The sequence below is a fragment of the Chrysemys picta genome, chromosome 16 (genome assembly GCF_011386835.1).
Source record: "Chrysemys picta bellii isolate R12L10 chromosome 16, ASM1138683v2, whole genome shotgun sequence".
NCBI lineage: Eukaryota > Metazoa > Chordata > Testudines > Emydidae > Chrysemys > Chrysemys picta.
The window spans coordinates 26448959-26578492 of NC_088806.1; the positions used below are offsets into that span (position 1 = coordinate 26448959).

At 49.4% G+C, this 129534-nt stretch overlaps 5 protein-coding genes and 2 long non-coding RNA genes across 11 annotated transcripts; 2 read left to right on the forward strand and 5 right to left on the reverse strand.

Annotated features, from left to right (window-relative positions):
• Window positions 1-1445: 1445 nt before the first annotated feature.
• On the reverse strand, window positions 1446-35500 carry ABCG4 (ATP binding cassette subfamily G member 4). Its single transcript, XM_005303779.5, has 15 exons — window positions 29871-35500; window positions 27208-27445; window positions 17254-17371; window positions 16913-17045; window positions 15975-16025; window positions 15316-15461; window positions 14613-14736; window positions 14231-14345; window positions 13209-13348; window positions 12378-12476; window positions 11824-11992; window positions 10808-10908; window positions 10309-10467; window positions 9879-9997; window positions 1446-9227 (listed from the first exon to the last, which is right to left on the reverse strand). Exons 2-15 carry the CDS (start codon window positions 27434-27436, stop codon window positions 9002-9004), a joined length of 1929 nt encoding a protein of 642 aa, XP_005303836.1. The 5' UTR covers window positions 27437-27445; window positions 29871-35500; the 3' UTR covers window positions 1446-9001.
• Window positions 35501-39144: 3644 nt separating this feature from the next.
• Window positions 39145-48732, reverse strand: LOC112059047 (CUB and sushi domain-containing protein 1-like). The gene is made up of 5 exons (XM_065570562.1): window positions 44784-48732; window positions 43023-43157; window positions 41498-41665; window positions 40716-40919; window positions 39145-39926 (listed from the first exon to the last, which is right to left on the reverse strand). The coding sequence occupies exons 1-5, from the start codon at window positions 44854-44856 to the stop codon at window positions 39913-39915; spliced, it is 594 nt and encodes a 197-aa protein (XP_065426634.1). The 5' UTR covers window positions 44857-48732; the 3' UTR covers window positions 39145-39912.
• A 148-nt stretch (window positions 48733-48880) lies between these two features.
• Window positions 48881-57637, reverse strand: HINFP (histone H4 transcription factor). 2 transcript variants are annotated; one of them, XM_005303780.5, is made up of 10 exons: window positions 57477-57637; window positions 56667-56846; window positions 55609-55835; window positions 55104-55215; window positions 54112-54264; window positions 53210-53287; window positions 52987-53107; window positions 52644-52782; window positions 51084-51208; window positions 48881-50273 (listed from the first exon to the last, which is right to left on the reverse strand). In XM_005303780.5, the coding sequence occupies exons 2-10, from the start codon at window positions 56827-56829 to the stop codon at window positions 49751-49753; spliced, it is 1641 nt and encodes a 546-aa protein (XP_005303837.1). In that variant the 5' UTR covers window positions 56830-56846; window positions 57477-57637; the 3' UTR covers window positions 48881-49750. The 2 variants fall into 2 exon arrangements, with proteins under 2 accessions (XP_005303837.1, XP_065426628.1); XM_065570556.1 differs by lacking the exon at window positions 57477-57637 and adding an exon at window positions 57226-57404.
• A 48-nt stretch (window positions 57638-57685) lies between these two features.
• Window positions 57686-88130, forward strand: POU2AF2 (POU class 2 homeobox associating factor 2). Of its 2 annotated transcripts, none has more exons than XM_065570557.1 (5): window positions 57686-58581; window positions 71780-71889; window positions 84230-84272; window positions 86088-86380; window positions 87119-88130. In XM_065570557.1, exons 1-5 carry the CDS (start codon window positions 58377-58379, stop codon window positions 87518-87520), a joined length of 1053 nt encoding a protein of 350 aa, XP_065426629.1. In that variant the 5' UTR covers window positions 57686-58376; the 3' UTR covers window positions 87521-88130. The 2 variants fall into 2 exon arrangements, with proteins under 2 accessions (XP_065426629.1, XP_065426631.1); XM_065570559.1 differs by having other exon boundaries at window positions 57689-58581; window positions 86091-86380.
• On the reverse strand, window positions 60800-96231 carry LOC135976081 (uncharacterized). The gene is made up of 4 exons (XR_010593299.1): window positions 96050-96231; window positions 91899-94839; window positions 69133-69206; window positions 60800-61235 (listed from the first exon to the last, which is right to left on the reverse strand). It is a non-coding gene; the product is annotated as an uncharacterized LOC135976081 (long non-coding RNA).
• On the forward strand, window positions 94633-107145 carry POU2AF3 (POU class 2 homeobox associating factor 3). Of its 3 annotated transcripts, none has more exons than XM_005303793.4 (5): window positions 94633-94765; window positions 99057-99151; window positions 103110-103167; window positions 104920-105149; window positions 106499-107145. In XM_005303793.4, exons 1-5 carry the CDS (start codon window positions 94759-94761, stop codon window positions 106835-106837), a joined length of 729 nt encoding a protein of 242 aa, XP_005303850.1. In that variant the 5' UTR covers window positions 94633-94758; the 3' UTR covers window positions 106838-107145. The 3 variants fall into 3 exon arrangements, with proteins under 3 accessions (XP_005303850.1, XP_065426632.1, XP_065426633.1); XM_065570560.1 differs by lacking the exon at window positions 94633-94765 and adding an exon at window positions 95262-96072; XM_065570561.1 differs by lacking the exon at window positions 94633-94765 and adding an exon at window positions 96150-97611.
• LOC122173879 (uncharacterized) lies at window positions 98729-104022 on the reverse strand. Its single transcript, XR_006174844.2, has 2 exons — window positions 103027-104022; window positions 98729-101647 (listed from the first exon to the last, which is right to left on the reverse strand). It is a non-coding gene; the product is annotated as an uncharacterized LOC122173879 (long non-coding RNA).
• Window positions 107146-129534: the final 22389 nt, after the last annotated feature.

A 129534-nucleotide genomic window follows, 5' to 3' on the forward strand; every position in this document is an offset into this window, starting at 1 on the left:
TTCAGGCGGGGGGGGAGACAGACCAAGGGGGAGGAAATATGGCTCCTCAGCCATCTTTATTTTTGCTGTGTTTGGAAGGACCGGCGGGTCCTGTTTGAAGCAGCAGGGACCATCTTTTTGCCGTGTACGCCCAGCACCGCGCAGAGTGAGGCCCTGATCCCTGACGACGGGTGCTAGGCGCTAACGTAACATCATTCATAAACAACAATGATCATCGCTGCTACGGGGCAAAACCTAAAGAGCAGGGACAAGGCCCTAGCAGGGGTTTTACAACTCGCCTGTTACAGACCGTGGTTCCGCTCTTGTAGCCGCATGGAGCAGGGAGCAGCTCCCAGCAGGCAGGAAGATGGGTGGGGTGGAGTCATTCTCCACTTCCTCCCTTGGTATTGCAGGCACAGCTATCTTTTGGGGTTTGGACCCAGGAACCATCCATCTCTAGGGAAGGATTCGCCCTGGGAGGTGACTCAGAGCTTTTCTGGCTTTTCCTGTCAGGCCAGGCGCTGAATGAGAAGGGTAAAAATGCAACAGCCGTCCCTGCCAGTGCCTCGGGCTTTGCACAGATGGTGGTTACTGCAGCAACACTAAGGAGCACTGGATGGGGGAAGCTCCCAGGTGCTCCAGGCCTAACCTCGCCCAGAAGGCCCTGCTCTCCCAGGCCCAGGTGAAGTGCTATGGGGAAAAGAGGCAGGGGCATTGACTGGGGCTGGGGGAGCTCCCAGACATGCCCGTCCCAGTGTCTCCCAACAGAAGCAGTGTCAGCTCTGTGTCGTATGCACTCTCTCATGTGCCCGTTTTCACTGGGCGAGGGCAGAATTCCAGTCCTAAATTATTTACATTGGCAACGAATAACTGGGAGAGCTGCTTGTAAACTTGATGAGAGAAGCCCCTGGGTCTTACCAGGGACAGGAGGGAGCCTCCTGCGTCCTGCCCTGGGAAATGCCTGTAGGAATCATCCTCCCCTCTCCCACCCACAATGAAGACAAAGTTGGGTCATTAAACAGCATCTGACCCAGACCGCCCAGAGCAGGGTAAACCCCCAGCCTTATGCTGGGTCTGTCTCATATGCAGTCAGGTTTCTCCTCCGTCAGCCACACTCCTGGGTAGGCACAGTGCCAAGATGACCCCCACGCACTCTCGACCCCAAACATTCACCACCACACTCACACCCCTGACCACACTCACACCTGCCCCTCCGCACACAAAGCAACACACTTCACACTCATACCCCTGACCCTACACACAATACACATGAGCTCACAACAGCATTCCCCAAATAAACACACGCCTACTTCCCTAACTACCCAAACCCATGTGCCCACACCCATCCCACATAAACACACATTCCCAGAGCGACATGTACACACTGGCAAACAAATTCACTGCCTAGACTCCCTACACGCACACGCCCTTCAGGCCCCCAGAGACAGAAGAGGCACTCTGACATGTACAGTATAAATATAGGTTTTATTAAGGGTGTGAAATCCAACGAGTACAGCTGGCGTCTCAGGAACACTGGATTAAACTGCAAAATATCTGCCTGGCTGCTGACTCCTGTCACCCTGTGAATCTGGACGGTGGTCGAGATTAAACTAGCAATGTCTCTGCAAAGACACCATCATGAAGGCAGGAGCTACAGACAGACGATACCTGCATGTGCGTGTGTGCAGACAGCAGAATTCTCTTCACTGGAACTGACCCTCAGCAGGAAAGAGACATGCCAGCTTCCCAAGGGGAGCTCTCAGGCTGGGAGAGATTTGCTTCCCTTTCGCCACTTGTTTTGAAAAGATATACAGAGGGTCGGGCTTGGGGAAATGCTAGCAAGGTCATTTGGATCCATGAAGCCACCTTCAGTGAACAAAGAGATCGCAGAACGTGTCCTGAATGCTGGCACACAGCATGTCACACCTAGCAGCTGTAGCAAAGGGTTTGCAGATGATGCCATTTAAACAAACTCCCTGTGACTTTTAGCCATGATTTGAAATGCACTGTCCCAGTTAAACAGGCACACCTCTTGTGATTAGGTGGCTCATGACAGATTCTATGAGCCAGACCTCTCTATGCTACACACGTACACACACACACACTCCCTATACAAACCCATCTGGTTATACAAACATGAAGAACACTCCAAAAGAGATTTACGAACACACACACACACACACACGCCATGTTGAGATATCGATGGGAAACGTGGAACAGTCGAGATAGCCATGTGACGCTCTCTGGCCCAGGAGCTCACTTGGTGGCTGGACGACACAAACTTTGTCCACACTGAATGAAACAAAACACGTTTATTGCCTGATTCGAGGGGAAGGTGGAACCCTGGAAATGCTCCCCGCCCTCATGGCCCAGCCTCCTCCCTTTGCAAGCTTTAGCACCAGTGATTTGAGTGTGAATCTGCTTTGCTTGTGTGTGTGAATAAGAGTATCAGGGCATGCAAGAGTGCCAGACTGTATCAGAGTGTGTGTGTGTGTGTGTGTGTGTGCGTACATGAGTGCACAGAGAGAGACACTGCATGTGTTGCATTCAGGCCTTTGGACGGGAGCAGCTCTGCCGGTGGGCGGAACAGTTTTAAAGAGAGGCTAAACATGTAATAACATCCAGGTTATGTTGCAATGGACACAAACCCTAATTAGCAGCCTGAACAAGGACTTGCTGTCCATTAAAAGTGCATTACAGCAGTGGTTCCGAAACTCTTTCCTGGGGTGATCCACCAACTGTAGTTTCTTTTTTTGGTGACGTACCAGTACATTTATACACCCTCTGCCCTGGCACCGCAACCCGAATCCCAGCCCTGTGGGTGGGGAGGTCCTGGGGGAGGGGCTGGAGACCAAGTCTGCCCTGCACTCCCCGCCACAGCAGCGGCTCCTGTCCCGCAGGGCTGGGTCTTGCTCCCTACTCCAAGTGTTGCGAGCTGATGCACAGGGTCACAATGTCTGGAGCGGGGAGCCAGGCCCAGACCCATGCGACAGGAGCTGCCTCTGTGGGGTGAGAGTAGGGCAGGTTTGTCTGTGACACCCACCCCCTCCGCGGGGCCCCCCTCTGCACCAGGCAGGGAGAAGGGTATGTTCACCTAGGGTCCAGTGATGGTTTAATCCAGCCCTGGATGCGGTGACCCATCTAAAATCTTCCTGTGACCCAGCGTTTGGGAACATTACAGGAAGGGACAGGACTGGAAAATGGAGCGGGAGGGGGCAGAGAATCCTCCCTCGCCCATAACACTCACCTCCTGATTATCCCAAAGAGACACTCAGGACTTCCCTACCCAGAGAGGAGGCGCCAAGCCCTGGTGCCACACAAACTGGCATCCAGAAGCAACCTAGTGCCCCCCAAAGTGACTTGTAATGTCAAAGCGCCCCAAGGAGCATGCTCTATTAAAGTGCATTGTCATCACTTGTTACACTCCTAGGAGCAGCGGGCCGTGCGAAAGAACATGGTGCGACAGATAACGCTCTGGCACGCACAGCTGCCCTCTTTGGAGCACACCCTGCTACCGACACCCACGCGGACGGGAGTTTCGTGTCAAACTCCCCAGCATGGGGGGAGGCCCTTGGGTTGCTTTTTCTGAACCCGTTTAAGGAAGGAGAAGGAAGAGACAGGATTGCACCAACCCGCAGCTGGAACTATTACTGTGAAGTGGCGGGTCACAATTGCCTGACCTCTCCCCATCCTGCGCACCCCGTGTGGCTGGCACACTGTGATGCTAGGGGAGACAGGAGGGAAAGCCCCCCTGCCTCATATCCCCAGGGCAAGGAGAGGCAGGCAGTGGGGAAGCAGGTAGGCAGAGAAGGAAGGAGAGATCAGAGGGATGGCATCCTCTGGGTGACACGGCTGTCCCTGACCTGAAGCAGCAGCATGGCTGGAGTCTACAGCTGCCTCGGGCAGAGAAGACTCCACTTCCAAGCAGGCTGGAGCAGACAGGCCTTCCTCCAGCTGCATGGCCACAGCGGCTCGCTGCCTGAACTGTGCCGGGTGGCTGCTGCCAGTGACCTCCCTGTGGGACCCCTGCATGAACATCGGGAGGAGGGGACGATCCCTTGTTCCTACGAAGCAGCACTCTGCTGATCCCACTCAGACAGGCAGAGCGTTTCCTCACCTCTGAACATTGTGAAGGCTGCTAATCTCGCGTATTGGACCCTGGACCCTGACTCTCTCCCACGCACTAGGACGTGCGGTCGAAGGCACAGGGTCACTAAAGCAGCCAGCGGGGAGGGTGTTTGCCCAGTCTCCCTCCATCCCTGGTTGACAGCAGCCGTGATACCGAAGGGGCTGAGGGCAGGTGGCTTCCCAGAGATGAGCTCTGCACCTTGCATTGATCTGGCACTTGACGTGCCGGTGCCCCTTTCACAGTCCATACAATCAACAGCATTGTGCGTTCAGTGCCGCTCGGGACAGCTGCCATCATGGGCACGGGAAAGGGGGCATCCCAGCCAGCCATTCTCCCCCCCCGCAAGCCAGGGGGTCTGTCCCGCACCACGTCTGTAAGACTTGGGACGGCATCTGACCATCCGGAGAATGAAGCCAGCTAGAGCAGGCTGAGTGAGGCACAGTGCCCAGGAGAGCGACTGACGACCTGTACGAATCTAGGAAAAGTGCTGCCCGGACAGCTCCAGAGCCCTGTAGGTAGCTACCGAACAGGGGCAGCCTAGGCAACCCCTGCCAGCACACCCCTGCTTTCATCAGTCCCCTGAGGGTCAGCCCACGGCCCTGTCAGTGGGGCTGGTTTGCTGTTGTCTCCCCGTCCATGTTCCCCCTGGGCTCATGGATTATCTAGTTACCAGGGAATTGGGGCTTGGGAGTCTTTGCCCAGCAATTGACCCCAAAGCTCACTCAGCAAGTCTGGCTGGCTCTGTCCTTGGGCTCTGAATTCAGGAGTCAGTAAGCAATGCTTGACCCCGCCCCCCCAGCGGGTCAGAGGTTAGCGAGCCCAGGTAGACACAATCCGAACCTGGGCAGCCAGGGTCCTACACCGAGGCTCACAAGCCATAACCGACCTTCAGAACCACCAGACGCTCCAAGCGGGTCCCGTCCCCCGCGCTCCTGCGGCATGGCCCGGCCCCGCTCCCAGACAAGACGCAGGAGGGACGTAGCTTCTGGAGACAGGTGGGGAGGGAAGAACCGTACCAAGCAGTGGATCCCACATCCAGTTTTCTATTGCTTTGATCCCGCTGCCCCAGCTAAGATCCAGGTCCAGTTCAGTCCGGGGACCCCATTTGTTCCTGTGCAGGGGGACGGAGGGGAGAGGCTCCAGCCTGGGAGAACTGGGACTCAAAATCCCCCAGAGGGTTGGAGATCCATGGTGAGCAGCTCCTTATTCCTGCATGGCCCCTGGTGTCCACAGCGCACCACCTGCCCCCGCCAGAGACAGCGCAATGAGAAACTCAGGTCCAGTCCACCCAGCAAGAGAGACCCAATAAACACCAAGCAAACGGCCCTGGTTCTTCTGGGAGGAGGAGCAGCAGCTCGGGACGCTACTGAGCAAAGATGATGCTGGAGAGGGGTTTAGACCACTGGAGGACATCTTGGTCGTAGGTGGCACGGGTTCCGTCCTTGGGACAGTGCGGGCAGCAGGTTGCTACATCAGGCATTGGCCTGGCAGGGCACCTCTGCTCCTCCATACTTGCTTCCTGCAGGGCTGAGCGGGAGGAGAAGCTATTGGAGAGCAGAGCAGGACCCTACACTGGGTTCAGACCGCGTCACAGGGGTCTCCCTACACCAAGAGGGGGATAGACTGACCCGGGGTTATGTTAGGAATGCAGCGTATGTTCATGGCTGGGCCACGCACAGCTTTGGTACGAATACAGTTAACCAGCGCAGCCCCCAGCGCCGACACAGTTTGACGGGATAACTTAGATCCCAGCCTTAAGGGAAAGCAAGGGAGGAAAGAGAGATGAGGGAAGAGAAGGGAAAAGTGTCACAGTTTCTAACCATCGGCCAAGCCTCCCATGAGGAGCTGTGGGGACAAACAGCCTGACTAATTTGAAGACGGAGCTTGGTAAGTTTCTGAATGGGGCTGTAGGATGGATTGCCAGCAAAAGCAGGGGCCAGACGCGAGGACCTAGGACCCTCCTTGCCTGTGCCCATGGAGTATGGGATAGAGAGAAGGAGAAGGAGGAAAGAGGAGTGAGTGGAGAACGGGGGTCCTTGTTAGCCCCCAGGCTGCTGGAATCGCATTGACTGGGTAATCTCACTGGCTCTCACCCTCCAACACCTGGGTCCCCTGCCCTCTACATACTGCCCCTTATCAGGATCAGGGCTCTAGGCCGTATGCTCAGCCCCACAGCACTAATCCCCTCCCTCCCCATCTCCTCCATGAGAACTGAAACGCGGGACTCGCAGTGGCTTGTTTAAGCCCCAAACCATTAACAGAGCAGATGTGGAGCTTAACTGAGCTCCTCCTTCCCTGCCCTACAAACACCTGAGTTCAGGGCTCTGGAGCTTCCATTTCTAGAGCACCGTCCCCCGGTCCTAAAGCACCCTACAAACTGCACACCTGCAGTCCTCTCTGGGGTGGAACACGGCAGCTCTTTGACACAGCACAGCAACACTGCATAGCAGCTCAGGGCAAGAAACAAAGGAGGATCCTGTCTCTGATTGCAACCGCTAAGGACTTTAGGGAAGGGAAACTTGAGCTGGAATTTGGCCAGGACTCCAAGGCTAACGCCCTGATTGACAAACAAGCCACAAGATTGCAGTTTGTAGGGCCTGGACTTCAAGGCTCATCTGAAGGACACCTCTTTGACTACAAGCTCCCCCTAATGGCACCATGGGCTCTGTATGGCCTCTAAAGGGAAGAACAGCTCCTATTGACCCTCCAACACCACTCCCATCCAAATACTGGCCAGGCCTGACTCCGATTAGCATGCAAGACCTGACCTGCTCCCAGCAGAGCAAGGTGCTTTGATTGCAGGCATTGCAAATGATTTGAGCAGCACAGGAAAACGCTCTGCTTTGGACACTGGCTTGTCAGCTACTGCAGAGGAAACGTGGAATATTGAGCTCAAGCCTTGGCATGTCAAAGACAGGAGGAATCGCTTTCAAATAGCTCAGGTCTGTGCCTCCCAGTTCTTCCCAAATCTCAGCTGAAATCATCTTCTCTTCTCCCCTCCCCCTGAAATTCCCTCTGCTACAAGTTATTTGCCAGTGATAGCTACGGATCATGTTTTAAATACCTAGAGCTTTATAGAGCTGCCACTTCAGGTGTACACCGAAATAAATGATCTCATACAAGGGGAGACCCTCAGCTGACGTGACTCAGCATCGCTCCACTGCTGTCACTGGAGCTATGCCGATTTACGCCAGCTAAATGTCTCCCTGCAAAATGCTCTATACACAACGTGCTACACACGGTAAACACGGTTTCAGGCTGAACACAAACGCACTGGGGATTTTTAATTCTGTGCCTGTTTTCTGCTACTGACTAGGGAGCTCAGGGAGGTTTTGAAATTTGATTGTCTACAGCTATTCAGGGCTTCAGCTGCAAGGCCAAACTGTAAAAGGGGCATTGTCCCATTGTCAGCCGCACATGAAAATGTCCCTCCCTGCATTGTAACAAGACTGGGGAGGTCCTTTACTTTTCACCTTTCATGCCGCTCAGGGCCACATCCTGCTAATCTCAATGGGGCTGGTTCGTTAATGCCCTGCACGTTGTGTCATCATTTTACACTCGTGCAAAGCAAGGGTAAAACACTTCCGCTCTGATTCGGCAGGATTTGTGTGCCGGTGTAAGTGACAATGCAAAGTGCAGGTGAACTGGGAGAATCAGATCCAAGTGATCTGCAGCATTGGGACCCTAGGGACTGATTCTGATTTCACATTGGATCAGCAACTCCACTGAGGTCAATCACTGGGCTAGATTCTTCTCTCAACCCAACCTAACTCCGCTGGCTTCAGGGCAGCTGCTTCCCATTCACACCAGTGTAAGAGAATGGAGAATCTGTCCCTTACCTTTCCACCATTTACTCAGCTCCCAAGGAAAGGGGGCCATTTAGGGAACTGGAGTAAAAAACTGTCTGGGGATTGGTCCTGCTTTGAGCAGGGGGTTGGACTAGATGACCTCCTGAGGTCCCTTCTATCCCTGATATTCTATGATTCTATGAAACGGGTCACTTTCAACTCATGGCTAGCCCGGTTTGCGTCATCATTCCCTGGGTCTCATGCAGTAGTCCAACACGGCAGGGCCCTGGGTGGCAAACCCAGCAGGGCTGGGAACTCTCCCACTTCCCAAAAAATCATTTAAAAAAATTTCATTGAAATGTTTCTACTAATATTACATCCTGCCAAATCCTAAATGCAGAGGCCTGATCTACCTGCATCCCTCCAGAGCCGCAACACTTGTTCCTGTACTAAGTGCAGCTGAGTTGTCATTTGGTTTGGTTTTTTCCTTAAGAAAAAGGGAAGTTTACAAAAAAAGACAGGGGCTATGGCATTGGCTGTTGCTATGGCTAAGGTAAACACGAAAGCCTTCTGCCACGTAGCCTATTGTTGTCTTCTGATTTCTTCTGAATATGGATACACATGCTACTGGACATCGACTCACAGGCAAGTTAAAAAACTGCACTACACACTGCGCTACAAAACTGTGCTTTGCGGGAGGTAAACAGGGTTCAGACCGGCGCAACCCCTTTCCCCAAACGGCAAAGCCTTGGCAGGCAGCTCTCTCTTTCTCTGGCTTGGAAGACAACTGCCTCCATCGGTGTCCTGAGGTGGTGGTTTGGGGCACAGGGTGGAAGAAGGAATCCAAGATCCATCTGATGACGCGGCTCCAGGGGAGAGAATGAGGCATTCCAGGGCGGTACAAAACATTTGCGATGAAGAGTGTGGAAAGGTTAAAACAGTTCCGAGATGTCCCAAAAAACCTTCTCGACTGAGCCAGGACTGGTCGCCACCTCCCCGATGCCTCCCCTGTGGTCCCACATCCACAGAGACTGAGAGTCCCTTTGGGATTGTCCATGCTGTGGCAGATCAGGTCTGGGAAAGGCATCGGGCCCCGATGGCCCCCTTATCTCTCAGACTTCACCTTGTACCTGAGGACCAGGTAGGCCAGTAGCCGCAGAACGAGGAAGAAGATGCCCAGGATGATGAAGTCCAGGTAGAGTTTGGCCTCTTCCACGTCCAGCTCCTGGAGGATCCTGATGGGATTCTGGAAGGGGCAGGGAGTCTCCCGGCACTCCAGGTCCTCACGCTCCATGGCGTAGATGGTGAGGATGACGCCCTCGAAGCCATACCTGCGCCAGAGCACAAGCAACATTAGTGCCAGCTGCACCCCGGATTTGCACACACACTGGGTGGCTGCGGCTCACCTGGCACAGGACTGGGTGAGCCTCTGGACTGCTCTGCAGCAGGGAGCCAGCCACGGGTGATACCGATCCTGCTGCACCTGCCAAGAGTGGCATCAGCATCACGGCACGCCAGGGAGCTGGCTGGGAGAGGCCACCAAGGATCTGGACAGAAGTGGAGCTGGTAGCACTTGGGGGTATCGGGCTGGTCAGCTGCAGAACTGGCACTGCTGTGTGGCCAGGGACCAGACAGATACACCTAAAATCATCTCCCCTAAGGCTGGCTGTCTCCATCCTCAAAGAAGCTGCAGGCCTGTGCAACCCAGCTGCAGCCACAAGGGGGCACCATCCCTCCAGGGTCCTTGCCTCTCCTGCATCCTACCACCCCCCAGCCAGAGCATCCCGGGAGCAGGGTGCCATGGCTTGAGAGGGTGTCCCTGGTAGCTGGATGTCCCCTCCAGCCCTGGGGCCAGGCCTGAACCCCCTGCAAAGCCTTCCCAGAGGGACGTCTGGGGGAGCATTAGCAGGGATGCAGGGCAGTCACCATCCACGCGCGAGTGTTGCCAGTGCCCTGTTCCCACTGCTGCTGCGAGCCCCCACCTGACGTAGGAGACATACGAGGTCCACTGCAGGTACGTGGGGATGGTCTTGAAGCTGACGAAGAAGCCTGAGAAGAGCAGGACGGGGATAGCAGTGACCGGTCCCACGAACGTGGCCACCTGCAAGGCAGAGGCAGGCCGGAGTCAGGCATGGCAATGGGGTTGGGGGATCACAGCACGTGGCCAGTGTCACGCGAACCCACACCCACCACACACGCTCTGGTGTGCACACACGGCACCACGCACATGCACGCTCATGCTCTCAGTGCCACGCCCTTGCACAGCGGACACCCCCTTGCACACACTCTGGCACATCACTGGCTCGATTACGGACCCTGACAAAGCAGACGGGTGCAAACTCTGCCAGAGGCTGTCCCTCTCTGCCCCCCATGCAGCCCAGGGTCCCCACTAAAACCAGCGCCCCCTCTGACCTGCAAGGAGGTGGAAGCTGCTCCGATCAGAAGCCCCAGAGACTGTGCCACCAGGGCGGTGGAGGTGGCGAGGGCGGAGAAGAGGAGGAAGCGGGTGGCCTCCGGGGGCTGGCCTGTCATCCAGTACACGATGCTGCAGTAGGCTATGGGGCAGATGACCTGCAGGGGGCGGAAGGGAGATGGTTCAGCAGGACCCGCCTCCACCAAGGCTGCGTGCTGTGCCCTGCACCAACGGGGTCTCTGCACCCCTGCTCTGTGGCCCCAAGCATCACAGTGATCCAAGATATACTGTGAGCTCCAAGGGCAGGGATCTGGGACCTCCGGAGCTCTATGAACCCCCCTCTCTGCACCTCTCCAAGGGGGTCAAGGCCCAGGCTGTGCAACGAGCGGCAGGAACCCAGGAGAAGCCAGCCCTGGATCTCCCTGTAGGCAGAGCAGCCCAGGAGCCTAACCTAGGAGAGTCTATTTCATCCCCCCGCCCCCCATGCTGCATCCTCACCTGGAAGGGCACGTCTGCCATGGTCTTGGCCAAGTAATAGGCCTTTAGGCTGTACCAGTAGTTCAGGTGCTCTCTCAGGAACACAGACATCTCCAGAGGGACTGCAGGGACAGAGGGACCCAGCAGATTAGCAGCAAGCGGTGCCCTGGTCCGGCCCCATTCTCGGGCCCGCCGGCTCCTCGCTCAAATAGAAGCCGAGGGGGGATTGATAGATGCTAATCCTTGAAGTGCTGCCAAGCAGCTCCCCAGGATTCCTGGGAGGTGGCTGTGGCTGGTTCTGATCCAGGATGGACCCGCTCTCTCTCCCTCGGGCACCAGCGCCTCCAGGAGCGAGGGGCACCGGGGTCTACGCTCAAGAACCGAACTGGGCCCGGAACTACCTACACTCCGCCCGCTGCCCATCACTCCCAACCTCAGCCTCTCCCAGGCCTGGCTGGAGTCAGTCGCCCAGGACTAAACCCAGCTGCAGGGCCGGCTCCAGGTGCCAGCTTAGCAAGCAGGTGCTTGGGGCGGCCACTCCGGCGGACAGTCCCTCACTCCCGCTCGGAGTGAAGGACCTCCCGCCGAATTGCCGCCGAAGTGCTGCAGATCGCGATTGTGGCTTTTTTTGGGGGGGGGGGGGGGGAGGGCTGCTTGGGGTGGCAAAAACCCTGGAGCCGGCCCTGCCCAGCTGGACCCCATGGAGGAGCTCAACTGCCCGAGCTAGGGGATCCCCTGTGGTCCAGGGGCCTGACACCCCGACCTGCACATCACAGGGCACTGGGCTGATCTCTTAACCTGCCCGGGGGTCTTCCACTGACACCCCAAAGGAGCCTCTGTGCCCCATTAGCTCCTGCCCACCCCACCCCGCTGGCCCTGCCTGCCCTGCAGCCACCCCAGCTCAGCCCCAGGCCAGGGCCGAGGGAGTTACTGGCTCGGGTGTTTCAGTGCAGACTGGCCTGCCTCACCCTCACTCCCGGCAGCTGCCGGGACAGACTCAGTGCTCTAGGGGACATAGGAGCAGGTGAGTGCCGTACATGTGAGGACAGTGGGCATCAGGGCGGCGAACATGAGGAAAAGCATGGAGAAGAAGAGGAAGCCGGTGTTGTTGAAGACCTTGCCGGCGTCGTTGCCGATGTGCAGGTAGAGCAGCCCGATGAGCACCCCGATGCAGATGTGGGACATGAACCGCAGGTGGGTCAGGACCTGCAGGGGCGAGATGGGCTCGGCACTCAGAGAGGGGCAGGGCCATGGCCTACCACCAGCCCTGGGTGCGCCGGGCCACTTGCTGAGCATTCACCCCCGACAGCAAGGGCAGTGATGGGCGCCCTCCACCCGCTGGCTCCAGCAGTAAGGGGGCTCCCATGATACAGCCTCTCCCTTCCCTTCTCCAGCCACCAGACCTTAAATCTCTGCTCCCTCCACATGTGCCTTAGTCCTGCCTCCAACCTTCCCACCCTCTGTCCCCGGTCCCCTCCCCCCCACCTCCCAATCCTGGACCCTGCTCCCCATAGCACCTGTCCCCTCTGCTCCAGCCTTGGTCTCCGCCCCGTCCCCTGCCCTGGCCCATCCCGCAGCGCCCCTCCCTTACCGTGTCTCTCATGATGGACAGGAACGTTCTCTTGAAGAGGATGCAGAACTGGGTCATGGTGCTGGTGGCAAACGTGTGGCTCTCAATATGATCCACGTCCTGGAGGGGGGTGGGGAGGACCATGACAAGGACATGGAGAGTCAGGGACCCAGGGGCTCTCAGCCCTGACCGGCAGAGCCCCCCCTTGGGTATCCGCTGGGAGTGCGGGCACCAGCCCCACCCACAGGAGCCTTGTTACCCCCAGTACCTCAGGGACTATGGGCCCAGGCCAGACCAGCACCTGCCACGCCCCTCGCCCCAGACACCGTCCCACTCCCTGCAGCACCCTGGGCCAGGGCGGGGCTGCTGTACACACGCCGGGGAACGGCACGACGGGGGACGCAGGGCAGACACAGCACAGGGGCTGCATGGTGCTCTGGTGTGTGGGGAGATCCCCGGAGAACAAGGGGCACCACCTGGGAGGGAGGGTGGCTCTAGTGCCATAGGCCTATGCTCTATCAGTGCCCAGATAACACAGCGACGGGCACCCCAAACTCCGCCGGTGGAGAGACGGACATTACTCCCTCGGGGTAGGGGAACAAGGCAGGGGCTGCTCCCAATTCTCATCCGCTCTGTACCCACCCCCTCGGGAGCCAACCAGGGTCTGGGACAGTGTGAGGCGGGCAGGGATGCTGCTATCCCAGGGATATTCCCTAGATACACCAAGACCGTTCCCCATAACTGACCCACAGCCCAGCCCCACCTGGAGGGACAGAGCTCACACCACAGGGGTCTGGGCATCGGGGGCAAAGATGCCCCGGGGCCTGCCTGCCTTGGCGCTGCTGCACTGACCGTCACGCAGGGGACTGGGCAGGAGGAGTCCATCTTCTCCGGGCTGCTCTTCTTCTCGGCCATGGTGCACAGCCCGTTCTGGACGGCACGGAACAGCAATGGGTTGAGGTCTCCATACTCGCCTGAGGCCACTTCGATAACTGGGAGGGACCCAAACAGCAAGCGCTGAGACCCCCTCGGACCAAGCCACCCTGCCCTGCCCTTCGCAGCCACGGCTGACAATCAGGGGTGGATGGGCACCCCTGCCCCCTCTGCCCTGACCCCGGTGCATTGGGGGCGGGGGTGTACTAACCTCCATCTCAGGGCTGAGTGGGAGTTAGGCTTGTCTGCTCCTGGAAACGTCCCCCAGATGGGATGGGGAGCTATGACAGAGGCAGCATGATCAGGAAAAGGCAGGCGACCGCAGGGGAGCCGCCACCTCCCCATGGCCAGGTGCTAAGGCTGGAGTAGCCAGGCAGAGCCCCTTGACCCACACCAGGTGGGGTGGGGGACAGTACTCTAGGCATAACCCCCCCTAGATCTTGGGCAGGTGTGGGGAGGGAGACCCCACTCCCGAGTGCCTGGAGCCACTGCATGGAGAATGGTCAGTGCGTTGCCCTCCCAGACCCCCTTCCCTCAAAGGCTCTTGTAGGACCTTGTAATGTTCATTCGCCCTGCGAGGGGTCTAGAGGGGACTCATCCCTGAGGAAATGCAGGCCACCTCTTGGGTGGGAGGCGGCAACTGTTTAGCACAAGTGCTTAGGGCAGGAAGTGAAGAAGTATCTCACATCCGGTGAGAGCCCCGGGGGAGGACGGAACCACACCAGCTGGGCTGCGTGCAGGAGAGCAGCACGAACTTCTCCAACTCCCAGAAACACTCACCAGGAGTCACGTGCTGAATCGTCAACCCCTCTGCCCTCCCGCTCCTGGGAGCTCTCCCATACTGTCCTGGCCTAGCCTGGCCCGGCTCAGGTAGCGAGAGGCAGGGCCGGCTGCAAGCCAAGGGAAAGGCATGGGAAGCCTGGCTTTGCACAGGCACTTACTGAAGTCAGCCGGGTTGTGGTAGGTGGGGCAATGCAGGCCCAGCCCTTTCAGGTAGGGGATGAGGTTGGGCACCACCCCTTTGAAGATGCACTGGCCCTGGCTCAGGATGTACAGCTGGAAGAGAGAACAAAGTGGCCTGAGCAGGAAATGGCAGCAAGTCCCCCACTAAACACCACAGGCCAGACCCCGAGACCTCCCACTCCTAGGGCTCGTGCAAGCCAGGGAGTGCCCTGCCCCGCAGGGAACGGGGAGCCGGCGGGGTCTCACCAGCCGAGAGATGCTGCCCCAGGGTACTGGGATTCTGTCCCACAGCTGGAGGCAGAGCTCTGATTAGCAGGTGATGCTCCCCAAAGCACAGGGGCAGGCAGGGGACTCACCCACCTTGTCGAACATTTCGAAGAGCTTGGCACTGGGCTGGTGAATGGTGCAGATGATAGTGCGGCCTCCCTGGGCCAGGGACCTCATCAGAGAGACGACTTGGAAGCAGGAGGCGCTGTCCAGGCCACTGCAGACGGGAAAAGGGGGAGAGAGGGAAGGGAACGGGGTTTGTGGGGGGAGGAGAGGGGGAGTGAGAAAAGGGAGGGATGGCAGTGTGAGGGGGATGGATAGAAGAGGTGGAAAAGAGAGAGGGAGCGGGGGAAAGGATGAATGCAGAGAGGAAGAGGCGTGGAGCCAGAAAGAGGTGGGATAGGAACGGGGATGGGGAGAGAATGAACATCCCAGATACAGAAACACTTCGGGCAGCCCCTGAGCCAACTATGGGGGGGCGGGGCCAGCTGTGACCCTGAGCCGTTAGCAGGGGTTATAGGGCAGGGCTCCCCACTCCCCCAGCTTGGCTGCACAGCGTCCCTCACGGCTCCCCCCTCCAGCTGGTGCAGGGAGAGCCCCCCAACCTGGTCAATCCACGTTCATCCCTGGCTGTGACCCCCCCGCAAATTCTCAGCTGCAGGAAAGAGACGTGACCCCGCTGCTCATGCTTGGCTCCCCCCGTGCAGCTCCAGGGGCCAGCGACAGCTGCAGGCTCCCGGGAAGGGGGAGCCCCATGCTGGCCTGGAGCGGTGGGGGAGGGAGGCCCCGTGCTCACCTGGTTGGCTCATCGAAGAACATGACGGGGGGGTTGTTGACCAGCTCCAGGGCGATGGCGAGGCGCTTGCGCTGCCCCCCGGACAGCGACATGGTGCGGGTGTAGGAGCACTCCAGCAGCCCCAGCGCCGTCAGGATCTCCTGAACCTGGGCCCAGCACAGAGCAGAGAGAGTCACTGCCAGCCTCCCTGCCCCACATGGGCGCCTCCCTGCCCCGCCACAGTCCCGCCGTGAGGGATGTGCGGCCTCTCTGGGGCCAGGGTTTGAAAGGCGCTCGTGGCCCCCAACACTCTTCCTACCTCCTGCTGCTCCCCCTGCCTCCCCCGCCCCATGCTCAGCCCGAGTCCCCACTTCCCCCAGCCCCCTCTGTGCCCAGCCCGTGTCCCCAGTTCCCCCAGCCCCCACCGTGCCCCCACCTCCCCCTACCCATGCTGTGTCCAGCCCGTGTCCCAACCTCCCCCTGCCCGCCCTGGGGCCCCGCCCCTGTGCTGGTGTATTGCGCCATTAAGAAGGCTGAAGCAATGGAGGGGAGGGTGTGCCCTGGGAGCCCCTTTACCCTGTGGGCAGAGGGACAGGATGGGTCCTTCTGGGCATGGCAGTGCTGCCCAGAGATTGCCACCCTCCCTTGAAACCCCTACTGAGCAGGGACCCCCAACTCACCAGCTCCTTCTTCACCTCCTGCTTCTCATTCAGCTTCAAGTTAGCAGAGACCTGCAGGGCAGGGAGCAGACACAGGGGCCAGTCACACTGGGGCCTGCCCAACTCCCAGACAGAATGACTAGGGGTCTCCTGGCCTCTGCACAGGATGCCATGGGAGACCAGGCACTCTGCCCTCAGCTCTGCTCAGCAGAAACCAGGGGATGGAACAGCAGGGGGCTGTGGGTTGGGACTGAGGGGTATTGGCAGAGCTGTGGGTACGGGGGAGCCCAGGGCTGTTATAGCGGAGGGGAGGGGGGGGCTATGGGTCGGGATTTGAGGGGTATTGGCAGAGCTGTGGGTACGGGGGGAGCCCAGGGCTGATATAGCAGGGGGCGAGGGGGATGTGGGCTGGGATTCAGGGTTACTGGCAGAGCTGTGTGCACGGGGGGAGCCTAGAACTGGGATAACAGGGCAGACTACAGGACAGGGCTGCAGAGGCATGTAGGAGGAGCCCACAGCTGCCTGCAGAGTCTGGCTCAGCTCCCCCAGCTTTCACGAGCACCAAACTCCCCCAGTAACAGCAGCTGAAGACCCCGGTTGGTCTATAAAGCACAAGCCAAAGTGCGTTCTACATTCGCTCTCTATTCTGTCCTTATCCCCATATAGACCACAGTCCATAGCCATATAATGGCGCTCACTGCACCCAGGCTGGTGGGATCACTCCGGGGAGGAAGGTGGCCCCGTGCCATCACATCTCCGTGCGGCCATGGGTTCAGTGGCAAGCCCACACTGGGTTAATCCGGGTCAGGTCTTATGCCAACTGCACCCAGCTCCGGGATCTCAGGGCCAAAACACAGCTCCAAGCAAGCAATCCCTCGCTGCTGTTCCACCATTTCAGAGCAGCCCTCGAGCCCTGCTCCCCCCCGGGCCATGCCACCTCGCATCGCCTTCTCACTCACCATCATGGCCTCCAGCACGGTCAGGTGCGGCAGCAGCATGTCGTCCTGCATGATATAACAGGACATCTTGCGGAAGGTGCGCAGGTCCCGCAGCCGGCCGTTCACCAGGATCTGGCCCTTCATCCCCGTCTCCCTGCGGGCGACAGGCCGAGACGCAGAGCACGGCGCTGGTGAGGCGGAGCGAGTGCAGATCCCCACCTCCCACGGGGATAACCCACCCCCAGGGGCGTCCATCACAGTGCACTGCGTTCCGATCCCCACCGGGCTGGCCGGAGAGAGGCTCTCGGTCCCATGCACAGAGGTCAATCATTCGCCCTCACTCCGCCAGGGAGCTGCCTCACCTGTAACCAGCCAGGATGTTCATGAGCGTGGATTTCCCAGCGCCCGAGGGGCCCATTATCCCGATGAGCTCGCGCCGGCAGAATTTCCCGGACAGGCATTTCAGGAGGGTCTTGTACCCTGGAAGAGGGGAAGAAAGCAGGGTGAGCCCTTGTGCAGAGCCCAGAGAACTGTCTGGTGGCACGGGAGGGCTGGGGGGGGGTCAGTGGCCATGATGCGAAGGGCCAGCCCCACATCTGTAACTCCTCTAGGGTGGAGGAGCTTACCCCATCCCCCACTACAGTAAAACAACCCCAGCCCTTGGCCCTTCTCTGGCACCTTCCACAAGGGAAGTAGTGAATTCTCCATCTCTTGTTGGCCTCACATCCAGACTGGAGGCCTCTCTGGGAGACCTGCTTTAGTCAAATACAAGTTACCGGGCTCAGTACGGAGGTAAGTGGGTGAAATGTCATGGCCAGTGTTATACAGAAGATCAGATGAGATGATCTAATGGTCCCTTCTGGCCTTAAGCTCTATCAGTCAAAAGCCTTTTACAATTGCAGGGCAACCATTAAGAACAGATCTCCTGCCTCGTTAGTGCACACGGCATGGACACAGCTCACTGCAGAGCCGGCAGAGCTCACTCCTAACTGGTGACCTGGAGGTGAAAGCTCCTGCACTACCTGGGATGCCCAGGCCCCCGTGCCAGATCAGGCAATCTCCTGCCAGCTCCTGAGCAATCCTTGTTGAACTAAGTTTAAATAACTTGGGAGTTCATTGTATTACAAATGCCTATGTGTGCGTGTTACTGTGGGATTGCCTGGGACTCCTTTAAGGGGGAGGCAGGACTAATGTAAACCCTGGGAAGCGTTATGAGCGTCAAAGGACTCTTTTCAAACAATGGGTCAGACAAAACTGACCTTTTAGTTGAGTGTGTTTCCTAGGAAATATTGGGAGGAGGAGAATGCAAATTGCCCACCTCCGGACCCATCCCTTTGAAGGAAAACCCCATTGTCTGTTACAGGAGGAGAAAGTCAGAGGCCCAAACTGGATAAAAGAGTGACTCTCAGATTCATGGGGTATTTGTTCTCAGCTAACAGCTGTTATGAACTTGTGACCACAGAAAACCCCCTTAGTGGGGTCTGATGGATGTTTTCACCAGCTAGAACCCTTTTGGGAGTTGGGGTGATCTCTGGCAAGCGTCTTAGCATGCTTGTAGCTTAATACATTTTCTCTGTAATGCTGTTACCTTAAGAATAAATGTGCTTGCTTAGAAAGAGCTGCGGTCAGAAGGTCAGGCTAGATCATCTAGTGTCCCTCCTGGCCTTCAACTCTCTGACTCTGAATCTAGCTGTGTAGTGACATAATTGTGGACCATTACGCAATTCAAAGCCTTCAACAACAAAGCAAAGCAGAGCCTGCTTAGATTGTCTGGCTTTGCTGGGGAATTCACTGTGCAGGCAGGTAACTGTGCAGCCTGGTCAGGAGGGAGAGAGACGCGGGTCTCCACCCAAGAGCCAGAAACGTAAGAGTTGGTGCCCTTGCTGGGCCCCAGAGGGGGAATACAAGTGCAGTTGCCGTGAACAGTGAAACCCCATCCCAATTCATTGCACTGACTTTGCAAACAGATGCTCCCCGCCGATTTTCCTGCCCCCGATGGGGGAGGCCCAGCCTCTTGGGGGCCCTGGATCTGCCTGAGGCGACGGACCTTAGCAGCAGGGCAAGCCGGAACGTGCTAAGGGTCTCGACAGACGGCAGGTAGCCACATGCTGCGGCAGCCTCACAGCCAGGGCAAGGGAGATGGAATCTCCCAAGAGAGGGAGCTGGGCGGGGGTTCGCTCCGCAGGGGACCGGGCCTGGGTCAAGGCGCCTGTTTCTGCATGCCGGGTCCCGCCCCTACCTTAGCTAACAGGCGTCTGTCTGCCAAAGGCCCAGGCTCGTCTACCCCAGGCTCAGCCTAGCTTGGCTCCAGCAGCAGAGCCGTGTCGATTTCAGTTGTAAATTCCAGGAAGCCAAGGTCAGCAGCAGGCTCCCTCCACCCCCTTCCCTCCAGCATCCTGTGGAGTCTGTCTGATTTGCAACCGATAAGTTGCATGCCCGGGGCCTCTGCGACCATCCAGAAATGAGAAAGCAGAGGATGCATGACAGGACTAGTCAAGGGGTGGGGCACAGCGCACAGGGATAGGCATCTATGGGTCATACTGGAGCACGAATCCTAATGGGACAGATTATACTAGGACAGACCATGGCATGGGGATGGACACAGAGAGGATCATACAGGGATGGTGGAAACCAAACAAACTGGGATAGGAAACCCAAATGTGGAATCCCAGGAGACCCCACTTTTCTCCCCCCCAACCTCTCAAGATCTGCCCTATGGACAGTCACTGTTACTCATTCTCTGGCACCATGAACAGGCCGGGTGTGTTAGAAACCCTGGGCTGGGCTCCGCTCTGTCTCCCTCTCACTGCAAACCTGCAGTGACTGCACTGGCTCCAGTGACGAGGGGGCCACCGCTGCACACTGGCCTTGGGGAAACCAAGAGCAGAGCCTGCTCTGTGCAACGGGGACATCTTCATGCCCTCGGGAGCTTCCTGAGTCTACCAGCCCGATGCCGCATGGTGCTGAGCCCTCTGGCTCATCCCCTCCAGCAGGCATCCAGCACCTCGCAGGACTGGGGCTCAAGATAAAGACAAGCAAGCACCAGCCGAGAAACTAGAGGGGGAGTTTAGGGGAGGCAGAGAGAAGCTCTGGAGGTGGGGGGGCTTGCTGAACAGGAAGCAGGAGATTGTTCTGCATGTAAGGAGCAATGTGTGCGAATGGGGAAAGCCCAGGATGGGCTAAAGGACTACTCTCCCATTGCCTCCAAGCAATAACCACCTCATTGCCCGCCCCGGCCCGTAACGAGGGCTAACAAGTGGTCCCTACTGCAGTGCCCCGGGGGGGCTGAGATTCACAGAGGGATCTTTCTTTGCTGGTGTTTGAGTCATCACGGCTGCCCTGGCGCACCCAGCGGTGCACTGACTGGGTGGGCGCTGCCCAGGAGGGGCTTTCTGGGAAGCAGCCCCCAGCAATACCAGTCCCCAGCCCGCAGGCCCTGCGCCAGCCGGATCGATGGCCCGCCGACCTACTTTGCATTCCCACGGTGACACCCGGCAGCAGCCGCTAATCAGCCCCAGAATTACCAGGGACTTGAAGGGGCTGATTAGCATTTTGCAGCGCTGGGAACAAGATGTCTCGGGGGCGTGTGACTGGCACTGCCTTGTGTCTCTGGGGAGCCGTCACCTTCCGAAGCCAATCGCGGGGCTTCTCCGGTGGAAGCGGAGGGGCCCAGGAGCGGAGTCAGATGTTGGGGATGGATCTGGATAACTCCCGGACCTATAGCCACAGGCTCAAACAAGGGCAATCAAATCCCCATGCATCAGGGCAACAAGCGATCGGTATAGCGGAAGGTTAGGACCTTTCTCTCCAACTTCAGATATTGAGGGCAGCAACCACCTGCCATGGTCAAGGGCAGATCGGAGAGAGAGAGGATAGACAGAATGAGTGCTAGAGTATAGAGAGGGATGAGATTAGATTAGGAGGATTCCAGGTTTCTATCCTTCTAATCTAATGACCTAGACTGTATCTGTCTGCTGCCCACCGGTTGTCGCTTGTCAGCTCTTGGGGCAGGGCCAGTCTTTTCATCATGGCTGGACAGTGGCTAGTGCAGCGGGGCCCTGCTCCCCAATTAACGCTTATACGAGCTACCCCAACACAAATAAACAAACAATAAGGGTTTGAAGGTCTTGCAGGACAAGCCCTCTGTTCTCCTATAGATGGGGTGCAGATGCCCCCTCTGTCGTGCTTTCTCTCACAGACCCCATGGTAAAAATAAGGAACCAACTTCCCACTAGTCCCTCTGAATGAGGCTCCGGCCCCCAGCAATCACAGCCTTAGGGACACAGGCATTGTGGAGTTGGCTCACGGCTCTCTGCACTTTGGCAGCGCCAGACCTGCCATTAGCAGTGCGCACCACACATCCCTCCTTCCAGCAACCTCAGTAGCTTCAGCAAACCGCTGTGGTTCTGAAGGGGTTAACCCCTAGTATCTGCATCCACAGCGTTGGGGTCATTCTCCTGGAAATGCCCAGCTGTGCTGTCCCTCCCAACTTCTCACCGTGCAATGCGGCAGGGCAAAGGAAAAGTTGGGCTTCAGCCCAGAGCATCATGGGAACTATATGCAGATCAGTCTGGCTAGGCTCCTGGGTACCAAACTCTAGGGTTTACGGGGCACTACTTCCCTCTGCTGGAAGGAATCAGAACTGCTCTTGGTGTGTCCTGGACCCAGTACTGCTAGCAGCTAATGGGGATTCTCCTCTTGCTCCATGAAGGAAGGGTCTGCGGTCTATCCCTGCTGCTGCTGTAAAGCCCCTGAGTGGCCCTGCATCAGGTGCCGGGGAAGCGGCCTTTCCATCACCCCTAGGAAGATGTGTATCTTGTTTCAGGGACCAGGGACTGCTCTCCTCACCTGGGTCGGTGTTAACATGCCCCCTTCCTCTCCTCCAGTGGGGAGGTGCGCCCCAGAACTTTTCCTGTTGCCATCCAGGGGCACTGTAGGAAATTAACGGCACAGTCGGCACCGGAGCAAGGAAGCAGCTGGCACAAGGAGAGGGCCGGTGGGGCCAGCGAGCAATCTGGGGGCAGCTTTATGGCCCTGCAGCGGTTGCCTGGCCCCTGGCAAGGGCTCCTCAGCATGATGGTAACACAGCGTATAATTCTCCTCCTCATGGCCCCGTCGGTGGCTTTGCTGCAGGTTTCCTGAGTCCCGGCCAGGCTCGTGCGAGATGCTGAAGATGGGGATGTGGCGGCATGTGACCAGCTACCCCGAGCGGGGAGCAGCAGCATGGCAAACCCAGGCGCTGAGCTGCGCCCCCTCCCCCCAGCCCTGCACTGCCGGCGGCTCTGTGTGGCACACAAACCATGCCGCGCTCTCCAGCCTCCACAGGGCTGCAGCTTGCAGCACGGTTACTCGAGTTCATTGACAGCCAGTAACCCCTGACAGCAGCTGAGCCCTCAGCCCACCCCCGTGTGCGGCTGGGGAAGGACAGTGGGCTCTGCAGGGGCTGTGCAGTTTGCCTGTCAGCTCCGGCATGTGAAGATGGGGATTGTGCTGGGGCCTGCTCCCCAGCCGCCTTTCCTGCGGGTTTGCTCCCCTCCCAGCCCTCTGGCGTCTGAGTGAGCCCTGCGGGGCTGTGCTCGCTAATGGGGTCAGTCCCAGACTAGCCCCCCTCCTTCGCCCACTAGAGCCCTCTCTGCATCATCAGCTGCCCCCCAGGGCCAGACCCCCTCTCAGTCCCTGCCCCAGCCCCCCCAGACATCTGAGGCAGGGAGGGGAGATCTGAAGGCTTGTGGGGAGGGGACAGAGGCTGATGTGAGGTGGTGGGGGGTGAGGGAGACCACCTCCGAGAGGAAGCTTCACCAGGACCCCCCGCTGGACTCCCAACAGCTCACATGCTTTAAACCCCCTTGAGCAGGGGGTGAGGCTCCATCCCCGTCACCCCTGAATCTCACGCTGAGTTTGGCGAAGAGCTGTCTCAGCTCTGCATGGGAACCCTAAGCCTCCACCTTAGCAGGCAGGGGTCAGGACTCCTGGGTTCTATATCCAGCTCTGCCACTGGTCTGCTGGGTGACTTTGGGCAAGTCTCCATGCCTCAATTTCCCCAGCTGGAGAAGGGGAAATAACGATGCTTGGTAAACAGACACATGCAGAAGCCATGTGGGCCACCTGTCCACAGCCATGGGCACGTTGTTTGTATGACTGTAGTGCCAGGAGCTCCGGGCACGGAGCAGGACTCCATTGTGCTAGGCGCTGTACGAACACAGAATAAAGACAGTCCCTGCCCCAAAGAGCTTCCAATCTGAGTAATTCAATGGGGAGAAGGATCTTGAGGATCCCGTTTTGAAAGGGACCAGGTACGGTATTTACCGTGACTGGGATACACCCTGAAGCCCCTCTGTCTGGTGAAAGCCTCATTGACTCCAGCAGAGTTTTGCCTGAATAAAGAGCTAGGAACTGAGCCTGCCACCCATTGGAGCCAGAGGGACTACTTGCCTGAGTAAAGGTTGCTCATGGGAGCAAGGATCAGGCCCTGAGAAAGGCCTCAGAATGTTGTCTGCTATTCCCCCATCTCTGGGTGATGGGGAGAACTCCCAGCTGATGCCAGTCCAGCCAGTCTGGGCAGGGTGGAGTGGGCTCTGGGGGAGTCAATGCAAACAGCAGGCATGGGGCTGATCCCAGAGATACCCTGCCTGGCCTGGGGAGATGCAGAGTGACCTCATGGTTATGTGTGGGACATTTAAGGTGACATCACCATTACGGGATATGCAGGGTGACAGCATCAGTATAGCAGGGGGTGAGGGTGACGTCCCATTGCTAATAAGTGGATGACTACGCCCAGCTCATTGTTTCTGGCAGGGCTGGATGAATTCATTCCACCTAATTCTGAACCTGCCGGAAGGCGCTGGGCGTGGATGTTTGACTCAGGCCATATGGGTTCAGAATAGATTCTGCTTAGGAGACACAGTAGGAAAAGGGAACAGACAGGAGATGGGGAAAAGTCCTGATGCAATGGAACGGTTTATAGACTGTGCATACAACCCCCAGGTGTGCCAGCAGCTCTGGAGGAGAGAGAGGGGGCTCTGTCCATAATGCAGGGCACAGGCAGTGTTAGTCAAGGAGAACGTATGGGGCAGTGCAGTGAGAGTCACTGGGCCTTAGTCCTGGCTCTGCCATTGACTCACTGGGTGGCCTAGGGCAAGTCATTTGCCCTCTTTCTGCCTCAGTTTCTCCAACTGTAAAAGGGGGAATAAGATACTTGGTCAATAGACACACGCAGAAGCCATGTGGACACATGTCCACAGCCATGGGCAAACTTTGGACCCGAAAGGCCTAATTCTAGAACTTCCTAGAGGTCACGGTGGGAGGGTCTGTCTTGGGGAGATGAAGGACTCCCCAGTTTGCCTGCACAGGCTGGAATGTGGATCATTTACAGCTGAGGAACCAGGCACCCTGAGCTTCTGCCTAGATGGGTGCGTTACTGGCTGTAAGAGCTGCATAGAACCCCAGCCAGCTAAGACGAGCCAGGCTGCTTCCGGTCTGGCCAGGGGACGCTCCCTTTGTCTCACCTGGTAGAGGGGATATCGATGAGCCCCACCAGAGTAGCAATTCAAATCTCCCTTCAGATGGAGGGGTTGCACCCACCCCAAATCCAGCCTTGGGTGGGGGACCCCGCCCCAATCTCTGCCCTACCAAGCCCTGGTCCTTCCCCAGCTGCAGTCAACATCCTATAAAACTTGGGACCTGCTATTAACATCACCCCCCAAAGCACATTCTATCACCTCTGGCCCCCGTGCATCTGCACCCAGCCTTCCACCAAGCCCTGCTCTTTCTGCAGCTGCTGTGACGTTCAGCTCTCTCCTACCGCTACCAAACCCCAGGCTCTAAAAGTGTCTTTCTTCACCCCTCCAGGATCAGCTTCTCTTCTGCCTCCTGGGGCCATTTGATTGGCATCCCATTAATGAGGGGAGCTAATTAAAGGAGACTACCACCTACCGGCTGCCATCAGCCTCCCCCGGCTCTCTGGGGGCCCCCGAGTTACACACATGAAACGGGGATGCCACCGATGCATGGTTTGGTAGGAGCCGTCCTCTAGGGGCCTGAGGAGTGGGATAGTGGTGGGAGTAGGAAACTAACCCCCCCACACCTACTCCCCTCTCGGCCTGCTCATGCTCTGATCTGACACATCAATCAGGGTCTTTCAAGTGCCATTTAACCCACCCACTGGGATGACACGTCTGTAGCAGCTTCCTATAGAACCAGTCTCTTTGAGGGGATTTGAAGCCCAGAGTGCTCTGTTGTCCCTGAGATTCTGGCCATCTTGGGTCATTACACAGGAGCTGTCCAGTGTGGGTAATTCCATTCTGCCTCCCTAAATCCTGCCCAGCGGTTTCACTGGATTCTCCTTCACTCCTCTCCTCAACTGTTGTGTGGTGTTACTGGGTGCTTTTTAAACAGCTGCTGCTTCCCACCTCAGAGGTGGCTGCATTTCAGTGGTGGGTAAATAACCCCTTCAAAGTGCTTTGGGATTGAGGATGAAAAAAATCACCATATCAGAAAGAGGCTGGAGCCAAGACCTTGGAGGCAAACTCCTCCAAACAGCCAGATTCCATGGCTTGAGCACATCCTTCTGCCATGGGCAGGGAAGGTAGGTACCGGGGAAGAGGTTACTGCAGTTTATACAGCCACAGGAAGTGACACAACTTCCTCCCCTTCAAGTTCCTGTCTAGTGGTTTGCGCTACACTCTCTATCAAGCTACAACCCCACATGGATGCTCAAAATAGAAACAGCGGGGAAGGGCCTGTCACTCCACTCCCCACAGATGGGCTGGGTTGGCACAGAGAAAGACTTGTCGTTGTTATTCATAGTTTGTATTGGCCCAGTCCCGGCCCAGGACCCCACTGTGCGAGGCACTGTACAAACACAGAACAGAAAGACGGTCTCTGCCCAAGGTGGGGGAATCTCCACAGTCCCAGGGGTTTAGCAGAGACTTCCACAAGAGCCATGTGATTGGAACCCCACACAGCCCTCTGGAAACATGCCCCCAGGGGGTCATTTAAATATAAATTTAGATATCACAGCTGGAGAGTCAAATTCAGCAACGTTCACCAGCTGTGCATGGATCCTACTGCGCAAGGGCTGGAAGTGTGACACCTGACTATGGCATCCTGACCTTGCTGCGCTAAGCGCTCAAAATTTACCTGTATCTCCCCCTTCTCCTGGCCACAAGCACATCCTAGAACTGAAACACGCCAGCACAGACAGCCTCAGCAGCCTTGGAAGAGACTCCACAGCCTCTCCCCCAGGCAGTGCCAGAGATGTCTGGGGCATTGATTTCTGACACCAAGAACCACCAAGGTGGAAAATTATCACCTGTGGGAGCAGGGAACTGATGCTTTCAACACACATCCCTGCCCCAGGACATGGCAAACTCCAAGGATTATAAGCTCAGCCATCCCTGATGGGCCCTTGCTCCCCTCCTCACCACCTTCGGCTAGGGGGTGAACGTGTCAGTTGGAGCACCGAAGGGTGGTTCGATCTTGATTTCTGGGTGATGGGTGCTAGGATCGGCAACCAGCTCCCATCTCCTCTCCTGTTCCTATTCCAACCCCTCCTTCCTACCCCGCTAGCCCCAGCTCATCAGCCCCGCAACAGCTGCAGAATCCAGGGAGCGCCCTGACCCCACACCCCTCCCCTGGCTGTCCACCGCCTGTAGGAGCCAACTCAAAATCACCGCTCTTATTTTAAACACCCTTGCACGGGCTCGCTCCCACCATTTGTCGTCTTCTTTTTCCTCCCCTCCCACCTCCCTCCTGTCATCCAGTTCTGTCTCTGGTGGGTACAGGCACCTCTTGGATTTCCTTAACGAAGCACTGCACTTGCATTTAACATAGAGAAGAGTTTCCAGGGAATAAGAGACCTAAACCACCATCTAACCAACTTAGAGCCAGAGCCCTTTGCTTCTGCAGCACAGGGCTGCCCCCAGGCTCAGCCACAGATGCAGCATAGAACATTAGTTGCAACAAAGCAATGGGTATTTTTTTCTCTCCCTCACATTCTACCCAATAGGAATACAAGCAACCCACAGGGGCCTCTACGCTAGCTCATACATGCCACAACAGTTAACCCTTCAGTTACCAGATTAAAATAAAACAGTGCAAAATGCATATCCTAACAGTCCCTTTGCCACTGCAGGGGCAAGAGTCTTCTCCTCTGCAACTCCTGTGTCTCCTCAAGATGCTGATTCATGTGATTTCTTTTCAAATCTCTCCCCTCCTGGCTAGATCTCTCCATTCCCTGGCCCCAGGAACACAACTGCCAGGAAAGATGCTACACTCACAGGACCGCTGTGCCCTCACTGGGGGCTGCCATGCCCTACCTCTCTTTCTCCACCAGGAGCCCTCACGGACGGAGTAGGACAGGTCAACGAACTCGATGTCCACGGCCGAACGCTTGGGCAGGTGCGAGAACCGCTGCGCCTCTGTGATGTGATTCTCCACCTTCTTCAGGTGGGTGGTCAGGAGAGGCGCGTCCTGGGAGCCAGCATTGCACACGGAGTCCTCCAAAGCGACGGAGACGCAGGTTGGGTCAATCCCCTTCTCAGCCATGGCGCCGCTCTGGAGGGGGACACCACACAGGCTCACCATGGAGACAGACAGTGACCAATTCATCGGAGCTTGTTCTATGCTGAGCAGCCAGAAACTCCTGCCCCTTCCCCGAGGCGCCCCGGCTGGGAAAAAGCTGGGACTGCCCTGGGGTTATTGCTACATGCCTCCTGCTGGGATGCAGGGGCTGGAGTCGCTGGGAGCTCCCCTGCAGCCAGCTCCCACCCTACTCCTGCTAGAACAGGGCAGCTTGGCTTGGTTTTGACCGGCTGCCATGTGGCCTCTGCCTCCCCATTAAATGTTGCAGCAGCTATTAGCATCCCTGGACCAGTGGAGACTCCCAAGGGAGCTGCTTGGTGCTGCTGAGTATTCACCCCTTGGGTGTCGGTGTGCACTGGGAAAGAGGTCTTGCCCCATGTGCTTGACACGGATAATAGCCCCTTCACGCCTAACCTGGAGGTGCCGACCCCTTCCAAGGCAGAGGAGAATTCAGGGGCTGACCCCGTTGAAGCTATCCACCATGCTGCTCCCTCGAAGGGCTTTAGCTACAGTCTGGAGGGGAACCTCTCCCCTGCCCCCACACCCCAGTGCGGATGTAGCTCAGCCAGGTCCTGGAGAGCTGGGGGCAGGCAGCCACTGATCAGCTGGGATGGCAATAATTCAGGGAGCTCTGGCCATGGCTGGCTCTGCCGGCCGGGCCTAGTTCTCAGGCTGAGGCGGCAGAGCAGGGAGCATGTTGCCCTGTGACCCCCCCCCCCCCCCGCCCCCTTCTGCTCCCCTACTAGGCTTTCTCCCTCCTCCACACCAAGTGGGGAGCAGGGAGCGAGATCCGCTCCCCATTAGGGTGACCGGACCGCCAGTGTGAAAAATCAGGACAGGGGTGGGGGGTAATAGGAGCCTATATAAGAAAAAAGACCCCAAATATCGGGACTGTTCTTATAAAATCGGGACGTCTGGTCACCCTAGTCCCCATCCTGCTGTGACGCACTGGGCAGGGGCAGGGAGAGACTAGAAGGGAAGATGGAGGGAGTCAGAGGAGGGATTCAGGGGCACCCTCTGTAAATCCAGCTCGGATACTTACTCAGGGAGCCCCCCCGGCTTCCAATCTGCTCCTGCCATTGGCGAGGGGCTGCTGATGCCCAAGGGGAAAACCCCCTCCTGTCTGGTAAGGGGGCAGTGGGTTGGGATGACAGACAAAGCCATGGCATTGCAATTCTTGGGCCAAAAGGCTCCTCGGCCCCCCATCCTTCCTGGGTTGAACCAGCCCGACCCCATCCAATCATCTGCCTCACTCCAGTAGGTCCCACCGGATCCTGGGTTGCTCTCAGCAGTTGGAGCAGCGCAGGCCGTGGTGACAAGCAGGGTGCGAGGCCAGTGCTGGGGTAGCAGACCTGCAAGGGAAAAGCTGCCACAGGAGGCGCTCTTCCCTCCGAGCCAATCGGCCCCCACATGGTGCTGGGCTGTGGAGGGTGCCCAGGAGAACCTGGCTTTGCTCATGCTTCCCTGGCACTTTTCAGATGAGCAGCAGGTGCCCTCGCCACAGTCTAACTGGTGTCACCCCAGCAGTAACAGGTACATGAGCCTCCTTTGCCCCCGACCCTGCAGTGCCGTGTTGCTGGGCACTGGGCAGTAGGCGGTGGGCTCCACCCCAGAGCGGGCTGCACGGCGCTGGGGTTCATGGTGGGGCTAGTCCAGGCAAGTGGGGGACGCTGTTAGCACCGCCCAGGCCCCTGCACCTGGCCGCAGGGAGCCCCAAATGGGGCAGGCCTGCGGGGGCCCTGCTGCTGGGGGAAGGGGGGAGCTGAGCCTGCAGGCGAGCAGCCCGGGCCCCTCGCCCCCCCTCCCACGCGTGGGGCACTAATGCCTCCTTAACCTACATTTCCCTGGGCTGCAGCCTTCAGCCACCGCCTGGCTGGAGCTGCGGGTCCGGCAGCGCATCCTTGGCTGGGCCGCTCCCCGATGCAGACAGAGCCCTTGCAGGGCTGGCAAAGCGCCAACCCCCCCCCCCCCCACACACACACTGGGCGAAGGGCTCTTGGCTTGCCGGCCCCAGCGCCCCCTCCTCGCCCGGGTGGGGGGACTGCCGGAGCTAGAGGGGCCAAGGCAAAGTTTGGGCCAGCCGGAGCCCTCGGGGGTCACCTTGACGCCTCCCGCGGCTCCTCGCAGGGACCGAGACCCCCCCTCCCCGCATCGCTCCGACATCAGCCCCCCACCCCGGGAGCAGATGTGCCAGGAATAGTCCTCAGCGCCCCCCCCCCCCATCTCATACCTACCCTGCCCCCCGCCCCGTCCAAACTGCAGCAAAATTGATCGTCCCCCCCCCCCCCCCACGCAGGTCACCCGCCCGCGAGTGGGCCGGGGAGCGGGGCTCCTGGGGGGGCTTTGCAGGCTGACAGCCGGGGAGCAAAAGGAAGGGGGGGGGCTTTGCAACACTCACCTTAGCGCGTTACCGGCTCGGCCCTGCTCCCGGTCCTTGCAGAGGCGACGGATCTAGCGCCCTGCGCCGCCGCCGGCTGCCTGGAGCCCCCGAGCCGCCGGCATGGGGCGGCGTGTCTCGGTGCAAACGCCCTCACCTTCTCCTTTGCAGACAAAGGGGCGACGTCTCCTGCCTGCGGTGGCCGCGGCTCGGGGAGGGAGCGCTAGACGCCGGCGCCCGGGCTGAGCGTGCACCCGAAGAGAGAGAGACCGGCGCAATGAAGAGGCTGCCAGGTTACTGCAGGCACCAGCCTCCCATCCCATTTGCAGCTTCCCGGGGATGGGCACGTTACCCGCTGCAGATCAGTCCCCAGCTGGCGCTGGCTTCCCCATTGCCTGGCAGGTGGGGCTGGCGGGGCTGCTTTCTCAGCCAAGCAGCCGGCTAGGAACCCCTCTCCTGGGGCTGGGCAGAGGAGCTGCCTCCATCCATCCCTTGGATCCTTTCCAGCAGGGTGCCAGTTTCTGCTGAATGTCAGAACCAGGAGGCTGGGCTTTCCAGGCAGGTCTTACTTCCCCAGCCCACACAACAGCCTCTCTTAAAGGGGCAGGAACCCACGCGCTGTCTAGTCCAGGTCCCTAAAGGTAAGGGCAGCCCTGGGGTGCCTAATCCTGCAGGCCTGGGCCTGCTGTTCGTCCCTGCTGGCCCACCCCAAACAATCCCCCCTCTGGCTCTGAATGACATGACTGGGCCTGCCGCAGTGGCCATGCTCTGTGTTACTGACAGAACGCAGCAGCTAAACAGCGGCGTTTGTACCCAGCCCATCCAAGAAACAGGGGCCCACTTCTCCGGAGGCTGGAGAACATGGAGTGCTGCACCCACGGCTCTGGCACCAACTGAAATTTTCTAAAGGCCGTTCCCTATAGGGATGCGCCCCTGGGATACCCACATTGCCCGCTGGTTGCCGACAGAGGACAGCTACCAGCTTGGCTGTGAGGAGTAATTTGACCCTGGATAGGCAGCTAAGATCAGGGAGCCTGACCATCCCCCAAAGCCCCCCAGAGTTACTGGGTGTAATTAATGAGAGAAGTGCAACATTAAAACAGATTCTGAGGTTGATTCATCACAAACTCCCTGCCCTATATGGACGCGTGCACAGATGCACACCCCCTTTGGCAAATGGCTGTTTCCATTCAGGAGAGCCCCAGGGTTGGAACAGCTGTAGGAGGATTGTGTGGGAACCCTAAAATAAACTAGGGTGAGCCCCTGGGGAATGAAGTGTGTCAGCAGAGCTGTGCAGGGAGAGTAGCAGGGATACTGCAGATTGGTGCACCAGCAAGGTGGTGGGGGCATGTCCTAGGACGGGAATACCTGGGGTGTGCAGGTCAGGAATATGTATCAGCAGAGCTGTGGGGAGGTGACAGGGGGGTAGAGGAGCTGGGGGATGGGGGCTGCAGGTCAGGACCAAGGTGCCTCAGCCAGGCTGTGGTGGGGTGTCTCGGAGTAGAGGAATCTCACTCTCTATTCAGGCCCCCATCAACCTCGTATCAGAATTCCTCACCAGAGCTCACGCAGCCCCGGCACCTCTCTGCCTGGCTCCTGCCATCGCTATTAGTCACACATATCACCCACAACATTTCTTAAAGCATGGAAGACATATGGAAATGAGCGACATTAATGAGGATATTAATTAGAAAACCATCTGCTGAGCCGTGGAGAGCTTTCCTGCTGCCACAGCCAGTCACGGGGAGGGTGGGAGACAGCTGGACACTGTGACTGTGTGCCGATGGGTTGGACCAAACTCATACTGGGAATCAGTCAAATTGGGAGTCAGGCTCAAGCCATGTGTAATGGCAGGGGAGCCACCTGCTGCCAGGGGCAGTAGTGAGGGATGGTTAAAGGCGTACAAAGGTCTCCAGGCTGGGCATTAGAAAGGCTGGGGAGCTGTGAATACCCCGGGCAGAGGACAGTGAGGGGACTTGTTCATACATAGAACAAGACTCAGTGTGGTGAATTCTTCGTTCATTTAAGGCACCAAAATAATCAAGTTATCTTGTGGGTTTACACAAGCGCCAGAAGGGAGTTAAGTGCATCAAATCCCATTGAAAGTCAGTGGAAGCTGGGGGTGGGGGTGGAAGGAGTGAAGTTTCCAAAAGCTCCTAAATGACTTGAGTGCTGCTGACTTTCACTCTGACTTGGGCTCCCCAGTCACTTAGGCCCAGATTCACAAAGGTATTTAGGCTCCTAACTTCCACTGAAATCAATGGATGTTAGCAGCCGGGCCTTAGGCAAATCCTATCCTGGGTGCCTAACTCCCTTAGGTACCTTGGTCTATACCCAGCCTAAGACATTCCTGGGTTTATGTGTTGGAGCCAATTACTGTTCCATGTAAGCTCACAAGTCGATGCTATGCTCTGGATTGTTTGTGTCATTTTTCTTTAATAGCAGAAGTTCAACAATTCTGGGTTTGCCTTTTTCAGAAACCGCTGCCCATCCTATCCATCACTTGGCTTCACTCCCCGCTGGAAAGGGGATCCCCTCTTGTGGGCATTCCCATGTGTAAGATGAGCTTGGTGGGGTCTCAGTCCAGTCCCTAGGACGTAAGTGTCTACAGCTCAGAAACCACCACGATTGGTATGAATTACCCCCTTTTCTGGCAGCTTCAGGAGCGAATAGGCTGTGGAAACAACTCCCCTTGGGCTAATAACACTTCTTGTCAAACTTAGGTTTTTGGGGCAGGGACTGTCTCTCATTCTGTCTATACAGCACCTAACACAATGGGGCTCTGAGCTTGGCTGGAGCCTTCGGTTGCTACCACAATACAAATGATTAATAATACCTTGAGGCCGGACTGAAACGCGCAGGTGAGTCGGTGGCAGAGCAGCTTGCCTGGCTGCCCATGTAGTGGACAAGCAGAGGATTCAGTCCCTTTGGGTGTGGCCATTTCACGAGAGGGTCCCCACTGCTGTTCTCCTGGGTGGAACTCCCCCACCACTGAACTCAGACACATTCTGACACCACCCCGCAAAACCCAGCCCACCTTAGAGCCATTACTTGCTGCGGCTTGTGTGAACGGAGCGAGTCAGGAGTCATAACGCTGGCTCTGTTATTAATTTGCATCGCAGTCGGGCCTAGAGGCCCCAGCTGAGATCAGGGTCCCCTTGTGTTAGGCACTGTACAGACAGGGGGTCTAGACAGCCCCTGCCCTGAAAGGCGGACAGTCTGGTCTCTTTGTTGGGGAAGTGGGGCCATGACTCCTAGTTAGGATCCTGCCTGCTGGCTTGGGTGTAAGAAACAAGCTCTCTAGGCTGGGCTTTGAGCCTAGCTTTGCATTGGCCACTGTGCCTTTGGTACAGCCATATGGGAAATAAGGGGACATGGCTGTTCATAGAGGTGTGAGCCTATCTTGGTGGCTGTACCCAGAGGGGTCTGACAACAGGCATTCTCTCCCCCATCCTGGCTGAGGGATAACCTGTACTGGTGGGTGTTGGGCTGGAGTTGTGGGTGACCCATGGACCTCGCATAGGATTAGACTGTATCCTGGGTCAGGGAGTACATCCACTGGTCTGTTAACCCCATGTACCTCATCTGGCATCTGCCTCCAGCCATGGTTAATAGCTGGTGAAACAGAGAATGGCACAAAACTCGATGCTGTATGGTGCCATAGGTGTGAATCTGTGTGTTCCTTCTGAGGCTTGTGTACTTGAGGTTTGGCCGTGAAGCAAAAGATCTGTGCACTCTGTTTAGTGTGTGTGGCACTTATGTTTTATTGAAATAGTGATTAAATTTTGCCAAGCCCTGAGTAAATCCTACTTGCAGCATTTCACGTGGGATGGAATTTTTGGAAGCACCTAAATGACTCAGGAGCACAAGTCCTGTGGACTTTCACTGGGACTAATGCTCCTAGGTCACTTCAGTGCTTTTGAAAACCTCACCCTCTGTGACCCCCTCCAGCAGGGAGTTCCACAGGTTGAGTATAATCATAGAGAAAGATAACAATACCTAGTGGGAATGGAAGAATGGAATGGTATTTCCTTTCACTGGCTTTCAGTTTAGTGCTATTCAATTGCAGCACGTGATTCCTTGTGCCTATATAATAAAATAATAGTGTTTAATAATTGTTACTAATTGTACTGCAGTAGTACCTCAGAGTCCGGTCCTGGATCAGGGACACACTGCACAGACGCAGAACACATAAGACCTTCTGTAGTCTATACTATCCCCATCAGGGTTCTGGAAACTGGGACAGAATGCGGAAGCTCCCCTAAGAGGTTTTTAAATCAGTGGTAGTGCTGGAAAATCACTGTGATCTTGCTGTAAACATATTTTAATTACCCTTACAACACATGTGCCTCCAATTCCCTCTGCCTCTCTCGCGCACACACACACACACACACACACACACACACACACACACAGTTTGCTGGAGAGAATAATCCGTTGCTTCTTCCTTTGTGCATTTCCAGGGTTGGAGTGGAGATGGGGTTACACTGAGCTCTAGGAAGATTCCCCTCGGGAGCAAGAGGCTGCTTCCTGCTGGAGCCAGCATAATGCGAATGGAGAGGAACCTGTGTGGCTAAAAGCCTTCGCCGCCCACTGGAACTGCTGAATATTTATTCCTACTGGAAATGAAAGGAGAGGAGAAATCTAGGCAGCTCGGAGTGACTCTCTGCCTGGATGAGAAGCGCCTGCGGCAGCGGGTTGTGTTTGTGCTGCCTGCAGTCGATAAAATAGCTCATCTGGTCAGATGATGGATGTTATACAAAGGGCTTAGGCAATAGTGGCCCGTCCATCAACCCAACCCACGGCTTAGCTGGCCGTAGCTCACCTAGGGGCAGCAGCGAGGGCCCCAGCGCCCGCCAGCTAAACCCAACTTATTGCTGGTCTGTTGTGATGGGGGATTGGCATAAGGTCTATGCCCTGGATGGATGTTAGGGCACAAACAACACATGTAATTGCTAACCACAGCCCTGCCCCCAACCCCACACAGACTACACGGCTCCTGAGCTGACCTGGTCTCTCCCTCCAGCAACGGGACCAGAGGGGAAGAAGCTCTCCGCTCTGGCTTGGGCCCATAGGTTGCAGGGCTGGCCCTGTATCAGGTTCAGTGGATCCTCGAGGCACGGATTGCGTTGGCAGACAGGTATCTCTCCATGCCCTAAGCTGAGGGAGAAGGTGCTGGTGCGATTTAGGGGGAGGGATTGGTCCATTTCTTTCCCGCTGAGCCCCAGACAGAGATCTAGGGACCCAAGAGGGTTCCCTTTCTCTCACCCCTTCATTCCCGGCAGGATGCCCCTTGCCGCAGTCTCACTCTTCCTCCATCCTGGTGGTGCACAGGTTTCATGCCAGGTTACAGATGGATGAGGCCCATCAACTCCCACCCCAAGGGGAGCCAGGCCAGGACCGTTCACAGGACAGCTCATACATCTGGGCTTTGGCCAGTCCCGCTTAAACAATTCCCACAGGCTGACAGGGTCATTGTCAAGCCCTCTCGCCCACCCTCCCTGCAGCTCTAACTCTTACTAGCCACTGCCACTGGGGCCAAGACCCAGCACTGCCTCATCTCTGGCCTTGGCTCATTGAGATGCTGTCCAGACACAACGCTGTGTTCTCTGGACCACCTGAGCCCCGGGGGCTGCAGCCCAGGCTGTGCTGTATTCTCAGAGGGCCTGGGGTTTGTTCAGCCCCAGCATTGCATACTCCCTGCCCCCATGCTGCAGTCACAGACCCATGCAGTTATGTTCTCCCCCCGCCTCAGCCCCTTCAATGTAGTCATTTCTCAGGTGATTTGCTATAAGAATAGAACCCAAGGCCTGAGCCCTCCTTTGCCAGCCCAGCCTCCCAGCTGGACCAGCTCAGAGAGCTTCTTTTTCCTCCTGGTGACTAGCTCCCCATCCCCACCATAGCCCAGCACAGGTCACTTACCCAAGCTGCTCCGCTGTTCAGAGCTCCAGCCCCAGAGCAGATCTGTCCCAGCGTCGGCTGCCCACTTGCTAGGCTGGGAGCACCTACTAAAGTGCCTTGGAAGTAACTAGGTTAGGCAGCTGGGGGACAAGCTCGGTGTGTGCGCCTGTAGCTTTAAATTCTCTACCTGTCACTTGTGCATGCTCACAGCCTCCTCCTCTGGCAGGGAGGAGGGGATGCTGCTGCTACTGCAGTGAGGTTACTTGCAGTCAAACTCCAACCACTGCTGCTCAGTTCCATTGCCTTGGAAAAACCTGCCATCCTTCCCAGCCCCCTCCCCTTCCTGCAGAGGCCGGGGCAGGTGGGGGCAGCAGCAGGAGGAGATACTGGGGTGAAATAACTCTCCTCGTCACAGCTATTTTCAGAATCACACTGGTTCCCTCCCGCCCTCGCCCCCCAATGTTTGCACATGACAAACAAGAATAAGAACAGAGCTGCTGGTTCTTAGTCCCCCGCGGTGGTGGCGGCTTCTAGGGAGCTGAGGTTGGCCAACCTGTTCCACTGGGACCGCTGCTGCTGGACTCCTCGGCAGTTCCAACAGAGATAAGGGGCTGGTCTGAGCAGCATTGCACAGGCCCGAGAACTTCCCCCAGTGCCTCCTGCATGGAGCCCAATAGCCAGCAGCTGGTTGTTGCTCACAAGATGCCCATCCTGAGTTCTAGCTCTCCATTGTAGGTCCTTACCTGCCGCCAGCCCACTAGTATCTGAGCACCTCACACTCTTTAGCATATTGATCCCCTCCATCCCCTCGGCCTGCCATGAGATAGGGCAGCACTCTTTGAGAGCAACAAAGGTAAAAGGACTCTAGTTATTATCCACATGGGAAACTGAGGCACAGAGGGATTAAGAGACTTGTCTGAGGTCACAGTCTGTAGTGGAGCAGGGAACTGAACGCAGGTCTCCTAAGTCCTAGGCTACAGTGCCAGCCACTATCCATCCTTCCTCCCAGTTAAACGGGGCTACTCACTGTTAACATAGTCTAGTAGGGAGCCCCACCTCACACTCCGCAGGACAAGCTGCTCTCCAACTAGTAGGGATTGGGATGAGACCTTGCAGGTTATTGCACGTCCATCTAGCTGGGGCTTTCTTGCACCTGCCTCTAAAGTGCTAGTGGTTGGCTTTGGTTGGAGCTGGGATAGGGGGCTAAATGAACCATAGGTCTCCTGCTTTCTGGCTGGAGAGGAGAGTCGACAGAGCTGAAAAACCCTGGAACCCACAGGGTCAAATCCGGCAGCATCCATCCTTCGCCCTTCCCCGCTGGATACACTGAGGTCTGTGCAGTTACTGGAGGCTATGAACTCTCCCCTTTGCAAGATCCCTGCCCTAGTGGCCTAACTTCCTCCTCCCCCACACTCTTGGGGAGGGCACTGGCTCTCCCAGAGCTGGCTGCATTTCACAGGGTCTGGGTTTGTAAGCAAAGGTGCTGCATGGAGAATATTTTTGCCCATCTAAATCCTCTTTTCCCCAGAGATGAGCGAGTAGAGCATCTCCACTGTACAGCTGGGGGGATCTCCAGCTCAGACAGGGAGTGACCGGTCCAAGGTCACAGCTGGAACCAGCACATTTCTTTTACGCAGGCAGCAGGCCAGGCATAACTGGGGTGCAGCGGGCATAGGGCTGAACGGCATGTGCAGATTTGTTTGGATGGGAGAGTTGGTGCACAGTCGGGCTGGGTGCAAGGGGGTACATAGGCAAGTTGGGTGGTAACCCACCGGGGATGGGATTTATAACAAGCACTTGTGTCTGTGGAAAGTCAGGGGAGGGTCTGTTGCCTTCATCTCCTTAAGGAGAGGCCAATTTCCCTCTTCGCAATGCTGCTGCAGAGGGTGATGTAAAAGGAAACCTGCCTTTATAGCTAAATCCCATGCTGCTCATTGCAATGAACGGGAGCTCAGCCATCACTTCCATGGGATAAAGCACTGACCTTTGGAGAGGGGAAACTGGGTTCAGCAGAACCCCCTCCCGCTGCTTAGCTGGGATGCAAACCATCCACCCACTCAGTGGGAGCAGGCTGAGCCAGCTGGAGAATCAGGATGGAGCAGTAGCTGGGACAGGTCCTCCAGGTGCTGACGCTGACCCCAAAGAGGAGCAGCCCATAGACTCGCTGGAGATGGAAGGTGGTAGAGAAGCAGGCTCAGGGTAAAGAACAACCTCCAGCCTCACCTGTGGAGGGACCGAGGAGGGGAATTGAGATTCCCCTTTAACAAGAGAAGAGCACTGGGGGCTACAGGCACCGCCTTGCACGGTCTGTGGGACATGTTCTGTGTGCAAGCCCAATCACCAGCCGGGCTTCTCTCTTGTTGGCGCCCTCAGGGACTCTTCGGCCATAGCAACTGCCTTAGCTGCCTTTACCGGCTGAGTTCACCCATAAGCCTGCCCAAAGCTGAAATCAGCAGAGCTAGCAGTGTGGGCACAGAGCATGCGGCTCTGCATTAACCGTCTCCATCAATTAGCCTCATGCCTCCACCAGCTGTAGCAATGAGGAGCTCAGGCTCCAGAACCTACAGGAGAGGGGTGAACACGTGACCTGGGGAGGAGAGAGAGGAATACCTCGGAGTGGCAGCTGGTGAGTATCAACACCTAAGAAGGAATAGCACCTTCTTAGGTCACCTCCTGGGTGCAAGGAGCTACCGCTCCCTGGAAGCCCTGTGAACCTGCACCCAATACACTAGCCCTGGACTCAGGCTCCTGGCTTTGGTCCTGTTAGATTCACAAATTAAATTCACAGTGAACACAATGCTCTGGAGATACCTGGACTAACAGCAGGCGACAGCCAGGGGAGAGGACGCTGGTTATCCTCATTTGGTGCTGCACGCTACTGGCCAAACTGAGAACTGCCACCTTGGTCAGAATCCAAACTGCTCCCTGGCCAGCACAGCTCACATTAGAACTGGTCACATATTTTCAGTGGAAACTTTTTCATAAAAATGAATACAATGTTTAAAAAAGAAGTGTCATTTCCAGGGGAAACATTCGTTTCCAATTATCTTTTTTCGGTTTTTCACTTAAAAAAAAAAATTAACCTTTTGGCACCCAAAAAGTTTTGGCCACGACCTAAAAAAAAGTTTGTCCCCATTTTTTTGGGACTGGCACTTGCCAAAACCCAAACAATTGGGGAGTGCTGGTTTTTCAATTAAAACCGGCCCTTTTTCTTTGACAGTTTTCAACAAACTATCATTTTTTTCCTTGGTCTGTTTCACGGAAACAAAACCCCACTTCCCAACCAGCACTGGAGGAGAGATGGGGCTTCTGAACACAGGGACTTAAATGGGTGGAGTGTGGACGGAAGCCAGAGGGTGAGAAAACGCCTCCAACAACATCACTGGAACACTAGTCACCTCTAGACAGATTTATTGGAGTGATGGTCACAGGCTTGGAGCCAGTGGGCAGGAGCAGCATTTGCTATACACAGCATTTAATCCTCACCTTCCCCATGCCTACCCCACACGTGGCCAGGAGGGAGAATTTCACTGATCCTTTTGTGTCCCACAGACCCTCCCCACCGGCTAGGGAGAGCATTTGACAGAGGCTGCTGGGTAGCCAGGGAGTAGCATGGCACCACAGCAAAGCAGGCAAGGAAAGGGATTCCCTTCAACTGCCTTCCATCCCCCTGCGTCAGAAGAGGAAACTGGTGCCTAATCCCACATTAGGGCAGGACCAACCCTTTCCCCCACCTAGAACAGAGCTGTGGAGTCCTTGACTCCCATTCCTGTTCTTGGAACACTGGTCCCTTGCCCCCACAGTGTAACCCGCTGCAGAGCAGGGAGATGACTGTATATACCCATCGCCCTATGTGCTTGTTTGGAACAAAGCAGGGTGCAAAGGGTTAAGGTATGGGGGAGGCAGTCCTTTCCTCTGCAGATGCTGCACCCCAACAAGACAGGCTGGCAAATGGTTCCAGCCCAGGAGACAGACACAACCATGCACTTCCACGAGCACATTGCCAAGAGTGTGATAGGAACAGACGGATGGCCCGATTGGGAGAGAGGCACAGTATGGTAGCCTATTGCGCAGTGAGCGTCAGGCTGGCTGCTGTCCCTCCTGGGACGGAGCTCCCCTTCACAGCAGAACAGCACCCCACGAATCCATCCGCCCCAGATCTCTACCCGGAGGAAGCTGTAACGAGAACACATTCAGACAATGGGCTGTTTGATGTTAGATTATCCTGACCCTCACCCTCCCACGTGCCCCATGTCAAGTCAAGGGTGCCACGCGAGCGCATCTGGACTGGCACGCGACTAGCTTCTGCTCCTTGCCCCCCCTCTGCTCCATGGGCCAGCGAAGAGCAGCAGAGCGAAACTCACTTTCCTGCTCTGATCATGGAGCCAACTGCAAAACAAAAGTCGCCAATTGGGGAGTAACGCCAGCGCAGACAACAGAGTCATTCTGCATTACACAAGGCACAAAACGGACAAGCATTAGCCCCTTCCATAGTGAGATCAGATTACTTAGATACCGCCCTCAGGGGCGCTCTGGAAAGGGCATGCCTCTCTGGGGTGGAACGTGGCAACTGAAAGCCGCCTGCACCAACAATGCACCAGAGTTTAGGACAAGAGGTGAAGAAAGAAATTGACTAATTCTGTGGTCACAAACAGACCAGCCAAACCACACCCGTGCGGTGTCAGGCAGAAAACCCAGGACCTTTAGGACCAAAGAACACCGGGGTTGACTACTACAGCTAAAGGAGAATCTCCATCAGAAGCAGCACATTAGGGCTTTTACTCTATGGGGAGTAGCCACTAGGGGGTGCCATGATCACACATGCACAGGGGAGCAAGTCCAATACATTCCACCCAGCACAGGGCAGCAATTGTGTTGCAATAGGATGGGAGCAGCAAGGAAGTCCCATCAGGTTGTCTAGGGAGGCAGCTCCCTCTGACTGCTGGACAGGGAGAAGTCACTTACAGCAGGGGATGTAGCAGTCACACTCGCAGAAGTCACAGCGCGCGAACCAGCGGGTCCAGCCCCACTGCTTGGTGACGCAGTTGGAGATCTTGATGCAGCCGTGTCTGAGGAAGGCCCCGAGGTGAGCCTTGTCCGTGCAAGTGGAGGAGCAGCTGCCATCGATGTCCCGCTCGTTAATCTCAATCCGGCCCCGCAGGCATATCCCTGCTGGGGAGAGACAGCAGCCCTGTTACCCCGGGGCTGGGGGGAGGCACTGAGAACAGAGCCTGGGAGTTATTAGCATGCGGCTGGGCATGGTTACCAGAGCAATGGGCTGGTCTCTCAGGGCTGATGAGGCATCAGGCTGCCAATGACACCAGCACCCCGGGTTCCAATAACCTGCCCTGCAGCCTTTTAGCTCACAGGTCCCCAAGCCGGGCAGGCCCAGCACATTCTCCAGAGCTTGCAACACCCCCAAGGGAGCGAGGTAAAGCTGATGGTGCAGCCCCAGGCTGGGATAGGAGAGCGACACTCCACTCTCCCCCTGCTCCTGACTGCAGAGGGGTGGGGGAGCAGAGGTATTTCCTCCATTAGCCCCCTCCCCGCCACACATCAGGGATGTCTGAACAGAGCTCACCCAGTGCAGCCAGACCTGCAGACCACGCTGTCTCCCATGTGGAAAACTGACAAATAAGGGGCACTCCAGCCACCGCTGTGATACAGCCACCTCTGGGGTGGAACATTAGCTCCTCCCAATCCTACCCGTTTTACTGCCCATCGGTGCTGCACGGCGCAGTACTCACGGAGGCAGGTGGGTTTAGGTGTCCAGTGGCCATCGGACTGGCAAGCACTGGCCGGGTCCCCCACCAGCAGGAAGCCGGGCCGGCAGCCGTAGCGCACCACAGAGCCCACCCACCAGTCGTTGCCGTAGACCATGGAATTGAAGTCTGCCTCTGGCCGCCCGCAGTTCACTGAGAAGAGAAAGGTCCCCGGTGGACGGTGCAGGTTGGAAGTGTGAAGGTATCGCCACCACCCCAGAGACCAAAGGGGCACCAGAAAGCAGCATGCCATGGGTACATGCCTGGCATCATTGGGGTGCCAAGGGCTGCTGGCATAATTCCACAGCCCCAGAAAGATGCCAAGGGAACATACCAGATCCGGGGGGGGGGGGCATGCTGGGCATAGGGTCTGGATCCCCAAGAGATGGCAATAGCATACGCTATGGATGACAAGAGTATATAGCTCCTGGGATCCGTGATGGCCAGGGTATCTGCTACCAGTGCTGGTAAACTGCTCGGGGTACGTGACATGGAACCTAAATGAATGCTAGGATGCCAGGAGCTGTAGGTAGATGCTCCAGATCCCAGAGAGGATCCATTGGTCCATCTCCCGGATGCCAGGAGGCCAAGGATACAGAGATGTTGCATCAACCCCCCCAGCCTGCTCCAGGACACAGTCTTGTTGCATTAACCTTGTCAACACCTTGTGATGCCAACAGCTGCTGTAATTCCTTGCCAAGGGGCCCCTCAGGAAATGACCCATACTTCTCGCTCCCCAGATGCCCCCAAAATCCTCCAGGCCAAAGACAGCTTTTGATGGAGAGAAGAAGGGCTTTCAGGGTCATATAGAGAGAGATGTATGTATATGTTGTGTGTATATAAAAACTATACACACACACAAATATATATATATATATATATACACACATACACACACAAAACAAACAGGTTTGAATTGAACCAAAACCATTGTTTTTTTTTTTTTAATCTCATCAAATAATAAAACAATTCATTTCAAATCAACCAAAATGTTTTGGGTTGACTTGATGTGAAATTTTTTCATTTCAATTCACCATTTGACATGTCCACCCCCCACCCCACCCTTTACAATTTTTTAAAAAAATTGGACAAATTTGAGAACCAAATGCCACGTTGAAACAAACGAACAACCCCTTTAAACAAAGCATTTCAACTTCAAACAAATCTGGGTTTTCCCCCGTGGAAGCTATTCATTGAGTTCAACCGAAATTTGCAGATCGTTCCAGAGACACACACAAAATTCATGTTTTCAGCCAAATTTCTATTTGTCAAAATAAATGCACCAGTGGCTGCTACAGGAGACAGCCTCCCACACATGAAAATCCCCTGCCTCCGGGGGACTTGGGACAGCGGCTGCCATAGTTGGTCTCCGTCTCCCCTCCTCACTCACAGCCACCCCCCCCCCCTCCAATTCAGGCATGTCTGAGTCTGTTTGGGTTGAGATCAGTCCCGCACAGTCCCTCCCCCACCAAGCTCAGCCTCTCCTTTCTCTCCCCCTGGCACCGTGTACCTCGACAGAAGGATTTGTATCCCAACCAGCAGCAGCTGCCGTTCCCACACTGGCTCCTCTTCAGCTCCTTGTGTTTCCCTTTGCAGCCCCCCATGCAGATGGGGGCCGTGCCAGACCAGTACGTGTCCAAGCTTCCTGGAGGGGCAGAACAACAGGGAGAGATGGGCTGGGGCCTCTCTCCTCTCCCAGGTCCCAGGGCACCCCCACGATTCTGTCCCCACCCCCAACCCCCATTCTCTTTCCCAGCTGGGCCAGCAGCAGCACTGAGCCTGCCAGGGTGTGTCTACACTGCAGCTGGCGCAAGCCTCCCAGCTCCCACCAAATGAAATTAATGGGCAGCAGGTATAAAACAAATAAAAGGAAGCTCTTCTTCACACAGCGCACAGTCAACCTCTGGAACTCCTTGCCTGAGGAGGTTGTGAAGGCTAGGACTATAACAGGGTTTAAAAGAGAACTAGATAAATTCATGGCAGTTAAGTCCATTAATGGCTATTAGCCAGGATGGGTAAGGAATGGTGTCCCTAGCCTCTGTTTGTCAGAGAATGGAGATGGATGGCAGGAGAGAGATCACTTGATGGATACCTGTTAGGTTTACTCCCTCTGGGGCACCTGGCATTGGCCACTGTTGGCAGACAGGATACTGGGCTGGATGGACCTTTGGTCTGACCCAGTGTGGCCGTTCTTATGTTCTCAAGCAGGTATTGGGGGCGGTGGGGGACACTGAGGCATAGACTAAGGGAATGATTTGCCCAAGGCCACGAGGAGTCATTGGCAGAGCTGGGGATAGAACCCAGGAGCCCTGGCTCCCATGGCATTTATGGCACATCTGATTGACAGGCCTGAGATCTGATGCCCCCCTCTTTATCCTCCAGAGAGGTGCAGCCCGAGCAGGAGCAGCTCAAACTGATCCTGCCAACAGGTCTCAGCCCTGCCATGGCATTCCCAGTGGCTTTTCTGACGCTGCCAACAAGGGACTCTCACTGCAGGTGGCACCTGCATTTCCTGGCTGCTTGAGGGACTGGCAAAGTTGCACCCTGAGAATGGTGCAAGGGTCTGGAAGCAGTGAGTGGTGGGAGTATCGGGGCCCTGCCGAGAGTGCCAACACCAGCAGGTCCAGATCAGCACCAGAACCTCCCACCCAGCCTGGGGCATGCCAGGGAGATGAGACGGACCCTGGCATCAGACTCTGTTTGGAGAAGCGACTCCTGCCCTCTCCAGTGACGGGGAAGTGAAAGAGAAGGAGCACAGAGCTCCTCTGCCCCCGAGGGGCAGGGATGACTCAAGGCTGCCAGCCTTGCCAGACAAAATCTATGGTGGGGAGTCTGGGATTGACAAGGAGAAATGGCAGGACAGGAATAGTGGATCTTTCCCAGCTCTGGGCAAAGACTGGGGTGGGCACAGTTTCAGTGTGATGCCACCATCAGCTTTGTGGTATGGGAGAAGGGGGTGACCTCCCACTGTGCCCTGACACAAAGGGTGGGGTCTGCTTAGAGCATTGCCAGCTCCAGGAGGGTGTCTGAGAAAGCACAAGCAGCGACCCTCCCCCCCCTTTCCTTGGTGGATCCCAGCAGGACTAGCTCAGCTTCTGGGCCAGGGACTCCGCTCAGACTGCAGAGCTGCTGCCCTATGACCAAAGCAAAGCTGCTCTTCCCCGCAAGGACACCGACCAGAACTGGCTGGATCCCAACACAGCTGGCTCCCTCCCAGTGGCTCTTGGGCACCATACCGTGTGCAGCAAACGCCTCCTGCTCCGTTCCTTACCTTCCTCCTCCTCACCAGAGCCAAACCCAGCCAGCGTGACTAAGATGAGGAGTCCCAGCTCCATGGTGCTCATCGCAGGCCCAGTCCAGTGCCCTCTCCACACGCTGCCCTCCTTCTACGGTTCCCGTCCTTCGCCCACTGGCCTCGGACTCCAGCTTTCAAAAGACCTGGAGTATTTGCTTTTCCATCTCCCCCTCGCCCAGGGGATGTTGGCCGGGCTGAGCTAGCGGCCAGCAGGGTCTGGCACTGTCCTGACCCAGCCTTCCCATGGAGGAGGGGAACTTCGCTTCCATCTGCTCAGGACAGAGGCACCTTACAGGTCCGGTAGCTAGGGGAGGGGGGATTGGAGGAAGAGGCTTCCTTTAATCCCCATTCTCTCTTCCCTGCACATAATCCTCTTGGCAAAGCGATTACCTTTTTGCAGCTTCTGCTGTGGCTGCAGCAATTAAAGACCCCAGAGGCCACAGTCCCACAGAGGAGCACCAGTAACGTTTCTGACTCGGCCCTACAATATTTCCTGACCTTAGGTTCTATTGGTCCATGCCAGGGACAGGCGGGGCACTGCCCATATATCCACCTGTGGAGCCCCAGGTTCCTTGACCTGAGTAGTGCCATGGAAAGGAGCTGGAGCCATCCCGGTTCACTGCAGCTCTTGGCACAGATTCGGTTCTACCAGGTGCCGGCTGGGCTCTGTTGCCTGGAATGCTCTTGCTGCGAAGGCATCCCTCGGTACAGCTGATCAGAACCAGGTTACGCCAGGCATACAAAATGGGACACAGCTAGCTGAAAGGTGGAAACTAACCTTTGACCTCTGGGGCACGCACGGGTGCCTCCCTGTCCAGTCCCCTCTCAGCCTGGATGCGAGAGCTGAACCTCTATGGAGGCACTGTTCTGCTCTCAAGGGCCATGAGGAGCAGCTCGCTGCATGAGCGCTCAAGGGAATTTAGAGCCAGCTCGGCAACCTGGAAATCCTCCAGCCATCCATGCCACATTTACAGCATGGGCAGGGCAGGCTTCCCCATGCCTCCTGGCAGCGTGCTTCTCCCCAGCCTTGTGACTCCACATCTATAGGACACAGTGTCCAGGGCCCATTCACACCTTTGTTCCCTCTGCAGAGGCTACGTGCCAGTTGTGAAGGGGTGTGCACGCACAGTGCCGATCTCTGTCTGTAGGGAACCAGACTGAGAAACCCCTTTGACACAGGCCTCCAAACCACTCGAGGATTTTGATCACGACTGTCTGAACTATTTCCACAGGGGTTGTGTTCCCTGACCACCTCCGCTTGGGAACGCTTTGTCCAACAGACACTCACTCTCCTTCCCACCTCCCCGCTTATACTTAGGCCTGGTCTACGCTCAAAAGTTACATTGGCATAAGTACGTCAGGCAGGGGTGTGAAGAAACCAAGCCTGACTGGCATAGCTAGGCCGACAAAACCCCAGTGTAGACACAGCTATGTGGACGGAAGAACGCTTCCATTGACACGGCTAGCTGTTCACAGAGGTGGTGTCCTACATAAGCAAACGCCTTCCGGTGACACAGGCTGCGTCTATGTTATGGGGCAATGCTGGTATAATCTCCATAGCAAGGGCATACCCTTAGTATGTGAAGGACAAGACACCAATGCGAGTGTCTACACTCTGAATAAAGAACATCCCTTTGGGTGCTGCCCTCCACCACCTCCTGCTGTCAGGAGGCAACTGTGAATTATGCTCTTACTGGATTTGTCATTAGAAAGTGAGCAGATGGCTGGGGGTTTAACATAAAGTGATTTCTCCATTGAAATAACCTGGAACTCCAGTGGCTTTTGCTCTGCTGAACGACACTAGCAGGGAACGGGAAAGGCGGCAGCCACCATGCCACAGTGGCTGCTGAGGCCACAATCCCCCTGTGTTGCTGGAGGATGGTCCATTGAGCCTACACACAGTAATTGCTTCCCTGAGTCATAAGCAGAGCAAGATACCTGGCTTCTGTGCACCTGCTGCATGAAACCGACTCCCTGGCTCCCTTCAGGGTCCCTCAATTCAGGGCTCTCCCGTGAGCCAGCAAGAATCCTGCCCCAAGTATTGCCACCGGCAAATCCCTAATGGCAGAGCGACTGGGAAAACCCCCCACCGAGCATGCCAGCGCTACAGGCTCAGCAGGGCACTGCAACACCTTGCTCAGGTTAGGACAGGAAGTAAAGAAAAATCCTGTATCCAGTAGAAACTGGAGGGAGGTAAAATGGCACCTTGGGATGTTTTAATGAGCACAAGTGCATTATCCAAAAGAGGGAGCCTCCAGGTGGGGAACTTGCTTTGTGGGATGAGTATCCATATCACATTGGTTTCCTAGAAGTCTCCCATCCAAGCCCTGACACAGGCTGGCCCTGAGCAGAAGGGCAGAGTTACACCAGTTCAACTTAAGTTGCGATTTTAAACCATTTAGTTAATCCAGTGCCAAAGGCCACGTGGACACTGATTAGGGTTTAAACCAGGATTCCTGCAGTTTAGCTGAAGTCAATTCAGACCACGTTTAAAAAAAACCAAAATGCCCCCCTTAAACTGAAATAAGAGCTTCTCACACAGGGGTTTGCCCTGCTTTAACCGAAGCAGTGCTGATGCGCCCGCTGACAGCCCCTCAGCCTGGGAAGGCCCGTCAGAGGCGGGCAGAGAACGGTAATCCTGCTCCGTGGAGGATCCTGAGTTTTCAAAAAGAAAACCCCAAATTTCAAAATCCTCCACAAGCCAGAATGAGATCATTTTCCACCTAGCAATACGGGAGCCCCTGCTCCATGGCAGGGATCTGGGCTGCCGTGAAGCCCTGAGCTGGGCTCTTAGCTCTTCCAAGCTCCTTGTCAGTCTGCCAGGCAGGCAGGTTTCAGCACAAACCGAAACCTTCCATGGCCCCAGATGCAGCTGGCAGAGGCCGTCTTTGCTGCACCCTCAGTAACAGGAGGCAGCTCCCCAGTAAGACGAGCTCCATAATACACTGGTTAAGGCGATTACAGCTGTCCTGGGAGAGCAGCAGGTGCCCCCGTTAGCGGGGTCATCTTGGAGCAGGGAAGGTTATTCCAGGATTAGAAAGAGCACAGCACCTCCAAGGGAACTGATCACCACCAGAGCCCGTCTACCAGTCCGAGGGTGGGACAGGGCTTCCCATTTACCTGCACTTTACAGCCATGTTCCTGCCACATCCCAGTAGGATGGGGTCAGGCTGTCAAGCAACTAGAACCAACCCAAGCTAGACAATAGCAATCTGCAATGGACCTGCTAAAAACTGCCCCCAGCATGATGTTAACGAGTGATGTTTGACTAGTGCCTTTCATCCAACAACAAACTTTTGAAGAGGACCTCACTTTGTCCGTCCCTGAAATGCACCCAACTATGGGAGGAAACACAGCACTATTTGATTCCCCGCAACACTACGATATAATGCCTCAGGAAAGGAAGACCAGAACTGTGTCCTCCACTGAAATGGTGAGGAGGATTAGAGGCTCGGGGGACCATAATTACCCTTGCTGGAGGTTAGCCAGGACAGAGACCACTTAACGAGCATGGCATGTCAACACCTCACTGATGAGGGTATTGCAAATGCAGCTAATGACGACTTGGACAGCAGGAGGGTTGCAGAGTTGTCTCCCCAGTCTACAAACGGAAGTTTAGAACGGAGACCCTTTGGGATCCCAGGAGAGAAAGCAGCCAGCTAGCACAGCTTGGTCCCATGGTAGAGACTTGCTTGCAAGTCGACAGTGATTCCTATGTTAAAGCAAGTAAAGGTCTCTGGGTCAACGGGAATGGCTGAGTTGTCCATGTGCAGGGAAGAAGGTTGGGGGAGCGCTATCTCCAATCTGATGAGACAGTGTGCGTATAGAAAGCTATGGGAGGCACAGAGTAAAAGTAGACGCTCCTATGCCAAAGCTGGGGATTCCGGCTGCATGAAGGTGGCCGTGTGTGTCACTGGACATGCCACAGAGATGTGGTAAGAGCTCAAGTGTCACCTGCACCACAAGGATCTGGTCACTAAAATCCCTAACTGCTTGGTCTCATCCCTGCACTAGGGCACGCGAGAGCCACATTGACGGGGCCATGGCAGACACCACACAGTTGCACCCTGACCTGGCACACAAGACTTTTAATTAATTTATTTTTATTATAAAAGCACTTACTTTGTACAGCCAGGAGCCCAGGCCCCAATGTGGGGAAAGCCCTGAGCAAGAACCCGAGGGGAGAATGAAGGCCGCACAAAGGTCCCCGAGTGTTGAGAAGGGCCCCCCAGTTTACACCAGCTCCCCAGCAGTGCATGGGGGAGAAGCAACCTGCAAAAGGACAAATGGACCCTTCGGCTGCTCAGATCAACAAGGGGATGGGGCAGTGTCAATGCAAATACTGATAAGGGACCTGTTTGAGCGAGCTAGGACGTGACTGAGACAGGGTCAGGGCGTCTTGTTCACCCAAGGGCAACGAGATACTGGACAGAACGAGCCTGTTTAAGGCCAAACAGCATCTCAGCAGGCAAGCCAATCCACCTGCAGCTCCAAAGGAGTGGAGGTTCTGGCTGAGCACAGGACTCTCAGCGAGCACAGGGACTGAGCCTCTTAGCAGGAGTCTGACCCTTCTGCCACGGACCTTTGGGGTGGTGGTGGGGGGAACACAGCCCAAACCTCTCCCCATGGGATGGAGGGTACTGAATCCCCAGCTCGAATCCCCTTTCCTGCCATGAGAATATCTAAGGCTGCTCCCAGCATCCACTGCCACCTTCCTCTCCGAGGCTGGTGCAAGGGAGATCGCTCCCTCTCTCCCACCGGGCGCTGACCGGACATGCCCAGAACCTTCCCGCAGGCAGCCAACTCCTCTGGTCTATAATCAAGGACGTGGAAGGACCCTAGCACGGTGATGGGGAGTGCTTGTGATTCCATCCCTGCCCTCCCAAGCAGGAGAGAGACCTGAATTTCTTTAAGCCAAAGTGCAGGGAGGCAGCACCGGCATCTCACATAATCTGTATCCCCAGTTCCTCAGCTGTCTTCTGTAGGCGGTCCATGACGTTCTCCTCCGGCTCCACGGCCAGGCCGCCGGGCACCACCGCCTGCTCCTCCGAAGGTGCATTGGCCATGACGTAGTACACAGTCTCGTTCTCCCCATGCTCGTTGGTCCTGTTCACCACACGGATGATGGGGCCGAGCGGGGCGCTGGGCTCTTGGTCTGGCGAGGCCTCAGCTCTCGGGAAGGTGCTTTGCTGAGCTGGGTCAGGGTTGGCAGCAGCATAGACCGGTGGTGGCAGTGGGGCCACCTGCGATTCCATGTCATTGGCTTCCTCCAGGGAGGCCTCTGCCGGTGGCTCCAGGATGATCCCTTGCAAGTTGCCCTCACCCTCTGTCAGCACCACGCACTCCGCCGTGCCATCCAGCAACTCGCCCTGTTTCTCCCGGTCCTTCAGCAGCTGCTCAGTCAGCTCCACGCTTTCATAGCGAACTAGTTGCAGCCGCATGTAGCCGTCCTCGTGTTCCTTGTACCTGGGCAGGCCAGAGAGAGGGACGGGTGGCAAGGGTTAGAACAAGGCTGGAAGGCAGATGCCTTGTGCAGTTACCGAGGCAGGACTGACTGCTTGGAGTGCTGCCCAGCATACTAGCACGCCCAGCACCAGGCGATCAGTGGCAGTTGCTACCCCAAGGAGGTTATTTTGCAGCACTGATATTCCTAAGCGGCAGACACCCCAGCACACAGCGCCCAGTGTGTTAACAAGCAGTGCAGTGGGGGAGGAGATGTTGTCAGGGAGGGTAAATCCTTTCATCCCCAGCCCCTAACGGTCAGCTTCTCCTTGTCTCGGCCATGTGCCGTATAGAGGGTTTACATCTCCACTCAGGCCAGGTTTGGTTTCTTTGTCCTATCCAGTTTCCATGAGCAAATTTGAGAGCCCTCCTTTTAAGCTCTGGAATGTCTGGGGGAGACTGAGGCTTGCTGGAGATTACACCAGATAAGGCGTCCTCAAAACGTGACTGGGCTTACACTGGGGTGACGCTCTCTCAGGTTGAGGAGAGCTGGATCTGGCTGCAGTCTGAGCCTGCAAATTCTAGAAGCATCCCAGTAGATCCAGCTGCATTCGAGTGGCTACTACACAGCAGCCCTAGTCTCTGATCTGCCACTGGAGGCTACTATCTAGGTACTGATAGAGCCCCTATCACCATAGCATCAGAGAACCTAGGAGCAACACCCCACCTCCGCGTGACTGTTCCCAGTGAGCCTGCTTGCCAGTCCCCTACTGCCCCCTGTGGCTCGAGAGAGGTAGTGAGCTCTGCACATAGGAGAGGCTGGAGGCCCAGTACCTGAAGCGAGGATGGCCCGAGGGCCACTTGAACTGGTGTTTCTTCCTTAGGTGCACGGTGAGGTTGTTCCCACGCGTGAAGCACTTGTCACAGATGTGGCACTTGTACCGGGGTTCCGAATCACCCTGGGGAGGGAGCGGGAAGAAAGGAAGGATGTAAGTGTCATGGGATTCAAACCTCGTGGGAAGCCAGGCTTTCCAACAGGAACAAACACCCTACAAGTTTTACAGCAAACATCATTATGGCAAAAGAGTGGGGGACAAGTAACACTTCTGACGGGCTTGGCATTTCCAATCCACGGGATGGAGGGAATCTCATTACCTAGGAGATCCCGTGCCCGGGCTGCTAGTTGTTCGGGACTGCTTTGCAAAGTGGCCACAGAATCATAGAAATGTCAGACGGGAAGGGACTTCAGTAGGTCATTTAGTCCAGTCCCCTGCACTGAGGCAGGGCTAAGTATTGGAGCCATACCTATGTCTGTAGAAATACAGGTATTAAAATGCTTGGCCCATGCCAGGGAGCAGCAGCAGCAGAACACACGCAGTCAGCCATGCACGGAGGAACAGGGGCAGGCAGACCCCCACCGGTGCTCCCAAGGGATTAGCCAGGAGGTGATACAAACTGACCGCTCATAAAACTATCACAATTGCCAGGTTAGTGGATAGTGCCCAAGAATAGAAAACTCCCACTCAAACCCCATGAGCCACCATTTATAGCCAGGAAAAAGCAGGCAAGATGCTAGGCACACATGTTAACACACCACAACGCCTAAATTACTGGGTGCGTATGTCCAGTTCTGGTTAGCGTTCTCTGCGTCTTTAGTGTCTTCCATGCAGCGACCTACTACTTGTGTGTCAGGGCTCACCTACTGTTCAGTACATCTTTGCTAAATGGCCAACACTGAAGAACTGCTGCTCTTCCCGCCCCGGCCCTGTATTGGAAGGGCGAGCAATTCCCTGTTCCCAGCCAGAGAGCAGAGATCAAGAGAGATCAGACAGCCAGAAGGAAAGTCATGAGAAACCCACTCTCCCCAGATAACTTGTGTTGTGTCAGCCGAGAATCAGAACCCGTTTAGCCATTAGCACTGCAGCAGGTGGAGAGAGGAACGGAAAGGACAGAAGAGTCAATTCCTCCCAGAGCTGATGGATACCAAGCATGACCATGGACTGTTCCAAATCTATGGGGGGTGGGAATGAAGCGGAGATTTGCGTTAGGGTTTTATGGTCACCTAGAAGGCTAAGGCGGGTTTGGGAGGAAGACCGGTCGAGTGGAAGTCAGGAGATATGGATTCAATTCCCAGCTCTGCCAGACTCTCTGTATGACTTGGACAAGGCACTTGGTCTCTCTGTGCCTCACTCCCCCATCTGGCTAGCAGGGAGGAGAGTATTCCCTTCCTCTCACTCTTTATCTAGATTGCAAGCTCTTCAGTGTAGGGCTCATCTCTCATGACGTGTATGTGCAGCACCTAGCACCCTGGGCCGCAAACTTGCTTGGGGCTTCTCAACATTATTGCAATATAAACAGTGGGAAAAGCAGCAGATCCCTTGGTTCCCTCCCCACCTCGTGGACTTTCCTGTAGTGCAGTTTGATGGAGCAGAGGGAGCGCGCAGTGAAGCTGCAGGCTTCGAACTCGCAGCGATAGGCTGGCTCTTTGCTGTGAGTGTCCAGGTGCTTCCTCAAATCAATGAGATTTTTACAGCTGAAAGGAAAGAACGCAGGAATGAAGCCAAATGTGTGAGAGACCCCTATTCTATTCTCCTCCCTGGCCCATCAGTGCTTCTCTCCCACCCCCAGCCCCTAACAGCCCAGCCACCATCCCTTCCCCCCCCCCCCCAGAACCAAGCCCCACCTCCGAAGCCCAGACCCACTCCACCCTAGGGAAGTACAATCACAGGGACCCCACCTGTAGTCACAGTAGTCACACTTGAAGGGCCGCTCCTCGCTGTGCCGGAAGCGGATGTGGTTGCGCAGGGAGGAGGGCAGCGGGCAGGTCATGTCGCACAAGGGGCACTTGTAGTGGTTTACTGCTCGAGAGAAACGAGAGGGAAGCCCATCACCATGGAGTGGGGAGAGGGAACGCACTTGCCAGAGCGACGGCTGGAAGAGAGAGAAGGGCCTTTACTCACCATGGTTCCTCATGTGATCACGCAGCAGCCTCTCGGTAGCAAACCTCTTGGAGCAGTGGGAGCACTGAAACCTCTGCTCTGTAACATTGGGGAAAGGTGGGGGGAGAGAGAAGAGAGTGCACAAAGCGGGAGGGGAAGGACAGAAAGAACAAAGCAGAGAGAATATAGCACAGATAGCAACACACAGGAGGAAGAGAGTTAGTTATATCAGAGCCAGGAGCCCTTTCTTCTCATTCACAGCCACTGACGCTGCCCCTGGCTAGAGAGCCACTGTCTTGCCTTCCAATGAACAGTTCTCCCAGTGCTACCACTGCACGACTCAGGAAGCAACCCCAGAAGCAATTCTACTGCCTTCAAGGATGATCACAAAAACAAGTCTAACCAGGAATGAGATGCATGGGAGCTGGGAACATACAGGGAGAGCTGGGAATGTACACGGGGCCCCTGCAGGGAGCTGAGGGGAGACCAGCAACTCCTTTCACTTTTAGATACAGGCCCAGCCTGCAGCGGAGAATGCACAGCACAGTACTGACTCCAGCACCCAGCATGGCACAAAGGAGCTCAAGGAGATTTTTAAATGAATCTAGCACTGGCACAAGGGCCTGACTGCCAGCCTGAGACATTAGTCCCATGTCCACAGAACAAGAATGGCACTAGATACAGCAAGACAAACCTCCCCCATGCTGCCCCACTCCTGCCTGAGAGGGGAATTCAGTCTCAGTGGCCTATTCAAGCCGCTGGTCTCTCTGGTGAGCCTGAGAGCCAATCAGTGCCAACACTCACAATGGTCGTGCCCTGCTAATGCCTTGCTCCTAGAACAGAGAGCTACTGACAAATCAAATGACCCGGCTAGAAGCAACAGGGTAGATCAGTGACAATCCCACCCCCACTCAGGCACTTACGATCCAGGGCGGTCTGCCGGCGGATGTGGTCAAAGAACTTGGTGTTGTTGGAGAACATCCCGCCACAGGTAGGACAGGCCACTACCTTCTCCTGCGTGTGGCTGCGCAGGTGTTCCCGCAGCTTACAGCGCCCTTTGAAGGTGCAGTCGCACTCTGAACGCAAGAGGCAGAGACAATGGTTAGCTCCTTGGCAAAGGACCTGACAGCTCCAAGAAACTTTCAGTAGCCCAGGCAGAGGAAAATGCCTTGCTGCCCCCAATGGAGAGCTAGGCCAGGCATGCTGCAGATATGTAGGAGACCAGATACAGGCCTACATACAGCATAGATCTGTCATTCCACGGGACACATGAGCAGCCGAGATGATCACGGCCACATGAAAGATAGCAGTTATTGTTAAAGTTAAACTAGCACTTCCCCCGAGATTCTCTGTTCAGAGACAAGGGCAAGTTCAGAGGCCTTGATACCATCTATTAAATTCCTCAACTGCAATCACCAGGTATTGAGCCCACCCATGGTGGGCAGTTTCCAGTCAGTTCTCTGACAGGTTGGGAAGTTCTTGGGCAGCTTTACACTTCAGGGACTGAAAACCCCTTAGCAAAGGTAGGAGGGCCGTCTAAGTCAAAAGGGCTGGGGACTAAGAAGCCAGAATCCCAGGTTATATTCCTCACTCTTACATTGACATACCACGGGCACCCCAGCAAGTTGCCTCTGCATTTTGGTTTCTGTAGCCATCCAGTGGGGAAATGGGTGAGGCAAGGCCCAGCTCATTAGTGTTTAGAAAGCCCTTTGAGAGCCTCAGTGGAAAGGTGCTACAGAAGTGCAAAGCCTTGCTGTTTGTCAGCTGCTCCCCTGCCCCGCCAGGAGAGCTTTCAAGTTCTCACATGTGCAGGGACTGTGTTTTGTTCCGTGTTTGTACAGCACCAAGCACAATGAGGTCCTGGTCCATGACTTGGGTTCTTAAGTGCTACAGTAACATAAATAAAATCAAATACCTTTCCAGCCACAAAAGACCACATGGTTCTCCTTCCCAGCTGCCTTGTATTCTGAACAGAAGCTGTGATCCTCCACATGCCGGTAGAACCATTCAGGGTTATCAAAAGATCTCTGTTGGGGGGGGGGGGGAGAGGAGACAAAGCCACATGCATACTAGCAGTTCTGGTACAGCTCAACTTTGACAGACCGTTTTCCCTCCTCTCCCTTGGGGCAAACACAGAAAAGCACAATCAGGGCATTCAAACTGGTTGCAGTGCTCGTAATGCTGAGACCATCTCCCTAAGCTAGAACTGAGACTTTGTTGGCTTGAACCACGTAAGGCCCTGTCTGTGCCCCCACTTGACCTGGGCTGAGTTCTCAAGGGTTTCATCAGAATGACAGCGAATCTCCCAGTTCCCAGGCATTCACTGTGAGAGAATAAACCCCCCTTTTCTCCTGCTCCCACCTGACTGCACACCCACAGACAGGATTTAGGAGGGCTGATCCCCTCCCTGTTGCTCTCACCTCACAGTACTCCCACAGACACAAGAAGTTTTCCTGGATCTCAGGGATGATGTTGCGGCTCTGGAAGTCCAGCTGACAGTGGCTCACGTCTGACTGGCTCTGCAAAGCCTGCAGCCCCCACTGCTTCAGCTTAGTGTGGTAACAGTGGAAGTAAACATGGCGGACCAGGTCTGCTGAGCTCTCTGGGGAGCAGAAGCCACATTCCTGCCACAGACAAGTGTATTCTTCTGCAACACAAATAGGAAACACAGTTACTGACAAATCTGTAGAAAATGAGTGTCTCCCTGTTAAAGCTTAAGTCCCCATAAGCTAGAGATGATGGAAGCTTTCTTCATAGCCTTCCCTCCCTGCAACTGGTGGGACCACCTACTTATGGTGAGAGGAGAACTCTCAGCTTCCTACTTGTTCAGTTCTGGACTCTGGCTTATGATCCACTACAAAGGCAGCCGAGACCTTGCACTCAAGACAGTCAATATAAACATCAACTATTCACAAAAATAAATCTCCTTAGCTCTGTTAATAGCTCAAGTGTTCACAGATCCCAGTCCTGTGCGCCGAATGCTAGACTATGCATCACCCTTTAAAAATATATAGTTAAAGCTGCTAAGCATCTCACTGAGCAGATGTAATTCAATAGGTGTAATTGAAGTCACATAATGAAGAAGAATGTAATTTAAGGGTTTGCTATTGTCCCTTACTTCTACAGACAATGAAGGATTGCGGTGTCAGGTAAGGGAGAACAAAGCCTTCCAAGTTCTTGATACAAAACTGTACTGCACCACAGCCTTCAATCACGACCAGACATTCTAATAGGTTAATTGACAGCAGAGTGCACTAGACCCACTGGAAAGTTTATTTTCTTACCCGAACGCAGAACACATTATCACCAGTGGACACTATGGCATCACTCTCACTGGGAAATTCACTATTGAAATTTCTCCATGTCTACCAGGAGTGGTTCAGAATAATGAAGGGAGCTTGATGACCCACCTGACGGCTCTTCCAACCCAAGAGTCCAATTTTAGTTATAGTTTTTAATTGCACTCAGTGTCCCTTACCAAGAGGGTTCATCTCATCCCTATGTTCCCCACGAAGATGCAGCTGCAAATGCTCCGACACATGATCACAAAACTCCTCCATCTTAGAGGCCACATAGGTGCACATCTCCCATTCACACTGCAGCACCAACTTTTCTTTATTGCCGGCCTTTCCAGGAGGCATGGTCCGACCTTTAGGCACTGAGAGAAGATGTTACAAAGACACAAAACGTTTCTCACGCCCATTCAGTCACTAAGAAAAACATCACCACCAAAAAAGATGCCCTCTACAAAACCATGGGGCTTCCTAGATGCAGCGTAGGTCTCGGTACTATAACGAGGGTAGAACTATAACTGCTGTCAGCTCAGTGGGGGAAAATAACCACAAACACAACGCTGTATTTTGCAGATACAACCCCTGCCCTATGGAGAATCGGGGGGGGGGGGGGTGGCCAGCCACATCAAGAATAAGATGCAACCCAAGTAGGAGCCCCAGGAAAATCCAGACCCCCCCGCACGAGCAGAGAATGACGCTACGCCAGAGGACACCAGCGTCCCCAGCGGGCTGCCAGGCGCCTACCGCCGGAACCGGAGCGCAGGGAGCGCCGTGTGGACGCAAATCCTACGGTCCGGGTCCCAGCGCAGGGGCTGCCCCCGCTGCAGGGGGCAATGGCCGGATCGGACCCAGGGGGCGCGGCTCCCCCAGCCACAGGAGCGGGGGGCCTGGGGACAGCGGCCCCGAGACCGCAGGGAGCCACGAGAGCGGGGGGACGGGGCGGGGCCTGCCCGCGGGGGGGGGGGGGGGGGGAGAAGGACCCGATCCCTAGTTACCGGCGGCTCCTCGCGCCCGGCTCCGAGCCCGCCGGCAGGGGGGGGGCGGGGGAGGAAGGGAGCCGCAGCACCCTAAAGGCCGGCCGCCTTCGCAGCCAATGGCAGCGCCTCCTCCCAGCCCGGCAGCCAATCCGAGCGAGGGGAGGGCGCGCGGGGCGTCGGGCGGGAAGGCCTCGGCCGGAAACGCCCCCCGCCAGGACGGGACACGAAGGTTCCGGCTGCCTGTCTACACGGAAGTGCCCGAGATTGGCACCGGAAGCGGAAATAAGCCATGGCGACCCCTTTTTGGGGGGGTATATAATGGAAACGTTTAAGTCTCCGTTTTGACCTTTGAACTCTGACCCATTACAGTTTGTCCGTGACCTTCTGAGCCCGGTGGACCAGGAGCTTGACCCCTAGCTCATGTGCATCAGGGTAGGTGGAGTCAGGCATCTCCGTGACCTCCTGACCTTTGACCTTCTGAGCCCTGGCTTCAGTGGCCCTTTGGCCTTCCCAGGAGCCAGGGTCAGGGTTGTAAGAGCAGTAGCTGGAGGCAGAGGACACCAACCCCTGCCAAGTGGCTGGGGATGAGAATCAAACACTAGTTGCCACTTCTCCGACAGCACCAAGCCCCATCACCCCTGCTGGCACAAGGTGCAACCCCTGCAGGGACTGCCCACCGGATCTGTCTCTGACCCCCGTATAAACTCACATCAGTGACCCCACTGTGCCCATGACCCCTTATCCATTCTAGGCCTATAGTACTAGGGCTGTCGCTGCTGCGGAAAAAACTCTCTACACACCACATTAACATACATACACTAATAAACACAAAACCTGCACACACTACAAACACACACAATGCTCATCACTTAAACATACATGCATATCTAGTAAGGAGCAAAACACTTTAAGAAAGACATGGAAAAACTGGAGAGAGTCCAGAGGGGAGCAACTAAAATGACAAAAGGTTTAGAAAACCTGACCTCTGAGGAAAGGTTAAAAAATCTGGGCCTGTTGAGTTTTGAGAAAAGAAGACCGCAGGAGGATCAAATAACAGTCTTCAACTACATAAAGGGTTGTTACAGAGAGGATGATGATCAATTGCTCTTCATGTCCACTAAAGGTAGGACAAAAAGTAATGGGCTTAATCTGCAGCAAAATGGATTAAGGTTACATATTAGGAATTTTTTTCTAACTATAAGGATAGTTAAACACTGGAATAAGTTACCAAGGGAGGTTGTGGAGTCCCCATCATTGGAGGTTTTTTTAGGACAGGTTGGACAATACCTCTTAGGGATGTTCTAGATATATTTGGTCCTGCTTCCGAGTAAGAGGATGGACTAGATGACCTCACTCTCAAGGTCCTTTCCAGTCCTACATTTCTATGATTCTAAGGCCCAAAACCTCAAAGGTATTTAGGCATCTAGCTCCCATTGAAATCAATGGGAATTAGGCACCTGAATACCTTTGAAGATCTGGGCCTAAACCTTAACGTCAGGTTAGGAAAGAATGCGACCTAGTCCTCATCCTCAGGAACTCTCTCATTCTCTGGGACCGATTTATGATTTATCGTTAGTGAACCTCATGGTCACTGCTTCTATTTCATCATGATTATTCAGATATAAATACACCATTGGGCCAGAGGAGCAGGGCAGTGGGTAAGCCTCTGAAACTTACTGAATACTATTTTTATCCCCAAAATGTTAATATTTCTTATTGGGTTAATCTTTTATTTCATGTTGAAAATCATGAAGGCCCATGCGAAAATTCATGCAAATAACATTAGGCAAATAAGAGGCAGAAGTTCTGAGTCAGTCAATACAAATAGCCATCCTGCTGTGAAAACAGATACACACCACTGGGACTTTGAAACCTTCCTGCAGTATCGTATTTGAGAACAATGCTTTCTATTCTTCCTGTGATGTGCGTGTATAACCTGGATCATAAATAATGAGGCAAAAAAGGTTATAACATGTTTCTTTGGAGTTCTACAATGTGTATTACATTTATTATCAGCATAATCTATTAAAGGGCATTGCAAACTGTTGGGGGCCATAATTTGAACAACCTTTTCCCCCCTTTTCTCTCTCTTTGCAAAGTCCATCTAACTCCTGGTGTTTTCTACCCCCTATCTGCCGCTGAATAAGGAATTCAGGATCAGGATCTTAATGTTCAATGTCATTTTTGTTAAGAGATAATATCAATGCCAGTAGCCCAGCTTTTTTGTGAGTATCAACAAACAGGTATCTACACCCACAATGGAAAGATACAAATTATTTAAAGAAACATGTCTGTTGCAAACTTTCTAAAGAAAACAGTGTTAAACATTTTTTTTTTGGTGGGGGAGATATGTGGCGGACAAATTGTATGTTTCATCTCTTATACAGGTTTTCATACATATTTTTCAAGTGTTTTGCTTCCACCTTAACATTTTGTGGTTACTTGTTTGCTTATATATAGGACTTGATCCAGCAAAGCCCTTAAAAACTTATTGATTTCAATAGGGCTACCCATCTGCTCTTAGTTAATCATATTCTTAAGTACTTTGCTGGACTGAGGGCTTATTGATATCATATTATGTCACAATCAGTATACCTGCCTCTCAGGGTTGTTGTATGGATTGATTAATAGGTATAAAACACTTTTGAAGATATCAAAAGTAATGCAGGGGGCCCAAACGTGTATGCATATACTTAACTTTAGGCACATTTTAGTAGTTGCTTTGGGCCCCAAGCATTGAGTATATCATGAGATTTCATGCGGTAGCTCTTTTTCCTCTGTGTAACTTGACAAAGTGTGAAATCCTGCAATATATTATGTTAACTGAAATTTACAGTTGGTCACCATGGTAAACGGGACAAACATTGTTGTAATTTGTTGTATAAACAAGTAAACCCCTCTCATCCCAGAAGGCTACAATCAAATTACTGGCAGCTGGAGTTCACCGTTAAACACAGTACATTAACTGTTTTATTATCCATTAACTTTATGCTGCATGAGCCACTCCAGATAGCGTGACACACAACTGTGAGTGCCTACCTCAGACTGCCAGAAAACAAGGGCAGACACCCCAAACTGGTGGTATGTTTTATAATTAGATTTCACCAAGTCAGTAACAAATGTGAACTTTTGAAGCACTATACCAGTCTTACCATGGAGTCATAGACCCTTAGACTCTCCAGCCTATCTTGCCACTCTGGCAAACTGGACTTTGTGATAAAAGGTTACTTAAATCTAAAATCATACCACATCAGGTTTCTCCCAGTTCCAGGAGACCAGCCACTTACCCCAGCTCAATTGATACTCCACATCTTATACCAAAGACAACAGTGGCAGTCAAATTTATAGTAAACTAACTAAAGATTTATTAGCTAAGAAAAAAGAATGAGTTATTGAGAAATTAAAGCAGGTAAAATATAACAACAGGTGAATCACAATTTGTAACTTCAAATGGTAGCAGTGGTGTAAAAAAGTGGTGTATGAATTTCCCAAAAGTCTTTCAGGGCTACCCAGAATAACTCTGGGGATCTCCATCTTCTCATTCAGTTATTCTGCCCTGTTAGAATCCAAACAGTCCAGAGATGAAGGATCTTTCTTTGGATCCATTCTTATATCTTCTCACAGAAGACAAGCTGACAGTCTCTCTACCAACATGGACTTTTCCTTTGATGACGATGAGTGAGGAGGAATTCAGGTGTCTTTTTACTACAGATCATCACACACAATGGCCATTCTGATAAAGTCCCTCATTAGCATTCCACCAGGCTTCTTTGCTGTCTGATGAGTTATTTAGTTATAGGGGTATTTACCCTGTAAATGTTTGCTATTACATTATAACAGGAACAGATAAGTGAAAACAATGCATGTAACATCCCTTTAGTTTTATGATGTTTAAACACCCAAAACATTAATCACTTTGAGCTATACTAATCCACGAGTGAAATGACCTGAAAACACTCTAGCATGATCTGGTCAGCCAGTGTCACAGCATGTTGCAAAATAATGTTATTTAACAATAAACAATGGGTTTAAATCAAAATTTGAATTAGGGAAATAAACACTGAAATACATCTGTTAGGCCAGTGCTTTGTCTTAGTAAATAGGAGTATAATTATTAGTCAAGTTTGTTTTGGGGCAGGCAAATAGAATATAAAAATCAAACGGGATGGTATAAGGTGTGTAATAAGACCCAGTGGTCCTGTTATGGTTATACGGGAGTACTCAGTTGGCTGTATATCTGTTTCCTATTATGGATCCTGATAATGAAATAAATGGAAGATGTGTGCCTAAAACCCCTACACTGCATTGAAAATCTCAGTCCCCTGTTTTGGGAAGGCAGGTGTATGATAAGAACTGGGGTCTGTGGTAAGAAGGATATTGGTTGGATTTTGATTTCATCTTTGGTTCATTATTTTCTTGGCTTGGCATGAGGAGCAACTGCAGGTTCAAATGTTTTTTTAATGCAATTATTTTTAATTGATAGGAAAACCATTTAGGCCTGGTCTACACTGGGGGGGGCGGGAAATCAATCTAAGTTACGCAACTTCAGCTACGTGAATAACATAGCTGAAGTCGATGTACTTAGATCTACTTACTGTGATGTCTTCACTGCTGTAGGTCGACTGTTGACACTCCCCCATTGACTCCGCCTGCGCTTCCTGCTCTGGTGATGTACCGGAGTCGACGGGAGAGCGCTCAGCGGTCGATTTATCGTGTCTTCACTAGACACAATAAATCGACCCCTGCTGGATCGATCACTCCGGAGGTAAGTGTAGATATGCCCCTAGAGTCAATAGATACTTCTGAAACTATAGGGAGCAATCTTGGCTCCATTGAAGTCAATAACAAAACTGCCATGGACTTCAGTGGGGCCAGAATTTCACCTATATCTTTTAGATCTAAAGAAATCAAGCAAATAAGATTCAGGCACAAGAGATGGAAGCAGACAGGGCTAGTGAGGAGCTCTGACAATAGGTAAGCAGTAGAAAGCTGACACTACTGCTTAGTATGCAAAAACGTATTTCTTTTACTGTGACCTAATACCCACCTCCCAAGCTTTATTGGGTCCTTGTTATCTCTTGACACGAACCTTGATTGTGAGCTCTCTGGGGCAGGTGCTGGCTTTTACTACATACTTTCCTGCTAAACTCTGTTTTTTTCTACCGTGTCCTCCCACCCTTCTCCACTCTGTTGGTCTCTTCTGTTACATCCTGTCTGACTCCTAGCCTATGAACTCTCTGGGGCAGGGCTGTCTGCTTTGTCACATGGCTGCACAGTGCCTGGCACAATGGTGCTCTGATCCCTGACTGCAACCTCTGAGCCCTAGTGTGATATAAACAACAGAGGCTTACACAGAAGAAGTGAGTTTGAAGGAGGAAAGAAAGGCAGTATATCCTTAGTAAAAGCTCCAAGCATAAGAAGCCTGTGGATGTGGAGGAAGGGTGTGGTTGAAATAAGAATCTTCCATGGGGTGGAGGAGGAAGAGATCAGTCAGAAATTACAAATTCAACGGAGAGGTCATATATCAGACTTTTCCATTTGTGAACTTGGCTCTGTGTTTTTATCACCACTCCTCTCTGGTCAGACTTCTGTCTTTTTGCATTATATGGCCAGACACACACTCCAGGTGATGTAGATTCAATACGTCAGGAAGGGAGTTGCAATTTTCTGTTATTTCAGCTTCCCATGAAGCTTTTTTCTTTCTCTTGACATGCCTGACAGGAGCAGCCTTTGCCAGCAGCTGCTCTCCCCCCACCCAAACAAATGATGGATGGAAAAATAAAAGCCCTCCTCCAATAATGCTGCCAGTGGAGTTACAAAGAGGAATGGATTTGGACTGGCAGACCCTTGAGCCGTCAACAGACTCCAGAAGAAATGAACTATTTGATTATGAAGAATGTACTGGCACTATTTCACATAGGTAAATTTAGTGTCTACTTATGCAGGACATAGTAAATTGAGCAACAACCTGATGTTCTTGCAAACAAAATACTACAGACCTTGTCCCTCTTACTGTACCTTTCCTCCTACATACGTCCATGTTGAGGCCAGTAATGTCACACAATAATGATTTCCCAACAGATAATCAGGGCAAGTTTCTGAATCAAGGTATAAGCTACAACATTTGAAGAAGAAACAGTAAATAGAGTTAACACTGCCTCTTGGTTCAGGAAGAGCAGAAATGCAGAATTCATCACAGTGCATTGCTATCTGCAAGGAGTCTAATACTATCCACCTAGAGACAGCGACAACAATGAATTAGTAGAATGGAAGCTTCTTGCATGCTAATGGAGAACAAGCCAAGGTCATTTACTGGGGAGCTATGGAAAAAGCATCTAGCAGGAAGGACTGCATATGGATTCGTAAAGACACATGGATATGTGGTCCAGATTGTTATTGACTGAAAGGTGTTACCATCTTTGATACTCTTTGTGAAGCTAGTTGGTGATCTTAGTTCACTCCACCAGACCCAATGCAGTGTCCACTGCAGTTCATAGAAATCTATGGGAGACTCTCCTTTATATTTTTTAACATCTAACCTTGATTGTGAGCTCCCAAGAGATTGTTGTTTTATTACTTGTTTGTACAGTGCCTAGCAAAATGATGCCCTGATCCTAGGCTAGGGGTACTGTGCTACAAGTAATATGGCATTTTCCTAAGCACAATTTCTCTAGCCAAGTCCCTTTTCCTCTCTGCTATATGGAGACCGCTGATCACTGCATGACTTATACGTTTTTCATTTTAAAATAACTTTTCCTCCATAAACACGTGAAATTCCGTTTTCACCCATTCAATGTCTTTTTAATCAAGAGAAAGAACCTTTGAGAATGATCTGCACTGACCATGCAAATTGCAGTGAAACAGACAGTGGAAGATTTGCATTTAAACAAATCCCAAACAAGCTATTTCAGAGACATCATTAAATTGTGAAAAATACATTTCCGTCAGGCTCAAAGAGAACTTTATTAGCGGAGAATGAGCATTGACTTCATTCTCAACTGGAAAGCTCCTGACGGTTCATTTTCAGAAATCTTGCAGAGTCTGAAAGGGGGGAATTCACAGCAGCATTCAGAATGGAAACTGGTGAGTTTCATTGTCCAAACTTTCCAACATATAAAATGTATATCTCACCGATGGTTAATTGAAATATCAATGGTAGAAAACGGGAATGGGCACATTATGTGTTGTCTGAACTGAAGTAGAAAGGCAAAGAAAGGAATGTGCCTTTAAATCGCTATTTGGTATTTTCAATATTTCAGTATTTTAGCAATATTAACTAATATTTTCAGCCTTCTCTAAATACAATTTAGGATGCTTACTTAATTTATAATGCACTTTTTCAGAATTTACTGGAAAATTGTAATAAATTCTGGTTTTCTCCTGTCTGTGCTGCCAGTTATTTCAGGGTTTTAATATCTCAGTGTCAGATCTAGCACTGTGTCAGATCCGTTAGTCTTTAAGGTGCTACCAGACTCCTTGTTGTTTTTGTGGATACAGACTAACACGGCTACCCCCTGATACTTGAGATCTAGCACACTGCCTCACTGAACTCAATGGGACGGATTATGTGAATCGAGGCTATCTAGGTGAGAAAAAGTTGCAGCACTGGGCCCTTATTTTGTAGCTGATAAATTAGATAGGCCCTGATCCTGCAATGATTTAAGCACTTGTGTAACATTACATATGTGAGAAGACCAATTGACTTCAATAGGACTACTACTCATCTGAGTACAATTGAGCATGTGCATAAGTGTTTGCAGAGTCTTACTTTGTAAATAGAATCACTAATTTAAAAGAAGCTTTCAGTATAACATTCATGTGCTTTGCTTCAGTGGTTCAGGGTTAGAGCAGAGTAAACGGGTTCACTTAAATAAGAATCGGTATGAAAATTGGCTTAGTCCTTGAACTAAAGTTAATCCATCCCTGACTAGAATTCCTTTGATTTTTACATGAAATCAAATGAAATCAGCCCAGTCCCATCTGAGATATTGTCTATATTAAGACAATAGTAAAGACAAAATGTAAACATTTATATGTATATATGGGCATGGGATCCCACATATTTACCAGAGGAACTGACGATAGAAGTCAATCAGTTAATGAGATTCTAGAATATTTGACTATAGAGTCTGCAAGTAATAATTGTTATCTCTTTTTCAGGATGTGGAATTGGGATAATGTATTATGGAAAGGGGTTCACAGCATATAACTTGGGTTCACATGGGTCCTTCTAAAGCAAATGTACTGTTGTATGAGAAACGCCATCTAAAAGTAGCCACACACTGATGACTCAGAGAAAGCAACCTAATACCTAGAGCCCTGCAAATCTGCGGATATTTGCTTTATAGCCACAGACCATGTTTGTGGATCAGATGTGGATACAAATTTTGTGTTCGCACAGGGCTCTTCTAATACCTAGCTCTTATATAGTGCTTTTCATCAATAGCTCTCAAAGAGCTTCATAATAATAAAAAATAATAACTAGCTCTTCTATGCTATTTTTATCTGTAGATCTCAATGTGCTTTACAAAGAAGGTAAGCATCACTTTACAGATGGGGTAAAAGAGGCACAGAGCGGGGAAGTGACTTGCCCAAGGTCATCCAGCAGGCCAGTGGCTGAGCCAGGAATAGAACCCAAGTGTCCTGAGTCCAAATCCAATACTCTACACACTAGGAAACACTGCCTCTCCACAGTGGTACTGAATTATATTTACTTCACAATGGTGAGTCAGTGTCATTATCACCATTTGACAGATGGGGAAACCAAAATGCAGAAAGGTAAAGTAATTTCCTTAAGGTCACATGATTAGTCGGTGTCTGAGCCAGGAACAGAACCTACAGAATCCCAGAGCAGGACCCTCGCCATGGGGTTATGCTGCCTCCCACTATATCACACAACACTCCCATTCAGCTGCCTCTACAGCACAGCTCATTTACCCCCCAGACTGAATCTTTCACACAATTTCTTTTGCATCAAAAGTTTGTAATGTGCATTCTTGACCTCTTACAGGTCAAGTTTCATCAGTACATAGAAAGACAGATCCATCACGGGCAGAGAGTGTGATCTAGTGACTAGTCTGGCAGTGACTCTGCCACTGACATGCTGTATGACCTTGGTCAAATCATTTCACCTCCCCGTGCCTCAGTTCCTCCCCCGCCCCCCGTAAACTGGGATTCATGATGCTTACCCATCTTTGCAAGCCACTTTGAGATCCTGAGATGATGTTAGTGAATAGGTGCAGAGTAGAAGTAGCATTATAATACATTTGAAAAAATCATTTGACTGCAGATGTCAGGTCCTGCATCCAATTCTAGAACACTGATAATTGCTTTAAAGGTATTTGGAAATCTGTTTATAGAATTGCTTGGATTTAAGATCTGCTTCAATGCATACTTGCTCTAATGGCACAAGATTAGCCCATCGTTGCCATTTATGTATATGTTGCAGTTTGAGGATCAGGTTTTTTTGTCTTGTTAAACAAGTTTTAGGATACTGTCCAACCTAGCTTGGTGTACCTGGAGCCTGAGATTGACATCCTGTAGGGCCTGAGTCCCGTTTACACGGCTCTGATAGTGTACATGGTACACTGCCAGAGAGATGTAAAGAGGACTTAGTGCAAATGAGAATCGGGTTCCAAGTCTTCTGGTGTATTTTGGCCTCATTTATTTAACACCCTCGATGCAATATTATGTGTGTTTTAAAGAATGACAGAAATTAGACATGGAAAAGACTGAACAGTAGAGCTGGTTAGAAAATTGGGGGAGAAGGGGAGGTAGGGATCCTGCAGAAAGTTTAATTTTTTTGTCAAAGAAAAAAAAAGAAAACAAGAATTTTTGGCCAAGAACCATTCAATTTTGGAGTTTTTTGTTTTCTGATGAAAAATCAAAAATATTCAAGGAAAGACGACATTTGTCACAAAAAAAGATATGTCTATACTCTGCTATCTGGGCACTTCTATTAGAATTATTTTATTAATAAAAAATTGTTCATTTAACATTTAGAGGCATATTTATAGAGGTGGAAAACTCTAAGTGCAAGTACTGTTATGTATATATTGTCCACTTTTGCTGTATTGCCTTGGCATATGATCTGTCGTGTGGATGCATCATATGCATTAGCGGTTTTATTTTAAAGTTAGACAACTCAAAAGTTTAAAATTAAATATTTAAACTTCCTAAAAATACCCCTAAGCAATCAATTTTAGATGTATACACACAGACATGCATGTAAAATTTTGCTTGTTTGTTTGTTTTTTTTAGCAAACTTTGTTTTCATAGCTTCTTGATTAGAAGCCCAAACATATTTTTATTAGAACTAAGACACTTTAGAAATTATTTGCAAACAAAATAATGATGCCCAGGCTCAGAATTTGCGCTTCAGACCAATGCAGCAGAAAAATATCCTTAATAATAGGGGTTTATAGCAGAAATAACAAAAGCCTATTCACTAGGGTCCTGAATCAATGCCTAGTGGAGTCCATGGAAAGACTCAATATGTGGAGGAGTCAGACTCAGTCAGTGGGAAGAGGGGGACTCAGAAGATGTGAGTGCTATTCCCAGTTCTGACCTGCTATGTGACCTTTTGCACATCACTTCACCTCTCTGCTTCCCCTCCCCCCTTTTGTCTATTTACACTGTAAACTCTTCAGGGCAGGGCTGGACTCTTATTCTTTGTTTGTACAGCACCTAGCACAGTGCAGCCCCGATCTTGGCCGGGGCCACAGACATTACTAGAATAAAAATAAATAATCACAATAATACAAGCAATGCCCTGTCAAAGAGAATTTTAGACACTCTGTGACCCATGGCCAACATAAAGACCCGACACCACAAAAGCCTCAAATTTCACCCTATGTAAGTTTCTAGGAGTTTAAATACACCTGTGAATAACAATACTGTAGGTATTAAAATGATAAAGTGAGTCAGAAAAGCATAGATGTAGCAAGGTAAATCAGAATTTTAAAGAGATCAGATACTTCCCCTCTGGTACGTTTGTGTTTGCTTTCTGTCCGGAAACACAGATCTTTTTGTTTTCCAAAGGATTAATTCAAACATCAACTTCCCATTTGTAACATTTGAATAAAAGCCTTTTTTTTAAACTCCTCACTGCTTTCCACAGGTGTGAGCTCTTTACATGGACAGACTCCAATGGAGAGGATAAAAGAGTCACCTTCATTATTGTACCCAGCTACATCACTAGGCTCATTTAGTCAAAACACCCAAACAAATGGAAAGTTTTGCAGAGATGTACTCAGGGAAAAACAAACAGATATGCCTCTCCAAAACTCACATAGAGTCAAATTCCCTCCTGTGCAGGCTTCACTGGGACTTAAGTGTTGCCTAGTGGATAAATCACTGCTCTGGGACTCAGGAGTCCTGGGTTCTAGTCTCAGCTCTGGCACTGGCCTTCTGAGCAACCCTGGGCAAGTCATTTTGCTTATCCGTGCCTCAGTTTCCCCATCTGTAAAATGGAGCTAATGTAGTTCCCTGCTTTGTAAAGCTTTCTGAGATCTACTGCTGAAAAGTACTATTTAAGAGCGAGGTATTATTAATTAATTATTATTATTATTATTAAGTGGTTCATAGGCCTTGCATTGGCTCTCTGCACAAGGGCGAATTTCATCCTTAAAGAACAGCTTTACCCAACTTAACCCAAAGTCTCTGACTATCTTACCACTTCCTCCTGCTTTCAGTTCCTTTGAAGAACAGACTAATTTTTACCAAGTCGACTTGCTGTTTCGTCTTGATCTGTTCAAGGGAAATGTTTGGTTCAGATTAAAACAAGTAATTAAGTACAAAGGTCTTGCTTGAAATTATTTGCTTTTCTAACCAATCCGATACGCTGGGCCAGATTACAACCTGCCAATCCAAAGAATAACATAATATAAAAGGCTAAGTTCTCTGTGGCTGCAAATTGGTGTTGCTCCCTTGACTTTAATGAAGTTGCATGGATTTACACGCATGGGAAATCTGGCCCATAATTTATTTCTTTTAGGTTTATAGAACAATAAAAAACGCCCATACATAAACCTCTGGGTGCCCCAAACACTTCAACTTAAATGTTCAAATGGTGACTGCCCAAATATGAATGAACTCAGCTAGCTGATAAATCAAAGCAGCAAAAATGCCCCGTTAGCCGCACCCCCAGAGACACACCCTCAGCCTCCCCACAAAACCCTGTCAAATAAATGCCTTTTGCAACAAGCCCAGAAGGTCACCAAGTTTTGGACCAATGAGGGTGAGGAACAAGTTCCAGAGTCCTGGGACCCTCACAAACCCCGCCACTCCCGCCAATCATACTACTTAGCGCTCATCTAGCACGTTTGATCTTTCTCTTGCAAAGCACTTTACAAAGAAAGGTCATTTTCATCATCCCCATTTTATAAATAGGGAAACTGATGCACATGGAGGGAAATGAATTGCCCATGGTCATCCAGCAGTGCAGTAGCAGAGCTCAAATTGAATACAGGTCACCCAAGTCCCAGTCCAGTACCCTATCAACTATAATATACCTGAGGCCTCTCTCAGGTATACAGAACTCACACGCAGTGTTGGTCTGTTTTTTTTTTAAACGAACTAATAATAGAATCTTAAATATATACCAAACAAACCACCCTTTTCATTATGCAAGGCAGCATACTGCACAGCATAGACTTCTACCACTTGAGCCAAAGGAGTAACACTGTTAACTGGTAGCAGTAGTAGGCTGTTATCCGCTAGTGGACCAGCCACTAGAGAGGGATACAGTACCCACTCTGCCAATGGGGGTTACACTTTTTAGATATTAGTTACTATTAATTGATGTTATCAAGATCTTTAAATTATCTGGATTTTGTTGAATGTAAATGACAATTATTCATTGTAAAAAGATGGTAAAAATTTAGTTAAAACACTGGTGAGTGTTAGCAAAAAATAAGGTTATTACCTCTTTAATATATCTGCCTACTTTTTTTTTTTTTGGTCTCATTGTTCTGTAATTCCATTGTGATTTGGGCTAGTGATTTCAAACGTATTTTAATCTGTTTTGGTGGGTAGGGTCTGAAATCGAGGCAGAATTAGTATGATTGAGGCATCTCTTGAGATTACCACATGATTTATAATTTAAAAAGCCAACCTTAAACCCTTTTACAGACATGTAACATTTTGTGAGTGGTATTAACAAAGATGCATCAAAAAATTACATGAGGATATGGCAAAAACGCAGCTTGTTGCCCCTAGAAAACCCCACATCCTCTATATACGAAGGCCGCAAAAATGACAGATGGAAATTAATGAGCTCTCCATATGTAGCAGCGGCAGAACGAAGCCCACGCCGACTCCTCTGATGGCAGATTCTCTCTGACATTGAAGGACAAGGCTAAGACTAGCAGTCTGAGCACAAGACTAGGAGACAGGAACTCCTTAACCTCTCAAACAGCCCATCCCTAGGGAACAACTCTTTGTTTTAATGGAATTTGTTCTGCCTAAATGAGACTTAGAATTACTAATTATTTTACCTTTGCATTGGGATGGTGCTTTTCAGATGCTTTCTGCACAAGCAGTCAATGGCAGTGCTTGAACGAGAACCCATGCCTCCTGACTTAGCTCCCTGTCTGCTAGATCGTGCTGCCTACTGAAACAGAGAGTGGGCTTGAGAAACTAGTTCCTCATTATCTAGAGTTCAGCACAATTTAATCAAAAGCATTGTAATGAGAATGTATTTTAGCTGGGCCATTTGGTTTTAGAGTTTTTTGTCTGTGTTGCGCTGACAGTAATATTGCCTTGGAGTATGAATGTACAGTATGTGCCACATATCAACACCCAGGTTTCCAAAGCACCTTATTACCAATTTTCAAAGTCGAATGGGAGTTTCACCAGACAGTTCCTACTGAGATGAATGGAAGCCATATGGCTAACTCCCCTTAGTTAACTTTGAAAATCTCAACCACCGATTGTAAGACCAGAAGGGCTCACTTATGATCCCCTAGTCATTGCTTGCGTAACACAGGCTAGCGAATTTCACCCACTGATTCCCGCAGCAGAGAGAATTCATCTTCCCCACTGCACAGTGGCCATTATCACGCCCAGTAACTTCTTAATGAACAAGACCATAAGGCAGGGACTGTCTTTTTGTTCTGTGTTTGTACAGTCCCTAGCACAATGGAGTCCTGATCCACAAGTGGGATTCCTAAGCAGTATTGCAATACAAATAATAATCTTCTGGCATACATCCCATCTTGATTTAAAGACACTTGACAATTTGACTATCCGTACCTTGGTAAGCGATTCCATTTATTCTACTTCCTGGCTGAATTCTACTCACACATCCTCTCTTTGTTTAGTTCCTACAGACTACGGCAAACGAGTTTACCAAGGAGTGAGAGTAAAACACACAGTCAAAGATCTCCTTGCCGAAAAACGCTCGAGACAGACCAGCGGCTCCCGATTCAGCGTAAGTTGTGTTTTAAACAGAAATGTCATTGTACAGAATCCTCTTGCTTTAAGAGGATTTGCACTGAGCACAATATACCTGCAACACCGAAGACTTCACAAAGTTTTGTCCTTAGGCAGCCTTCTTGGTATAGGAGTTTAAAACAAAGGGTTAAGAGCCAGGAGGATCTTTCAGGAGTCTAACGTAAGATGAGCTACTGTGGGATGTCAGAAACCACCATCGTCAGGGCAAAAAGCAGGAATATTTGTGCAGTTAGGGTCGGATCCAAAGATCACTGCATCTCTAATTAATTTTTCATGTCAATGAAACCCTAAGAGATTTAAATCCCAGGAGGCACAAATCTCACCCACTTTAACTAAACTGAGAACACTAAATTTCCAGTGCCTTTCACAAACTTATGTTATGGCCTTCAACGACAGATTAATGTACCAGCGTCTATGTCTGACCAAATTGACTCGGTAAAAATGAATGTCCTACCCCAACTGTTATACTCCCTACAAGTCGAGTGTGTGTGTGTGTGTGTGTGTTTTCTATTCCTGGAAAGAGAGAGAGAGAGAATCAGCTTGCTGGGGATCCAAAGGCGGAAAACAAAAACGGGGCATTAACTTTCTCAATGGAAATTCTGGCAGCTGTAATGCAATAGGCTTGGAAACTGCTGAATTTTACAGAAACTGAGAATAGCCTCACATGACAAAGCGCTGAAGCGACCTATTACCCTTCCTAACCTGATTTATGGCAAAGACACTTGGTTCCCTCAGGAAGTCAGGGAACATCCTATGCTAGGGACCACTCTGTTCTGTTCTATGCTATGCTATATACGTTTTTATACCGTGCTTATCTGAGCACCTTCCAGCTGTGCATTGAGCAACTTGATTACACACCTGTCAGGTGTGGTTTGTTCTCTCATCCTCTCCCAAGAGGGAAAAGCATGCGGAAAAGTGTTTTGTTTTGGTTGGTTGTTGTTATTACATATCCCTTTTGCTATTTGTTTATATACTAGAGAAGGTAAGGTCAAAGAAATGCACCTTGCATTTGGACTGGAAAGTGGCGCGGTTTGTGATAGTCTTTAGTTTCTGGGGGCAGTCGTCAGGCTTGGACCACCTCCGGAGAAGGTTTTGTCTCCCGCACTCTGCAAATACGGAAAAAGGTAGCCTAATAGCTTGGTACAGTGCCAGAATTATCACTGACTTCCTGGATATGCAGCCGTCATCTCCCAGGATGAGATGCTAATGGTGAAGATAAGGTGGCAAAGAACTGCTGACCACTGGAGATATTGAACAGCTCCGAATTTAAATTTAATCTCCCCTTTTGGAATTTCTGTATCTACGTCCAAGTTAGACATGTCATACGTATGCACTAAAAGTTTTCCAAAATTGATTACCAGCTTGAGATGCCTTAAAAGGGCTTGATTTTTCAGAAGGTAGTTGCTCAGCATTTTCTGAAAATCAGACCCTTTTAAGGTGTCCCACATTGGGCACCCAAAAACAGAAGCTCACTGATCACTTCTGATAATCTTGGCTATACTTACTAAAGGAGAAACGCCACAAATCAGGGAAGAACTAATTAGAAGAAACAGCAGACTGTCTTAACCCAACTAAACTCCTGTCTCTTCTGAATAACTTCTTAGTGGAGATTCAGTCACTAGTGTCTACCTCATATTCTATACCCTGGACTTAACCCTCAAGAAGAATTTGAAGAGCTCATCTGTGGCAGAAAGCACTTGAATACCCCTTTGAAGGTACTGAGTTCAGTGGCTCTTGGCCAATTTGCCACAGCTAAGCATCTGACCCTAAGTAATCTGTAACACAAGCAAATGCAGCACCTCTTGCTGCAAAGACTTTTCCATTTTTCTTCCATTTTAAACAAAATGAATTCAGAGCTACACTTAAGATGCTCCAAATGTGATTATCAATCACTGTCACTCATGCATTATTTATGGGCTGCTATTATACATGCTGATTATACATGGGCATGGATCCATTATTTCATGCACTGCAAGTCAGCAGTAGACTCAGGGGCAGATTCTCCATTCAGACACAATGTGTTTGTGCCAGTTTAACTCCACTGACTTCAGCAGTTACACGGACATAAAACCGGCATCAGACCCTTAGTGTTTAACCCTTTAGAATACCCTCTGGGAACCATCCCATGCAACCAAGTCTCTGGCACTAATTTAAGCTAATCTAACACAATGTCAGGCTACATTTTGCCGTTCTTAATTCTATCCAATTACTCTTAGTTATAACCCTGTTCAGAACCCCAAATAATTGCCTTGGAGTTTAGAGTCTTGGAATAGTTGGACTTTATATTCTTCAGGTAGCTCCTGCCCTCCCAGAGATACACACTTAGGCTGAGATTTTGAAAAATGATTAATTCCCATTGGGTGAAGTCCTGGCCCCACAGAACTCAATGGCAGTTTTGCCATTGCCTTCCGTGGATCCAGGATTTCATCCAAAGTGCCCAAAGCTCCTTGAGTGACTTTGCAAATCTTAGCCTAGCTAGTCTCTTAGCCACACAAATTTATCTCACTTTCATGTTTCACCATAAGTCACATCATCCAGCCTCCGATAAATTTGGTTTCTCTTTTCTGAACTACCAGAAAGACACCGACCACTTGGAGATGACACAGTCTCCAGAACAGGACACAGTATTCCAGCTGCAATCACATCTGATATGATGACTGTGTTGGTAAACTGTTCCCTGGAGGCATTTGCTATTTGTTATTACGGTTATGTGATTGGTCACCTTAGTCAAGTGGCATTATTTCTCATCTCTGACTGGCTGGGTATAATTGTGACAGATGAGGATGGTACTGTATTATCAAATCACTGAGCCTTTGATTTTCTCAGCGTACGGAGGAAGCAGTTTGTGGAATTAGGAGCAGAATGAGGGACATTTTAGAGCATTTGAAACTTTTTTCCTTTCCAGGCCATTTGAGTCAGGTTTTCATGGTTAGCAAAATTAGGCAGAAAACAGATTTTAAATTAATTTTCTCTCCGTCACATTTACATCCATTAGCTGCATGTGGCAAAAAACAAAAGTCAAACAACCAAACAAAAATTCAGCTCATAAATTACTTAAAATCAGAATTTGCCAGACAGAACATACCAGCTTATAAGACTTGACATAAAGACCCACAATGTGTGAGAGCAAACACACCTTGGTGCATGCCTGACTTGCATAAGTGCACTGGGCACATGCACTTTTGTGTATGCCTAACTCATGCAATGGCTTTTGTGCAGGCACGAACGCTTTGAAAAACTAACTGAAACTTCAGTCAATGATTCAAGACCGTCATGCTTTAGCCACTCTTCACTCTGGAATATAAAGATGCCCCCTACTCAGTACTTAGATGTTATGGCGGTGGGTATTCTAGGAAGCCCTACGCTAGATAGATAGGCCAGTATTGTAAATGTTTCCTTACGCCTTATTTGCCATGTTTGTTTTGTATTATCTGCAAAAGCAGAACAGTTTTTGTATATGTAGATAATACAAAATTACTCTCTAGCTAGTTCCTTACAATAAAAGTTATGGAGGTGGGCAAACTTCCGTATTTGCTGGGACAATTCTCTGATTTGTTTGGAAAAGAATTGCTGTGAGAAGAGATAAATAGATAACATAATATAATATTATGGAGTCTGAGTGAACAGCAGGTGAGTGAGCACGATAATGTATATTTATGATGCAGTGTAATTACATTGCACCCTTTGCATGAATCTGATCTTTGCTCAGAAGTCAGTAAACCCTTCCTTAGCCAACGAAAGCTCATGGTCACAGATGTGCTCTCCCAGGCTGGCCTGATCATTGTCAGAAAGGTTGGCGAATGGTCTGTTGAGTGACATTAAAACTGTCACCATTCTGCAATAGTAGGTCTTTTATTCTCCAAATGATATAAAATAAATTTGCATTGTGATGATATACAGAGGATTTGCATATTGATTTCCCATGAATTGCCGCGCCATGTTACCATTTCCTCTGATCTATCTGGGTGTCTGGGAAGGAGGCAGAGAGAGGAAGTGTTCCTCTCTGGGGAAAAAAGGGGGACACCTAGTAAATAAATACCACCTAGTTCTTATATAGCACTTTTCATCCATAGATTTCCAAGTGCTTTACAAAGACAGGTCAGTATCATAGTCTTCATTTTACAGATGGGAAAACGGAGGCACAGCGAGATAAAATGACTTGCCTGAGGTCACTCAGCAGGCCAATGGCAGAGCCAGGAATAGAATTCAGGTCTTCTGAGTCCTAGTCCAGAACTCTATCCACTAGACAACACTGCCTCCCATGATACATGTTCTCACTACCCAAAGATGGACAAAGGACAGACCCTCTAGCAGAGATTTGCTAAATACTAGGGCTGGCTGAAGTTTTGTCATCAAAATATTTTAAATGAAAAAAAAAATATGCACTGAAATTGTATATTTTAGTTGAAATTTTCTGGTTTTTCAACGAACCACACACACACACACAAAAAATCAGATAAAAATGTACAGTTTTCAGTCTGAAAAACAGTTCTGGGTATTTTTGCAGTGAAAAAACAAATTCATGAGACATTTATGGAAGGAAAAAAACCAACTCCCCCCATCACACTTTTTAAAATTTCTTGGAGGAAACAGTTGGCATTTTTGACCAGCTCCACTAAGGGCGAGAAGGGCCTTGCCGCTCTGTTAAGTTCTGCTGAGGGTTTTATGAACAGTGAGCTGACCTGCCTCGTTAGCAGGAGAAAGCATCACTATTATTGTTATTGAATTAGGCCCCAATCCTGCAACTGGATCCATGTGGTTGGATCTACTGAAATCAATGAAGGCCCAAGGATCAGCCCATGCAGATATATTTGCATAACCAAGGTGCGACTGTTTATTATTTATTTGCTTGGGATCCTCCTTTCACACACACATACCCCACCACTCCGCTCTCCCCTCAGTGGATGGAGTGTGGCTTGTTTCATAATGCAAGCAAGTCATGTTGCTGAATAATGATGGTAAACTGAAACAGCAGCATTGCTCTATGCACTTTCTTTTGCAGCTCATAGGAGGCATTGCCTAATAATGTAAATCAATGGAGAAGAGGGCCCATACCAAGATTATTAATTGCTTTACAAACTATAGCCCCAGTGATGTTAAACAGACTCACTGATCTATACTCACTCCTGCTGTGGGAAAGGTACAGTTCTGATAATCCTGCAGTGCTGAAAAGAAATAATGCAGGGAGGAAATAGACTAATGAGTTTAAAATAATCTGAGCCACACACCACTTGATAAGGAAACACAGAATGAAATCCAAAGTTTAAGCCCAGGCAAATATGTCAGTGTCTGTTCTGATTAATTGCCAGGGAGAATATGCTACAATGCCCATTCCAAGAAAGTTAACATCCAAAACCAAGTTAAGCAATTGGTGCTATTTGCCAGATCTCTGGAGCCGTCAATGAGATCAGTCTGCTGAGATGATCTGCAACATATGGGGATTTTTAACTATAAAAATAAAAAAATCGGTAGGGCTCACATATGCCAATATTCCAAGGTGTTTTACATTAAAGACCAGAGGACTAATATGTCCTAAGCCCACCTGCCCCAAGAGACCCGCTCTCTCCACAGGATACTGCCCTAGAAGAGATAAGCCTAGGCCCTCAAGTATCCCCCACACCATATAAAAATCAGCACATTCTCTATCAGAGTCCCTTTCTCTGGGAACTCTGTCCCCACCCCTCAAGGGGTGACAAAGCCCACATTTGCTGACCTCCCAAGCACTCCGCAAAGCTGCCATTGCTGCAGGGCTGAGGCAGTGGAGAGTGGTACAGAACTTCTGCCTGGGAGGAAGGGGATATTAAACTGTATAGGTCACATGACTGGGGCTTAACTAATAAGGGGGCCAGGTGGGAAGCAGAAGTGTAGCTGCTTTGGACTGGTTTGTAACGCTAATCCTATTGTTTTCTTGAATGTATAAGAGCACCCCGAGCTTTGGCTGGACATGTTGGTGTGGAGTTTCTTTTAACTCAAGATCATAGGAATGAAGAAATGGAGGCGAGATCTCAGCCCAGGCAGGTAGAAAAGTAACAGAGGGTATCAGCCCGCTGAATATTCTCAGCGTATTACAGTTCCTAGTGCTCAAGCGAAATGTCTGAATGTTCATCCCACTCAGCGCATTTGCAGCGTTTACTCAAATGCCTTTGTAAAATGGCATTTTTAAATTTTAAACTACTTGCTGTGGGTGGTCTAATGACAGCCCAGTGCAGTTTAAAGCAACTGATTCAAAGCTTAGCAGAGGTCTCTCTTACCTTAAATTACAAGGTGCTTGTTTATTAATGTAGGAACATTTTTTATTTATATTTCTTATGTACAAGAGGGCAAAACGGTCATTTGACTAGTGAAAATGTAACAAACAAGGGTGGAATGAGCGGGAATCTGGGGCCCCAGGCCCCCACCTTGGCCCCATACCAGATGATGGATGGGCAGCCTCGGTCAAATTTAAGATAGTGGTGTTAGCTCCATACGCTGAATTGCAACACAACTGACTCAAATGTGGCCTGCCCACCCCGTCATGATGGAGGGGAGCTAGGCCAAATTTGCGTGAGTGGCGTTGGGACATGGGGTCGCAAAGCTACCCAAATTTGAAGCGGCCAAACAGGTAACTTGGGCCCCCTCCTTAGCAAAATTCTGGTTGCATTCCCGGTAACAAACCCTACCATGGGGTATGAGCTGGTTTTGAATCTGGGTCCTATGGTACAAAAGACAGGACTGCTATCACGTGAGTTAAAGGAGTTTCTGGCAGACTGCTGTTTGCACCATAAAACTTGACCGCGTTGTCTAAAATGCAAGAACTCAGTAAACCTGGAACTCTCTCTCACTCTCTCGGATTACGAAAAAGTTTCCTGCCTGCCAAAAAATACATACCATCCAGAGTCAGGCACCTGTTGAACTGAAGGAGATAACACAAGACTTCAGCTAGTGGCCAGGGTTTACTGCTAAATTGGCAGCAATCCGAGAGAGTTTTGAGGCAAACGTGTATGTTTAATAGCACCCTAGCTTGGTGCTGAAGGCTAGGCTGTAACTAGATGAGTGACTGTGTGCATTTGCTGACTAGTGACTCAGACATGCTTATCCTAGCCCCATGGGATCGGTGTCTTGTTCCATGCAATGCAGTAGAGGAGCAGGGGGCAGTTAAGAGTCACAAAAAAATTACACAAAAAGAAGAACAGGAGGACTTGTGGCACCTTAGAGACTAACAAATTTATTAGAGCATAAGCTTTCGTGGACTACAGCCCACTTCTTCGGATGCATCCGAAGAAGTGGGCTGTAGTCCACGAAAGCTTATGCTCTAATAAATTTGTTAGTCTCTAAGGTGCCACAAGTCCTCCTGTTCTTCTTTTTGCAGATACAGACTAACACGGCTGCTACTCTGAAAAAAATTACAACTATCCCTGCCTCTTTCTTCTCCCGGCCCCTGGCTTGCCCTTAGTTCCTTCCAAGCACTGTCTCTACAGCACCTGCGTTTCTCCCCTACCTGTTACTGCCTCTCCCAGTCTGATGGAAAGGTATCCCTCATTTTCTGGGCTAGAACTCTCCTGAAACTGATGCTGGTCTCTCCATTTCATTTGCCAACTGGGCCCTTCGCCTTAAACCCACCCTTAATCACATGAGTAATCTTTCCTCACATGAGCAGTCCCAGTAAACTCTGTAGGATTATATCAGAACAAACAAGAATTGCTAGACTGAATCAGACCAGAGCTCTATCTTGTCTCCTGCAGTGGCTGGTACCAGCTGCTTTAGAGGAAGGTGCCAGAAACCCTGCATAACCTGACCCCATGGAAAGTTTCTGCCCTCAATAGCTCAATGTTGGTTTAAGCCTTTAGCAGGAGGCTTTATATCCTAGAGAAAGATTACTCAGGGTACGTACATGCAGAGAGTAGGATGTTGGAATAAGATTTGCATGGTCAAGTTCTAACCTGGTATAATATAGTGCGTTCTCTTTGACAAAGCTCATCAGGATTCACTGGCCAGGATTTTCACAAGTGGCTAGTGATCTGGGGTGCCCAGCCACACCCCCTTTAGGGGGGCTGATTTTCACAGGTGGGTGCTCAACACTTAGTGAAAATCCACAGCCTTTAAAGGGGCAGAAATCGGGCCCCTCAAAAACTGACAGAGCTAAAATAATTTCTCTTTTTTTAGAGTAGCAGCCGTGTTAGTCTGTATCCGCAAAAAGAAGAACAGGAGTACTTGTGGCACCTTAGAGACTAACACATTTATTAGAGCATAAGCTTTCGTGAACTACAGCCCACTTCTTCGGATGCATCCGAAGAAGTGGGCTGTTGTCCACGAAAGCTTATGCTCTAATAAATTTGTTAGTCTCTAAGGTGCCACAAGTACTCCTGTTCTTCTTTCTCTTTTTTTGACATCCTACCCATTGCTTTTACTTTGTGATTTAAAGTATTTTATGTCTAAAACGAGCAACACCCCAGATTGACTAGGTAGGAGCAGTAAAAGGAGAAAAAACACAGCTGATTCACTTCTTTTCAATATAATCCCCAAAGTAGCTCTGAACAAGTAGGGTACATTCTGTAAAATACTCCACCATGAAACTGCCACAGTCCTGCCTGTGGAATACTCTTTCCTCAAACCTCTTATCTTTGGAGGAGCCTATAGGCAGCTGTGAACTTACCATGTTAGCTAAAGGAAGTCTTAACACTGGCAAATTTAATTCAAATATAAACCTCTAAATTTGGTTGCCTGACATGGCAGGAACCTCCTGTTTGCTGTATGCAAACTGGAAATTGTATACTGTACCGCCTTACAGGGTCAAAAGCAGTGGAATAGTTAAAATCTCTCTCGGTAGGGTTGGTTTTTGTTTTGTTTTATTTTAAATAGGGTTTAGAAGTTTGGAGAAAGACCTAAGTACAAAATATTTGTGTCAGTGCTCACAACGACGTGCATCTGAACTTTTCCCATATAGAGAAAGCTGCCTGTTACGTGTTATGCAGAAATCTGCTCGTGCAGTTGTAGTAGCAGCATTTGTATGATGCACTGGAGGTAATCTGCCAGCAGATCGAGGGACGTGATCGTTCCCCTTTATTCGACATTGGTGAGGCCTCATCTGGAATACTGTGTCCAGTTTTGGGCCCCACACTACAAGAAAGATGTGGAAAAATTGGAAAGAGTCCAGCGGAGGGCAACAAAAATGATTAGGGGTCTGGAGCACATGACTTATGAGGAGAGGCTGAGGGAACTGGGATTGTTTAGTCTCCAGAAGAGAAGAATGAGGGGGGATTTGATAGCAGCCTTCAACTACCTGAAGGGGGGTTCCAAAGAGGATGCAGCTCGGCTGTTCTCAGTGGTGGCAGATGACAGAACAAGGAGCAATGGTCTCAAGTTGCAGTGGGGGAGGTCCAGGTTGGATATCAGGAAAAACTATTTCACTAGGAGGGTGATGAAACACTGGAATGCGTTACCTAGGGAGGTGGTGGAGTCTCCTTCCTTGGAGGTTTTTAAGGCCCGGCTTGACAAAGCCCTGGCTGGGATGATTTAGCTGGGAATTGGTCCTGCTTTGAGCAGGGGGTTGGACTAGATGACCTCTTGAGGTCCCTTCCAACCCTGATATTCTATGATTCTATGAAACGGAGAGCTGAGGTATGAAATATTATTCAGGGCTTGCTTGACCTCCACTAAACTTCAAGTGCCAGACGATATGTTTAACATTGTGTACCAACTGCGCTGAAAGAGTAGTCGTTAGGTGTTCAGAGGTGCCACTCATTTCATTTGCAAAGAGGGTCCAAGCAGGTGGCCCAGTTCAGAATCTCGGAGAAGTGAATGGAGAACTCTGTCAGACCAAAGTTCCATCTAGCCCAGTAGCCAGTCTTCTGACAGTGGCCAGTGCCAGATGCTTCAGAGGGAATGAACAGAACAGGGATGTCGAGTGATCCATCCCATCATCCAGTCTCAGCTTCTGGCAGTTGGAGGTTTAGGGACACCTGGAGCCTGGGTCAAACGATTCTCATTTGGGCCATATTTTATGGAAACACAAGACTAAGAAAATGCAGCTTCCTAAACTCATAGAAATGACAGTAGAAATGGCTCTGAGCAAGGTATATTTACTGCTGATTTGACCATAGGAATTTGAATTGGGATTCCAAGGAGGCAAAATCCCCCTGGAGCAAAGTGCTCCATAGAGATCCAGAGCACACTACTAATAGAATGGCTAAATCTCTCCGTTGGATGATAAAACTGGTATTCAGTATTTTGCTTTCTACGTTCACCAAAAACTCATGGCCAGCATAACAAACAATGTTTAGTGAAAAATAAAATAACTGTTGTAAAACTTTCGCATTCTAGAGTGCATTTGCATCCATATTTTACCTGTTCTTTGAAAAACTAAAACAGGTATTTAAAAAGAAGCTTTGGCCCTGCATGTGAGCACCCAGTTCATGGGTCAGAGTCTCTGCCCACTTAAGTCATCCCATGCTCTGTGACGAGCTGCAGAGGAGCTCCTGGCTGCAATGCACAGAGCTCTGCCACCCATTTGTTCTCCTCTGCCCACTTTTCTGCAGGAGGGGAGCATGCAGGCCTGCGTTAATTGGATAGTTACATGGTTAACAGACCTCTACCTTGGTTGATTTTTAACTGAATTCATACACACATAGGCCCCAGTCCTATAGTCAGATCCCTGTGGGATGATCCCTGCACTCATATGGAACCCCACTGGGACTCAGCACAGGTGTAAGAATTCATCCGTGTGGATCCAATCACAGCATCAGGACTATCATGTCATCCATCTTGTGGCTTTTCACAACCTAGTGTTCGTTGATTAATCTGCCACAGTTTATACCCCTCCTTCCACCCCCACCCCCTTTACTTCCATTTGCCAATATTGGTGCCTGTTAATTCTGCCTCAGTTGAAACAGTACAACTGGAAAAACGACCAGGCTCACGTTGCAAGCACCATAGATGGTTGCTCTGTTCATGACTTCCATAGAAGGAGTGTGTGATTAGAATACGCAATGGAAACTCTGCTGCAAATCCATAAATATTCCCCCCATTCATTGTCCAGGACAACACCCAGTGCATGTGCAATGACTCACCTTTAGAGATCATCAATGGGGTTTGAACTCCAGACCCTTAGTCCCAAAGCACAGACCTGTTGGGATAACTGGTCCTACAAATTTGCCCAAATTGTGAGTTCAGCTGTGAGAAGCGAGTGAAAGTTCATAAAGTGTCACAATAACCAATGATAATGAAAGTTGATGTGAAAAGTTACAAAAGGGAGACAGACTGAATTAGTGCAAACAGAAAGGCCTCCTGATATAATTCAAGGACTGTTTTAAGATCATGCTTGGTAAACGAGACAGCATCAGACCAAAAAAAAAAAAAATCAATGAACCATAATTGGTGTGCCAGAAATTAGGCCTACTGATGGACAAAATAATGACAGGACAGGCTATTCTGCCCATCACTCCCTTTTGGGGTCCTTAAAGAAAGACTCTGGGGAGAAAAAATTGGCTACTGGTGTGAGCTTCAACATTATGGCTGCCACTCCCACCATCTTCTGGGACCATGGCCCTACGGAATCCTGATCCTGAGAGATGTCCTCCCCAGACTGGGCCACAGAGATGGACCCAGATGACGCTGCTACCTCCATCAGCTCCAGCTAAATCCTGAACCTTGTTTAAAACTGTTTAGTGTTGGACAGTGACTGGGGCATGTTAACAACTTGGACTTTTTAGGCTCCTATATTCCATCTAAATTGATACAACAGACCTCGACCCCTTGAGCTAAATGAGCAACTCCATTAGCTGGTAGCAGCAGTTGGTTGTTATCCACTAGCAGACCAGCCACTAGAGGGGGACGTGACACACACTTGGCCAGTGCGGTACACATATAGAGCCTGGCTTTCCTTTGTACTGCCCACATAGAGTAATTTATACCTGTGCAGAGTAGGTGGGAAATGCTACAAATCAGAACAATAACAATTTATACCCCCTTTCCACTGGTATATATGACTGCGCATGGTGCAGGGCTATGGCGTATCAGACACAATTTTTAACACAGAGGGGCTGACTCTCACATGAAGGCCACTTTACACCACTCTGACCGTGTAAAGGAACTTTAATGTAAATGAGCTACAAGCCCAGTTATCTTGATTTTCCTGCCATTATCAGCATTTGTCTTCCTAGCCTCCGTCTGCTATTACTTTCTCTCTCCGGAGCTTGCAGTCGTGTGCCTCATTCCTTCTCATTCGTAGCGTCACTGAGATTCCAAAACGACATCGCAATCGTGGAAAATCCACTTCCAAGCTACACGTTTACGCTCTGGATTGCAGAAGAAAACACTTTCAATGTCTCTTTATTTTTTAGGGCAGTGCCAGCACCTCCCCGTCTCCATTTGTCCAAATGTCAGGTGAGTATTTTCACTTAATCATACATGACTTTAGTGTCTGCAATCCAGTGCCATTACAGTTTCATTCTTCCTGTGAAGGGACTTGAAAATACTACCACGAAGAGCTGTGGTGGTGCCACCCAACACTCAGAGAGGAGAGTCACTGAAGGGTTAACTCAGAAAGGTATCCTAATGACATTAAATCCCTTCCCTGGAGCCCCAAGGAAAGGGAGACTACGAGAACCAACTCTGAGAGGGGAAGGCCAGTCTTGTAGTTAAGGCACTGGGTTGAAACTCAGAAGAATGGGACTCAGTTTCTGGCTGTCCCAGACTCCTTATATGACCTTAGACAAATCACTTAAATTGCTTTGTGCCTCAATTTCCCTTCTGTAAAATGGGGAGAATACTACTTTCTTTGTCCATCTTTGCTAGTTACACTGCAAGGTCTTTGGTGCAGCGGCAGTCTCTCACGCTCAGTGGCATTGGCCACTGTTGGAAGACAGGATACTGGGCTAGATGGACCATTGGTCTGACCCAGTATGGCTGTTCTTACGTTTGTATGATGCGTAGCACAATGGGGCTCTGATCTCAGATGGGGCCTCTAGGTGCTATTGTGATATGAAGAACAATGCTGGGATGCACTCTGCACATGTTATTACAGAAGCAGAGACGCAAGCCCATTTGCCTAAGGGAGATACTTCCCTAGTGCTAATGGCCCAGGAGGAACCAGCTGTGCTGCTGAGAGATGCCTCCTGAGAGTGGACATGGGGTTGCCACTAATGTACAGCCTCACACAGCTCCACATTGTAGTAGAAATCGCGGTTTCCCATTGGGCTGCACAGGGAAAGTGCAAAAGCTGGTATGGTTCATTTCAGGAGGGTGTGGTAAATGGGTGGATGGGAGCTGGTGGGTAGGGAGCAGATGGTTAGCCCCCCTCCCACCTCCCACACACAAGGTATGAGAGGGGAACAGAAAGGGAAGCAAAAGTGGGGGAAGGGCAGAGGCCAAAACAGCTGGTCCCCAGCCCATGGGCAGAGCAGTTCAGTGCAGAGCATCCCAACAAAGGCCCCAGTTCAGCAAAACATGATTTACTTTGCTGAACAGACATTGACCTAAACACATCCGTTTGTGCTTTGCTGAATCGGCCAATGCTGGGTTTCCTGAGGTTTAATTGGTACCTGGATTGGGCTTACCTGAGTCTATGGGAGACTGGTTTCTGGATCTTCAATAAGAGTTTGTCAAGTTCTGGTACAACACACACCAAGACTGAGAGAAAGGGGAAGGCCATGCTGTCATTTGATAATTTCGTAGTTTCATAGAGTGTAAGGCCAGAAGGGACCATTAGATAATCTAGTCTGACCTCCTGTATATTGCAGGCCATTAAATTTCACTCAATTACCACCATATTGAGCCCCATAATTTGGGATAGACTACAGCATTTCAGTCCTAGGAGACTAAACTGGTGTGTGCCACAGGCAGAGAACAGGAGAAACTGAGGTGTGACCAATGCCTGAGCCCCCTGCAATGGCAGGGAAATGATTAGGTGAGATCTTCCAAGATGATCCTAGCTTGAGATCCATGCCCCATGCTGCAGAGGAAGGCAAAAAAAAACCCCAGGCACCCTGTAATGACCATGGGGGTAAAACCTGCTGTGCAGGGACACTTGTTTAACGACAGGATTCTCTCCTGCCCTGGGAAGTGGGCAGATGGTTGTTACAGATGGAGGGGAGAGTTGTGTGGTTTTCAGCTCTGTTGATTTGCCCAATGAATTTTGACTCAGTGGCTGGTGACTTTGACATGACCTTTCATTGGTATGACTTCCATCTTTCTCGCCAGCAGGCTCCACTGCCATGTCTGGTTACTATGGAGTTAGGAGATCATTCATGTCCGATTTGGATTTCCACAACACTAAGCCGCTTTCAAATGATGTTTATGCTTCATCCCTGGGGGCAAAGTCCTTTCCGTGTGACTCCTCTGCCGTTCAAGGGTACCCGCCGCTACTGGACCCCTATTTCACCGAGGACTATCGCGCCGCTGCCGTAACACCCAGCACCAGCTCCCTTTTCAGCACCTCCTCGCTGCCCCCGCTCCTGCCGCCCTTCCCCAGTGACTCAGCACATTTCTTAATAGTGAGTCTGTGCACTGCTTGGAATTTGGTATCCAGGGTTAAATGGTGGGTTGGCTTGTGTAGAGGGTGCACCACATCTGGAGGCATGGTACTGGAGCACAGGGAGCCTTGGTCTGATCCATTATGACAGTTCCTATGCTGCTGTCTTCCTGTCTCCTTCTGCCTAGCGAAGCCTCCCTGGCTGTCCCGCTGGGATCTGTCAGTTCTGCTTGTGGGTTGGTGGGAGGAGAGTTGATGGGAAGGGTCACAAAGTTCTCCTGCCTCTACCACCCCAAGGAGCAAGAACCAAGCTCAGTCCCAGACTCACAGCTCCTGCATGGCACGTATGAATCTGTTTGCTCCACCCTCCCTCTTCAAACCCCACTGAAATGATAACCAGCCGAGCACTTACGGATATGCTTAATTTCAATGGACTTCACTGGGAATACTCGTGGGCTTACAGTTAAAGTGCTTTGCTGGATCAGGGCCTAAGACAATCAAGTCTGATCTGGAACTGGGTGCAAGGTAGTTTCCTCATGCCATAAATTCTGGCTCTGTTTTCCTTAATCACTTTTTACACACTCCTGCTAGTGTCTAAGGACAATACAGAGCTGGCTGTGTGGGGCCTAGGTTAGAAAGCAGGAATAGCTTAGCTTGGTAAACTCAGAAGCTAGAAGACCCAGTAGATTAGGTGTTTGTGTCTTTTTGCTCTGGAACATGGCATTATTCTCAAAGATCTCCCTCACCCTCTTTCCAACAGAGAGACTCCTGGGAGCAGGGCATGCCCGACAGCCTCAACCAATCTGATGCCGTGTGCTCAGATTCCCTACAAACCTTGCCCACAACTACCAGCTGCCTCACCTCTCACGAGAGTGGAAGCACTTCCCAGTATAGAAGCTCAAGCTGGAGTTCTGCCATCCCAGGAGCCCAGTCCTACCCTTTGCATGCTTTTGAAGATGTCCACTACGTACCCAGTTACCCTGCCACCTCGTCCTATTCCTTTTCACCATTTATGACTGTAGCGAATGACCTACCTCCCAAGATGCTTCACCTCTCATCAGAAGAGCCCTTAGATACAACCTCCCTTCATGACAACTCCTCTTGGGCAAAAGAAGACGGGAGTCCAGTCTGGGGGACATATGAATGCCGAAGAACTTATTGAGGAAAGCTCACAGTTGGTGACAAATTAGAATTAACCTTCACTCAGACAGCTGACTTGATTGTAGGATATTTCCCTATAGTCAATCATTGAAAATTGAGGACAGTGATAACATACTTGAAGGCAAAAATGCTAAGAAGAATTTCAGACAAAGGAAATATTCATTGCTAAAATCAGCACATTACTTAATGCTCTGTTTAACAATATAATTGTCAATCCAATGCCCAGGGAAAGTCAATTTAAAAAGTCCAATGACTTCAGTGGTCTTTGGATCAGTCCCAATTTGGAAAACAACCTTAAGAAACAGAACCTCATCTTTTTAGTTGCTGATAAACCGTGTCTATTTAAACAACCTTAGAAGATTTCTACAAAGTGATTCTACAAAAAGATACCGAAGTTATGGAGGGGGAAGGATGGAAGCCTTTCAAATAATTTAAGTTCTGTATAGTGATATCTTACTATCTACCACATACATGTAAATTCCAAATGCCAATGTTATGTAAATATGGCATTGTCCTAGGGTGATAGTTATGGAAGGGATAGTAAATAGATGGTGAACTTGGACAGACAGCATATCAGGCAATGACAAATAAACTTCTGTAACCTAAAATCAGCCACAATGGATTGCTTCAAGGAAAATTATGATTGCAGTATACGAGCGCTTATCTGTTACAGTGGTTTTCATACCCAAATAATTACTATTTGTTATTATTCATTTATTGTGTGTAATGCTCCAAACAGCTCCAAGCCCCCCTTGTGCTATGCAAATACATAGTAAGTGACAGTCCCTGCCCAAAGAGCTTGTAATCTAAAACCCAGATCCTGCAAAGACTTAACTTTAAACGGGTAAATGGTCCCATTGATGTGTAAATGGTCCCACTAACTTCAAAGGCACTACTCCTGGGTGCAGAGGTCTGCCTGCATGGATCCATTTGCAGGTTGAGGGCCAGTGTTTTTCCAAAGCCATTCTAAATTAGAGCTGTATGGGTATTTCTTGAAGCATAGAGGAAGAGGTGTCTGTATATAAATTATACAATCATATTTTGAAGGCCCATAATTTTACACCCCAACCCTGTTTTTTTTTCTAATGGCAAGGTCCATTAAACTCAAAATATCCCTTTAATTATTATTTGCATTGTGATACCACCTAACAGTCCCACCCAATATCAGAGCCCCGCTACGCTAGGTGCTGTACGAACACATAGTGAGAGATAATCCCTGTCCCAGAGATCTTAAAATCTAGACAAGGGATACAAACGGTGGGAGGAAAAACTAAGCACAGAGGGGAAAGCCTATTGATTTCACTGGGAATGAGGCATCTAAATACGGGTGAGGATCTGGGCCAAAATGACATCCCTAAGATCCCACAGCAGGATACTGGCAGAACCAGGAATAGAGCCCAGGTCTCCGTATTGCAGGCCAGTGTCCTGACCACTGGATCATACAACTCTTTTAGCCAAGAAGACACTTCATTACTATTTTTTTCTCATGTGATGAAATTCAACAGCCCAGATCTCACACGCAGCCCTACAACAGCCAGCCAGGAAGGAGTGGGGCGGGGGAGCAACATGCAATGGATAAACAGTTGTAAGGAAACAAATTGTAGTTTCATGCTTCCAAAGAGATTATAGCAACAGAAGTGAAAAAATACATTTTTAAACTGATTACAAAGTACGTCAGCTGTGTTCCTTTAAAAAGCTTTTCAGAACTTTAAACAATGTGTGTTCACGTGTTCACACACCCCAAAGCCCACTATTCACGCCCTTGCAAAGAGCCCTGCCAGGTGAAAAAGATATGTGCGCGCCGGGAGCTCAGTGTGGCCACTAGAGGGAGCTGTTCACACACAGATGGGACTAGGCCTGTCCCTTTTGTCTGCACAAAGCACATCCATTATGATGTTTCTAGTTAACTTCTTTGTGTTAGTAGCAATTTTGTTTCCAGAGCTGCTGCTGCTTTCTCCTTTGATGGGAAATGCTCCCTTAGTGTGGCAGCGGGAAAGACACAAAATCTTAGTTTAGGAGACATCGGACATGGCATCATGGGCTAAATCCCCAGGTCTGTCTGAATTATGCTCAGCACAAGGCCTGAGGAGTGTAGGGGAGACAAGGTGGTTTAAAGTCGTATTTGCACCCTCTCCACTCACCGATTAGATCCTGGGGGCAGCCAGGGGCATCACGGCTGCACTAATCTCCACTGGCTGGTAACAGCAATCCAAGGTTGTTACACAGTCAGTGGGATCCCAGGAGACAAAGGTACTCCAGCCACACTTTCTCTTGTCCCTACTATGCACTTAACCCAGAGGGGACGGAACTGTCAGGAGGTTGTGTAGAGGCTACTTTACCAGCCAGGGATTCCTCTGCAATGGGGGACTATCCACGTGGCAGCAATGCCAAAGGGTCCAAGATGGATCTGAGGATTTGGCGCACACAATCAGTGACCATTTTAGCGGCTTATTAGAACTCAGTTATGAGCGCCTCCCATTCTGGCTGCTCATACATTTCAATCAGGCACTGAGCAATCGTGGCCCCTAAAGGTGTGTAGAGCATTCTCAAGGATTTCTCCAAACCTCCTAAGGGAGGGAGGTCTCTTCCCTGACTGACCACAGGAACAGAGACCTCTCTGCCTTTTACAATTTGCTGCACAACCACAAATGGCTAGTTTAAAAATCCAAAGCCTCTGGTACTGTGTTCCAGTGGTGGGTCAGACCAAAGGTCCACTTAGCCCAGTATCCTGTCTTCTGACAGTGGCCAATGCCAGGTGCCCCAGAGGGAATGAACAGAACAGGTAATCATCAAGTGATCCATCCCCTGTCGCCCATTCCCAGCTTCTGGCAAACAGAGGCTAGGGACACTATCCCTGCCCACCCTGGCTAATAGCCATTGGGAACTAAAATAAACCCTTAAGGGAGCTCAGCCCCGAGAATGCGGATATTACTCTAATTAGTGGGAGCTGTTGGGCACTTCCCTCCTTTAAAATCTGCAAAACATGCAAAGTGTCCCTAATAATTAGGTATTTTGAAATGCTCAGTAGCTCTGTCAGGTCTGTATTCAAGCTATACATGACAATCCAGAATGCAAACTGGTGACCAATCACCTTCATGCCCAGCAATGCCCCTAATGCATGAGAGTTGATTAGGCAGCCTTTAGGTACCCCTATGATAATTGGAGCATCTTTCTTGGTACCATTCATTATTTTTAAGATTGGCTTGTTTGTCATGGCAAAAAAAAAAGGGGGGGGAGGGGGAAGCCACACATTTAGCTGGGGAAAAAAGGGGGTCTTGCTATGTGGAAGAAACTACCCTTTCATTTGCAGTAATCATTTAAACCCATCTAATAATAAAACTCCAAGTTTTAGAAAAATCTCTGCTTAGGGCCAAGTCTTTCCTCTATGAAAGCCCCTCCAAGCTGTGATGATGGTCATTACCCTTCTCCAGGCAGGTTCTATTTCTGACCTTTCTTTGAGTGAAGGCTTGTTTTTGTACCTCTGTCCCACCAGTGACTCTGGTATCTGCCCTGTAGGAGTATCCCTTACACCACTTACACATGCATCCGAAGAAGTGGGTATTCGCCCACAAAAGCTCATGCTGCAATACGTCTGTTAGTCTATAAGGTGCCACAGGACTCTTTACCACTTACACCAGCATCTGAGGACAGGTTTGGGCCGAGGCCCTGTATGCGGCTGCAGTATTTCTGAAGGCCACCCCTAGCACCAGCGCATATCCTGGCATTGCCTCACCTGGCCTTAGAAAGCCCCTGCTCCCTTCGCAATACCCACTTTTGTGACCCCCGTCCCACTTTGCAGCGCATCACCTGCCCGGGTGGCACCTGGCTGTCGGGGTTCGGCCTGAAGGCGGCGCTCTTTGTTCCCGGGCCAGAAGCTCGCACGTGGCTGGCGAAGTTTTATTTTACAAGCGGCCTTGGGCCTAGCCCGCCCTTCCCCTGTAGCCCAGACGGCAGATGGCCCCAGCCGGGCCAGGTTTCCCTCCCGCTCCTCTAACTTCTCTGCAACCGAGGTTAAGAACAACCCCAGCCCCACAGAGCTGTAACCCTGCAGCCGGGCGGGGCCGCCCTGGCCCCCATTTCTAGTGGCTCAAATTCCCTCCTGGAACTTCCTGATGCTCCAGTCCTGTTCAGACCTGTTTGGAACCAAACCCCCGTGTGAACTCCCCGCCCTGCCCCCCCTCCCCCATTGGCCTCCGGGTTCCCTTGGGCTCTTGCCACTTTTCTGCTGGCCGGGCTCCTCTACTCCAGCGAGTCGGGCAGGGAGCGCAGCGCCTGCCTCCCCCACCCCCAGTAAACCGGGCTGGGCAGCTGGGTTAACGCGCGGCGGGTTCCCACGAGCCCGGGGTAGGAAGGGGAAGCGGGGCGCAAATTCTGCTCACCCCTCTTGTCACTCACAGCCTTTGCAGCCGCTGGGCTCCCGCTGCCTCCGGTGCTGCGGGGCAGAAAGCAAGGCACACCGGGGGGGGGGGGGGACGCCCCGCACCGGTAAAGCCCCCAGCTCATAGGGCACGTGGGGGTGGTTTTGCCTCCCTGCCGTGCAATTGACTCGCTCCTACTCCAGCCATTTTATAACCCCCCATAAAAACCTCGGTCCATCTCCCGTGCGAGGCAAGCGGAGTACAGCCGGGAGCAGCAGCTGGGCCCCTTGCCACGAGCCCTGAGTTGTAAAAACCCGGCTAGGTGCCAGGGGGAAGGTGGCCCGGCGCTAGCCAGCTGCAGGGCTTATGCCAACGCTGATTACAAGGCGCCGCCCGGAGCGTGGGAAATCGCCAGTGATTTGGCTCGTGGCCACGGAGGGGCTGCTGGAAACAGGGCAACACAAGCAGCCTTCGCATCCCGCCAGCACTGAGCTGCCCCTGAAATCTTGTCACCCAGATTTCAGCCGCACGCGTCCCAGCGCCTTCACTTACTAGCAGCCAGGATGTGCCATCAGTTCTCACACCCACCACAGCCGCCTGGAGGGCAGCCCAGGCTGATCGATCAGCTCGTCTTGCACTTTAAAGTATGTGCCCGTGTTTCAGATCAATACACATTGAACGTCTATGTTGCTAAATCGCTATATTCGCCACCTATTTGGGCAGCAAGGCGACATAATCAGTATTTGTATTTGATGTAGCGATGTGCTGTTTCCAAGGAATTCAAAATGACACCAAGGTTGCTTTGCATTAGCTGCCCCCCTCTTACATGCGTCTGAAAAATCACCCGGTGATGCTACATTAGCAGCAACCACCTTAAATGCTTCGAAAAGAAAAGGCGGTACAGACCCTCTTTTACACTGCTGACGCCATTAAGTTTTAAAAGGATAGCGAGTATTTGATCAGCTGCCCTTTCATGGAAACCAGAGAATAGGAATGTTTAACAGTGGAAGCCATTCTAAATCTGGACTCAAAGGCTCAAATCCTCAAAGAAATCCACAGAAGTTAGGAGCCTAAATACCTTTGAGGATCTGGACCATACAAACTAACACCCAAAACATTTGGTCTTCCTTGTTAGGATAAAGTCCTTTTTTCTTAAGACTCATAAACCAATTACGTATTATTTGATCTTGGCAGCTTTCATGAGCAGTTGCCTACATTTTCCAGTTGCAAAAGGTAAATCTAACCACAGATTTATTGGAGCATTTTCCAAGGTAAACCCCCTTGGAACATAAACAGGATTCTCCCATGCCTCTAGCTATCTACAATGTATATTTCAAGTCAAGTAGAAGCCAATGTCACAGCTGGAGGAAGAGAGATTTCCTAATTTTTTAAAACTAAGTCCCATTGGTGGAAATCTGTCCATTTCTGCAGGAAGATTTATACTGGATATGAAAACATATCTAATTCAGGTGGTATCTAGTATTCCTTTCACAAAATACCCACCTTCAAGTTGTGTCTTAAAGCAGAGCATGTTGTTGTTGTTGTTGTTGTTTTAGTCACCAACAGCGAAATTAGTGAGTGTACATTATGGTGAAAAGCAGATCTAAAACAGAATTATTAATATGGAGACATTATTAGAAGAGGTGTGTTTCATACTCATAATGAAGTTAGGGGTTTTCTCTCCTGTAATTCTGCTCCAGTATTTGGCCCAACAAAAGTAATCACGTTTTGCATGAAAATGATTCAGGGCTGGAATAAGGCCATTTCTGAGACCACCTCTGTGCCACTCCCTAACACAAATCAAGTACATTTGTTGAACTTAAGGGGGAAAAAAGAGTAACAATAGCTAAATTAAACTGCTGGTAGATGATTAACAGCCTATCCTGCTTTCTGCTTTAAGCAGCTATTCCTGGTGGAGGGTATTAACTGCAGGGTGTAGGGAATGTTTACATACAGTGTAAAAAAATTGGGATTCTATACCGATTGTCCAACGTTGGCCAAAAATATGTCAAGCTACCCTTGCTAGAGCTAAATTGGCTGTCCATGCAAGGACAGGTCAATTTGGGGGGACTCTAATCTGAAAGAGGCCACTTTATGGACTAGGTGTGAAGATCATGAACTGGGGAAAATACAAATAAAATCCAACAAAGGGCACAAACGGGGGATGAGGGAGGGGAACCGAATGAAATGAAAGCCCACTTTGGTCAGTGACAGTTACTCCGGTGCCCCAGACAGAGTCTCTATTATGCCACGCCCACCAACTGCCATTTTCCTCCAAAAATCCTCAAATTTACCCTTAAAATGTGAAAAATTGTGCAAAAATCACCCTGCTCCCTTGCAGAACGTCCTTTGCAGCTAGCAAGTGAAATATGAGAGAACTGGAGCCAAGTGTGTGTATCTGAGATGAAAATACTGAGCAGGTTTCTGGGCATCTGCTTTGTTTGTGGAAAGGTGGATAAAATGTTCAAAATGTCCCAAAATCAAGGAGTGGGGAAGGCCGCCCCACCAAATCTTATTCCCCAAGACCCTCTGCTACATGGGGATGTGCTGGGTTTCACAAAAAGATAGCCCATTTTGTTAAGCCTTTGAATATTCAAATTGAAAGTATCGCGCAATCATTGATTGTCAAATCATTGGTTTCTAGAGGTTTTAAATACTTGGCATTAGGGGAGAAAAACTCAAACTTATATCTGTAGGTATAAAACATTAATATTGTTGGTCTCCACCTGGAATTTTCACAGTGGTCTTAGGTATTCTTTTTTTAAATTTTAAAATTATTGTTTTTTTGTTCCCTTTCCCCCCAGCATCTAGGAGCCCAGGTGATTGATTCTTCTGCTGCAACATCAGCTGTTATAAAAGTTGCTTCTGCTTTCAGGTCAGAATGTCCGGTAAGTTCAGTTTAAACCTTTTCTTCATGAATTTGGGGGATGTTTAAATTATCCTCCATTTTTGGTCATTTTACCTTCAAAATGGGGAGGGGGGGGAGAGAAAGAAAAAGTTAGTATTTGTATAATGCAAAGTGCAAGCAAATCAGTGTTTTTAAGTGGATAGAAGGGAAACTGATCATATGCAATACACATTATATGTAGAATAATACACACACCCAACGCAAGATACAGGGAAAAAGCAAACGTGATTTGTGCACAGGAATGCAGGGGCTCTAAATAACCATTGTTAAAGTATTTCAGCCTTTTAAAAAATGCTGCTAATCCCTAACGTGCTTTGCAAATTCGGTGCTTTTAGCCAGTGCTCCGGGGAGCGCTCGCGCTCAGGGGCTGCAGATTTCAGGGTTAACCTGCCCAATCGCGGGTGCAATTTAAGACTTCAGGCAACGTAACTCGGCGCTCCCAGGTGATTAGTTGTGGATTTTAATATTCAGGGACGATCTGACCCGAGTGGGACTCGGCAGGCCCAGGACTCCCCTGAGCCAGCCCCCGGGGGAGATGCTGCACAGGCAGGGAGAGATCGCCCCTTTAGGGCTGTTGAAAAGGGGAAACGCGCCTCCTACACTAGATCCCTAATTGGGGATCCCCCCCAGAAGTGACCTGGTGCCGCGTCCGCTGTGACCAGAAGTGGCGCTGCCGGGCAGCAAACTCCCCGCGGGCCATGAGGGTGTCTGGTGGGGCGGATTCCCCCCCAGCTCCAGCCCCCTCCCCCGCGCAGTCCCCAAGCCCCCTCCCCAGATATCTGCGCCGAGCTCACACTGGTTCTGCGCCCGCCCCGGAGAGGCCAGCAGCTGCGTTATGGGGGGGGGGGGGCAAACCTGGGGGAGGGGCACCTGGGGAAACAGCCTAAAATCAACGGGGGATAATCCTGGGGATATGGGGGGCAGCCCGGCCCCGGGGGGTCCCAGACTGAGGAGGGGCGGGGGGCAGCCCCTGTGTTCACTTCCGGCAGGTGTGGGGCCGGGCTCCCGCGCCAGGCTGCGGGGGAATGAGAGGAGCCGGGGTCCGTGCAGGACAGGGTGTGGGGCAGCCAGGCCGGGAATGCTGCGGGGGGCGCACGGGATACGGAGCTGCGGAGGGGCCCCCTCCCGGCCCGGGTGGTGGTGGGCGCAGGGCGCCCGGCGCCCCGGCGCAAAACACGCGGAACCGGGCAGCCCGGGGGTGCGCAATGGGGCGGGGAGCCCGCGGGTGCGGGGCCAGCCCCCGTCCCCGATCAGAGCTACTCACAGAGCCGGGCTTTCCCGGCCAAGGTGTGTGTGTGGGGGGGATCCCAGACCCCGAGCGGGGACCCGCCGCCTCCGGAAGGTGCCCGGCTGCGCCGCAGCGGCCTCCAGCTCCGCGCCGCGCCCAGGAGTGGGGCTGGCCGGGGGCCGCAGGCAGCTGCGCACGGAGCCCTGCGCATCCCAGTCCCGGCGCGCCCCTCTGCAGCTCCCCGCTGGGCTCGAGCTCCCACCCCGGGGCGCCGTGCGCGGCCGCTTGCCGCCCCCCATCTCCCCGGGGCGCCCTGCCTGCGGGGCTCCTTGCGCACCTCACCCCGGCCCCCGGCCTGGGGGAACTTGGGGTCCTTGGGCGACCTCCTGAGCCCGGCCGGGGTGCAGCCACGGGACCCGGCTAGCTTGCCGGAGGTGACCGAGCCAGCCCTTCGGCGTTGGGTGCCTGCAAAGCAGGCCCGTGGGAATCCCCATCCCCTGGCTCCCACGCTGTCACCTGCCTGCTCAGCCTGGCTTGAGGCTCGGACAGGCTCTGCCCCCTCCAGGCACATGGATGCTGAGGTTTGCCAGGAAGGTTAAGTGAAGCAGGTGCAGACCGCAGCAGTATGGAGTGAGGGGTCAGTCCCAGGCTGCTGACCTGGGGACCTGTCACATCTCCACTTAGCCCAAGCAGGACTCTGCCTCTCTGTTGGCCTGACCCAGAGCCTGCTGAAGTGGGTTTTGGCCCCAGGCCATGTCCCTGGTGCTCCTTGCCACCGGTCGATGTGAATAGTCCCTATCTTTTTAGTTAGTGGAAGACCCTGCTCCAGAAAACCTTTGTGCAGGTGGATAATTGTACTGTCGATGCTGGGAAGATGCAACATCCAAAAACATGGTCACTATCATGATGTTAAATATGTTTTTGACTTTAGTGTTGGCAAGGCCAGTCCTGTTCGCTGGTTGTCTGGGAGTAACCATGACCAGCTAACATGTTAAACAGGGCAGGCCCCCAACTCTCCTAGCTGCCGTCTTGTTTAGCACATTTCCTAAGATGATACATTTTCCCAGTGTAGATAAGGCTAAGGCGACCGTTTGCATGCATAAATCAAAGCAGGTTTGCTGGATCAGGGCCTAAAATGTCAGCCCTCCTAACAGGAGAGGTTTGGAGCAGAGGGTGCCTGTTAAATGTTTCTCTCCCTCAGATTCAAGGAAACATCCTTTGCAGTTTTCAAAAATAAAATGGAACGAGTGGGATAAATAATCCCCAGAGAGCTGAGTTTGCAGCTCAATAGAACCCCTTCCTCTGGATTCCACACGGATTGGCCTGTAATGAGGGGCAAGGACAGTTAACAGCAGGCACCGCATTAAAGACAATGTGACTGTGTATGGCAGGCTGTCATTAAACAGGCTCGTGGCACTGAGCAGAGACACTGTCTGCACTAGGATAGGGAGGGGCTCCACTGTCAATCTAGCACCCCTGGCAGAGCAGGAGTGAAAGGTGGCAAGTGCCAGTGGTGGATCAACGTATACACTCTGCCTATGTCACAGCAAAGGAGAGGCTGAAAGTTGCTGTTAGGGGATCAAACAGGCACTAGATGGGTATGTTATAAATACCTGTGCATAGCTAGGTAATTGCTCCCCAGGGGACTGTTCTATTACTCCTCCAAGCAAGGACCAGGTAACATTGCAGGGTCTCCAAAGGCAGAATATTAGCTGTGAACCTGATCCTGCAGGCCCTTACTCATAAGTATTCCCATTGCAGACAATAGGAGTAGGAGCTGGATCCTGCAATCAGATCTGTGTGCAGAGCTTCCGTGCCAGGTCTGATAGCAGGACTGGGGCCACGTGAATAACCATTTGCAAGATTCAATCCCAGATTGACAATGTGTCTGTCTGTTTTATTGAGTCTCTGCAGGATCATTTCAGAGAGAAATATACTGAGTGCAAAATGAAGCAATTCTAAAAACTGAACTAAACTGCAATGGGTGTTAAATATTTCTTCCAGCAATAGTGTCAGGGGTGGTTTCTTGTCAATAGGCAAATTCTTAACTACTCCAAATACAAAGTTCTGACTAAGCTAGTGAGTGGCAATTGTTTTTGCTCATTGATGGAGGCCCACATGCACGTCTGAAACAAACTGGAGTTGTAGAGAATGACTCCTCTCATTAAAGAGAGAAAGAAAACTGGGTCTCACAGAGAGTGATTGTTTAGTCCTATAAAAGAATAATCACCCACATATTTGCATTGTTTTTATTCCTGTTCTTAACACAGAGGATGAACGCAGTGCCCATGTCTGTTTCCTGGACTGAAATCTTCAGGATATTGTAGAGATTCAGATTAATTTGACAGTATGGTCCAGCAGACAAGGCTGGGAATTAGAGTACCTGGGGTCTATTTTTGGTTCTGCTGCTGACTTACTATGTGATTTTATGCAAGTTGCTTAGGCCCTGATCCTGCAAACACCTACATATGTGCTTAACTTTGATGGAAATCAGTGGGACTATTCACAATATTAAAAGTTAAGCATGTGTGTAAGTGTTTGCAAGATTGGGGTCTTAATATCTCGCTGCCTTAGTCTTCCCATCAGTAAAGTGGAGATAATTGTACTTGTCTTCCTCTCTAAAGTGTTCTCTGAATTTCAGGTGAAGAACTAAGTGATATTTATTTCTCCAGCCTTTGTTACTAAGAAAAAAGAAACTCTTAAGGGAGAAGAAAACTTGGTCACAATTATATTTATTATATATTAAGGGTACATTTGCAAATAGTCTACAAAGTGTTAGTAAATGTTACAAGCATATTACAATCATGAAATGGGTATAAGTCATGGTTACAAGGGACCTATGGCATTCTGTAATAACTGACTAATCATTTATTAGAACATCTATTCATAAACTCTTTACAAACTCTTTGTAAATATACCCTTTATATAAAGTGTGACTGAGAACACACTGAATTTACTTTTTAATATTTTAAATATCACCACTCTAAAGTGCCTGCTTTCCTGTTCTCATCCATGCAATCTTATTTTTAACTCACTCTTTCAGGAAAATCCAAGGTGTATCAAGGTGTTCGAGTAAAGATCACTGTGAAAGAGTTATTACAGCAGAGGAGAGCACGACAAGCAGCAACTGATGCCACTGTAAGGACAAAATACTAGCTTCTTCCATGTTGTAATTTAAGAATAAGAAACTATTTCTCTTAATCTCTCTTCCATCGATTTAATGAACTCAGAGCCATGGGAGCAGACGCTGCTGATGCAGGCAAAACTGAGAGCTTGTCTTCAAGGGGAAATTGATCAATTTAGCTATTCCAGAATAACTCCCCCAAGTGGACGGTCTATTCTGGAATAAAAATTACTTTGTTCCGGACTAGTTACTCTGCTCACTTTTATTCCAGAAGACAGTGCCCCTGTCCCCACAAGAGAGTTATTCTGGAATAGCTCAATTATACTGGAATAATGCTGCTGGTCAGTTTCCCCTATGTAGACAAGGCTTGACAGATAGGCCTGCTCCGAATCTCTGTGCAGCAGCAGCAGGGGGAAATGTATGTTCTATCTGACTCAAACAAAACCCCTGTTGCCTGCTTTGAGGACCCTCCCATGTAAAGCTCTGTGTTGTACTAAGGCTCCCAACGTGTTCTCCCCTCCAAGAGGAAGCTCTCAGAGCCCAAAAGAACATCATTCCTCCCCCCAAATAACCCCCTCAGAGGCCTTCCATTGTTCAGTGGCTCCTTCAGTCATCAGTCAGGGGATAAAGGCACCAGCTCTGCACAGCTTCCAGCTTCTGTTGGCCCCTGGGGAGGGTGCACAACCAAATCCTCCCAGGGCTGAATGTGCTGGCATCATACTGCTCCTAACCCCTGCTGGCCTAGGAAGGAGGGTCTTAGCTTGGATCCCCAGGGGCTAGAAGCTAGCTCCAAAACCAGTTGAAATCAATGCGAGTCTTTCCATTGACTTCAATGGACTTTGGATCAGGTCTCAAAAGCAGTGGTTCCACAGAACTCTCAGGCCCCGGTGGCCTAAGAGCGAAAGGCCGAGCTCAGCTCTCGCCAGGTGTGCTGGATCCATGCCAAGGAATGAGCTCTGATCCCCAGCGTATTGTTCTGCCACTGCAGCAGCTATTGTCCTGTGCAGAGGGAATTTTCTCCATGAAATGAATTTTCCCAGGGGGCAAAACTCAAGAGTTTAATTTTCTTTCTTGATATGGAAACTTAAGAATGAAGAAGCTGCCCTGTCAGCAAGAATCTGTAGCCTCTCATTAGAATCAGCCACTGTACCAGAGAGCTGGAGGGGAGCAAATTTGTTACCACTCTTTAAAAAAGGCATGAGGGGTGATCCTGGCAATTAGCAGAGCAGTGCGCCTTACTTCATTATCAAGTGAAAACTAAACGATAATTAAATCTGAAATTACAAAACACGACACAGACACACCAGCCTAGCTTCTGTGAAGGAATATCACAGCTCTGTAATCTGTTGTAATTCTGAACGTGTTAGCAAAACTGTGCCTGCAGGAGATCACCATGTTCATATAATCCTTTCACAAAGTGCCTCACGAGAGATTAGTCACCCTGGGGTGAAAGGCAAAGTGCTGTCAGGGGTTAGAAACTGGCCAGTAGACATGAACAGGGAAAAACGGTCAATTTTCAACATGACCAAAGGTTAACATTGGGTGTCCAATGTTCTGTACCAGGACTGATGTTTATCGATGATCTAGACAAGGGGTGACCAGTGTGGTAGCCAAATTTGTAACTGACATAAAATTAGTTAGGTTATTGAACACTGGAGGTTACAGTGAGGAATTTCACAGGGACCTAGCCAAGCTTGGTGAATGAGCAACAGGCTGGCAGCTGAAGTTCAGTGTTGCCTGATACAGGGTAGTTTCTGGTGCCCTGTTTTAATGTGCATGCATCCCCTACCTTTGTTGTCTCAAGGGGATAATTTTCTCCTTTAACATTTTTCTTTTCAGTTTGTTAAGGCTGGTAACAATGGACATGTCGATTCTTATCTCTTAACCTGTACTAAAAAAACCTCTAGAAGGTGTTTGAAACGTTGGGATTTTTATAATGGGTAATGCAACTTTGTTAATGTTAAAAAAAAACAAAGAAAAACTCAGAAGTGTATTTCCTTTTGTCTTGAAAGAAAGTTCGAAAGTGAGAATGAGCAAAGAGCCATTTAAATAGGGCTTGATCCCACTCCCATTTAAATAAATGAAAACACGTTACTGGTGCAGGATCAGGCCCTTAATGCAGGACGCTCTGGCTGCAATCCAGTAAAGCACTTAGGCATGTGAATAGGCCCACAGTGTGCTTGAAGTTATGCACATGCTTAAGTGCTTTGTGGAATCAGGGCCTTTAATGCATTTCAGTACAACCAGGCCAAAACTATAACTATTTGGAGAGAAGGAAAGGGGTCAAGGAGACCTATATATTGATGCAGACTTGTCACACACAGAACACTCCCCTTCTCTTGTAAGTGAGCCTTCTAGCTCAGGCGCCCTGTGTTTTTGCATAAAGAGGTTGGTAAATCATTACTGCTTCCTGGTTCATGACATTACAGTCTGGATGGTTTTCAGATTTAATCTCCCACCTCCTGCTCTCTGCAGCGGTTGATTGCACAAGAAGCTGAGCAGACTGCAACCTGCAACCACAAATAAAGAGGCTTGGTGAATGGAGCCCTCTAGCACTGAAATGCTGCAGTATACTCCTCTCTTAAGTGTAAAGTCACCCCTTCCTTCTTCCTTTATACAATGGCTAAGTACTTACATACGCTATAAATGTTCCAGATGGATGTTAAGAGGCTGGACTGAACTAGTCTTAATTTGCTATTCACTTGATGTTTACACTATGATTGTTCCATCCACTAAGGAGACTCAAAGCCGGTGGTGCAGGAGATTAGCTTTGTGCTTAACATAATATATACTGGTTATTATTTATTTGCATCATGGAGGCCCAGGAATCAGTGTCCAATTGTGTTAGGTGCTGTACACACATGTAATGCCAAGCTAGACTAAAGCATTCTGCAGGACAGAACCTGCAAGTTAACTAAACGCACTCTACTGTTAGTGGGAAGATTACAGAGGCTACATATTGTGTATGTATAGACAAAACAGAGAATATCAACCTTGCCAACTCTTCCAGAACTGCCAGGATTCAAATAATGTTTTTTTTTCCTCCCATAGAGAATAATTACAGTTTAAGTGTTAAATAACTGAGCAAGTGTTAGGAAGTTCTTGATAGGGAAACCAGCCACGCTCTAACTCAGGAACATTTTGAATGAAAGAAATGAAGCTCTGGTCAGCATAAGTTAAAACCATCTGATCAGAAGAAGCCCCAGTCTGAACAGCTAGAGTGAAGCCCCATTGAAGAGGATGGCAAACCTCACTTTGTTTTCAGTGCAGCCAGGATTTCACCCATAATGTCTGATGTGATTTTCTAATAGGCTTATTGATTTGTAAGTTTCAGTTCACAAATCCTCAGGGAAAACAACATCATCAGTTTTCTTATAAGTGTTGCAGTATTAGAGCAATCACACCTGTGGATTGCAAAGTGAAGTGTGCAATAGAACAATTCAGTCTGGTGCGCATGTGTGGTGCTACACAGGGTAAGCCACACTTGATTTTTTTAGTTGTGTTTTAAACGCGTTAGCTAACACAGTTGTAAATTGTTCCTACTCCTAGAGATTTTTGTGTGTCATGTCCACACTAGGATTTACAATCCTGCTAATTAACAAATGTTAAAACATGACTAAAAATTCAAGTCTAGACACACCTATGGTGAATTAACAGTAATGGAACAATGGAATGGAATGCACATCAGAGGAGCTACATATTTAATACTAGAGCAGTTCAGTGTAATGCACATGTATTGTTATCTGGGTGGCACTCTGGAACAAAACAATGTTACACAGATTGAGAGTGCTCCATAAATAACAGAACTGAATGTAATACAGACACAGGTAATAAAAACAACAATCACTAATGTATGCATAAGTAAGTTTGAAAAGTAATTGTGACTCACCTCAATGTTCAGGAAAAAGGTCTGTGAGCTTTCAAAGCAGAAACACTTGCATTTGCTATTTTCCTTCTGTTCTGTTTTGTCAGGTTTCCCGAGGCAGCAGTAGTGTCCAGTTTCCAGAATCTGTTTCTTCTCCCTGCACAGGTTGGTACAAAGAGCATCCCCCTTCTCCCCTCCCCCCACCTATTCCTCCAGTCCAAGTCTTTTTAGCCCTCGATGCATGGCTTGAGGCAGGCACTACCATTTAATTAGAACTCCAACCAATCAGAATCTGAAAAGGGCTCACTAAATGCAGATGAGGATGCAGTAAGACAAGCAGGGTACATTTTGCCCTCACTCCAGCAGAAATTTTGTCTTCATATCCACGTAGTTTGCCTTTTCTACTGAGGATCAAGGCTCCAATTAATCGGTAACATTTATTACCAACAGAATAACACTGCCGTGGTGCCTTTATCAAGATTTCTATCTCTTGGTACTGCCTTTATCTGATTGTCAGATGGGACCAGAACGTCTTAAAGCATTACTTGTCTTTGCTGATCATTTAGCTTCCAGCAGAGTCAGTTTCTCTATTTCCCCCCTCTTCCTGTAGAGTTCAGAAGGGGTGTTAGTCTTTTCAACAGAGCTGCATAAACAGCTCCTTCCTGGTTGACACCAATATCCAGGAATTGGGAGAAAAAAATATTAGTTTGGACTTTTCAGATCTTTTATTCTCTAGATGTTGGTAGCTAAGAGATCCAGAAAGTTTCCCCTTTCATTTGTAAATGTGTGCATGTATACATTGCGTGGACAAGGAAATGCTTAAATAATGAATATTTGGGGTTTAAATTTGCTTATGTTAATATAGAAACTTGAGACGCACATAACCTTTTTCAGGCTGATAAATCTTTCTTTCTTTTGGGTGCATGTTTTTTGCCCCACTGTCCAGTTAAACACTTTGCTCCCAGTCCTGCAAACACTTACGCATGAGAGTAATGTTACACATGCTAGCAATCCCATTGAGATCAACAGGACTACCTGCATGGGTAAGTGTTTGCAAGATCAGGGCTTCGTTATTAACTGTGTTTGCGAACAGATGAATTTAGCATGAAATGCAGTCAAGTCTAGAGGGGCAAATTCTTATTTACACCGCTCTGATAACTGATGCCCAGTACCAGAGTACTCTGGTGCAAAGAGGCCTTGATGTAAGTGAAAATCTGGCCCTTGAGCCTTTTCGACTCCTGTCCTCTTCCAAATGACACCAATTGAACCTAGCTCTGTCTCATCTACATACTTGCTACATTTTTCAGAAGTAATGTAGGGACAGCTCTGGTCTCTCTGCTGAGTGTTTTGCCTCTGTCCTTGCTTATGAAGACGAGAAGCTATTTTTTGTTCTAATGGAGACGTGCATCCCTGGAACATGGAGTTTAGCAGAGGCTAAAGGCAAAACCCAGCTGTTAAAATAGCAGCACCACACCCCTGCATTACATGCTCTCAGGATTGCTTTGGATTTACTTTCAGAGTCAGGCTGGGATTTTCAAAGGAGTCTAAGGGAGTTGGAGCCCACAATTTTCAAAAGCACTAAGTGACTTGAGCCTAAGTCCCTATGGGAAACCCAGGGGACTTAAGCTCCCTAGTCATTCAGGCACTTCTGAAAAATTCCCCCCCAGCCCCTATTGACTTTCAATGGGAACTAGGCACCTAACTCATATAGCACCCTTTGGAAATCTCAGTCTAAACCTGAAAGGCCTTTCTCCATGTCTAGACTCACTGTGTTCCATGGGACGGGTTGCCGTGCAAGTTGTTGCTCAGCACAGACAAGGCTATCACAGTCTGACCCAAAGGAAACATGCAACTAGCCTGGCCTCCCTTTGTAAGCACAAGTATTGAACAATCTCTTATCTCCTTTTTTCCTCCTAGCACCTTATTTTGATGCAGAACCTCTCTCTTCTGCCCCCAACTATTTCCAGCCACGGCAGTTTCCAAATTGCATTTCCTGTGAAGAAAACCCAAGTTATTTGGAGCAACTTGTTGATACCTATCTTCAGACAGAGCCGCCCGTGGACCCATCCCTGAGTGCTCTACAGACGTCTACCTACTATAACCCAGACACCTTCCAGTCAACCCCTCTCTGTTTTAACCAGAGCCTGGTAAGTTGGTTGCGTTCTTTACCGAGCTGGACTGGTGGTGTCGGTAGTTATAGCTTGCACCGCCTTGAGAGAAATCACCTAAGCATGTCCAGCAAGGAAATCAAGAAGGGAAACGAAATGGGCAAAATAAAAATCCCCACTTCCTGAGGCTCTGGGCCAGTTTTGAAGACTTAACGGTTTCATGAGCATGATTCATTTCCAACAATTCCACAGCTGGAGGGGAGAGTCTGGGATTCTATGTATAATTGGGGCCCTCTCATGCCCTCTCCCACAGGAGGAGAGGATATCAGGAACCAGTTGATCCTGACCTGAGGTTGCAGAATTGAGGAGTGTCACTTCCAATACACTGTTCTCCCCTACCTGTATTCCATGGAACGTCTTTAGGGACGGGCCAGGGAACAACTCCAGTCCACCCCCATGGATCCTAAGGGTTAAATTAATGCCACTGACATGTTCATGCTTAGCAAGATAGGAACTGCCAGACCAGGTCAGACCATTGCTCCACCTGGTCCAGTATCCTGTTCTGATAGCTCCCGAGGTAGGTGCAAGAACCTCTGAAGTGGTCAATAATGGAATAACCTGTCCACTATAAAGATCCTTCCTGATCCTCCTCAGGCAAAGGTTGGCTTATGCCATGAAGCAGGAGGGTTTAAAACTGCATGTAACTAGCAGTTTAGAAAACAGCTACGTCTATAACATGTCATTTAGTGACCTGCGTTCTACATGCTCATGGCAGAAGGTTTAAAGGACCAACACCAAACGTAGAGTGCAGTGTTCTCAAATATTCCAGTTAGTCATCAGAAAAAATTGTGGCAAGGCCAGTTATCCCAATCATGTCTTGGTAGAACTTGCTATTCTACACAAACGAGTATAGAACAGAACTTGGGCACAGCAACCCCTGTTCAGGGCTATCATCTGGCACATCTGGGACTTTTCTCTAGCATGCTCCCTTGTTGAGCACTAAGGCACCGATCCTGCAGCGACTTGTATCCAGATGGACCCCTCTGTCAGCACAGAAATTCACCGAAGTCACTGGGACTCGGGGTGGGTGCAGAGGTCCTTCTGCCCAGAGCTCACTGCGGGATCAGGGCAGTGCTTCCAGAAGAACCACACACACATTCTGACATCTTGATGAGTTCACAGCCGCTTTGTGAAGCCCATTGATTTCAAAACTCCGGCACTATCAATGGACCAGGGTAACTCCAGAATGGGGTGTGATGTGGTTGTGCATTCAGGGCCTTGTAATTCCGGGTGTATTTTTTCTGGTCTGTGTAATTATTTGAATGCCCATTATTACTGAATGCCCACTTCATTTAACACCACATTTTCTTTTCTCTCCATTTTTATAGGTTCCTGGATCTCCTGCCTCGTCTGACCTGTCCAGCCCATTAGACTATAGCTACTCCCCACCTCAGTTGCCTCCTTTTCCTCCACTGAACTACAGCCCTCTTTCTCCTCTAGACACCACGAACTACGGCTATCCTCTAGAGGAGTGCTCACATCCGCAGTACAGCTGCTCCCCCTCGGCCTGTTACTGCTCATCCTGTGCCTCAGAGCACTTGGATACATTCAGAGTATCAGAGTATTTCCCCTACCCAAGTGCAGACTGTATGGACTGTCCTGGCACCGTGACAATGGCAGATGACTTCTTTAGAAGGGATAGAAACTACGACATCTGCTACAGTTAATGGAGATGATGGTTTTATATATATGTACCTACGTACAGGTATCCAAATCAGCTAACTGCCTATGAACTATGCAAAACATCATTGTCTAACACAAAGTTCAGTTTACTCTACACTACTTAGCCTGGTATGCTCCAGGTGTTAATTTAGTCCTCCTGGGTAACAATATTTTAAGACTCACCGCATTGCTACCGTTGTCCTTCTGTCTTGTGTTTCATAAAAAAAAACAAAAAACAAAAAAACAAACTAGCTTTCAGTGAATGCTTCACTAAACAAGTTTTTGTTATTACAAATAAATAATTTTATACAGATTCCTGGAGCACATTCCTTCCTGTTAAGTTTATAAAAGATTCTTTAAGTTATTCTGGGGAAATCTGATTTTTTTTCCAGACACCTGAGGGGGAGGGGGTGTCACTTCTGCTATAATCAAAGGTCTTGCTCTTGCAAATACATATTTATGTGAGTAAAGTGGGGCCTTTGCACATGAAGTCAATGGGCCTCCTGGGGTTTGAAAAGTTACTCAGTTGTGTAAGTGATTGCAGGATCAGAGCCAAAGTTTTCTCTTCCAATCCATTTCTTATATTTCCCATCTGCTGTGAAGGGTGAGACAATTAGTCAATAAACATCTGCTGTCCTTTTCACGGTACCTCTGTCACATGTCAGAATATACATGCATCCTTCCAACACTGAAGTACTCTCCTCCCAGTCTCACCAACTGTCATTGAAACAATTGTTCACTCCCCTTGGTCAGACTAATCAAAGACAGAACTTTTCCCAGGTGGTTGCTTTTATCTTAGCTACACCACAAGCAAAACGTTAGATTTTCTGCACCATTGAAAAATCATGGAATCTCTAAATATCACAATGGGGCTGGGCTCTCGGAAGGAAACATTCACCAGGAATCCTTACCACACAAAGGGCACGTCTTCACTACCCGCCGGATCGGCAGGTAGCGATCAACCTATCGGGGATCAATTTATTGTGTCTAGTGTAGACGTGATAAAATCGATCCCCGATCGCTCTGTCGTCGACTCCGGAACTCCACCGCAGTGAGAGGCAGAAGCGGAGTCGACGGGGGAGCGGCAGCGGTCGACTTGCCGCCGTTCTCACAGCCAGGTATGTTGACCTAAAATACACAACTTCAGCTACGCTATTCACCCCCCCCTCCTTCCCCGTAGTGTAGACCTAGCCAAAGTTAGTGCTCTTTCACCTTTGCGTAGAGGAAAACGTTTGGCTGGAATTTTCAAAACGAGCCTAAGGGAGTTTTATTGCAGGGTGCATCTACCCTGCAAGTGAAGGTGCAGTTGTGGAATGGGCAGGCATACCAGGGCTAGCTTTAATCTAGTCCAGGTAACAGTAGTGACGACATGTTAGTGTGAACTAGCAACATTTCATCTTAGATCTATATTATACATTGGAGTAACACCTGGCGTTTGGGATTTGGACGGCACGAGGAGAAATGGGGACAGATTCTCAGCTGGTGTAAATCAGCAAATTGACTTCAAGAGATGTTGCATGCAGACCCTACATCTCTGTCTGAATTCACTGGAGCTATGTTGATTTACACCACTGAGGAGCTGGCCCATGGTGTTTTAACAAACTATAGGCTCCCAATTTCACAGTCAGCGGATTTTAAAAATCCTAAATTTCACGATTTCAGCTATTTAAATCTGAAATGTCACCGTGTTGTAATTGTAGGGCTCTGACCCAAAAAGGAGTCATGTGCTGCTGGTGGTGAGGCACTGCCTTCAGAGCTGAGTGCCTGGCCAACAGCTGCTGCTCTCCGGCTGCCCAGCTCTGAAGTCAGCACAGAAGTAAAGGTCGCAATACCATGACCCCCCCTAAAATAACCTTGCGATCCCCCTGCAACTCCTTTCTCGGTCAGGACCCTCAATTTGAGAAAAGCTGGTCTCCCCCATGAAATCTGTATAGTATAGGGTAAAAGCACACAAAAGACCAGATTTCACAGGGAGAGGGAGGCCAGATTTCACGGTCCATGATGCGTTTTTCATGGCCATGAATTTGGTAGGGCCCTACTTATCTGAAAGTCTGCCTGTTGTTCAGTCATCATCATCCCACTTCCCTTCTCTTCCATTTCCTTCCTTTGACCCTGCTCTCCTATGAATTCAATCTCCATTCACCTTGCAGCCTCCAGTTCACTCTGTAGGATCTAATTCCACTCACTGGCTTACCTTCATTGAAGGGCAGGGGTCTTCAAGCGACCCATTCACTGGATGTTGATAGAACCCTCTCTTTGTGACTGGGGTGACAATTGCATGGAGCATAATGAATCACACAACAATAGGACTCTGTAAGCATCAGAAGGCTAAGGGTGAGATTTTCCAACAGGAACATGGACCATCCTCAGGCTTTGTAAGTTGGGATAGCTCAATTGAGTGAAGCGAACTGACTCCAGTTTCCACTAGCTGAGGCTCCGGACCCGTTTGTAGAACATCTGATTCTTCTGAAATTGCTGCCCCTCCCCGAAACTCAGTTCCTTGCATAGCAGGGAAGTGACGGCACATGCTGAAAGCCTCCTGCTGGGTCAGCCTGTCCACTGCCTAATTCCTCCTTCCCTCCCACATCTCCATCCAGGGCATCTCCCCACTTTGAACCCCCTTCTGCCTCAAATCCTCATTCTTGCCCTCCAGACTCTACCCCCTGCTTTTTTCTCATCTCCTGCCACTCTCACTCTGCTAGTCCCACTTTCCTTCATTGCCACTGGCTCTTTCTCCCAGACTGCTCCCTCCACCATCTGCCTGAAATATCCTGCCTGGCCCTGTTCATCACATAACTTGTCTCTCTATTGACAAATCCTGCTTTTCCCACAGTCTCACGCTCTGTTTGATGATGTACGAGCACAATGCTAGTGAATAAATAGAACACTTACATGTTATATACATACAAATAACAATATGATTACTAATATCATATATATCATTTAAAACAAGCCCATTCCCAATCTCTCACCACCCATCCTGCCCTGTGCCTTGTCATCACTCCCTGCATCATATCATGTCATCTATAACCACCCAGATCTCATACGCCCCATGGCAGGAACTGCGTCTGTCTTCTCTCTAAAGAGACCCACACACACCTATCGCATTAGACACAAATGTTTAACAATATCACAATAATACATCATGAAACTGTATCAGTATTTGTGATGCAAGTCTGCTGGGGTGGTGGGTAGAGGGGGCTGGCATGGAAGGTGGCTCTGCCTGTTTTTCGCCACAGGACATTTGTCTGCTGATCAGCTATGGCCAGAATCCATCCCCTTCACACTGGCTGAGTGGTGCCCAAGGGACAGAGAACAAACTAGAATCTGGCCCAGGATATCAAAGTCCGGGTTCCTGGAGTAACAGTATTCCAGCCATATTCATCACACGGGTGTATATATTTAGCTGTTTATGCAGGAAAGCAAAATTCTAAGTGTGCCCCGGGAAGGGGGGTGAGCTGCAGAACCCGTAACCGAGAATTTCTTGCTGTTTGCATTCTCAGCCTTACCGCAGGGGTGCTCTGAATACATAGTAGATGAAACAGAGAGAGATTGCCTGCTGGCTCAGTAAAACAATGACCTCTGCTGGCAAAGGCTCCAGTACTCAGTTAACAATGCCATTTGAAACAAGGACCTGCACTGGGATTGTCAGAGGCATTTCAGTAGGGTTACCATACGTCCGGATTTTCCCGGACATGTCCGGCTTTTTGGGCCTCAAATCCCCGTCCGGGGGGAAATCCCAAAAAGCTGAACATGTCCGGGAAAATAGGGACATGCGGGGCCGCGGGTGCTGGGCCGGGGGCCGGGCCGGGCCTGGCGGTGCGGGGCCGGCGGTGCTGGGCCGGGGGTGCTGGGCTGGAGTCCGGGGCCGGGCCAGGGGTGCTGGGCCGGGGGTGCTGGGCCGGGGGTGCTGGGCCGGGCCGGCGGTGCTGGGCTGGGGGCCGGAGCCGGCGGTGCTGGGCCGGGGGCCGGGGCCGGCGGTGCTGGGCGAGCCAGGCTGGGGGTGCTGGGCAGGCCAGGGGTGCTCGGCCAGGGGCTGGCCCAGGGCCGGCACCCCAGGGCCCGAGCCGAGCCAGGCTGGAGATGCTGGGGCCGGGGCCGGAGGGAGCTGCTCAGTTGCGGGGGCCAGACTGGGCCACGCCTCCTCCCCCCGCCCTGCTTACCTGCTGCCTGCTTCAGGCTTCCCGCGAATCAAATGTTCGCGGGAAGCAGGGGAGGGGGCAGAGTTGGGGCGGGGACTTTGGGGAAGGGGTGGAGTTGGGGCGGGGCGTGGGCGGGGCTGGGGGCGGGGGCAGGGCCCCGTGGAGTGTCCTCTTTTTGGACACTCAAAATATGGTAACCCTAATTTCAGAGAGCATTATATCTGTCTTTCACAGATGGGGAACTGAGCCCCAGAAACATTAAGGCACTGATTAGATATGTGCTTCATTTTAAGAGCTGAGACCTGAATCCTGATCTCCTTCGTCCAGCATAGCCGTGACCATCATTTCTCCCAAATAGTTGCTCAGCATGACAACGTCCTTCCCAAACATCTGGGTTACAGTAAGTATTTAGTGTCATTGTTAACAGAAAAAACCCCCAAGAGCTGTTTCCTATATCTGTTAAAATGTCATTAGAAAGCATGTGGCTACTTGTGCTGTATCTGCAGAGCTTTTGCCAAGTCCCGACATGAAGACATTATACTCGGTGTCATATCTGAAGGATGCGATTTGTCAGAGAAAGCAAAGCTGCATTGCTGCTTGATTTCCTGGTCACCATTTACTGAGATTCTTTCTGAACCCAAAGGAATGGGGATGTATTGTACTGTACACAGTTGAGTTACCGACAAACTTTACTAGCGCTCGCCTTAATTAAACCAGTTGAGATCCTACACTCATCATGTAGCTCCTTTTTCCTCAGTCCCAGCTGAGGCCTCCAGGGGCTCCACCTGCATAACAGTAAAACTTGTAAGTGAATACAACAACTACAGAAACCCATATTTATCCAACTGGCTCCCATTATTAACAAGCCACAACTTTAATAGTGCTTCCTTCTGGCCGCTTTAACTTTGAATTTTAATTTAAAAGCTTATGGTTGAGCATTCCCCATGAAGTTTTTTTTAAAATGCAAAGGTGGAAGGTGCCTGTGTACTCTCGGATTGCTTGTGTGGTTACAGATAGCAAGAGAGATGGTAGTTTTCAAAGTTGTCTTTTTTCTTCATGCTAAAAAAACCACACCAGCATTATTATTTCTTCATCTCCTAAAACCTACTCCATCAACTAGCGTGGGTTGAAAAATTTTCAACAAAGCTTTTTTCTCATCAAAAAATGCTGTTCATGAAATGGAATTGTCTGCTGATCAGCCATAGAATACGCTGTCTACAGACTTTTCACAACCTAGGGCGGGCATGTTTTCCTTTCCTGGGGACTGGAATAGATTGATTTGATACTGCTCGGATTTGCAGCTAGGTAAAGTTATATAGCAATAACCAAGATTCTAATACAGTGGAAAGATGTCCCTTCTGCTGGCTGGTTTACCCAATGCAGCAGCAACTTTTCCAAACCTTGGCTTTATAATTTGGCAATTTAGGCTAAAATCTATCACTCTGTCTGTGCAGATTTTTATCCTGTGCCCATCACTGCATTACTTGAGCACCTGATTATATGTTTGCAGTTCCTGGCCCCACACACTTGTTCATGGAAATCTGTCAGATTTGGTTACATGTAATAGAGGCTTGTAGAAATTAATAGTTTTAAAAGCTAAAGGGTGAACTGAGATTGTCAAATCCAACACAGGACATAGATGCTCAATTCCCATTAAAATTAATAGGAATAAGATGACCAAATCCGCTGCTCAGTTTTGAAAGCGTTAGCCTGAATTTGTGAGGACTAGTCAAACGGTCTTTATTATATCCAATAAAATAATGCACAAAAATATTAAAGGAAAATGTAAAAATGCAGAGACTCTGAGTCATCTTCCTGGAATGAGATTAATAATTACCCTCAACTTGTAATTAACATACTTCAAGTCAAGTATCAGATGAACAGTGCCTACTAGGAAATCAGCGTCTGTATTTCAGTGCTAAGGTGTGACAGGTGTGCTGAGGCATAACACGTTTTCTAGGTTTAGCAGTAGGCATATGGCCCAGGGCTACCCACTGCCCAAATATTGCATGTTTATTATATGGGGGTGTATATCTCCTATCTGATTGCAGTTACATGGAATTTAAATAAAGATTAAATACTTTTTCTCAGCTAAGGATTGGCTGTGTGCAGCAGGTAAATTATGTTTCTTTGGTTATTCTATAAACAATGATTATACACTACACTTTACGAGTGCTGCTTGACACTTGCGTGGCAGTCAGTGAAATTATTCTTAGCAATAAGCTCTAAACTTAGTAAACATTTGTAGGATCAAGAGCCCATTGTTATTAATTCACAGGCATTTGTTATTTGTATTACATCCATGCCTAGAGGTCCCAGTGGAGATCAGGGCGATGTACTGTACAAGCACCTGGTAAGGGGCAGTCTCTGCCCTTAAGAGCTCACAATCTAAGTAAGGAAGACAGACAAAGGGAGTATTTTCCCATTTTACAGATGAGGAATTGAGTCATGAGGGCTTGTCCACAGTACAGAGCTTTGCTGGTATAGGTATGCTAGCGTAGCTCCTCAGTGGAGACTTGGCATAAGACAACAGAAGAAGTTCTTCCTACTAAAAATCCCCATTTTTTATTTCCGGTCAATTGAAACATTTTGTTTCAATGAAATCAAAGTCATTCATTCCAATTTCTACTTATTTTCCATTATATCCAATTTTTAAAAATTGAAATGAAAGGTCATTGTGAAACAGGAAACCAAAAGTGTTCCATTCCAAAACGGACCTTAGCAAAGCGCTTTTTTCAATTGCTCTTTCAAAATGAACTTCTGCTGAAATCAACATATTTCCCCAAAGTATTTAGCTTCCAATGGATTGGGATTGTCCAACAGAAAAACCAGAAAGGGTGCCTTAACACTCATTCAAAGGCAGTGGTTCTCAACTTTTCCAGACTACTGTAACCGTTTCAGGAGTCTGATTTGTCTTATGTACCCCCAAGTTTCACCTCACTTAAAAACTACTTGCTTACAAAATCAGACCTAAAAATAGAAACAAGTGTCACAGCACACTAGTACTGAAAAATTGCTGACTTTATCATTTTTACCATATCATTATAAAAAATAAATCAATTGGAATATAAATGTTGTACTTACATTTCAGTGTATGGTATAAACAAGTCATTGTCTGTATGAAATTTTAGTTTGTACCGATTTTGCTACTGCTTTTTATGTAGCCTGGTGTAAAACTAGGCAAATATCTAGGTGAGTTGATGTACCGCCTGGAAGACCTCTGCATACCCCCAGGGGTACATGTACCCCTGGCTGAGAACCACTGCTCTAGGGCACCCTTATGCTGCCCAAGTGATATAAATGGGGCTTAATGGAAATGAGAATCAGGCCCTGGATAAATACCTTCCAATGGGTGGAATTCATCCCTTGTGCAGGGAGTTGGCATGAGGCCCATGCATTGCTGCAGGCAGGGTTTGACAGCCGGAGAGGCAAGGGGCCCAGTTCTGATTCCTGCTGCTTTGCAAAGTGCAATGCACAGGGGTATAATCGCTACTATCCTTTGCATAGCTGTAAACAACTGTACAAGATAGAGGGCAGCAGGGAACCAGGCCCTAGGTGACCATTAATGGTGTATTATACTTTTTAGGTCTGATTGTCATTTTCACTAGTGCCCTTTTACTTTGCTCTGCCAGCATTGCAGGCCCTTGAAGTGCGTGAAAATTGCCAATAATGTTCACTTTAAGGTCCACTTACCCTCACCAGGTTGGGTCTCAGCTCTCCACACACTGGAGATGGGCTAGAGATGCAGCTGAGCCCGCCTGCCAAGTGACAAACAAAACAATCCCTTCTGGGAGAGCAACAGGGCAACTAAAAATGTCCCAACAAACAAAAGGTCCTTCTGCCATTCAGGGGTTTCTTCAGCCCACCCTCAGGGCCCTGTTCCCAGCCCCTTCCTGGGTTACCTTGGAGAGTCTTCTGGCTCTGGGACAGAGCATTCAGCCCCCAGGCTGGTTCCCCTGGAATACTGTTCACAGCCCCTTCTGGGCTCTGCATCCTTCCCCACGCTGGTATGAAGCGCCAGGCCCCTGAAGCACCCAGCCTCCTACAGCTCCGGGCCTGCCCGCTCCTTGTGTTCCACTCCAGACCACCCAGCCTCCTGCAGACTCTAGCTCAGAGCCTTCCGCAGGTACGTTCCCGTACACTGTGGTCCCAGCTCCCAGACTGAGCTCTCAGTCCTTTTATAAGTTGCAGATGCCCATTAAGCTGTCACCTGACCCTCCTTAGTCCTGTTCCTCAGGCTGGGAAATAGATAATTAATTATGGCACAGGGGTGGCTGATCTCATCTCTCCTTAAAGGAGCCAGTCACCCTATGACGGGTGTAAAGAGGCCTTAGCGTAACTGAGAATTATAGATCCATAGACTAAAAGGCCAGAAGGGACCACTGTGATCATCTAGTCTGACTCCTGTATAACACAGGCCAGAGAACTGCCCCACAATAATTCCTAGAGCTGATCTTTTAGAAAAAAAACATCTGCTTGTAAGTTAGGGAGAAGGATTCCAGAGTAGTGTGAAGGGGAAAGTTAGCCCCACAGCTAGTCAGGGATCCACAGGGATGTGCTCTGCTCTCCCGCCCTCAGAGTCTCAAGAGCCACAGGGTGTGCAGGTTCACCCCTCCCTGCTCCCGGAGGGGGCCTATGGAGGAAGAATGATGTGCATCTCTCCAAGATCACTGTGGCAGAACTGTTGGAGTGGAACGTGGTGTTGGAGCCCAGATGAACGCCAGAGGCTTGGCAATCACGGGCCACGTTTCTGTGCCTGTCCTTTAAAAATTCAGGGCTCAGAACTGACACCATTTTTATTTTTTTGGCTTTCATAGACCTTTTGAATAATGCCATCAATCATGTGTTTCTGCAATTTTGTCTATTATTTTTTTAGTCCAAACCTAAGACAGCAAACATGTTACAGACTTTTGTTTGTGTTTTGGGTTGTTATGTTTCCAGGTCCTCATTCATTTCACATGATTCATTCAGTGCAAGTAAAAACTTGCTGATTATTGACCCACCGATGGACTGTCTATTAACATCAGAAAGAAATGATAAAAGGAGACAATTTATCAAAGGTTGCTCCTGGGCTTTTTCAACAATAAGGAATGCAGGCTTTTTTTTTTTTTTTTTTTGGTGGTTTTTTTTTTCAAATTTGTTTAAAGGAAAACACTTTGGGCCAGGTCCTCAGTTGATATAAACTGACAAAGCACCACTGGAGTTGCACTGATTTGCATCAGCTGAGGATTTGGCCAATGTTTATATAATAACTATATATTATCTAGTTTGCATATAAAATTGATATTTTATTTTAAGATAACTCCCTTCTTATAAGAAATTGAGACTCAAGCCATTAACAAACCTAATGTCTGGACCCCAGTTTCTAACTGCAATGTGCAGATTTAGGTAAGACAAAGCCTCGTAAATTATGGCTTTCCGCTAATGTCCTGGCTGTTTAATCCATCAAATAATAGTTCTTTGCTTTCAACTACAAACCATTTGGAGATTTTCCATAGTGCCAATTCTCCATGCCTTTGTTTAATGATAACATGGCCTTTTGAGTAACAACCTATGCTAAGTCAAAGGTAGGAAAGGATAAACCTGGACATATACAGAGGGCCAAATTCTACCATCCTTTCTCACAGTGTGGAGTGCCTTATTGCTTGAACAATTGCATTGAAATCAACAGGAACCTCTTGCAGAGTAAGGTACTACTCAATGAGTGAAATTCAGCCCTATGCAGTCAGCAGAAGCTTATGCACTAGTACATAAGTCCTATTTTGAGGGCATAAGAGGGCCTTAAATGGTGCACAAGTGTGGTGCTGGTTCTCTGCACAGGGGTCATTTTCACCCTAGAAAATGGGGAGCTAATAATTTAAACACTCATTAATTCAAGAATGGTTTATTCCATGTATTGTATGATGGCATCCAATTTATCGCACAAATAAGAATTTCCACATAAAAATCTGCATGAGTGGTTACATTAAAGTGTATTAAATGCTCAGTGTTATTCACAGATTTCTGATGGTAGCAAGTTAAACAACTGCATTTATTTATTTATTTGCATTTACACATGTCACCTATTGAACATTCACACATGCATGCAGTCATTCCCACACTGGAGTTTCTTACAGCATAGCTTCAAAATGAGAAGGCATGTGCTTTGGCTGATTTGTGCCTGAATGCATGCAAATATATGCAAATATACAAGCAACTCTTTTTTTTGGTCTGAGAATGTTGGCAGGTATGTAGACGTGATGCAAGTGAAAGGAGGTAACCAAGAGGTAGGGAGGGAAAGGTTTGAGGAAGGCTAAGAGTTACAGCAATCTGTAATTACAATACCTATAGCAACAAGGAGTCTGGTGGCACCTTAAAGACTAACAGATTTATTTGGGCATAAGCTTTCGTGGGTAAAAACCTCACTTCTTCAGATGCAACTGAAGAAGTGAGGTTTTTACCCACGAAAGCTTATGCCCAAATAAATCTGTTTGGTGCCACCAGACTCCTTGTACAGACTAACACGGCTACCCCCGATACTTAATACCTATAGCAGTGTTTCTGAAGAGCTTTAGTCTAAACCTGCTAAACATTTGGCTAAACGTTCTTTTTCAAAACTCCTAAGTAACTTATGAGCCTAAGTCTCAGTGCAAATCACTAGTGATTCCCAATATAACAGCATCATTCAAGAGGGACACACCGAGCGCTAATGTTCAAAAAGCGAAGGCTGAAAGAGTCACTCTCAGAGACGCATGCGCCAATAGCTAAGTTGCTGGGACTCAGGCTCCTAAGTCATGTAGATGCTGCCAAAAAACGAAAATAAAAAACCGAAAGTAAAATGATCCTTTACCTTTCTGTTTACGCTTGTTAAAAATTCATTTGTGCTACAATGAGACGATAGCGAGGTACAATCAAAATGCTTTCTAGTCAACTTATTAAATATAATTAACGAAAATTACCATCTGTGATACTGATTGTCAGAATGTCACCTTTACTCCCCCTCATTTCTATCGACTCACGAGAGACATTATTTTCAGTCAACGATTGCATAGCAACCCACAAATCTTTTCATAGAAAGAATCTACTACTATACACATTCCGCTAAGAATGTTACTATGAATATTCTCCATTCATGCTTTGGGCCTTATTCCTGCAATGAATTCCACTGTGTCCACAGTGGAAGCCCACAGTGAATGGGCAGACTGGGGCTTCCTTACATTCTGTTGATTCCCCAATGCCATGTTGGTCAATTGGGACCATTGGCAACCCCCAGACTGCTCTAAATTACACCAGGGGACTGGAATAACACAGAGTGAGCTGAGGATTTGAGAGAGTACAGAGATGAGCTCATGCCACCTTTTCACCCATCTATGCCCTGTGCTCCTTGGCTGCAGCTGAGATGGATCTAGCTTCTTGTATTTTAATGCTTTCAGGACCATAATTCCTGCTATGATTGACAGTGTTGTATAGATTATTCTGACCGGAAATATTGAATGAGCATCCTGAATGTTGGTCACTATTCTGGGTAATTTCCTCGGTTAATTTTAACGCATTTTAAATGAAATAGATGCCTGAAAACAAAATCCAACAGGCCTTTCTTCTTCAGACTTTTGATTTTCTGGGTTACTTTTAGCATCAGTTGGGGCACATGACTGACAGTCTAGGTTTGATGCTGATGATTTTGCCATTGTGATTAATCTAACTAAACTAATTAAGCAGATTAGATAACACGTCACCATGTTCGCCAGTAATCATTACCTGTCTTCTGTAGGACAAAGTGATTTCCTGCACTCTTAACTGCATGATTAGAGCTGCAAAATCCCATTAGTCATTGCACATACTGTAGGAGGATAATCCTAAAAGAAGAGAAGAACTCAAATGATCAGCCGGGTCTGTTATTTTTATATACAGGAACTGTTGCTAAATTAAGTTTTCTGAATGCTAAATGGAATATGTGGGTTAGATTCTCAGCTGGTGTAACTCAGTGCAGCTGTATTGACTTCAGTGGAGTTATGCTGACCTACACCAGCTGAGGATCTGGTCCTGTATTTTTATCCTTGTGAGCATTTGTTTTCCCCTCTTACAGTCAGAAGCATGATACGCAAGCTTTCAAGTGTGGCTACTTCAATATTCTCATGCAAAATACTGAAGAACAGAATTGATAGTAGCTTCAAGGACAAGAGGAATTTTCTCTTTAGAGGTCTTCGGTTCAGACGTACTGTTGGTCACACAGGTGAACTATGACAATGCCATAGACTCATAGACTTTAAGGCCTGAAGGGACCATCATGATCATCTAGTCTGACCTCCTGCACATGGCAGGCCACAGAACCTGACCCATCCACTCCTGTAATAGACCCCTAACCTCTGGCTGAGTCACTGAAGTCCTCAAATCATGACTTAAAGACTTCAAGTTACCGAAAATCCACCATTTAAACTAGTTTAAACCTGCAAATGACTCGTACGATGGTGAGCGTAACTTAGTGGCTACTGCACATTTGCACCCTACAGTTCATTACTGAAGCCTTTGGTTTTTCATAGATTTTAAGGCCAGAAGGAGCAGTTAGATTCTGACCTCCTACATAACAAAGGCCACAGAATGTCACCCAGCAATCCTTGTAATTGAGCCCAACAACTTGTGGCAAAACTTTTAGAAAGTCGTTCAGTCTTGATTTAAAGACTTCAAGTTTTTCTGAAAGGAGGTGTCTTATCAGGAAACCAAGGCAAAACCCTGTCTGAACTGGCAGGTGATCTAGGATCTGGCGTTTCGACGGCAGGTAACAAATGCTGACGTGACTCTCCCTTTCTTCAGCAAATGCCTGACCTGCCAACAAATATAAAGACTTAAAATATAAAATATAAAGACTGTTTACGTCATGTAAAATTGTGGATGGATGTGTATATGGTGGATGTATATGATCCCATTGTCAATTAGAACGTGCTCCAGTAACCTTTTCACACATGAAGGCATTGTAACTTAATCTTCTGTCAGTATTTGTTTTCATAACACAAGAGTTATGTGCTGACAGTTCTCTATGATCTCCAGAGCATCCATTCATATTTCTGTTATGCTCCTTGGCTGTGGAATTGCCAAAGTAGGCAAATGTCCTTTGTGTAGGCATATGCCGATATGCACTCCATCCATGCATGTACAGTGGAGACCCAAATTCGCTGTAACAGAGGAGAGCCTATCTGGCATAATAGCTAGCCCTATTCACTTGGGAATGGTGACCAAGGCTTTCATCACCTGATATAGCTGCAGGGAGAACTGTGCGTGTGTGAGAGAGAGGGGACGGCCTCTGGGATGACCCTCATTGACTTCAATAGGCCATGGATTAGGTCCTAACTGTGGGAAGCCACTGTAGCAAGACTAGTTCTTCTTTACTCCAGCTGGGAACAACCACAACACTGGAGTTGGAAATTCTTCTTTACTCTTTATGGAGCAGTGACAATTTCTTTCCTCCTCCCCTGTTTAGATAGAACAGAGGAGGAGGGGGACGGGAGAATCCCTTTGAAATGCTGTATTTAGGCCAAGATTTTCAAAAGTGACTAGTGATTTTCAGTGCCCAACTTGACAAAGGAGCCTGATTTTCAGAGGGTGGTTGCTCAGCATTTACCTAAAATGAGGGCCCTTTAAAAGGTCTCAAGTTGAACCCCTGAAGATGGAAGTACCCCAAATCAACAGTCACTTTTGAAAATCTGGGCCTTAAAGCCTAGCTGATGGATGGTAATTGCTGGGGATCTGGAGGGTCAGCACAGTGGACACTCCACTATGAGTGGAATGAAGGTCCATTGTTTCAGAGCCTTTCAATCGGGGAATTTCAGTAGCAAAATTTCACTATAACCGAATTCTTTCTTTCTATAAAGGTACATGATGTCTATGTTTAATAGGCAGTTATAAAGTAATAAGAGTTACAAAGTATAAACTGTATGTAATGTTTACCCGATCGCCAGCCTTTCCTGACTGTGCCATGTGAATTGCCTGGTCGTTGTCTAAGTTTCGGATGCTTGGGTCTGCCCCATGGTCCAGGAGCAATTTGATAATTTCTTCCTGATTTTTGTCCTGATAAAGAGCAGCTGCCATGTGCAAAGCTGTGTTACCATGAGCCTAACACAATGAAAAAAAAACACAACACCTTACAGTCCATTGTTCAATTGTACCTTTCAGTTCCCCGCAAAAATACTTTCAGTTTTAAAAAGGTACCCAAAAAATGGAAAACCGTCAATTAGAGATGAAGAGGCCAGAAAATATTGGTTGCCTGAGGGTATCCCCATTATCTGCTACTTATATATGCCTATTCTAAACACCACAGCTCATAGACCTGCTACAAAGTTGGGAAAACAGTGCTTCTGAGAGTTGGTGGCTTTTGATACTTTAAGAACAGATACCTGGCTGTAGCAGTACCTCAAAGGCCAGCAAAAGACACCTGACTAGCAATGTGCCCAATGAGCCTGCAGACTTCTGCAGAACCATATCTTGTTAGGTGGCAGGGGCCAGATAAGCTGTTTGCAAAAAGAGAAGGGCGTAGTCCATATAAAGTGCCTTGTAGAAGGAAGTTGAAGGGCTAAAGAAAAGTCACTTATCAAGAAACTAACTTTACATAGAGAAAGTAAAATCTGGTGCCACATGGATGCACCACACACAGTTGTGCGATGGCATGCGTCAATTCACGTAGGGCATCATAGCTGAAAATGATGGGCCTGATTCTCATTTCCAGTAACGCCTCTTTACACTGCTCTGCCATGCACATTAAGGCCTCCGCCAGAAGAGTGTAAAAGGGCCTTAGTGGAAATGAGGATCAGGAACAATATTTAATGGATTATATTTGGAGCTAAAAGACACTGATTTCCTGGCCACTAGGCCTTTCCTGTTTCAAAAAAATGCAAGTCCCAGCCACCTTGCCTGTTACTGCTAGAGCGCTTCCAAGTTCCAGATCACTGGGTAAATGTCCTCAGTGGAACTTACTGCAAAACACTCAGATTAGAAGTGATCCACCTGGAAAATGGCCAGTTTTTGAAGGGTTACTGCTGTCCATGTATCTCTATGTAATATTAAGAATATATGCTAGGACTGTATATATAGAGGGGCTCAGGTACTGGAGCAGGTGAAAGAAATCACACCTGTCATTGGCCCCAACTCTGGAAAGCATCCTATTCAGGACAGCATGTAAGCGTGTGCTTAATTTTAAGCATGTGCTTAAGTGCCATGAAAAGCAATGGGATTTAAGAACATGCTTAAGTGCTTTCTTGGGTCCTTCTACATAAGCATTCTTAAAAATGAAAAAAAAAATGTAATTCCTTGCCAGGTCGGTAGGTGGCCTGAGACTGAGTTCTGTAACCGGAGAGGAACTCGATCACAGTTATCAGACAGGACAGGACAAACGCTGTAAACGCTGCACAGCCAGAAGAGTCAATAGAATTGGTGACGAAGGACTAATAAAAGAAATATAGATGGCAAGGGATTAATTTATTAAAGATTCTATGATACTAATAATATTTTTAACCAGCCCCATAACTTTTATTTTTCAAATCATCATGTATTCATCACAGATGGGGCTCTGTTGAGTTTGTATGATCATTTCCCCTGCTGTGGTTCTATTTATTAACTGGGGAAATAACAAATACTACTACTTAGCTATTATACACTGATACGCCGTTGCCGTTATTTTATGAGCTCAGTTGGAAAGGGGATGACATTGAAAGGTACGGGACACAAATGCTAACCAATTTTAGAAGGAGTGGCTAGTCATTTTTTTTCCACGTGCACCACTGATGCAGAAGATATTCTGAAACACACCTCTAAATAGCAAACAAATATGAATTCTTAGAAGCTTTTCTTAGGGATACAAGTTATTTTTACAAGTTCTGAATCAGCCAATCTGTTATGTCAACTTTACCATCCTATAAAACAAAATGACTGTTACTTAGCTATTTATATGGCTTTTCAAGAAAAAATGAAGCGCCTGTGTTTATAGGCTGTATCTTTGACAACAGTCTTGAGGCAGAAACATTGGTATCTTCAGAAAGCAAGCATTAAGCTAGGCAAATAAGACTCTTAACTTTATAAAGCCTGAGCTGTCACTGAAGCCTTTGCATTCGCTGTAATGGAAGTTGGATTAGGGACACTATAGGCTAAATGATGCCTATAGTGGGACAAGGGATAGAGAACACAAGAAGCCTTCTCTCCTGTTGCACAGAGGCATGATCTTATGGCTTAATGGAGGGAGCATTACTATTCACTTCAATGCATGCAGGATCAGACCTTTGGTGCACAAGAGACTGGTGACTCTAGTGCCCGCTGTGGCACTAGATTACACACACAGGGTGGGGTGGCTGGGGAGAAGACAGGGTCATGCTGTGCAATACTCCCCACCCCTTTGCATTAGCCAGAGGAGCAGAGCTGATGCTGTACCTTGTAACAAGGTGCACCAGTAATTTCTGCCATGTGCTCCCCCCCAGCATTGCCAGAGGTATTATGCCCGTCTCGCCAGCATTCCTACTGGGAGTACTTTAGGGCTGCACCCTCAAGGCACAGTGGGCTCATCATCTCATCCTCCTCCAAACTGCGCTGAGGTTCAGTATTTGCTGCATACTCGGCCCTGGGATGGAGTTCAGGGTCTCCAAGCCCCTCTGCACTTTCGAGAACTCCTCCAAGCTTCCAGGGAAACTGTTAATGTTGCTGACTTTGTATTGGGTAGATCACTGAATTTCCACACTGTAGCAAGTAAAGAGTCAGACCCATCGAGGCAGGAGATCATCGAAAGTGGCAGCTTTCACTCAGATTTTACTCAATATCCCAGTGAAGCTGGCATTTGCATACATAGGCATGATCTTGAATCATAGCCAGGATCCCAACAAACAAAGCAACCAAGTTAAAAACTTGCCAGTGCACTTCTTCCCTGATCCAAGACCCACTTACTAGGCCTCTGAATCCCATCTATCTACCCACCTACTCCCTCACCTCCCCATCCATCCATCCATCCATCCATCCATCCATCCATCAATCCATGTCTTATAAGGTTAAGACAGAGCCCATTAAAGTCAGTAGAAACATTCCCACTTCTTTCACTGAGCTTTAGATGTGGCCTCTGGCCTATAGTATCTGAGTATTCCCTTAAGAAGCCTTGCCCCGGATCTCACTGGCTAGTAAATATTGCAAGGATATTTCTTTCAGTAAACTGCTAAACATAAATGGAAGAAAGTCAGACAGGAATCTTATGGGACTCTCTAGATGCTCACTTGGGTGCTTTAGAAAGAGCATGGAAGGCCTTGACTGCACCGGGGGCCAAGGCGGATGCAGTTGTGAAGAAATAAGAGCAGAAGCTGAACAGCGTGCAGAAACTTAAAAGAAATTAGAGCAAACTGAGGGCCAGGTGTGGGCTCAAATTCTTCACATTCTTTAACTACAGGAAAGACAAGAGGACAACGATTTAATCTTTTTTTTTTTTTTTTTTGGAAATAATGGTTATCAGAGACACAGCAGTGCAGCTGAAGACTCCAGGTGATCCTATCAACGTAGAAAGAGCCTACAGGATTATTATCAGGAGACAGTGTCAGATACCAGAACCCCATGGACAAGTTATTGCCTGTGCAATGAGTCCTAAGAGATAAAGGGAGAATGATGCAAAAAAGACCAGGGTGTTTCAAAAAATTAAGGGTAAGGAGGGAGACTGTTCTTTACAGATCTTTGTCCCGCCACACAGAGCAAAAGGCACGTGCCATTCCCCGTCAAACAGAACTTTATAAGACAAAACGTGCAAGTGTCACTTGTGCATCCACAAAACTGAGCGCCGGGTTAATTGAACTGAATAACATCTTCTCTCATGCTGAATCCTTTGGAGAACAGTTAAGTAAACTAGACAAGGACATGCGTTTGACAAAGAGGGTATTCACCAATGAAAGCTCATGCTCCAATACGTCTGTTAGTCTATAAGGAGCCACAGGACTCTTTGTTGCTTTTTATAGACAAGGAGAATTCCTCAATAAGGCCACATTAAAAAGTCAGAGGCTGACATGATGGTAGGAAGCCACACTTCAGAGTACTCAACATATGGCAGTGAGTTTCTGCTGTTGGATCTGTGTGTTTATAAGCCCAGATCCTCAGCTGGGGTAAATGGAGCTACATAATATTTAACGGTACAGCTTTCTCCCAGTCTCTGTAGCAAACCACGTTCATTTCTGGACATTAGATGAATAACTCCCTTCCCCCCTTTCTTCAGAGCTGATGACAAGTGCTGAAAATGTACACTGAGTCTAAACGAATCTACCACTAGTGGTGATGATTTGGTGTTAGGTGTTGTCCCAGATGTCACTCTACGGGGAGAAACGTTGCAATACGGAGTTCAGCTGGATTGCTAATATGCTTGCTGAATGTGAAACATAATAAATAAGAAGGTTTTTAAAAAAGGCTGAGACAGCCTGAACAGATTGAGTCAGATCGTTCGCTGGCATAAATGGGCGTAGCTGTACTGAAGCCTACAGAACGGCACCCGTTTACACCAGCTGAGGATCTGCCCTGATGTCTAGCTGCTAGGCAAGCCATTAGGAGTAAAAACTCCAGGAAATATGTCCAGGGGATGGTCTCTAGTAAAGTATAAATGTCATGACGTTCGTTCACAATAACCATTGCCCAGAGCCTGGGTTAACTGGCTTAGGCTCAGGGAGCTCACACAACGGGGCTAAAAATAGCAGTGTAGATGTTGCCACTTGAGCCGGTGCCCGGGCTCTGAGACCTCCCACGTCGCCAGGTTTCAGAGCCCAGACTCTAGGCCAAGCAGGAACGTCTACGAGGCTATTTTTAGTTCTGTAGTGTGAACCTGAGACAACTGACCCAGGCTCTGACTCACTGCCGTGGGTGGTTTGGTTTTTTTGCCGTGTAGACATCCTCTTAGAGGTTTGGCAACAGAGCAAGCTGTACTAGGCTGATTTCCTTGTATTTCTCCTGAAATGCAACTTTGGGTCACTGCTTTCATCGGCTGCTGTATGTCACTTCTTTATCTCCCCTTATGGTTTCCAGGAACTGGAAATGTGCGGTAAAATATTTACATTCTCCAAGCTCAAAGTTACAGCTAGTTGTCACCATGAACAACTTCACTGCTCTGTGACAAAATAGACACACGGTTCTGAGACTTGCCTCAAGGGTGTAAATAATTTGGAGAGAAAACGATTGTGCTGGTGGTCCTTGGAATGAGCCCTAAGCAGCAGGGGTGTTTCCAAGAGTCTGTCTCCATACTGTGGATGGCACAGGTGATGGGGGAGACACGCAGACTGAAACGCGCCGCATTATACTGCTGACCCACAACATCGCACTGGGCATTGGAACAGCATCATTTCAGGCCTCTTTGCTCAACTTGCGACATGATTCAATAATAATTTTCATCCTCACTGAGTAATCACTTTTCTTGCCCTTCCCCTTCCTTCCCAACCCCTTTTCTGCTTATCTCCCTCACTGCTTGTGTCAGTTACTCACGGCGTGGGCAAAGATCCATGTTTGAATACTACTACAGGTACTCTCAATGCAGTATAGATTTGATGCTCCATGTAGAATGTAAGGCCCAGATTTTTAAAGGTATTTTGGCATTGCAGTACTCAGCACTGCAATGCCTAAAAAATGTGGAAGCCTAAATCTCATTTTCAAAGGGGATTTAGGCACTGAGAGCCTAAATCCCATTGACTGTCTATGGGATCGTGGCTCCTAAGGGGCTAAATCCTTTCTGAAAATGAGATTTAGGCTCCTAAATACTTAGGCATTGCAACACCTAGTGCCACGACACCTAAATACCTTTAAAAATTCGGGCCAAAGCTTTCTGGGGCAGGGATTGCCATTTTATTATGTGTGTGTAGGGCATCGAGCACAATGGGGCACTGATCCCCAATGCAAAACATTCCTGAATACAGTCCATGCAGCCAGTACTCAATCCTCCTTCAAATCCCTCTTTAAGGCTTACCTCTGCTGTGCTGCTCACAAAAACCTGCCTACTGTTTATGCCTAAGAAGGTGACAAGCTACAATTGTCCCTCTTCCCCTTCCTTCTTTTTCTAGTCCCTTACTTCTACTAACGCCCCTGTTCCTGCCACCCTACCTTACTCCCAATTTTAAAAAAATAAAATAAAAGATGCAACAAAACACGTAGCTAACAAAGCAGTGGGACTTCCTCCCCATCTTCCTCTGCTTGTATGTTCTATCCTCATCCCCAGATCTGTCACCTGTTTGTATGTTATAGTCTCATCCTCATACCATTCATCTGTTTTGTGTCTTCTAGGCCCTGACTCTGAAAGTACTGAGGAATATGCTTAACATTCACCACATGGGTAAACGCTCTTGACTTCAATGGAATTTAAGCATGTGCTTAAAATTAGGCATGTGCTTAAATGCTTGTCTGACTAGGGCTGCTTTTCCTGAATCAGAGCCTTAGACTGTAAGCAGGGAATATCTCTCATCTTTGTTGATACAGCTCCTAGTACAAGGGGATTCCACACCCAATCCGGGTATGTGAGTGTTACAACAGCAATACAAATTACGTTATTTTATTCATGGTCAAAATGTAAATCTCCGTACTCGGTTTCTTGCATTAGCTTCCTGCATAATGCCTTCTAGAAAATATTATCTGTGATATGTTTTATAAATGGAAACAGGATACACAGGTTCAAGGTAGCTTTGAAAAGTGGCACAGTCCATTGACTTCCTGTGTTTAGTTTGGATAGTTTGCCATATCTGCATGCAAAAATCTTTTCCTGTGAAATCCAATTGTTATATTGCTTTCCAGTCGAACACCCCATGTCTTATGGTTCATGCAAATTAGGCACCAGTACCAGCCCTAACTCACCTTACTGTTGACAAAGTCCTCAGACATGAAAGCATTTAGTTCTAAGAAGTACTTGAGCAGGGAGATGTTCCCATCCTGTACCGTGTAATGAAGTACTGTCTTGTTGCTTTTAACATCCTGTTAGAAAAACAACAACAAAGCGTTTGCAAAAGAGCTTAGCACGTTATGTAAGTAAGCTGGAGAAGACTAAAGGCTAGCTGCTCAACTGCTGTAAATCAACACTGACTTCCGGAGAATTTCGCTGATACAGGATTTGGTCCTGAACATGCAACAATAAAATAATTGTAGAATAAATTATCTGAAAGCCCCTAAATTCTCAGCCAGTATGCCACTGCCAACATTTCATGATCATGTAGTTGAAAAAGGATGAGGCTCTATATTTATTTCACTTGGTAATATAGTGCCAACACATCTCTGCTTTGAACTCTGTGATATGAATTTAGTACGGCCATCCCATTCAGCTTATATATACAAAAAAGGCCTTCCACAAAAGGGTCCCGTAAGAATTACCTCTGTTACTCTGTAATAAGCCTTGTGTATCATGGGAGGAGGAGATGAATGCAGAGAGGAAACTTGAGGGACTGGGGAATCTCTCTCTCTCTAATAAATAATACAAATGATAATAATAATACCTATCTTTTATATATTAATTGAAATAGGGTTTAGGTGAGGTTTAAGTGATGCAAAGACCTTGTGTTGGACCTTTGCACAGGAGTGAATTTTACTCTGCTTCGAGATTGTGAAAAGGAAGACGTAGAAGTTTAATCGATAAAATAATAATGATAGAAGAAGAGTGCAGCCTTCCCAAGTGTGCCTTTTGCCATAGGATAATCTGGTTAGGAATCCTTTGTTTATGAAATACTGCACATGAAACAGCTGCACCACACGCTGCATCACTCACTGTGAAATCCGTGATACCGACCCGATTGGAAAAGTCAATGTTATTGCAATTAATCTCAACTGGTTGGTGACAGGGCATCTTACAACCATCTCAGTCTGCCCCACTTTTATTGCTATTTTTTAAAGTTTTCAATGTGTGAACTCGAGTTTGTTGAAAAACAGGTTGTTGGCTCGGCAACTGTTTTGTTCCAGAATTTTTTCATTGAAATTTTTCAGCCAGTTTTTGCAGGAACATAATGTATAGAGTTTAACAACTAGAACGGACAGAAATGTGACATTCTAGAACCGGACTCCTGTTTTGGAGACATCCATCGGATTCCCTAGTGCTGCTGCTACGTTATAGTGTGTGACGGGGCACATGTGCCCCACACTGGTACTGCGAGGGTTAGCTCTACTCTGTGGGCCAAGGAGGCCCTGTCCCTGCGGCCCCCCTGGGCATGCTCCGGCTGGAGACCAGATATAAAAGGGAGCACCTTGGCTCATTCAGGGTGGACCGCTGAAGAGGGAGGACACATGTTGGAGCTCCAGCCTGGGAACCGTGGAAGCCCCAGATGGTGGAAGCCCGGGACGCTGAGACTCCGGAGGACACCCAAGGAGTGTCAGAGCTGCTGGGAGCCGCATTGACCGAAGAGCCAAGAGACCCCGGGGATGCTGCATCAGGAACAAGGTAGGAAGTAGCTCAGGGGGACTAGTTATTACACTGTGTGGGGTCAGCGTGTTTCAGGTGGATTCCCCACTGACGGGCATACTTGCCACTGACAGGGCCCCGAGCTGGGACCCAGTGGAGCAGGGAAGACCTGGGTCCCCCTACCTGGGCGTCACACTCCACCCAGGTGGCGGCCCTCTCCCCTAACCGG

Bases quoted from the DNA above. Each gene is read 5' to 3' on its own strand.
- LOC112059047 (XM_065570562.1), bottom strand. From the start codon at position 44,856: ATGAGCACCATGGAGCTGGGACTCCTCATCTTAGTCACGCTGGCTGGG. The intron at 41,666-43,022 runs GTACACGGTGCC...TTCTCTTCTCAG, and splicing joins ATACAAATCCTTCTGTCGAG to TGAACTGCGGGCGGCCAGAG. The intron at 40,920-41,497 runs GTGAGTACTGCG...TCTCCCCAGCAG, and splicing joins ACCTAAACCCACCTGCCTCC to GGATATGCCTGCGGGGCCGG.
- POU2AF3 (XM_065570560.1), top strand. From the start codon at position 95,811: ATGAGAGGAGCCGGGGTCCGTGCAGGACAGGGTGTGGGGCAGCCAGGC. The intron at 96,073-99,056 runs GTGTGTGTGTGG...TCACTCTTTCAG, and splicing joins GCCGGGCTTTCCCGGCCAAG to GAAAATCCAAGGTGTATCAA. The intron at 105,150-106,498 runs GTAAGTTGGTTG...CCATTTTTATAG, and splicing joins TCTGTTTTAACCAGAGCCTG to GTTCCTGGATCTCCTGCCTC.
- POU2AF2 (XM_065570557.1), top strand. From the start codon at position 58,377: ATGGAAAAACTGGAGAGAGTCCAGAGGGGAGCAACTAAAATGACAAAA. The intron at 71,890-84,229 runs GTAAGTTGTGTT...TTTATTTTTTAG, and splicing joins CCAGCGGCTCCCGATTCAGC to GGCAGTGCCAGCACCTCCCC. The intron at 84,273-86,087 runs GTGAGTATTTTC...CTTTCTCGCCAG, and splicing joins TCCATTTGTCCAAATGTCAG to CAGGCTCCACTGCCATGTCT.
- HINFP (XM_005303780.5), bottom strand. From the start codon at position 56,829: ATGCCTCCTGGAAAGGCCGGCAATAAAGAAAAGTTGGTGCTGCAGTGT. The intron at 52,783-52,986 runs GTGGGGTCCCTG...CTTTCCTTTCAG, and splicing joins TGTGACTACTGTGACTACAG to CTGTAAAAATCTCATTGATT. The intron at 50,274-51,083 runs GTACTGGGCCTC...TGGCCTGCCCAG, and splicing joins TCGGGCCATCCTCGCTTCAG to GTACAAGGAACACGAGGACG.
- ABCG4 (XM_005303779.5), bottom strand. From the start codon at position 27,436: ATGGCTGAGAAGGGGATTGACCCAACCTGCGTCTCCGTCGCTTTGGAG. The intron at 17,372-27,207 runs GTAGGGCATGGC...CCCCTCTTCCAG, and splicing joins CTCCTGGTGGAGAAAGAGAG to GGTACAAGACCCTCCTGAAA. The intron at 14,346-14,612 runs GTGGGTGAGTCC...TCTCTCTTCCAG, and splicing joins TCTTCGAAATGTTCGACAAG to CTGTACATCCTGAGCCAGGG.